Consider the following 144,179-nt stretch of genomic DNA (forward strand, 5'->3'; position numbering starts at 1 on the left):
TTTTCATTGCCCCTCCAGTGGGGAGGTGTGAAAGGAACCAGCCAGGGGTATTTCTTCCAGTGTGATGGGAAGTCACTGAAGCTGGAAAAGGGGGGACACGTACACCTGCTTTTCACCAAGACATCCCACAGCCAGCACCTCCCGGGGCAAGGGGGAGGATGAACCTTCCTGCACTGACCCAATCTTGGTGACCTGGGCTGATGGAGAGGGAAGGCACAGAAGAGGTGGCAAAGAACGCTTCCATGAGGCATGGCAGAAAGGTGTGAGGCTGACCTGGAAAGCAGAGAGGTGCCCCAGTGTGTGCCAACCCACCATGGGAGGTAGACACAAGCCCCTGCCACTGGTCTGTGTGGTTTTCAGGTCTGGGGTGGCTCCCTGTGAGTCTATGGAATGGTAATTAGACAACCTGGCTAAGAAACCTGTTTCCTTGCTGTTAGAGCATTTACCCTTTCCAAAGGTTATTTTACTAAAGCGTATAGTAAAATGCTTTATTGAACAGGAATACCGATTTTTCTAATTACAGAACTAAATAAGATGTAATGCTGTCATACTAGCAGAGCTAAAATACCCACTGGTAAGCACACAACAACAGGTCTAAAATCCTGCACCAGATGTTTGTGGATGGTGTACACCGTGCCCAGGAGCTGTGGCTTTCAGGAGAGATAGCTGTTGTTCCTTGGGTTTCAGCCTAATTAGAGCTACCACAGAACAAATGTGGGTAGATCAGGTCTCTAAAGCTGGTCTGCTTGTACGTGTATATGTGCAGTTTCAATGCCTGGTCGCAGTGGATCTTGTGGTTGCCCCGATTCCCACCAGCAGATAGGAATCCAAGTTGATTTCAAGAGGGCTACGTCAGATTCAAACTGTGCTGTGAACGCTGGGGCATGGGTCCCTAAAAGCACAATGGAACTGGGAGGGCAAACCCGAGCCCCCTCTAAAGACCTGGCTCAGGCAATGGGACAGATTCAGGAGGATCAGAGAAACCTTCTCCTTGGCAGAGTCACTGCTGCAGGGGGTAGCTCTGCTCGGGCGGAGGCCAGGAGGTACCAGAGATGTTTGTCCTCCTTGGCATCCTGGATAATGTTACCCAATCACTTCTCTACAGCCAGGGTGGATGTAGGCTGTAAACCCTCTCCTCCCTGGGAACGTGTAAGAAGTGAGACCAGTCTGCCCAGAGGTGACTTGGGGGGATTCATTCAGTGGGGCTGAAGGCAAGGCAAGGACCACTCTTCGCATGCCTTCAGTTTCCTGCCTTCCTCAAAAACTGGCCTCCGACCCCTGCTCTCATCGGTCCTCACCCATGCTGGAAACCAGTCATTGGGACCACTGGATTGTCAGGCCCCAAAATGGCCATTCCCACCTTGTGCCCGCTGTAACCCTACGTGGTGAGCAATTCACGCACTTTCATCCTGACCAGCGTGTGTAGTTCCCATTAAGTAATATTTGCTTTGTTTCCTCCTCGGCCTTTTGCCCCTTCTTCTAAATCAGCAACTGCCATTCATTTTTTTCAATCAGTCTTCCAAATTCACTTCTCTGGTACCTTGCCACAGTATTCAAGCTCCCCAAAACTCAGATTCGGGCAGAATCAGACCATACGCTTCATCTCTCAGCTTCGTGTTGCTGCTTGCTGTCATTAACCGTAATTCATAGCTGGCTGATGAAGTTTCTGTCCAGGTGACAGTGTTCACATTTAAAGCAATTTGAACTAACTTTGACAGTAAGATTTTGTGACGTGGTATTAGATGCTTTGCAAAATTGTTGTATATCATAGTTGCTCTCTTGCTGTCATCCATACCATTTTTTTGTATTCCCTTATATCTACTCAGTGTCCCATTTGCCTGGTGTCTTCCTTCCTTTCCTTCCTTCCATTTTTCTAAGACTTGCCTTGTGGTTATTGTAAGTGTGGGATTCTCTCCCCCTCCCTTCTGCCTCCCTCATTTTGTTGTAAGACAGTGAAATAGTAACAATTATGATATACCTTCAACATATCAACATAATAAATGTTAATAGAAATTATTAAATACACAGAACATGTTGCTAAGTCAGGTCCACATCTTGTAGCACAACCCTTAATTATGTAAATAATCACCCCACAAATAGTCCCATTGGGTTTGACAGCAGTACATGGACAAGGGAGGATTTCTTATTAAGCGTTTAAAATTGGGCCCAATGCACAACATAATGAACCTAGATTATGGTAATGATGCCTACCAAGGTAAAAATAGGAGAGGCTGATGGCAGAGAAAAGATAAATGCTGAATATTTGTCCCATTAACAGTCTGAACCAGTTTGAGTCTTTAAATGAGGGCAAGGAGAGACAGGACTTGTACATCCTTTTCCTGGGGGGATCAGCTTTAGGTTTTCTTGGTCATTAATTCAACTAGTAGTAGTATCTCTGCTTCTATTATGGCTAATGCCATGTGAATATTTACTGTACAGGTTCCCATTTTCAGTTTAGTTCCTATGATGAGATCTCTATTCCAATTCCACATATTTATTGCTATTAAAAACCCCAAATGAACAGTGTAGGTAACCGAAGCCTCCCATTAAGAAGCTAGCAATACAGCCCTTTCTCTTGCAAATTTGATTTTATTGATAACAATCTCCACTCTGCAGCCTCTTTCTTCGGAAAAATTCTTTTGGGAGGTGGAGATGGACTAGAGAATGACAACTCTGAAAGGAGTTTTCACTTTAACATCTCATTGAAATGGGGATTGTGAAGTTACGTGATCCTCAGTTAATTCGCTGAGTTTTCCAGTGTCACTCGGCTAGTAGCATGGTCTGTCATCTAGCCAAGGTAATTAGTTCTATGTGCAGGGAGCAAATACAAGACTTTGAAATCCAAGCTCTAAGCGGAGTGCAGAATCGGTGTGAAAGGGAGCGGTGGGGATATATTATTTCACTGGACTGTACTACTTCAAACAGAACAGAATAAATTGACTGATGGCAAGAAATACAAAGCTTAAAATGGGACAGCCTCATGGTGTCCGGGGCTCAGATGGGGCAGAGCAAGTGTCTTGCCTTGGTTTCTTTCACATCTTCTTGACCACTCGAATGCTTGGTTCTTCTTTCAGGTGAAACTGTTACCCCTTTTAAAGTGAGTCTTCAACCCTGTGGTTATTGAATTATTGCATTACCTTGTGCTGCAAAACAGGGAAGGTCTTCTCTCTTCTGATTTCTGCTCACCCTTCCTGGAGGTCATTTCATCCCTTCCAGCAAGCCAAGTGACTGCACTGTGGCAGATGATAACTCACAGCCCCAGGAAGAGCAAGTTTCCTTTTCCTATTGGACTTGTTTGGCTTCCCCTACAGAGTTCGCTCAAGGTCCAGCAGGTGCAAAACCTGTTAAACTGAGGATGTACAACACAGTGCAGTGGTTTAAATCCAACAGCCATGATGCTTGAGAAGAGTAAATGTGAAAATTTTATCAGGATTTTGTCTGAGCTGAAGAACGTGAAATTGAAAGGGAGGTATTAACAGGTATTAGGATTATTACAATAATAATTAGAATTATTAGAAGCCCCATGCAAAAGAAATGAATTCACACTATACCAAAGATTGCTTTTTAATCAAACTGGTTTTGAGTAACAATGATCAAAACTGTATGATAAAGCAAAAGATGTGAATCTGATCATTGTATAAGTACCGTAAGTAAATTTCAGTCACTGGAAGCTGCCAAGTTTCCCTAATATTCAAAGTATTCACAGCACATTTCAGAGAAATAAAGGTTTCTATTTATTGTTTTTATCCCTTGCTCCATAAGCCAGATTTTCTTCTCATTTGTGCAGGTGCATGTCAACTGCAGTCAGAAAGACTGTGTTTCGTTCAGAAGTACGTAGTAAAGTAGTTGTATTAAATGCACGTGATACTAAAAGCTTTTGTCATGCCCAGTCTGTTTGCATTAGCTTGCACTCTCCTCTCTACGGTGAAATCATGTATTGACCACACATAGATAGATTGTAAATATCTAATATATTCTGCACTAATGTATATCATCTTTAGTGATCTCATTTGTTCCCAAAAGCACCTTAAGGAAAACAAGGGCACAATTTGAACTACAGTTTGATTGTGACTGACTGATGCAAAGTGATCAAATTTTAAATTACCAAATGTTCATGCAAGGGAGGCAGGCAATCAGCCCTAAATTGGTCCTTTCCTGAGATCTTGCCTGTCAAGATTAATCTTAGAACAAATATTTATTAGTCCCTCATCGTTCAAATGACATGTGCTTTCTCTGAAGGAGAAGAGGCCGATAATGTTGTGCCCCGCAGCCAGTTAGGAAGTTTTGCTCCCTGGAAGGGTCCGGGAAACTGGAGACTTGGAAACTTCAAGGTGAGTAGCTGGTTTTGCATTTTTGTCAATATGTCTTGGTCATTTGAGACATCACTTTTTATTGTCCTTGCTTTTTTAATTTCCTCTGGGCTCCCTCTATTTCTCTTACATAAAAGCAAAAGAAAAGGGTCACAAAGGGCCACAGCTCAGGTTTTCCATGAGGCAGGTTGGATTAACAGGAGAAATGAAAGAGCTCTGTGCCTCGTTCATCCTCTCCGTAAACAGCTGAAAATTAAATCACACATATTCGTGGCTTTCAACAACCAAACCTGAAATGATAGATTTCCATCGTGCCTAGTTTGTTTACCGGTGCACAGGACACAGTGTGTGGAGGTCACGTTGCAAACATTTTCCTTGACACAGACGCATATCACACACCCACTCAGTGGAGAGACGGAAAATCAGCCTTTGAATTTAACGATGTCTTGTGTTTCATGTAACCCTACCCTGCAGAGACATTCTTCTCTGTACTTCAACAGCCTGCAGGTCTGATTATTGTTACCAGAGGCTGCCAAGACAGTTCAGTGTTCATGGATGTGCGCCTGCTTATCAGAATGAACGAAGGGGACCGTGTTCAGCTTCCATTTTTTTTAGCCCCGCGCTATGGCTCACAGTGACAGGGACGTGACCGCGATATTTGGAAGAATAAAGTCAGAGCTTGTTAGCAACAGGTCACCGGGGATGGGAGGCTGTGTTGCCAAGAGGTTTTATGAACAAATTCAAGACAATTTTAAGAGTTGATGAGAGGAGCAAATATTTAATAAAGATCCATGTCTGACCAGCAGCATGAACTGAGCACGTAAAGAAAAATCGTATGTTATATTTAAGGTCCTAAATTCATTGTTTACCTACCATGTGCCAGCATGCAAAATATTTATTTGCCATTTGTATGCAAACATATGATAGAACACACTGGTGAAAGCTCATATGGTCACGGTTCGGTTGATGTTAGTCCAGGGTCTCTAAATCCTGTGAATAAAACAGGCTACCTATAATTTCTGCTTAAGCATTTTCATTGTTGCCCCATGAAACAGCCTCTAATAGCCAGTGGGCTTATTTGGGCTATCTCCTATAATGGACAATGAAGTGTATTTATGGGTAGAAATGCAATCATAGTCTGACATCGCTTCCCTGGGGTCAGCACGGCTTCATGGTCTGCAATGTTTGTTCTTCCTTCCTTGCAGGAGTGAAGAACAAAGTGCTGTGCAGTGGCTCCTTGATGCTCGTGTCACAGTTACAGCGGTTATTTTTGCCCCATTTGCACAAATGAAGATAAATCCCAATTACTAAGGAAAGGCAAGTTAATTCTGTATTTTCTTTTTTTTTTTGATATTTAGAAGCATCTCTATGAATATAGACATCAGTGAATGTATTGGGTTAGTGTGATAAGGGAGACAGAAGATATTATAAGCATGGTAACTCACAATCATCTTTTTTCAGTCATGTTTCAAAGATTTCTGTCGCTGTGAACCTGAAAGGAACCATCTCCCATTTCAAAGGTTTCGGATAAAGGTCTAGTCATGATGTCAGAAGTGTGTGGGTGTTTCAGGGAACCAACACAATTCCAAGGACAGACATTAAAACACGTTTTTAACTATGTGGGACCTGCTTCCCTACTCCCATATGTTTAGTAGATCAATATTAGCTCCTCTACAGTCAATAGAGCTCACTGATGTAAAACTGCTGTGTGCATGTTCTTAATGATTCATAGTCTTGAAGCCCGGCCAGTTCTATAATTCAACCCTCACAAAGGCAAACAACCTCCTGCCAATCTGCCCTTTTTTCTCTCATCCTGTTATTTGTTAGGCGTCTGTAGTCCATTAGCTGGCTTACTATGGTATTAATATGTGGTATAATTATTCATAGCCAGATCTGCTGATAAGAAATCAAATGCTCTGGTAAACAACTGACTGCTTTTTTTTTTCCATGACATCAACAACAAAGTCAAATGGGGTACTGGAAAAAGGATAATTCTCAGGATCATGTTAAAAGATTACATAGTTATGTAGAGGAGGGGAAAAGCTGTTTTCAAAGCACTGATCAGGAATGTTCTGTGTCATTTCCAGCAGACACACACCACCATGTCTTCTGCTCACAGCAGGAACATACAGACTCTTATGGCTGATCACTACATGCCATGTCTGTCCACCTTTAGGAAATGGATGGGACTTCATGGTGTAGTTCTCCAAAATTAGTTTTTTCCAACTCTTCCCCCAGATGGCAAATTTATCTCTGAAAGAATTAGGGTTGTACTTCTTTGTGCCTGTCTCCTTAAGCTAAAAGATTAAGTCAGGGGTAGCTCCATTATCATAGATTACCAAGGGAACCTGTCTAAACCTCTGTGGAGTCTTTTCCTCCATAAAACCAGGGCCTCAGGGTACAGGACAGTGCAAGTGTCTATTGGATTATCCTCCCCCTCTACTCTTCCCTGGTGAGGCCCCATCTGGAGCACTGGGTCCAGTTCTGGCCTCCCCAGTTCCAAGCGAACTGCTGGAGAGGGTACAGCAGAGGATCGCAAAGATGATGAGGGGCCTGGAGCATCTCCCTTATGAGGAAAGGCTGAGGGACTTGGGTCTTTTTAGTCTGGAGAAGAGAAGACTGAAGGGGGAGCTGATCAACACCTATAAATACTTAAAGGGTGGGTGTCAGGAGGATGGGACCAGTCTTTTTTCAGTGGTGCCCAGTGACAGGACAAGAGGGAATGGGCACAAACTTGAATATAAGAAGTTCCATCTAAACATGAGGAGGAACTTCTTCACTTTGAGGGTGGCAGAGCCCTGGAAGAGGCTGCCCAGAGAGGTGGTGGAGTCTCCATCTCTGGAGACATTCCAAACCCCACCTGGAGACATTCCTGTGCAACCTGCTCTGGGTGGACCTGCTTGGCAGGGGGGTTGGACTAGATGATCTCCAGAGGTCCCTTCCAACCCCATATCATTCTGTGATTCTGTGATTGGATTAGTTTCTGGTACTTCACTTCCACTCTAGTTTTGCAAGTGCTCGCTGACGCTTACTGTCTAAGAGAGTGGGTTTTGGGGAAGCTCTTTGCATATTACACAGCTCTGCACACAGGGCTGCTTCTCTTTGCATATTACACAGCTCTGCACACAGGGCTGCTTCTCAGTGCTCTTTGCTCACATGCCAGTCATATTGGCATGGGTGCAATCCCCAGAGCCAGAATATGTGTGTTTTACATTATATGTGTGTTTTAGATTATTGCGATTCCTCTGGCTTCATCAGGGTTGCTTTGCATTGACACCCCTGTGACACCAAAACCTTCCTGTCTTCCCCTCCCCTTCCCAGGGTCTGGCTGACTAATGGCTGATTTCGAGGTTGAGATTAACTGTGATTAGACAATTGAAAACTCTGACTAGTGCTGCAGAGACTTGGGCAACACTTCTTGAAAAAATAAGTGCCATTTTTAGGCTTAAAATAATTTCCACTCCTTGTTCCTGGGTAGCACAATTGCTCATTTTTGTTTCTTTGAAGTACACTCAATAACTTAGTGCAAGGATACTTGTAATGAAAGGCCTCTCAGAGACTTTCAGTGATTCATTCTCATTCTATATTTCAGGTTAATAACACTGATTTTAAACAGTGGTTCAGAGAGGTTAAATTCAGATGTGACCCTTACACTGTCTCCCACATTTCCCAGTTCTTCCCAGTCTTGCAGGGTTATAGTCGTCTTGAAGTTAGTAACTTCGGTGCTGGGTGAAGATTATTTTCTGTCATCTCTTTCTCAGACTGAAACTCTGCCATTCTTCTCGTACCTTGTCCAACTGGTCAGTTACCCTTGCTCCTAAAAACATGGGCTTTATTTCTGGTCTGAATTTGTCTCAATCACCTTAGAATCCTTGGTGCTTTTTTATGCCTTTCTTGGACTAAATAACTCAACACTGGCCTTAGCCTTGCTCTCTGAAAGTAATAACACCAGGTGAACAAATTACTCAGAAAACATCCTTTTGCGATGAGTTTCTGAATAGTGACCTGACTAGAAGTCATTTTTGATGTGTCTGGCATAATTTTCGATGCCCTTTCTGACATCAGGTCTTTCAGCAATTGTAACTAGTTCTGTAGCTGGTGTTCATCTTATCTGTCTCACCTGCACAGGTAACACAATCATCTCCCTTACAGTGGGCCACATATTTATGTTTTTTAACGTATCTTAGGATCTTTTTTTCTTTAAATCCCTACTGCATCCTGCTGAAGCTTCCTTTGTGCTGGGTGGGAAACTTGAACAGGTTAGATACTTTTCAGGCTGTGACTGTCCTGGTCTGAAGGTCTGTGGTTAACTCTGCCTCAGAGCAAAAAACGTCTCTGCTCGTCTGATGGGAGAGAACTTGCATCTGTGGGTGCCAGCGCACAGCGTGTTTGAATGGGTTGGCTTAGGAGCCCATCACCTCCTTGTGGGTGCCTTTTGCCATGACCTTCCAAAAAGATTGGAGCTGTATTTGTCTAGCTCTGAACTGGAACTTCAGCATCAATATTGGCAGTTCTTAATGCAATTTCTATTGTACTGAACATACTCTGAGAACTCCTTTCCTCCAGTCCCAACAGTCCTAGATCTTTCCCCGGTATCTTCAACATAAGCTCCAAGTTTTAATGTGTAGAAAATAAAAAAGAAAAATTAAAGACACTAAGGAAAAATGTAGAATCTATTTTTATGCATGGTAACTTGTTCCATATAAATTTCTATTGGTTTCTAGTTTTCTTTCTTGATTTTAATATCAGCAAGTACATCCATTATCAGAGAACCAGGAAGAGCATTTAACAGAGGATTGTTTTCATGTCTTTGCCCTAGATTCCCTCAAGAGACAGAGCGTGGGATCTGATGGTGTCTTTGGGCTCTCATCCTTTTGCCCAGGACACATCACCTCACACAGAAGTGACTTGGAAACTCATTCTCCTTTACTGACAGTCTGTACAGCATCACCTTCATCCTGGCTGTAGCATCCCCTTAGGTGGGCGTATATGCATGTCACTGGATCCATTATGTTTTTCTTTAAGGAATATGCATGTAGGCATTCAGCTTTGAACTTTGAATTATTAATGATTATGTTTCATTCATGTATCTTTCATTGTCTTGAAATTTTAAGTTTTCTCCCAAATGTATCATTCTCTGTCCCTTCCTTCTCTTCCTCTTCCATCACAGTTTTTTTAAAAAAAATGGTTCTTAATCCATCGTGTTTAACCTGGTCCTTAATTCTTCCCAACTCTAAAACATAGGGGCCGAGAGGTAGGATTGTGTTCTCCTTGGGAGTCTTTTAGCTGACTTCGGTGGAAGTGGGATTAGGACCTGTTTAGTCTGACCTCCATGCTGCCGTCAGCTCTTGGCAGTTAAACTTTTTTGCCCACACGAAATCCCTCACTGGGGATGAAGGCCATCATTTAAAAATGAGGATGGAGCGTAGATATTTCGTTTACTCCTTTGAGATTCCACTGTTTTCTTCAAGAAAATAGATGCCGTTGCAGATGTTATTTTGCTCCCAATTGTTTCAAGGGTGATCAGCGCTGAAGTACTACAGGGACTTGCAAAAAAGACACGAGCTTTTCTGTTGGCTTTTCCATGGTATTGGTTTAACAAAAGATGTCTGTCAAGTTGTGTGTGTGTGTGGGATGTGTGGGTGGGCCAACACGGGGTGACTTCCCTGGGCATGTATAACCCAGCATTTCTGAGACGGGTTTCAGCAGCTCGCCTCTGAATACGAAAAGCAAAGCAGAACAAAAGGGCAGGTGGCATGCCCGGTGCAAGGCTGAGAATAACCAAACAATACATGAGTTGCACGGATTTAGTTTGCAATGTTGTGGCAATTTGAGTGCGAAAGCTTAATGGCTCTTACCATAACATCGGATTATTTTTTGCTGAAAGGACGTCTATGTCCTGGAAAAGCCATTATGATGTTATTGTCTGCTTTTAATTTAATTTGAAATCATCCACCCTTTTATAACATCAGCCTCTGCATTTTGCTATTGAGAGATATTAATTTTGGAAAAAAAAAAAAAGGCCCAATAATTAAATTATAAATGTGTGTTTATCTGCAGAGCCAGAACGGCAGCAAGAGATTTTAGAGGACTGTTCCTTCTCTTTGCTCTCTGATACTTCCTCATCCCTTCTTTTTTTTTCCTTCCAGTTGCCAGACCTACCATCTCTTCTGTTCCCAAAAGCAAGCAGCAGAGATGTGTAAAGCGGTCTCTGCGTGGCTCGTGCACTGTGCTCTGCACATGCATTTGTGGATATGGAGGAGTATGAAATACTGAAAGCAACGCGCAGCCTTTCCCTTAAACTAAAGCAAAGTTTGCAAAGACCTTTATTAGTTTGTAAGCAGCACTTGGAGTCATCTAGCGCCATCAAAGACACCACCTGACAAATACGAAATACATAGGAAGGACAAATTTTCAAATTCAGACTCCTAAGTAAAAAAAAAAAAAAAAAAGGGGGGGGGTGGAAATGGTAGAAGTGCTATACTTACCTATCCTTGTACCACAATGTCTCTAGTGAGGGGCAAAAGCCGGACTGCCCCTTTGCTCCCATGAGATTCTGTGATTCTGAGAAGGTACGTGACTGTGCTTGGACCCACCACACCCAGGTTTCTGCAGAGCTGCAGAAACCAAGCAGGAGGTTTGCTGGGTGGGAATGGGTCTCTGTGCTGAAACCCGAATGGCAGGGGAGCTGCTGCAGATGTCTGTCCTTGCAGGCTGCAGGCGGGCAGAGCTGGCTGGTGGCCCGGGGCTGAAAACAAGGGGATGCTGGAAAATATGCAAGTCTCTGACCCTCAGGTACCAGCATACTTGGCCTTGGTAGCAGAAGGCCTCACGCTTCGCTTTTTCTAATTATCTCGCACTTCCCTTAGAATGCTAAGAAAATAAAGCATGTCTACTGCCCATCACTAGGGGCTAGGTGACAGGCCAAAACTTATTCTGAGACACCTCATTTGTATGCTCCAGCCCTATCTACCCATTGTATTATTTATTCCTGTGGCTTTTCCCCTTTAATCTCAGTTTTCAGAAGCTCAATTTTCTCTAGCTATCACTCTGTGTTGTGATGTATCATGAGTCATGCCCCATATACTGAGCAGTAATAGTGCATGCAAAGGGAATTGTACCAGCCAGCATATCTGAAGAAAACATCATTTTTGGAAAGCTGAATCTGCCCTGCTGCAGCACAGCTAGTCTCAAGTTCCCAATCTTAATGAAGTTGCTATCTGAATTTTTATTTGTTTGAGATTTATTCTCAATTCTTTGAGATTTATTTTGAATATATGTGATTACAACAGCCTTGGTAAAAGACAGCAGAACAATTCTTCTCTGAAGCCAGCAGGAATGTAATTAGTATAATGTCCACTAAACGACAGGCCAGTGTGTGAACTTTAATCACAGCTGCTCTAGGTCTTATTGGTCTTTCAGGACTCAGACTGAGACAAGTCATGCAGAAATGGTGTTAATCTTGCATTGCAAATATGACTGAGAGCTTATTATGAACTTCTCCAATTTCCTCAAGATTGATGTTTCAGATCAACCTGACTCTGTGTGCTCCAGCTAACGGCTGAACAGGATATTTATGCAAAAAACATTATTGCACCAAGTATTGAACTTTGATTAGAAAGCATCAAAGATTTATTAAAATTGACCTTTTATTCAGCAGGAATCAAAAAAAGCCATAGCTGGATGCTTCACACGTGGCACAGGGATCAGTTGTCAGCTTCTGACAAGCAGGAGATGACTGCTTTTTTATTTTGCCGGCTATCACAACACGAATGGTTCCCCTTTCCAAGCTGGCTAGTTTGGTTTTTTTGTGGTTTTTCTTTTTTTTTAATGAAGGTGAGACTTCCAAGAGGGCCTCAGCTTTGACAGTTGGATGTCAGGATTCACTAGGAAATGGACACTGTGGTCAGAGAGAAGCTGAAAACGCAGTCCTGGTTGCCTCTGCCCCAATTTAAAGACTATGAGTTGTTCAGGAACAGCCAGGAGAGAAATTTTGACTTTTGAACATACAGCTGTCTCTGAAATGCAATTTCAACCCTGTTTCCTCCTTTTTTTTTTTCTAAAGAGTAACAGTTTGTAGCCAGCTAAGGTCAATGAAGTCAATTAATTTTTCCTCCTGGAAACTTTTCCCTTCCTCAGGTTTCCTTGGAGATCGAAGATTTTTTTTTTTTTTTTTGACAGCTGTTCCAATGGCAAACTGGGATTTTGCCTAATCTCTGGTGTGTTTTCACCATGTCGCACCAGACCTCGGGCTGAAAATCCAAATAGGCTCCACAGGGAAGCGTGGCAGACCCTGCCAACGGGCACCACAGCACCCTGTAGCCCTGCTGCATCTTTACGATGTCTGAGTATATAAGCAGCAGCACCCATGGCCTTGTTAAAATTTTTCTTATACCTTTTTCTTATAGAAATGGCAATTTGTAGTAATTGAAGCATTTGATTTGAGATTTTACTTATCTTGATGAAATTCCAGCTCTGAATATGCCATCAGGAATTTTTTTGCATGGGTATGGGACAACAAATTTCTTTAGTAGAGAACATGTTGAGCTTATAACAAAGAGGTAGAAGTAACACATGTGGAAACTGATTGTCATGAAAAGATTGTACGTTGCTCAAATCATATCCCTGAGACTTTTACGAATGCAGGCTTTTTACCATCGAACGTGGTAAAACGCTTTTCATCCCCAGTAGTTCTGACCCTAAGACTTTTCAAAGGAAATGAAATGGAATGAATCTTGGAATGAACAATGGACTGAACAATGGAATGAAAATGGAATGAACAAAGGAATGAATCTTTTAGGTATTTTTAGGTTGTGTTTAGGTTTTACTGTGTTGTGTTGGCTCTTCAAAGCAGGCTGTTTCATCGGCTTTTGGCACCTCCTTCAGAAAGGAGACAAAAGCAGGAGGGGGTTTTGATGACACTGTCTGCCCCTGTAAAACAACCCTGTGAGTCTGCAGCAAATCTGGGAGAGGTGAGCGGTCAGCAGGAGCTTCCCAGGGAGTCCTTCACACAGAGGAAAGCTCATGTGAGGAGGAGGACGGTGGAATTGGCGGCAGCTGTGCCAAAAGCACCAGATGCATAAACCCAGCAAAAGATATAATGAGAGCTTGTGCAGCTCAGCAGCTGCAGTGTTTTGTGTGTGTGTGTGTGTGTCTGTGGAGTCTAACTGGGAGAGAAAACTTCGTCACAGAGACGCATAATGCAATCACTGTCTGAAGCATTCTTCTTCTGGAGCCTCAAAAGTGGCTGATGTTTGGCTCCTGCTGCTTTGTCTTGTATAGTACTGACATGGGTAACACAATTAGGAGGAAAGGCAGAGTCAGAGGTTTCCAGCAGAATAATTTAAAGCAATAAATAAATTGGGATTATCACTATAAACCCTTTCCTCCATTCTTTTGCTTTTTTTCCTTTTTACCTCATAACTCATTTTCTACTTCATCTTTGTCACCTAAGATTCTTCACTCAATTTTTCTTAATACCAGTCCAGATCTGTTGCCTATCACCTGCTACTTACTTTTGAATAAAGACTCTGTCCCCATCTTACTCATTTCAATTAATTGCCATGCTTAAATGAACTTTCCCAATCTTCTCTAACCCCAAGGCAACTCTTATCTGCCATCTTGATAGGTGATTAATGACTTTCCATTCCTGGAACCAATGTGAAAGACAAAAGAGAAATAAGACAACCCAGAAAAGACTCTCTTTCTAACCTTTCTTTCACCTCAATCATTTCAGGGAGGAAGATGAGAAGGGTAATAAATGTTTCACTGTTCTTCAAGGAACATCAGTTCACTGGTGCCCAGTGTTAATTACCTGAAAAATATTTAAACGAGTGAGAGCCCTTTTCTCTTGTCAAGTTGGGCTGGTGGCAAAAACAGATTTCTTCTGTGCCCGCTGACACTGTTAACACCCTCTCCCTTTGAGTAAGATCTTACCTTGCTCCCCGCAGCCACAATCCAGCCAGGTCTAAGGGCAAGAGCAACACATTTCGTGGGTGTGATTGTAGACCTATCCACCTGTGGCCTTGGAGTTTCATAGATTCATAGATTCGTCCAGGCCGGAAGGGACCTCCAAAGGTCATCTAGTCCGACCTCCCCGCAGTCAGCAGGGACACCCCCAACTAGACCAGGTTGCCCAGGGCCTTGTCGAGCTTCACCTTGAATATCTCAAGGGAAGGGGTCTCAACCACCTCCCTGGGCAACCCGTTCCAGTGTTCCACCACCCTCACAGTAAAGAACTTGTTCCTAATATCCAATCTAAATCTCCCCTTCTCCAACTTAAAACCATTGCCCCTCGTCCTGTCACTGCAGGCCTTTGTAAACAGACCCTCCCCAGCCTTCCTGTAGGCCCCCCTCAGGTACTGGAAGGCCGCTATGAGGTCTCCCCGGAGCCTCCTTTTCTCCAGGCTGAACAACCCCAGCTCCCTCAGTCTGTCCTCATAGGAGAAATTCCAGCTGTTAATCTAATTCAGTCCACAGTGATTTACAGAGCACCGGCTGCTGCCAGACGGCTGCGTTGTGGTGACGCTTTGGGCTCCAGTGGCACAAGAATCTCAAAGCGCTTTGCAGTCTTAACTCACTTACCTTGTCCTGTGTTTAATGGATTTTTATCACCCTTGTCCACTTGTTCTCAGCCCTCAGCAGCATGGATGAACACGGATCCAAGCATCACATGGTTTACAGTTGTTATCATGCCATTGCACTCAGGCCACAGGGGTTTAAATTGATCCACAAGAACTTCCCTTCATCTTCCCTAGGGAAAAACCAAGTTCCCAAACACATCCTGCCTATTTAAATGATAATCTGCCATGTCGAGCCTTATTGCTTGACTGTGATTTGACATGCAACTGTGGTTTTTACACCCCCCTAGTCTTCCTGTGCCATTCCCGCTGTGGTGGGAGCTGCCTCCATTCCTCAGCACCGCTTGAATCCGATCAGGTGAATGTTGGCTCGGCCCACCTTCCTACAATAACCTCAAACCCATGGTTAACGAGCTTATTTCTCAGCCTGCAGGTGAGTAGAGAGTCACCATTCCTCCAAAGCTCTGTGCAAAGCTGATGGTCCTGTTTTGGGAAGAAGGGGCTTGTGATGTACGAGCTTGGAGACAGATTCTCATGAAGCACGAATGGCGTATTTACTTTATTTAGGAGTAATTTATGATTCAGTTTTCAATTCCTGCTGGGACTCCAACTGTTTAAGGGCAGCCTCAAGTATGGCTTTGATATCACCTACAGAGTTTTGGTTTTACTTGAGGGGTCTGGAGAGTAAGGAGAGGCTGAGGGAGCTGGGGGTGTTCAGCCTGGAGAAAAGGAGCCTGAGGGGAGACCTTCTCGCTCTCTCCAACTCCCTGAAAGGAGGGTGTAGCCAGGGGGGGTCGGTCTCTTCTCCCAAGTCCCAGGCCATGGGACAAGAGGAAATGGCCTCAAGATGCGCCAGGGGAGGTTCAGATTGGATATTAGGAGAAATGTTTCCACGGAAAGGGTTATTGCACATTGGAATGGGCTGCCCAGGGCAGTGGTTGAGGCCCCATCCCTGGAGGTATTCAAAAGCCGGGTTGACATAGTGCTTAGAGACATGGTTTAGTGATGGCTTTTATCAGAGTTAGGTTGATGATTGGACTCGATGATCTTAAAGATCCCTTCCAACCTAAACAATTCTATGATTCTACTTGAAGCAGTTCTTTTTATATTAGACTGTGTCTGGTGTGGTTAGGCAGGTATCATGTAAGCTGATTAGCAGGCATTGCTAATAAAGCAATGAACCCTGAAAGCAACATCTGTCTCATCCTACTCAGGCTCTCAGATGATAATTGCATCACCTGCTCTATATCTCATTAGCACTGACAGCTCTTCCTTCTCTTGCTCCCAAGACAGTGGGGGAAGGCGCTTATTCCATCTGTGTTTGGATTTCCACTAGGCAGGCGCTGAATCTTCATCTTCTGTGAAGAGACTCAGGGGCTACAACATTACATCAGATGCTGCTCTGTCTACTTGTCAGGTCTTTCCTTGGCTGCTCTGAGACCAAAGCTATAGTGATGCTGCTTAAAAGAGGGTGAAATCTTACTTACCAGAGGGCAACATCTTTGAAACCTGGCTATGAAAGTTTGGACTCTGAAGGACTCCAAGTCCTTCAATCCCCCTAGTTTTTAAGTTAAAACACGCAAAGACCACTACCTGGTGATGCCTGTCTGAAAAAAACAACTCTTTGGAGCTGAGGAACCTGGATTAGTCTGGAGGTGGAATCAACCTAGAGGAACAAGAGCAAAAATGGCCATTTCTATTATCCCCACCACTCACAGTTGCACTGATCTGGCAGGCAGAGAAGTTCACTCACAAAGAAGGCACTGCAGGCAAGAGGCTTTTTTGATGCCTCTGGCCTGCTGCAGACTGTTTCATTAATTGCTAGCATTAAATGGGACTAATGAACTAAATCTGTGAGTGGGTTAACTGGGGCGCTGAAGCAGGAAGACCTCTTAAAGAGCTCTTAAAACCCAGGAAATTGTGGAGTTTCCTTCCCAATTAGCAGTTTTTGTGTAACCGAAGTCTAGGGGGTGAGTAGAGTGCTGTCAGATGAAGAACCACGTGTCTACTCCAGCATCTGATCTCTCAGCTGATGCATTATGTTGACTGGGTTTGTGTGTTTGGGGTGGGAAGGGGGCATTATACAGCAAAGCAGACTGTATTTTTGCAACCCTGACTAATATCACCAAAGACGACATAAAGGCCACCAGGATCTGGGAGAAACCAAGCTGGAGCATCGTCACCTGTGAAAACAATATGGTCAACACTGGGCAGACACTGCCTGAACACAGACTGGGAAGTGGTGCTTTCTGCACAGCCAGCACCTTTGCACCAGTGGTGTTGCAGAGCAGCTGAGACCTAGCCTAAGGAGCTAGGTTATCTCTGCATGGAGTACGCTGTAGATACAGTAATGCCTGGCATGCTACCTTTTTTTTTTTTTTTTTTCCACAAAATGCCCATAGGATACAAAGATTGTCCCAGTTAACACTGCTTGCACGCTTGCATGTCCCATTGCACTCCTGGTACTCAGATGGAAGGCCAGCACAGGTTCTCATTTGGTGTCTCCGGGGTCTTTAAAGAGCAGACCCTTGGTAGTGACGTGGAGGATAGCAATGGTCTTGGTGCTGCAGTCTTCAAGAAGAAATCTGTTTCTTCCAGTCTGGGCATGTGGGACCTTTTGCCCTTCTATGGAAGACTGTAAGAAATGTCTTACTGTCTAATGAAGATTTATGTACAGGAATTAAACCGATTTTCTGTTCCTTCTATAAAGCACCTGTGAGTTAGTTTCCGGATGTCAGTAAAGCAGATTTGCCTGCCATTTGTACTAGTAAATCGTATTACAGCAGCCTCGAGAGGCCACGGGACTGTACGCATCTCTACAGAAAAACTACAGCAGATGGTTTAAAAGCTGCATGTATAAGACGGCGGGTAGGAGTAAGCAAATAATTTTGTCTTGGGCTATTTTTGTGTATTTACCATTTTATTTACATGGTAAAATGCTGCAAACTATATAAATACTTAAAAAAAATGTATCTACTCCAGTGTGCTTTTCTAGACTGTCCCACCACAGCGTTTCATTTTAGCTCCAGTACCATTAGATGAATTACCTTGTCCATGAACCTGAACACATGGGATCTAGGTGCTATTTTTATGGGGTAACCTTCTCTTTGCTCTATAACAGCCTGGACTTACTTCTTCCCTGTGCAGCTGATACCTCGTTCCTGGCAGGACTGAGCTTCAAATGGCTTAGTCAATTCAGCCAATACTCAGTAATGTGGATAGCTGTGCTTAGGTAATACACACCACATGTGCTGTCAGCTTAGTCTCCCGTGTGCCTACTAATGCAGGATGATGTACTTTAGGCCTTGTCTGCAAGCATGGAAGCCTGGCAAGAAAATCTGCTGTGGGTGATTAGGAATCTGATCACACCCAATCCCACTAGTTGAAAAATTCACCTTCCCAGTACCCATCTGGGGTCTAGTGACTTCTGGCTAAGTGGTCAACTACGGGTTTAAAAAAACCCAAATATGTCCATATTCTTTCTTGCAGCAGGAATGAATTGCAAACAAGATTGCTGTGCCGGCCATTTTCAGACCTGAGTGTGGTACAGGTACGTCAATGGGGCTGGATGCTGCCCAGCTGGAGAGTCACTCCAGGCCCTGCCCAAAACACAAAAACACTAATAGAAATCATTCCCCTCCCTCTCTTCCTTCCTTCTGCTTGGCTGTTGGTGTCCATGATCTGAACAAGGGTGTCTGCAGGAAACTGCTATTTACCAGGGGACGCTATCAACATAGAAAAGCCTGGCCCCACCATCCTGCAGGGGGGGGAATTTCTCACTGTAACTTGGATAATACCCACAGGACGGTGGCAGGAGGAGAAAAGCCAGGGCCAGGAGACCTTTGCAAGACCGAGCACAAAGGCACAAGGCAGCAGCTGATTAGGATGTGGAGTGAGTGAAAGAGAGAGCAGCAGAGATTTGCATTCACTTTGCATTTCTTGAGCCAAAATGCGGAGGCACAGAGTAATAAGTAATGTTAATAGGCTGAAAACAGAAGGTTTTCTCCATGTTTAGTATGAGTCATATAATACTCGAGCCTTAGAGACCCAGATTTCTTCCAAAGGGTCAAAATAAGGTATTGTGCTTTTCCCCTTCCATCTTTGATCCCATGGGAGTGGACTCTCTCCATCTCCAGTGCTGGTGGGGACGTGGCTCACGGCAGTCCCGTATCCCTTTGAATAAGGGTTTCCAATCGTAGAAGATGCCTCTGTGGGAAAGATGCTGAGCCAAGCCCAATGCCTGTTTTGGGGCAACTTGCTCAACAGCAAGCATTTAACAGAGCGGATGCACTGGATGGGCCTGAAAGGTTTTCCCTGGCAGGACAGAGCGTGAGGCTCGGCGGGTGTAGGATGAGGATGGCTGGTGGGTCGGTGAGAAAGGTGCTGCAGCCTGCCCAGCCAGAGAAGGACCACGAGCAGTGGAGGGGAGGGACACCTTGCAGGGGGTGGGGCGCAAAGAACAACCATTTTCTGCCGTGCAGTTTGCAGCAGGAAGGCCAGACTTCAAGGTTTTGGGGACTGCTGCCATATTGGCTGCTTGGTTTGGCTTCTGTTTGCTCGGGATAATTTTGGTTATTCTCTCCTGCTAGACACAAGGGCAGGCAGTGGCCAGCCGGCAACAAAACCGGCATGATCCTTGGAAGGAAGAGCAGCTGGAAAGAGGCTTGGCTGGGCGCGACGGGAACAGCCCAGAGGTCTGTCCTGTGATTATGCCCACACACCTGCAGTGCTGCCCTTGGGCGAGAACGTGGGGTAGGAGCTGCTGCCACAGCCACCCGGAGCAGCCTCGCCAGGGAGAGGAAAAGGGAGATGGAAAAGATATAGAAGGGTTTGCTTCAGTACTGCTACTCCACAGTTTCTTTTAAAAATTGGATTTTACCCACAGCTCGCTCTCATTTTTTCCTGTTTGTGATGCAAAGTTGGATCAGTTCTCACAGCCTTTCAATTTTGTGTTGTCAGCCTCTGACCCTATCAGCTGGCAAGCCGCTGGTAGCATAGTAATTACTCAGATGTTGATTTACTTCGCTCTGCTGAAGGTAAATTTATGTGCCCTTCTCACTGTGTGTTTGTGGGACTGACTAGCGCTTTTTTGAAGTTCTATTTTAAGCCCGTAGGAATGCCTCCTGCCTTCCTCTCCTTCGGGCCTCCAAGGAGAAGTTATTCTTTACTTTCAATATCCCGTTATTGCGAGGCAGTCGGGTCAAAGAGGTACGATTTACGTGTTGTTCTGACAATGTTTTCCGGCTGCCAACTCGTATGCGGCACGCAGTCCTAACTTTGCCCAATAAATGACAGACATACATACAGCGAGCAGCGAGTATCTTGACCGTGCTCGATGTATTGCATATTTGCAGTTCAGCTCCCCGTAACTCCGGGTTTACATGTTATACGCTTTGCCTAACGCAGATAAAACTTGTCAAGGCTAGACTTCTCTACCCATACAGTCTGTTTCAGTACTTACCAGGCACCAATTACCATCCTAACTAGATGCTGAACACAGTGAGACAAGGAAGAAATCAGTCAGGACTGATTTTTAAGGGCATCTGCTCTTGCCCTTGGGTTGATGTTAATCAATCTAAGATATACATCTATATACATATGTTTAGATATTGCTTATGTGTACATGAATAAAATACGAATTTAATTTAAGCTTATTTGATTGAACAAATGACGTTAATTTAGGTAGGTGTTTTATAGAGTTCCTCGAGCCACTCAGGAGATGGACACACATGCTGACCTGAAAACCTACTAGAGTTTTTCTGGGTCTCTTTTGTGGGGATTCTGCCAAGTGCTCATTCCATAGGCACATAAAAATTTTCTATATAAAGAATGGTTTTAAAAATAACTCTCATGTACCTCTTAAGATTCAGATGTTCTTTTTAGCCATGGAAAACTCAACGTAGTGATGACATATATTCCCACTGGGAAAAATATTTATTCTCCTTGCTTTACAAAATGCAGTGCGCACCAACTGGGTGATAATTTGGGACTACATTTTTTATGAAATGTCTGAAATATGAAATTAAACACACGTCTGACCCTATTGTGGTAGAGCAGAGCACAGAAGGAGTACACATGGGAATATCATTCATGCTCCTCCCTCCTTATATTTTAAACAGAACCTGACTTGTTCACTTTCTTTCGTGCTTATTTTCAGTGCTGTACGAGCTATTTGATAAATGTATCACCAGTGAATGGAAAACGCGTATCTGCATTTTGCTTTTTGTTATGTGTATGAACGAGCACAGCAACCCCCACCCTGGCCCGATTGCCCAGGCCAATGCTATTCACTCTGATGGCTTGTAGCATCTCAGAACGTTGTCCAGCAGAAACACTGGGACACGTTAGTAGAAAATGAACCACACATAAATCTGGCTCCCTTGGCATATGGTAAGTGCGAGCTCCTGCTGCTGTTGGGAATTTATGGACAGTCAGTATTCTTGCAGGCATGGACAGAGGGGAGATTTAGATTAGATATTAGGAGGAAATTCTTTATTGTGAGGGTGGTGAGACACTGGAACAGGTTGCCCAGAGAAGCTGTGGATGCCCCACCCCTGGAGGGGTTCAAGACCAGGCTGGATGGGGCTTTGAGCAACCTGGTCTGGTGGGAGGTGTCCCTGCCCGTGGCAGGGGGTTGGAACTGGATGACCTTTAAGGTCCCTTCCAACTCTAACCATTCTATGATTCTATGACCATGCTAATATTCTTCCTGTTCAGTATTTTGAATTTAAATGTCTTTAATAGCATCAGTTCTCCATGATATTCAAGTTAGGTTTGTATTTAAATGCAAAATGTTCTATTTAGGAAGCCACCTTTTTCCACCAGCCTGTAAAGGAAATTCTATAGAAAGAAAAAGTGGGAATAAACTGCACCTCTTTTCTCATTTCTAATAATAACCATAACTAGTATCTTGAGAGGCCCAGTAAAAAGTACAACACCCATGGTAGTCAAGTGTATCTGTTACAGAGCTATATACGTTACACCTACACATCCAGAAATGAGGGCGAGGAACTCTTCTGCCCTGATACAGGTGTTAGGTCTGCAGAGGTCTACATCTGACCCAGCTATCCCAGCTCCCTCAATGGTTGTTGATGGGTTGAAACAGGCACTTGTGAGGCACAATCTAGGCCATGCAAAAGCAGAAGTCTTCAGTCGGTCGGATGAACCATAGTACTGCAGTGCATGTTACTTTATTTTCTGGGGAAGGAGGAAAGCAAATTGATTTATTAGCTTAGTTGTAGACATTTATGGTTAGATCAGATAAATTACATCATAGATTTTTGCAAGAAGGGTAACATCGACTAGCCTTTTCCAAGATAATAGCTGAACTCCAGTTCCTGTGGACTTCAAGGATTCTTTTTACCATGGATTTAAATGGGACAAGATTGATATGGCTTGCTGCATTTATTCAGTGTCCTTTAGGGAAAGAAAGATGTAATTTGAGGGCTCAATAAATCAGACTTTTCTTCACATATTTAAAATAAATGAATTGGGTTCATTTTCCAAAGACATCTGTCTAGTGCCATTTTAGATAACCTACGTGGCCTCCAGTAGCTTCTTTAGAAGGTCACAGCTCTTCCAAATCTCCAGTCACTGCCTGCTGGCCTTGTGCAGGTTCCCCTGATGGCACTGGGTGCTCTATTTAGTCGATCGAATCTCAACAAATAATTATTTAAAAAGGCCTGTAAGCAATGCTAGATGTGAGATACACAATGTTTGTAGGAATAAGTGTCTTAGCTCCCCTGAGGCAATGAGTCCACAGCTGACAGTACACTGCAGCTTCTGTCTCCAAAGGAAGTCACTGAGCCAAAATGGCCAAGTGTAGAGAAAGATGATCATAAACTGAGGTACTGTGTAATTTAGGGATGGGAGGAGGTCATAATTCAGGCGGCTCATCCTCAATTCCTGTTGTTCAACCGTTCCTAGCACTTATGAAAATATTCTGTAGCCAGTTTTATGCTGTGATGAGATGTTGAATGGCTTAAAATACGTTCTGAGCTGCCAGAAACAAATGTTCAGGATGGCCCCACCACAAAACTTCATTCCGAGTCCACACATGCTACATACGTTGCAGAAGAAGTACTTTAACTAAAGTTTTGCTGAATGTGGCAAATGCAAGTGCTGTAGATTTTAAATGGAAATGCTCAGTAACATTTGTTGCTGATGGGTTTAGTGAATGTTCTTGAAAGTGGATAACTGGAAATGATAGAGTCTGATGCAAAGAAGCCAAGAAACATACACTTCTATTCTCCTTCCAGCCATCACATAGTCTTTATTAAGCAGAATATTAAATTAAATCTGAACAGCATTTATCTCCTAAAATTCAATTTTTCTGAGCACGTCAGATAAAGTCCATTCCATCTTCTGTCTGACTTTTAACTGCTTGCTAATGCAGTATATATTGCAAACTACATATAGTAGGAAAAAATGATGGGATACTCGTCTGGATTCAGAGTAAGGCATCCAAAATAAATTTGAGGAAAACGACCTTGATTCAGCAAAGTGCTTCAGCTTTAAGCATGCAAATAGCCAATGAATCACATGCTTAAAGTAAGATTCATGTATGTGCTTCTTGCTAAATTAGGGATAAATTATGTCTACATATCAAAGAGGAGCAAAAGCCCAGTAAAAAGACAAAACAAAAAAACCCACAAAGAAAAGATAACCATGAAAGCTTTGGTTCAGAAGCAATGTTTTCTCAGATGTAATACAGTCCACATAAGGTCTGTTTTGTTTTTACTCAGTCACTTTATTATTTATTGCTCAGTATCAAAAGGAATCAAACTGACATTGATTAAAGGCCATTGTGAGTTGTAGGTAATATCCATATAATTCTTTGAATAGTATGATGCACATTCTAGGGATAAATTGAAATCATAGAAGACTGAAATAGGAGGGAATCACAGTATGATGCAATCATGTAAACAACAGCACATATGTATAGATTAATATAGATTTCTTTTGCCCACTTGACAGGCCTGATCAAAAGTAGCAAATATTTTAATTCTAACAAAGGCTTGAGTTTTTCCTTTGAATGGGTGAATATAAAAAAAATAATCTTATAAAGCAGAGTGGATTAATGTGACTCTACTGCTTTTCCTCTTGATCTTTAAGGCTTACCAGATTCCTCTGTCCTCCCACTGAGTTTATTGTTATTTAGGAAAACGAGGTGAGCCAATGTTCATTGTTTGAACAGAAAAAAAATTATAAATAGCTGATATACCCACAGAAGATATGAAATCAGATACTTTTGATCAGCCGGGAAGATGTTAATAATTGAAATAGACCGCTTATGTTATGAAGGACCACGTTTCAGCTGTTGACCCCCCTGCAACCAAGCGATACGTAAGAGCTGCAAAATGTGTCTCTGAGAGGTTGAAGACTGATCTGCCCTGTGAAATTCTGATCACGTGTACAAAGTTGCACTGGATTTCACAAGGCTTTGAGTAAGATCAGCTATTTAAATAGTGCAACCCGACTATTGAGACCTGGGCTTTGCAACACAGAGTCAAACTGCCTCAATATATGGAAGCAGGACTGGTAGCTTGTTTTTAGAAATAATAGTGTCAACTTTGCAAAGACCTATACTAGCTTGGCAGCATGTGAATTTCTTCTTGCAGTATCAGGATTTAGGACATCAAAATTGGGGTTAATCCCAGTAAAGACTGGCATTCAGCCTCAAGCTGGTCAAATAAGGCATGAATTCTGCAGGGAGCTTTGGGATAGGACTTAATCTCTAGGTCATAATACATGCTAAGCTATTTAAATGTATTTGGTGCAATTACACCCAATTAAATACTTGGAAATTAGGTTCCTTGTCCTTAAACATCATAAGGCCCCCGCTCTACAATAGGATTGGCACTGGCTGACTTGTATAATTTGGTCAAGATCCACAGGTCCCACAGACTGCTCTCTGGGTACCAAAAGGTTCACGTGCCCAAAACATGTTTGGAGACAGAGGCTTACAGGGACAAAACAGAGCTGTCTGCACAGTCTCACTGGGATGGAGAAGATGTATGGGATGCTCAAGGTGGTTTATGCCAAGGAGGAGTTCATGTCCGAGTATTTACTGCTGAATCCGCAAAACTTCTTTTTAGCAAATGAGGAAAATGCCTTTGGTGCGTGAACACAATGCTAAGACACTCGGTGCCTTTCTGTCACGAGTCCTGGATTTTGATAATTACAGACTTCACTTCTATGTGCAGTCTGTCCCTTCCTAGCATTTTCAGTCTTCTAGGGGTTAATTAACTCTTTTATTTTTTATAAATAGGATTAATATATAAAATCTTTTAAGTGCAATAAACACAGAAAAATATAAAACGTTTCAAGCCTGTGGCTCTCCCCGCATTTTCACCCATTTTCTGCATCACCAGATAAAGGCGCAGAAGGATGCTTCCAAAGCAGGCTTGTGATTCGGAGGACCGGCTATTTTTGTGAGCTATGAGAGCAGCCATCACACCCAACATACACTGAGAGCTTCTGTTTGTATACAGAGAAAACAAAGGACACACAAGTTCGCTACTCTTTCATATGGGAGGATTGCACAGAAAGAGAAAGCTGCCGAGTTCCAGGGCACAGTGCATTTCTCGAACTGACGTTCACGTGGTGTCTCCAAACTGCTTTTTGTTATGAGACTAAACACCAGGATTAAATGCTGAAACTGATCGGTTAGTACCGGGGACAAAACTGTAGAACCACAGCCACACTTTACTACAAGCATTGGACTGTAGTATGAGGACAGTTTGAATGGTATTTTTCCCCCTCCCCCCTGAACACACACTTCAAACAAGAAAGCAGTCCAACAGTTTTCTAAGACACAAGAACAGGACGTGAGTTTAGTCCTTCAGAACAAGCTGTCTGTCTCCATCAGGGTTGTAACAGCCACCTTGCACCAGAAATCAGCCCAGACTTCTTTTTTTTCCTTACCTTATTCCCGTTAGTATCCCAGGACCTCTCATTTCCCTCGAGGTTTCTGACTGTTATTTTCTTTCAAATATTCCACTTCTCTTATTTCTTAGTGTTGCTGTGGCAGTCTAAATGTCTTTTGCTTCTTGTAGTTGCAGTTTTCTCGCTATTTCCCTGAACATCTGCAAGACAGCCCATCTGGGTTGACACAGTGTGAGATGAGGCAGACAGGCATCGCCAACAAAGGGCTCCTACTGCAGCAAGTGGGCTGTTGAAATCAGATGTTTTCTAAGACGTCTATGGGGACAAAGCCTTTCTTCTTCCCGCTGTATACTTTGATAAAGCCATCGTGTTCCTTTTCAGAAGTCACGCAAATCTGAACGCAAAGAAGGTAGGAAAATATTAAACTCTGCCATGATCAAAGAGAGAAGTTATTCCAGGCTGTTTATCGGGTTGGTTAGCCATCCTGCTAGTTAGAGAACTAGTAAAGAGAACTTCTAAAGTAAAACAATCCCTTTTAGACTCACTGCTTTGACGAGAAACTCAAACTCATACATTTAGAGAGTTACCTTTCCCCTGCCTCCCTGAAGTGCCACATATGCATGAGAGACATTAAAATCGTTAAGAACTTTGTGGTAGATCAACGATTTTTGAAAGTTGAATTACGACTTCAGCCTGCTGAAGTGATTGTGATTTAGTCGTCTGTGGATGAGGGGACTGGGTATTTCAGATCATGAGCTAGCTGGCTCCCTCAGCACCTAGTGGTGAGGAGTAATCATGATCACAGAATCACAGAATGATATGGGGTTGGAAGAGACCTTTGGAGATCATCTAGTCCAACCCCCCTGCTAAAGCAGGTCCAACTAGAGCAGGTTGCACAGGAACGTGTCCAGGTGGGTTTTGAATGTCTCTGAAGAAGGAGACTCCACCACCTTCCTGGGCAGCCAAGGTGGGTCACTTGCAGCAGCCCACCTGAATGCAAGCATATTCTCTTTTGCATGTTTAAGGAGACCAGGTACTTCTCAGATGAGCAGTGTGTTGTGTTATTTACTCAGCCCTTGCACCTACAGGTGTTTTGGATACCAAAGTGTGCGATCTGAATCCAGCTCTGCGAGCGTGTTTGCATAAAACCTATGCCAAACGGAGGCGGGTGTGGTGGAACCGTAGGGTCTTTACAATAGCACAAATATTCCATTGCAGTAAAGGTTTGCATTTCCTGAAGACCTTTCCGATCTCAGGTGTTTCCACTTTAGGGCCCTTCCTGAGACACCTCTGTTAATGGCAGAGCCATTTGAAAGCCCAGTGGCACAGGTACTTTAGACTGGGCACTCGAGCACAGAGCCACACAAAATAAAGAATTGTTTTCAAACAACTGTGCCAAAGAACTATGTATTTCTTACTAATCAAACAAGGTTAAAAAATAGCCAGAAAATGAATGGTCCTGTTGAGAACAACTCCCTGATTTCTCCTGCTGTCATTGCCAGGTCGTTAAAGCCCTCCGTCTGGACTAACACTCACAAAGGCTCTGCCTGATAGGCATTTACAGTGTTTAATTACAATAATTCTGAGGGTATGAAATGAACAAAAATGGCTCTAAAGCGTTCCTGGCTAAATCCGTTTCAGTATGACTGTTATGGATTGTATGGTGACACCTAAATACCACGTTCTGTGCCAGCTTGTCCTCCTGTTGTTACACACATAAAATTTACTAGCGACGCTGATGCTGCCAGAGGGAAACGAAAGGCCATAAAAAGGAGGTGAAGTTGCTTCATATTTGCCACCTCCGGTATTTGGAAATAGCCAAGTGCATCTCTGTACCTGCAAACAAAGGTTTGGAAAGCAAATGGACCCATTAGTTTTATTACTTCAGCTACCTACTTAACACCAACTGAGTTGGATCCCTGGGGCAGAATGACTGAGCACACCAACAGAACTGACATGCAATTAAAAAAAAATAATAATGTATTGTTGTTTGGGCTAAAACACACAGAAAGCATGGGAGAGGTATGGAATTCATGCCGTTTAGTTTAGGTTCTGTTGCAAAACAGCCAAGCTCATTTGTATCACGAATCCCTAGCCCAGCAGCTGCTCCCTCTGCAGTCACACCACCATTCGAAGCAGAGAGGTGTAAAGCATACGTGCACAGAAAAGTGTTTCTGACTCCTGCTAGATGTTGGTCTGTGCCTCTGGGAAAGACTATGAAACCTTCAATGATGTGAGAAAAAGCCTGCAAAGAAGCCCCGAGTCTAAGGATGGCCAAGCGTGGCGGAGTATCCAAGAGTGGGAAAGAGCACCTTGGTTGAGAGATGCCCTTTCTCGGTTGATCCCTGCTGCTGTGTGGGAAAATAAGGGAAAATAAAGATGTCTACAAGACCTCTAGATTTTTGCATGGGCCAAAGAATCCCCCAAAATAGTCAGATCTCCAGAAGGGACCTCCAGCAGGTCTGCACTGCTCACCAGCCACGCCACATTTCTTGCTTAACCTCTGCTGCTGTGCAGGGCATACTGCGAGAAGAGAGTGCTTCTCCCTGTTGTCTTGTACTGTCAGCAGAATGATTTGCGGACAAAAGAAAAATACTGAGATTTCTGAACACTGTTTTTCTTTATCTTTGGAGTGAAAAAGGATGGCAGATTTGGTCTTTTTTTTTAGAGTTTTTTTGTTTTGTTTTGTTCTGCTGTTGGTTTGAGTGCTCTGCTACAAGCAATAACTTTAGATCTTCACTGGGTGTGAGGAGCACAAGGCCTTTCTGCAACAACATCTTCCGCTCTACATACTAATACATTGATCTGAATTCTCCCAAATTCCAGTTGAAATTCTCTCACACTAATACACTGAGCCTTGCGTGTGCCTGTTCCCGGATGGCAGAGTTTTTTCCCACTCCTTCCCAAGGAAGGGGATGTGTTGGGGGCAGAGCAAGCTTGGCCACAATATGCCACACTTCCCTAATCCTGTGCCATTCAGGAGGTCTCCTGGGGCTGTGGCAGCTGCCGGAGCTTTGCAAAGCCCTGGAGATGCTCCACATTCTGCAGTTTCAGACAAGAAGGAACACAACACCATCTTTGGACCACTCTTGTCCTCATCCCCTTTTGTGAGCGCTGCCAAGGATTTCACCCACAAGTTGTAGCCTTGGGATTCGGCTCCTCACTTTCTTCAGTGGGTGTAAATCTGGAGTCACCCCAGATAAGTGCATGGTGGTATCCAGAGTTTTGGGGTGCACCCAATGAATCAGCTGTTGCTAAGGACTAGCCCTGGTGACAGATGGCAAACGTGATGGTTGTGAAGGCACAAGGAGACACTGCTACCATCAGGTGATCAAAGTTTTCTGTATTAAATTAGAAATTGCTTAAAATGGCAGCTACTCAGGCTGGTACGTTTTGAAGGGAAGACTGCTGGCCTGACAAGGTACCTGAGTGTCCTGGGTTGAGAGACACAGGACTAACTTTTCTTCTAATGCTGGGGAAAATTGCACTTTTAGAAGACTCTAGTGTCTGAATTTGGGAAAATATTTACTTTATAGCCAGCCAGGCTCTGTGGGATTCAAGGTTCATGTTTTCGAGCCTTGCCAGGGGCAGGAACGAGGAGGAGCAAGGCCTGGGCATTTGACCCAGGCTGGCCAACAGGGTTATTTCATACCATGAACGTCACATCCAACATAAATTAGAAAAGTTTGCTGCGTAGCTCTCTCTCTCCCTTGATGGCGGCGGGTCCAGACAACTCCTTGCCCTGGTGCCGGAGCCCTGAGCCCTTCCCTTCCTCCTGAAGCCATTGCGCTCCCAGTGTCCGCCATTTGCTGTCCCTGCTGGGAGTGCACAGCTTCCTGCTGACAGAATGGGCTGAGTATCATTCCTGTATAGCTTATATCAGTATCGGCATTAATACTGGTTCTTTAGTATTACTGTTAATTATTTAGTCTTAGTCTATTAAATCTATTTATAATTCAACCCTTGTGTTTCTTCGTGTTCCCCGATTCCCCTTTCCAGGTGGGGAGGGGTCATCGGGTGATAGAATAATTGTCTAACAATGATAGATTGTTATGGGTTCTCTCCCCATATGGCCACTGAACAGCCACTCGCCAGTGAATTTGGTAGCAACACAAATGGAGGCAAATAGTCGGGTTTTTTTACCCCTGTGCTCTGGTCAAGAGGTTAGTAGTGGAGTTAGCCACAGGGTAAGAAACCACATCTCAAACTATGTCTCAGTCATCAGATGATCTTCAGAAATAGCTGAAAGTGGGATCTAATATTATAAAGTCACTTCCCCATTCTTTCATCTCATTTTGTTTAAAAAACAACAACAACAAAAAGCCAAAACACTAAAACCAAAACAAACAACTGCTCAGATCATGACTGTTTTCTGAACTTGTCAACATCTGCCCTGAGAATTTTTTATCTGTCAGTCAGCCCCAAGCTGATGGGGGAGATGAGCAATTAGGAAACGATCCTTTAAGCTGCATGGCCATTAATACTCCCCTGTTATTCTAAGTTCCGTGCTTTGAATTTGGGCTCAAATGGCAAAATTGTCTTTGTCCAGGAGTAATTTTGAACTTGCTCTAATTTCCTGCAGCTCCCTTTTACGTATCTTCTCTCTCCCATACATTTAACCCATCTGTCAGTCACAGAACGGTTCTGACAAAGTAGGAATTTGGTTATAAGGACAGTACAGTACAGAGCTGTCCTGGAACAGTGTCAGGTCAAGAGGTCTGAATGCTCGAGTCTTGTATTTGTCTGTAAGAATGACAGCACAGGGACACTGTGAGTTTCTACAACTGCTGCTGCCTGCGCACTGAAGTTCTTGCCTATGTGAGCTCTGTGGGTGGAAACGATAAGTGGTTCAGTTTTTATGCCCATTCAGCCATAGTGCAGATGATGATGACAGGTTTTATATCAGCTGTTTGATTCGCTTTTGGACTGAGAACACCAGCTTGTTTTACCTATGGAACTTATGTCGGGTTTAAAAGCTGACCTGGACTAAATGGGATGCATAAGGGGCTGTGCCCATGTTTTGGACTCTTGCAAAACTTGTGTGCCAATATGTCCCCATTCGTTCAAAAATGAATGAATGGGGACACCCATCCCTGTTCAGCAAATCTGATGTCAATGAAAATCAGAGATAGCTGGAAAAAAGACCCTTTTAACCTTAAGCCTAGCTGTGAAGTGCAGCAGTTATATCTGGGGAACACATAAAGAACTACAACATCACTTTCTGTGCTGGTTTGTATTTTAAGTGATTCAATCTGAATGCGTAAGTCACCATGATGCAACTGATTTTCAAAGGCAGCTGAGTCATGCTTTTAGAAGTTGAGCTCCTTATAGAGTATCCCAGCATGAAAAATGTGGGGGTATAAAGTAATTGCTAGGCAGTGAAGTGAAAACCCAGGTATCAACAAAGCATTCAGACTAATCAGAAGAAAAACTGAGACAGGTGGATTCCCTGGGGCTGGAGACCTGGGCTGCAATCCTGCCTTACCTCATGGATGTATTTAAGCCCTTTCCCAGGCTCCTGGAGTGGCTGGATCATATCTGCACACAGCTGCTAATGTACATGTGCCTAAAATTCACTCTTTTGGACATTCACGTGGCTGGGTGCCGGGGTAGGAGGGAAGTTTGTCCCTGAGCTGTGGTGCTAAGGGGACAGCAAGGCTAACAGCTCTGGCCCAGAGGTTGTGGCCATCACAACAGCAGTGTGGTCACTGCAGAAGCTGTCTGGGAGATGGTTTCAGTAAAAGGGCTAGTGTACATCAGTGACATTTATAAAACACATCCATCGCAAAATGGATCTGTTGCACTGACCTTTATGTAAACTCACACTCCACATCTGGATGAGGCAGACAGTTTTTGATTGCCAGCCTTGTTACAAATGTTGTGATTTGGGGTAATTTCTATCGCACAAGATCACTCGTGCAACTCAAAATCAATTGTGTTATTTCATCACAAAAAGCCCAGCTCTAAAGCGGTTTGTATTAATGTGACTGTAGACGACAGAGGCAGCCAGTGAAGGGTGTGAGTAGTTTTCTTTTTTTTAAAGAGGTTATTTCCTTTATTTAAGTAGGATGTTATAAAAGGAGTAAAAACAGACATTCAAATTGTAGATTATTATGACTTCTTTAAAAATAAGGATGACCAAAAATGTTAGAGGCATTTTAAGAGATGCTTTTCCAAACATTGATGATATATTAGATATGGTGACTTTTTCTTTTGTGAAAAGAGGTCAAACCAGAGCCTGTAAGTCATGCAAAGAAGCATTTGTATAATGTGTGGTAATGAAGTCAGGTAGGCTAAAGCAGAAGTTACAGTCTGGAGAAAACTTTATATATCCAAGTGATAGTACAATCAGAGGTGGAAACTATGCAGACAGTACTGTGTGTGAGACAGCTTAAAAGAGAGGAAAGCCACAGAAATTGGCTGGTTTTGTTTTCCCTGTTAATAATCTTGCATTATTGATGTCAGCGGTTGTGTCTGCCTTCCTCCCACAGATTCCTGATTGAGCCCTGTGGTGCCCAGTCATCTTCTGAATTGGTTTCAGGACCCACCAATCTGTCACGAAACCCTGAACTCCAAGATGTTGATGTCTCTGAAGCACCACACTTTTTCTCCCCCAGGCTGGTTTTCTAATTTCATAAAGAAATTTTCAAGGGATCCTTAGTGAAGACTAGCTCGTGCGTGTTGCTCAAGATGTTGTCCTGTTTTTTCCTCAGTCCTCTCCTTGAGTATTGGTTTTGCCAGAAAGGTCTGCATGAAGCTGAAGCTCAAAATGTTATTCCCAGGGGCATGAAACTGCTAAGCGATTCCAGAGAGAGCCTCACCCACTGTGCTTCAGACTTTGAAAATGTCTCTGCTTGTCTGAAATGGCTTTTCTAAAGGTAGTCATGTGGCTTTGTTGATCTGAATATGTTGCCTTTTGACTTACAAGAATAGACTCTCTACCTGGGAGCATTCATATAAGGCCCAAAGGGGATAGAGCCTGCAGTATAAACCATGGATGGCATCAAGCAATGTAACGAAAATTCATATTACTGTCACTGGATAAGTTTTTCTGTTGGCATATCATCCTTGCCTTTGGTGTCTGAATGGCTCTGGACTCCTCTTAGACCCCGCAGAATTTGACCCAGTGAATTAGCAGTATAAAATAGAGACAATTTGCCATACTATAGTCACCAGAATTTATTACACCAGCTAATGAGTTTTTCTAGCTAAAGTGAGACTTGACAGGAATTGGTAGCAATGAATAATCTCCCCTTCTTGCTAATCTGGAACAAGCCAGTGCTTTGCACATGGTACATATAATATATTGCACTCACAGCACTCTGGACACTGTGTCCAGAGACAGCTAAAATGGCTGGTTACATCCCACAGAAATCCCCAAATAGAACAAAAAAAAAAAAAGAAAAAGAAAAAAAAAAAAAGAAAAAAGAAAGAATTCTGCCAAACTTTTCCCAGAAGTCCCATTCACGTGACATCTTTTTCTTTTTATGTCTTCCCTATTGCACCTCTCACTGCTTCTCATGGAAAACAATAGGGAAATAAAGGACAGAAAATAAGAGAAATGGCTGAAGAAAGAAGAAAGGAAATTTGACCTTGGAAATATAAAATAAATTTTTAAAGCAAAAAAATCCCCAATAACGATTGAAATACTTTTCACAATAAGAGTTTTTCCACAGTTAAGACAAAGTTATTCTGTTAAAAAAAAAAAACAAAAAAACCCCCCCAAAGCCCAAAACAACAACAAAAAACCCCCCAAAAACCCCAAACAAAAACTTTGTGCCCTTCAGGCAGTGATCTCCATGGCAGGCACAGATGCCAGTGCCAGGTTCAGGAGACCTTATGCTCCGGTCCCCGTGCTGCTACCACACATTAGCCCTGTGCAGGCTGCCAGCTCTCACTGAGGGCTATTATGGGGGGCTCAAACCCTGGATGGAGGGACGGAGGGAAGCAGATGAGTGTCTATGCCTTTCTGTGACTGTCCCACCTGGAAATTATTGAAAATGGCCTTGAAGCAACTTGAATGTCCCCTTTTCTCATAATTTGTGTGAGGATGGAGTGGGATCTATTGGTTCATAGATTCATAGATTGATTCATAGGTTCATAGATTGGTCCAGGCCGGAAGGGACCTCCAAAGGTCATCTAGTCCGACCTCCCCGCAGTCAGCAGGGACACCCCCAACTAGACCAGGTTGCCCAGGGCCTCGTCGAGCTTCACCTTGAATATCTCACTCCTTTTCTCTCCCGTCTCTGCACTTTTTGTGTGTTTGTTCAGTCTGTTCTCTGCCCTTTTTTACACCAATTATTTATTTTTTTTCTTCTTCTGAAGCCTCTCCCACATGAAGTGAGAACCCAACAGCATTCACATTCAAGCATTTGCCTGGCTTTGAGCTAGAGCTGGATAAGTTGGCTAAAAAACAAGAAGCAGCAGACAGACAGGATGGACTCATCCATTTCTTTACCTATTGCCCCACCAGAGACAATGACGCGTCCCTGACTGCGAGCTCCCTCGTGAGCCTGTTATGAAATAGGGACAACAGGAAATCCTTGTGTTTAGATGAAGCTGCCAGACCTGCCCACTTGGAAACTGTGGGTTTGTGAGAAATGAGATAAGAAACTGGGCCCTCACTGTTTTCAGCAGCTGCCACATTGACAAGAAGGGACTCAGACCTTGGCCATTCCCTCATGCTGGCACGCCATGTTCCCACACCATCATCTCCCCAAGCTTTGCCCCTCTGTATTGCTTATTCTAGAGCACAAAAGCTGCAAAAACTCGCGTTCTGCTTTGGTAATATTTTTTCCCTCTGTATGCATGCATATAAACAATCAAAAGAGGTGCTGGGTGAAAAAAAAAATTAAGCACTTTCTCTTTCCGGCAACTTCAGGGCTGCCCAATGTACTATGTGCACAGGGATAAGATATATTCTGCTCACTGTATTGCTCACTGTGATTGTTAGCACTTGCATGCTTTGCTATGCCACAAGACAGCAGCAGCAAAGGTGTAAGTTAATCTTATCCAGCATGGAGTGAAGTGTTACAGAAGTTCTGCATGGAAAAATCCGTGGCCCTGAAGTCCACCCTGATGCTGACTTAGGCTCTACTGTATTAAAATCCGTGGCTGTCCAGGCACTGTAAGGCAAACAATTCCTGGTGGTGTGACATCAATTGCAAAGGAAAGGAAAGACCTAATGAGGTAGAAGAACGTTGGGCTTCAGAAGATGCAGTGAGAAAAATCTAGCCGCCTATTTCATCTAGGTGTCGCTCAAGCTGTGCGTCACCCTTAGTCAGCCATCCTCCTATTTACATGAGCTTATACCACAAACCTGACTGTCCCTTCATGCAGGTTTTGAGCCGTATTTTCCTCTCACTTTACCCCAGCAAGCATTTATAGCAGCACCATGAGACTTGACACTTGGATGTATTAGATGTCTGGTAAAAATTGTGTTAAAAAATCGCGTCTAAAATCAGATCAAAGACAAACTGCATAATAGTGGCCATGGTTTTGCCACCTGAAGGACACAAAGTAGAAGGAGCTGCTGAAAGTAAGCCAGGGTGGATGGACCCTGCAAGTCCTCACTGTACATGGTGTACTTTAGCTCACAGCGGCACTTCTAGTTTAGAATAAATTACAGCCTGTAGAGAGGGCATGTAAGTGGTGACACAAGCAATTAATGATTAAAGATACTTTGCAACTGTGAACAAGAATTACATTTAAGATTTACAGGTTTTTTTGTTTGGTGCTGCCTTATCTCTGCTCCTACTGAAGCCAAACCAATGAGCCGTGTTTAGATCTTTACATAAGTTAAGATGTGGGGAGGGAGCCACTGTCTTTTATTAGATTAGCTCTAATAGTGAGGAGAAAACCAGATAATTTTTCAGGCACACTAGGTCTGCCTCTAAGACTATGTGTTCTTCAAGCTGTCCCTCTGAAGTCAGTAGGAGAGTGCATAATACGCGAAGTATCTTTACGCATGGCTGTGAGACTGAAAATTTAGGCAACGTTAGGCACATAGTATGCGTTTGCACAAGCCCAACACTGCTTTTCACTGGATACTAGACACTACTAATGTACAAATAATAAATCTGGTAGTAAAACTGCAATGAACTGCCTCTGCCTGTGCTCATCTTGCAAGACTTTCCCTAGAGTCATTGGTCAGACTGCTGGATGCTCACATCCAGCGGGGATCCGGCACAGGGGAACTTACCTGGTTCTCTTTCAGAGTTATCTGCCCCTGTTCCTTGCAGCCAATGAACGTCCTGATGCATCTGTAAATCTTCTCATCGTGTTGCACTCTTTGAACAAAGTTAGCAGGAAAAAATCCAGTTCTGTCATCAATTTTACCCTGTGGAGAAACATTGTTAGAAGGAGATTAATTATTGTTAACTTTAATACTTGTAGCTTTGAAAATAACATTTTTTTCCCTTTAGAAAGAAAACGGATATAAAATAATTTGCACATACCTTCCACCAGTCTTCATTGGAGTCTTCCAGAAGAGTGATCATATCCCCTGGCCTGTAATTTGAAGAGAAATAGTAGTTAAGATGACTCTTAATTGTTATGACGCATCAGCTCCCACAATTACTTTCTAATAGGAAGGTGGCCCTGTCTTGGCCATTTTATCTGAGCATCTCCTGCAGGTAGACTCAATGAGGCAGCAAGGTTATCTTCAATCATACACTGTAATGTAGAAAGAGAGTCTCTATGTACTGGGGGTAGATCTTTATTTTGATACAGCATCTGTGAACAAAATTTTTGCTTCCTGTTTAATATGAAGCTGTTTAAAACACAGTCCCTATTTGTTACAGGCATTATCTTGTTACTTCAAGACATTTCACTTTGTTGGGACACACCACTTTATCATCTGTGTTTTCAAGCTGTGATTGCAGAAGGAAGGCAGCAGGGAAATAGTTCTATTTAACTGACAAAGGCAATTAGTCAGCAGGGATATAATTCTGCCCAAGAATATCTTTCTGATTTGAATGGGACATATTTACCTTTATAATGTGCGGCGCAGGGTTGTAATTGCTAAGTATCAGCATCCAGCTGACTAGTTCCAAAGCAGAGCTAGGAGAACAATTTGGCTGGAAATGCTAATAGGAAAATGTGCTGAGCTGATTCTGTGCAGGTAGTTGAACAGTTATTTGACCTCCTTCCCCCCACTGGTGGCACTTCATCAACGTTATTATGTAATTATAATAGCACTGTGCTGGGGGACGTAAGCAGCAGCCCATTTCCAAAAGGATTAACCTGAGAAAGCTCCATCTGCTTGATAACAGGCATTTTTTTGATCTTAATAAAATTAACGGTTAATGCCTAATTATTCAGCTTTCCTTGTGTTCTCTGTTAGGCTCACTGTATTGTTGAGGTATCAGCACAAGAGTTTGCAAATGTATCTGGAGCATATGATGGATAACGTGTTCCAATTTAACGGGCTTTTTCAGAGCACACATAGAAGATGTGGACCAGTCCAGGATGCAGCTGGAGGAGGGGGTGGTGGTGGGTCTCTTTGTTCCAGTTTCCAAGTGGTTATCTTTGCTGCTGACAACTGGAGAAACAGGCATTTAGCCTCCTGACACTGTGTGATCTGAACCAGTTTTCCAGCTTTCACAGAAGGGCACTATCAGTAGGGCAACAGGGTAGGATTTTCCTCAAGCCCTGCTCAGGAAGCTGTTCCAGTGTGTTTGGAATAATTACATGTTGCCGAGGTGAGAAAGGAAGATAGAGAAAAAGGACAACCTGGTACCCCAGTGGTAAAATATTTCGTCTATGGGAAAGCACAGTTGAATCCCTTATTGCAGTTAATATTTCATATAAAACACTTAAAGAGGTTTTGAGGAAGCCCATTTTGCCACTTTAAAGTGAACAGGCTGTAACACCATTGGAGCCCTTACACTGCAAGGAAGAACACTTTCAACAAGAAGGATTTAAGAGAGCCCCAGCCTCCAAATACCCTTCAGCCTGGTTGTTAGAAAAATAACTTAGAAAATATAGATTTATTTGTCTGTCAGAGACAAATGGCAACAAAACCTAAAGTCTCTCCACGTCAGCGGGCTGAGCACTGAGATTTTTTGATGCAAGGCCTACAGATTTTGCTTTCTGACATTTTTAGCACAAGGGTAACATAGATGTCTCCAATCTCCCAAAAGGATTCAAAATAGAAGTACCAGCTGGACTCTTGCTTCCTAGACTGAGGCTGCTGATCCCTGAACATCCTGCTTGGTGGTTACTACCAGCTGAAATCACTCTCAGGGCTCATCTTTTTCTTCTGCAAATCACAACCCTGGATAAGTTGTCTGCTCTACATCAGTGCTATAGATTTCAGTAGCTGGCCAGATAAGCGCTCATCAGCCACCACTGATGATCACTGTAGGTCCCTTCCAATGATTCGATTCGATTCGATTCGATTCTATTCTATTCTTTGCAGAATCTGAAATCTGAGGTTGCTTGTCTCCAGGATTCTCTACTTATTGTAGTGTAAGGCCTTCCCTTAGAATAAACATATTACTGTAATGTCCTACTTTATTTATGCCAGAGCTTTGGAAAACCTGACTGGCTGCTCCTGCTGTTGAGGAAGAAATCAAGGTTGTGGGAAGTACTAATTGCTGCTGAAATCAGGGCTGACACCTCTCCACTGCAGTAACCTGCCACCCACTGCATCCCCTCAGAGGTGAGCTGAGATCTCCAGAAACCTCCCCCAACTCTTCTTCCCAACTAAGGGCCTTCCCCTGCTACTTGCCTTCATTATGTTGGGGCTGATCAGCGTCCCACCGATCCCTGACTTGGGTTCCCAGGACAGTGCTTGTTAGTCTTGACAACGTTGCTAAGCTGAACTCATCTCAAGCAACCCAACGATGTTAAATGAAAATTTATGCAACTGAGCTGAATCCTGCCTGGCTCTGCAGTGACCAAAAAGCATTACTGGCTATTTGACATCCTTTATGAAACAATGTTAACCCATGTATTACTGAATTTCTGGCCATGGGACCGACCATGCTGCTGTAACTGAGTATCACTGAAGACTGGCTGGTGTCTCTGGAAAGAGCCTGTTAGTCATGATAGTCCAGGTTGCAGACCACAGGTTGCTTTTTCCCCACAATTGACAGGAGAATTTTGGAGAACGCCATGTTTTCTGGATTGCTATGTCTTGATGAAGATGATAGTCCTGTGCAGGCTTGTCTGAGTGCTGTTCCTCTGCATGCAACAAACACGCAAGCTGGAATACACCTCTAGAGGAAACGCAAAGCGGAATCCTTCAAGCAGAATAGCTGGCAAGTTGCACTGAAGGTCACCACACCCTGTAGTTATTTCCCGAAGAGCTGGCATTCCTAAAATAATGATCAGGAAACGCCAGCAAAACACAATGATAGGGAAGCTTGTAATTTCTGCCTTACACCCCATCCATTAGTTCCAGAGCGATGAGAAGGTACAGCTGGGAACAGGAAAAAGACTTTCAGTGAAGGACATGCTGATGAGCGGGGCATTTCTACGGCAATTCCCTAAATTCTGTGGCATGTGCATGATTATTTTGATAAAGGGGGTGAGTTGAAGAGAGCAAAGGCATTTTACAACAAAAGTTCAAAGACAAAAGCAAGACCATGCAAAATGTGAGGAGCATGAGTCAAACTAATTGCACTGAAAGATGTCCTTTCACTTCAGTGGGCTTCGATTAGACCTTGCAGTGCTAGCAACTGCTGCAGAATCAGGGAAGAAAGGGTAAAATAATACATTTAACAAGTTTATTTTGCAAAACTTGGAATGCATCTTCTTTCATCTCATGTGAAACCACTGTCATCCAGCAACTGGACATCATTCTCTTTTCTCAGACATCACCTGAATGTGAGGGAAAATCAAACAGGACGGGCAAAATGCTCAGCATTAGCATGAGAGACGGTAAGGAACACCTAGTTGAAAATTCTGGTTGAAAAAACAAAGCAATTGAAAGCTGAATACTTTCTAGCTAAAAGCCATCTTGCTCCACGAGTCACACAAGTGTTTTTGAAACTTTTTATCTATCGCATCCTTGCCAAAAAAGTTGATCACCAGCTTTTTGTCTATGAGGATATCTTTGTATCTACAAGTGGATACCTCTACAAAAAATGTTTAGTACAAATGTCAGAATGAACCCTCCCTCCCCTGAAGTCATACACAGCCATAGGACACCCAGTTTGCATGGGTCAAATCAACTAACAAATATTTTGAGGCTTTACCTCATCTCCAAGTCTTCATTTTCTTGTGGTACAAATTTGTACAAGGCAACATAGGTGTTCATTTGTAACGTGCTTTTATAAAATGGTCCCTTTAAGAAAAAAGAGAAAGAGAAAATTTAAAAATCTGTCCTGTTCAGGAATTTGGTTCACTTTGTTAGAGACTGAGGAACCAGGGCCTGATCTTCCAAGGAATGAGCTGGAATCATCTCATTGCTTTCACACCTTGGAAGACTATGGCCCAGATACATTGTGAGCCACTAAGGCAGTAACTATCTTCATTTAAAAATAAGATTCTTGGAACCCCAAGATCAAACTCCAGGCTTCCAAAAAACACAAGCAGAATTCTGCACGAGTCTTTTGGGTGAGATCTTAAAAATGAGTCTACCTTTTGTTCTCTGTTAACGTATGACTCTTAGGAGCCTGGTAGTGTATTAATGGCATTATATAAAGTGCCTATCATACAGTCCTCATTATGGATGGAGCTAGAGCTGTGCAGTGCACAGGTCCAAAAAGCAAGGTGGGAAAATCACTTTCTTAAACCGAAAGCTGCTTGCACTGGGCTTCCCACAGAGAAGACCGGCTACTCTCTCTCCCCGCTTTCTCCACTGGTAACCTGGAGAAAAAAAAGCACCTAAGCCAAACCCAAAATAATTTTCCAAATAAAATCTGTGATTTTTACATCACTGCACTTCTGTTATAATGACATGGCCTCCACGCTGGATCTTTTGTGTTCACAATATCAATTTGTAATAAACAGAGGAACATAAAAGGGACTATAATGGGTAAATCGAAGAGCCATCCTGCCCTGTATATTGCTTCCAACTGTGGCCAGTGGCCCAGAAATGGTATAAGAACATGACAGTCAGATATTGATGCTTCTCCAGAATAGTGCCCCAGCAGACCTACTCGAGGTCCTCAGCTATATAAAACCAAGACTTTTATATGACTTCCCATTCCCATTGCATTCTCACAAAATTTATGCCCATACCGGAGAATGTATACTTTTTGTTTCTTCTCCAAAGTGTTCTGTGCCATTTTCGGAGTATGTAAACACTGAAACAAAGCAAACACATGACATTTTAGCAGTACTTTAAGACTGTCCACCTCAACAGGATCACCTTTGTTTTGTTAATCTCTTCCCTTTCCCAGCTACTTCCTTTGATCCCTGGTGCTCTCCTCTGAACCCTTCTACACGCCCAACAAAACCATGCGTACCACTGGCATATGGCACAAAACAATCTCTGTCCTGAAGAATTTACAATTGTAACAAATCAACCATTTTGATCAGACGAGTATACACAAGTACATCACTGGGAATAGAACCTAGGTCCCCTAGTTGCATTACTATTCGGAGTCTAACAGCCTTTTCCTCACACTGAATGGTGCATTTTCATCTTCAGGATGAGCAGTATTTCCTGATGAGCACATATGAGCTATATTGCAGGAAGTTTGTATGCAAAACACCTTCTTTCCCCTCTTCAACCCTCTATCTCTGAATGTTTGATAACCTCCTTTGATCTCTCTCTGCAGTAGTCCCTGCCTGGAGGGCACTGGACACACTGCCTCTCTCTCTGATTTTGTAGCAGGTACCTGAACACAGGCATCATCCAAATTGGGATGGGTTATCTGAGACACAGGCCTGTACGTGTGAAAATTTTCTTCCAAGTTACTAAATCACAAATTCACAGAATAAGACAACAGTCACAGTGCCTAGCGTACCTGATATCTAACCTGTTACCCTCTATTGTAATTGCTTCATGAGCCGACTGATGCCTGTCCTCATTTATTTCCCTAGAAAAAACACGACGACTTCATTACTTTGACTGAATTTCCCCTTCACATTTTAAGAACTGCCTTGTGTTTCTTGCTTCAGGATAAAGTCTGAGTATGATTTTAATACCTGGAGTCTTTGAGCAGCTAAAACCATCAGCATCTTCTCTCACCAGGTACCTCTGCAGGTGTTTTGAGCAGAAGCTGGATTTTGTAGTCTCTAACAATTTGGAGGTCTCCAAAATGGTAATAAGCACCAGGCTGATTGCCTGCATTTTCTTTTTTGTTTTAGGGGAAAGAAGATGCCAGGGAACACTAAACTGCTGAATTTCTTTCCCCTCTGCTCTTTCACTTGCTCGCCCTTTCTTCCATTAACACATATATCTGTGGCTGTTCTACGCTGCAAATGACAACCAAACCAGGAGTCTTTGAAGAAGTTTTGTGAGTGTAAGTAAGTATGAACGTAAGGAAGGTTTCTTGATAGTAGAGAGTTATACTTAGACATCGAGAAAATGTGGTATTCTTGTCAAATGGCAGCGGCAGCATGCATGAGAAAGATTTTGTACAGTGACACACACATCCACATGTTCTCTGTACACACGTACACGTCCTCTGATAAAATGTAAGACGATATAGTAGTGATAAAGTCCAATGTGTGAATGTGAAGACAGCATGTGAGCTGCTACCTGCAGCCTTTAACCTGAAAAGATCCCAAGTTGTGTCCAGGTGGTCTGACTGCAGCAGACCTGGGGGCCTCACTGTGCCCCTCACCACGTCCTGTTGTAGAGGGACCCTGGCCCTGCAAACTGCCATGAGTGCCAGAGGGACAACCTTAAAAGTAAAATTAATTTCCTGTATCTTCTAGTACAGGGGTATGTGTGTACCTGACATCTGTATAAAGGGGCGTAAAATGCTGCCATTTCAAGCTGGAAACTCAAATCACTATGCTTTAGGTTTTGTGTCCAGAAGAAAAGGAGTTAGGGAGGCAAACGGAAAAAGTTCTGGTGAATAATGAGTCGGGTAATTTCTGGACCTCTTTAGAGAGGTGATTCTGCCACTTTACTCTGCTCTGGTGAGACCTCACCTGGAGCACTGTGTGCAGGTCTGGAGCCCTCAATATAGAAAGGACATGGACCTGATGGAGCGGGTCCAGAGGAGGGCCACCAAAATGATCAGGGGGCTGGAGCACCTCTCCTATGAGGACAGGCTGAGGGAGCTGGGGTTGTTCAGCCTGGAGAAAAGGAGGCTCCGGGGAGACCTCATAGCGGCCTTCCAGTACCTGAGGGGGGCCTACAGGAAGGCTGGGGAGGGTCTGTTTACAAAGGCCTGCAGTGACAGGACGAGGGGCAATGGTTTTAAGTTGGAGAAGGGGAGATTTAGATTGGCTATTAGGAAAAAGTTCTTTACCATGAGGGTGGTGGAACACTGGAACGGGTTGCCCAGGGAGGTGGTTGAGACCCCTTCCCTTGAGATATTCAAGGTGAAGCTCGACGAGGCCCTGGGCAACCTGGTCTAGTTGGGGGTGTCCCTGCTGACTGCGGGGAGGTCGGACTAGATGACCTTTGGAGGTCCCTTCCGGGCTGAACCAATCTATCAATCTATGAATCTATGAATCTATAATCAGGAACATTTTGGACTTGCAGAAAGTCAGTCACCAGATGCAGTGGAATCATTTCAGCATCATGTTTGAAGTAATTTTTGGTTGGTGACAGAAAATAAAGCTGTTACTAATGTAGAGTCACCTACTAATGAGGTGTGGACCTGACCCAGTAGGTGGGAAGGGAACTGGACCGTATCCTTGTGCTTGCCGAGAAGTGCTCACCAAACCTGGGTTTGAAGGGAGGACATCCCGTATTTGACTGGAGGGGAAAGTACTCAAATCCCTGTTGATAACGGGCTCCTACGTGTCACTTAAAGCCCATTTTAGCTTGCAGGACTTCTGTTACAGATGGCAATTCACAGCAGTGAAGGAGCGTAACTGGCTTAGAGGAGGCTGAAGGGCTGGAAATTAGGTATGCCATCTTATAGTTGTAAACCTGGAAGCTCTGCTTCATAGTATTTATGCCAGGGCCCAAATGAAAGAATATTCCCTTGAAATTGTTGTCATAGGGGTCTATAGGAGCGATTACATGGCCACATGCGAGCTGGGTCCTTTCACTCTTCTACAGTCTTTTCCGCTGTTTCCCTTTAAGCAAAGAGTCTCAAATGGACGTTTTCCTAAAATATTATTTGCGGAAGACATTTTTTTAATGGGAAAAAAACCCAAAACCAAACAAACCAGAATGGACCTGATTCATCACGGCATTAATGTAGAACTACCTGCTAAAGAGGGTGGGGACATCTGGGGAAAAAGGAGTGGTGAGTCACCCTGTACTTTGTTAAATTTTTAATGTCTGTTTAGCTCATGGTCTCTGGACATTACCAGGAGGCACTTGAATCTGAAGGCCATAGAGGTACATAGTTCACGTCCCTACACAACAGAAATCCATCTATTTTCCTATTTGTTTGCCCAAGTAGCAGCAGAATTATTAAAAAAAAAAAAAAAAAAAAGCAAGCAAGGATTTTTACAGTCTGGAAAGGATTTTGCCATTTCCATAGCTTGTGCAAACAGTGCGGGCAGTTTATTAAAAATCTGCCAAGGGGAAATTTTTGGAGTGACTGATGCATAATTTATAGCCTGAGCCTCTGAAGGACGGATTGTAAAAAGCCGGTGCTGATCAAAGGAATCGTTAATGTGCTGCGGAAGTTATTTGGAGGTTTGACACATGCTGAGTTTTTAAACTAATCTCTTTGAGTAAGTTCCTTGAATGCCTCTCAGTGCATTCAGTGAAGACAGATCTCAGAGCAAAAAGTTTCTTTGGGCTTCAGAAATGAAACTACTGATCAAGAATGAAATAAAAAGTTATCTGAAAACTCAAACAGGGCCAAATTAATCTCAGGTGGGCAGGATTAAACAATGTGAAGCAGACGGAATTCTTTATCTTTAACCAGGTCAGGTCAACTTGCACTTGCAAAACAGGAAACCTAAAAAAACTTTCAGGAAAAAGCAGGTAACATAGATGAGATGTTCAGAAAATGAAAGGGAGGAAATGACTGAACACGGTGTGGAGAAGCTATAGGACTATCTATGATCCTATCATTCTACAACCAGGAGGGGAGGAGAGGAGTAAGGAGGCAGCATAAAATGGGAATGGACAGCTGAAGCTGGTACTTCACGTACATGAATTGCTAACAGCATGTAAGGAGCACTGGGGGTGCTATGAAGAAGAGAGCTATGCTCACTGTGATTTGTTTTATAGCATATATGTCACATGAGATTCAGCAAAGTAGCCTTCAGGTGCTGCCAGAGAAGTTGCTCTGATGGTTTGGGCCTGAAGTGTTGCTTAGAGCTCAAAACCCCTTTGTACTTATTGATTCCCTCACCATGACTGAATTCAAGAACAGGGTCAGAAACTTCAGTGGCTGAGATTTCATTACTAAATTCTTGATTGGTACGATTTTCTTGAAATCCCATCATACCGAAGCTGTAAAAACATTACTCTTGTACTGCAAAGTAGACAAAGGAATTGGGCTACTAATATTACTGGGCACATACTATAGTTGTACTGAGAAGCTGCAATTATAATCAGGATTCATTGTGCTGGATATTTTACAGACATATGGATATTATATGATTCCTTTCCCGTCCCAAAGACAGTGTATAGAGACTTGTAGACAAGTCAAACGTGGAAAATATTGGTTTTGTTCCACTTTGCCAATGTGTGACTGAAGCATGTTAAGTGATTAGTCTACAGTCGTGTTCATGAAGCGCAGGGGATAGGGAATGGACCTGAACCGGTGTCAGATCTGGACACAACAAATTAAGAAAACTGGTGGCTTGGATTTCATCTGAATGGCAAAAAGCACTCCCCTAATTCTTGCACCAACTACATGCCCCACTCACCTCCTGCTTTGAAAACCAGAATGCTGCTAAAACATGGACATGCCATAAAAAAATTTCTGAATTAGGTTGTACACAGGCCTATATATCTGAAGATGCTCCCCTGGCCTGGCAGTACTCACCGCTGTTGCTGCGTTTCCTGCTTATGTCAAGGGTGCCTGCAGAGTTATCACCTTCCTCGGGAACTTCTGCCAGGTCAGCTGTCTGCAGGGACAGAAAGAACAAATGAGATGGAATAAGCCAGAAAAAGTGAACGATAAGGTGAAATAAGACCACACAAGAGCCTTTGGGGAATGCAGCACTTGGGTGCTATCAGAGCAGAGCAAGCCAGCCCGATGGGATTGCAGAAAACATTCTATCTGGTGATGCACAACAAATACCTACTTCACAGGAAGCAGTGAAGCCCCAAGTTTACAAAAGTACAAAAGATTTCTGCAGTATAAAGTTAAGTGAAAGTTAGAGAACAAAGGATCATGTCAAATAACGTGGTTCTCTGTATAAAATAGAAGGGGCTTGGGGGAATTTGTAGATCCTGCAGGTACACTAAACAGCTATCTACCAACAAGCCTGGAAATTAATTGAAACTATTTACTATTAATTTATTAACCCTGAATACATTATTCAGTAAAATAACTGTAAGGTAAGGGTGATTTTAATTCTGTTAACATGCCGTGAAAGAAGGAGCTGGAGTGTGATGGAGTTGGTGAACTCAGTCTTTAAATATCTGCCCCCACTTTCTTTTTAAACAGTCATCTGGCTGCTATGGTTAGGGAAAAATGGAACCCAAATGTTGTTGTTAGAATTACTACGATATCTTATTTGTACTATATTAATGCCAATCATGATTAGGGAACTATTGTTCTAGGGCGTAGGAAAATGTGGGATGACATAATCTGAAGCCTCAGAAGTATACTCTGCATAAGGCATCAGATTCCTTGGCTGGGTAGTCAGCTTCTCCATGTACAGCACGTTAGGAACCAGGAGCTGCTCCAAACAACTCTGTCCAAATCTGACCTTACAGAACTTCAGTTTCTGAACTTTCAACGCATGACTTCTTTCGGGTAAAACATAACCATAAAACCCCCAAACGTTGAACTTGAGTCAGGTGCTCTTCCCTAACCTGAAAAAACTGTAAATCCCTATATGGTCCTAAACTTTCTTTATTTCCTGTTAACAGGATTTCAAGGCACATGGAAGCATTTAACTTTATTATTCCATGACACTTTACAATTGTATTGTACACATAGCTCTGTCCATTGCTTTGCAGACCTTTGCCTGCATTACAGGAAGAAAAGCCAAATGAGGAATATTCACCACTTTGGTTCAGGGAGCACAAAAACTGAATCGCTTTATAGATGTTTATATCGTTTTTTTCCTTTTACTAGTGTTGACAGCAAAGCTTTTTTTAGAAACTACTTTGACAATTTATTTCCCCTATCTGGTACTTTCCTAGCTACTTCTCCATCCAAGCATATTAAGGAACAGGAGGTTAAAAGTAGATTTATGCCACAAGTACCTTGTGGTTATCTTGTTTCCCTTGCTATTTTAAGAGCCTTCTACTTTACTGCTCTGTTACGCCTTGTTTTTAAACTCAGCTTTTTGCAGCAGGTCATGTTTGTCTTGCATCTTGCACAAATGGGCCACCCCTGGATGAAAAGGCGCTGCAATAGCAATGCTAACACGGAGTCAGTGTAGAGCATATCTAGGGACTTCTAGTTGCTGGATGGAGAAGGGAAAGACTGGCTTTGTTGAAATATTACGTCCCAGCTATTTTCCAGCTCATTGATAAGGCGTGTTCCTCAGTCTTTATAGACTAGCTTCGTTATTGCTGATTATTTTCATATTTTGTTGGGTACTGCTGCATACGGGATGTGCAGTGACTATCTCTCCAGCGTACACCTCACCCAAACCCTCCTGAAGTAACCTCAGTTACCTTTAATGATTTTTTAGTCAAAAGCTGTACGATGAGGTACAAAGCTGCTTTTGAGAGGAGCTGATCCACGGAAAACTAACAAGAACTGGAATCACATTTCTATCACCTCAAGTGACTCTCTGTATAAATGTGGGCTGCAGCAGCGCATTTTTGAAGGAAGCAGTAGGTAGTAAATCTGGAGCATATGGCCACTTTCTTTTATGGGAAACGCAGAATCCGGGCTGAAAAAATCACAGTGGATGCATCCACACTGCTCAGCCATGTTAAAAATACCTTGGCTAGTTCAGAAGAAGATAGCTATCTCTACCCTGGGCAGAGACACGAACTGCAGTCCTGGAAGCTTCATGGCTGTAGAGCCAAGGCACGGCTCCTAGGAGAGTTGACTTTGCTTTTAACTACCTTCAGCTCTGACCCAGAGCTAACCCTTTGACAGCTTGGACACCACCTGCCAGGCGAAGTAGGATCCTGGGTGTCACCATGTCCCTGGTGTCCCTGGTTCGGTGGCACGGCAGAACCTTGAAGAACTCCACAGCTCCCAGGACTGGGGCACAGCCCAACCACCAAACCCATGTGCTGCTGTGAGCCTCACAGCTGCATTGCTGCTTCTGCTTTGAGAGGAGCAGAGCAGCATGGAAGTGCTGCTAGATTTTAGCCCCTACTCGTTATTAACTGCACCTGTGCTGCTAGCTCACATAGAATCATAGAATTGTCCAAGTTGGAAGGGACCTTTAAGAACATTTAGTCCAACCATCAACCTATCACTAAAAACTATCACTAAACCATGTCTCTAAAACATGCTCTGGTGCATTTTTACCCAGGCTCTAAGGGCTCTGTGTCATGTCCCTGCTCTGGTCACCAGTCACACATCACAGCTGTAAAGATCCATGGCCCCATCATTTGGATCAGTGTTGTGTCTGCCGCTGGTTTTCATCCTTGTCTCAATCCACAGGCTTGCACCGGCAGAAGTTATGGTTTCACGTGCCTGTTTATTCAGCTTTCTAATGTTTTCTTATTTTCTGTATGCTGACACGTGTTATATTCTTTCTCAGCCTCAATACCCTGGAGAAATTCCCATAATGAACTTGCGTTCCTCATTCTACACCCACACCCTACCTAGTTATGATCAGCTCCCTAGGGCAAGCTGACACAGCATTCGTGATTTCTACACTTGAGTTGTCATTCACAATTCAACAGAATGCTTTATTGATTTAGAAAGCAATAATTACATTTGTAGAACTTCTGTTTCAAAGTAAATTAAATAATTGAAAGAAAGAACTGTAATCACAATGCGACAGGTGGTAGAGTCACTTTGTGTTTGAAAAAAAAGAATGGAAATGACGAAATTCCTTTTAAGGCACAAACAAGGGTGAATAGAGGACATGTTATTTAATAACTCCCTTTCAGATTTCACTTAGTTCTTGTTTAAATTTGTCTGTCTTCTTTCCCATCTGACACAAATGGACATCTGTTTAGAGGCCATGTATACCACCTGAGGTTACAGTTCAGCCATGTGAGTGAGCATGCATTTAAGTGTCAGGGAAACGCTGTACCAAAGATAAACAGACATTAGCACAACTTTAAATTCAACATATAAGTATTTGTTCTGAGGCCTGGAGATCAAGTCTCATTATGTCTCTGTCCCTGATGATTTTTATTATGAGGCAAGTGCAGGAGAGATTGTCAGGTAACGTGGGTCTGATTTTTAGACATGACAATCAGCTTTAGCCTCCAGTGTATTCAGGTGAGATTTAGTGGGTTTTTTTGCAGGGGAAGGGGAAGTGGGGAGGACGTCTTGGGAAAAAAAAGAGAGTCTCAAGCATAGGCTTAAGTGCCTGTTTATGAGATTGAGGGATTGATTGGGATATGAGGGATTGAAATGTTCTTTCAACACCATGAATGAGCTCCTGAACTAATGGGTCCCAGTACTGTTGAAATAACAATCCCTGTAAGGAAGAAACAGCCAATTTCTTGTTCTACTAGGTATGGTTTTAGCAAAGGCAGGGGCTAAAGGAACTGTAATTTCCCTTGTCCTTCTCCAGCTCTTCTGCCATGGTCCTGAAGAAAGTGACTTTTATGATTGGAGAGAGTGATAACAACGATTAACATGAAGGTGAAAATCTCCCTGTCTGGATACAAAAGCTGAGCACACCTACCTTTATTTGGGTTTTGTAGAGAGGAGCCCGAATCTGTGTCACCTCCCTTCTGAGTCTATGCTGGGCAGGGGTGGAGGTGCCAGTCCTTTGCCTTGTTGCAGTAGCAGTGGCTTAATCTTGCCTGGGCTTGTACTTTTAAATCCAGGCTCTGAGGACTCCAACCTGTCATTACCACTTGTATGAAGGGTAAATGCCCACCATCAACAACAGGCAGGATGCACCTACTCCACCATGACAGTTAAATATCTCTGTTCCCCTTTTACGCATAAATGCAAAATCCAAATAATATAACTTACTTTTCCAATTCAATAAAGGATTATTAATTTAATTTGTATTTTTTCTCTTTTTCTCAAGAGTCATCTAAAAGATACTTAAAACCTGAGTTTGCAAAAATCATGTGTTTTCTGGTCTCATTTTGGAAGCTGAGAGTGAGATTCTTTTTTTTTTTTTTTTCAGTTTGAAATACAAGTTTTGTGAACTCTGAAGCAAACTCCCGTGAATGAGTATCTGTTGCTTCTCCAGAAACAAAACGGAAGGAAAAATGTGGCATACTTACAGAGTTTCTGTTGGGAGAGTCAGACCCACTTCCAGAACTGCCCTTTTTGGTTTTCTGGGCTAAGGAAGTCCCAAAGCGTAGAGTTTCATACACAGGGTCAACCTTATTTCCGCAGGCTGCAAAAGAAGAAGCAAAACATGCATCAATCCCTTGAAGATATTTCTGGTCACGTTCCTGCTCCATTTGGAGAAACACCTGCATCTACCCACATGTTGGGGTGTATGCTTAGACACAAGTGGAGAGACTATCCTGATAAAAAGCGTTTGATGAACTTAGTGGGATTGGCTTTTGCTAGCGGTTTTCTGCTGCCTCTCTGCTCCAATAAAGATCATACTCTTCTCATTTTGAATTTTGATTTTGAATTTTGATGAGAGCAGAGCACATTTCATTTTTTAGCTAGAGTTTGTTCAAAATGTTTCTATTAATTCTGACAAAAAAGGCGGATGTTTTTAGAAAGAGAAGCTTAGACAAAGTCCATGTAATTAATGGAGGTTTTTTTAACTGCTGAAAACAACAAAGTAAATGTCCTCAGACGAGTCATTTTAAGCTGACTGCCTAGTTTTGGCTTTCATTTTTTTGTACTGCTAGGCTTGGCTTGTCGGAGTACTGCTGGGGAGAAATATTTTCCAGAATCAATTCAACTTCTCCATTTCAAAGTATTTCTTTTCAGGAATTTGATATTACAGTGAGCAAAATCTGGTTTTGTAAATACTCAGACGATGTGTAGACATGGTCAATAAGGAAACGTATGAGGAAAGTAAGAAGTGTGGATGAAAAGGACAGGAACCTAGCAACGTCCCCCAAAAGCCAGACTAGTGGTTTGAAAGCCTCCCACTGTTTTGATCTCTCCATCTTTTATCTGGTTCTTCCCAGCTCAGACTTTCACCTCAATATTCTAGTGTTTCTACCCTCTTAAGTTCCTACCTGGATCTCAGGTAGTTATTTTTATAAACAGGGGGATTGCTAAGAGGTTATATGTATGGGGTTTTGAGTGAAAGGCACAATAAACACACCCTCTCCTCTTCCAGCTTTGTATCTTTGAAGTGATCCTTTCCTGAGATGGTAGAAGGACATCCAGTCACCGAAAGGAGCTGGAAGGCTGCTGAGGGTAAATACCACCACTGGAAGTCTGCTGCTGCTCCTGCAGAGCACTGCCAAAGGGAGACTGAATGGAAAAGCAACCAAAACCTACCAATAGGCATCACTTCTTTGATGCAGCCAAACTGTTCATGAATGAGTAGTGGCGAGCTGTAGTACCGTCGAAATCCCTTTGGCTGGAGGGAGAGAAAGCAAAAAAAAAAAAAAAGTGAAGTGCACTGCTGCCATGATTGACGCCGTAGAAATAACCCCAGTTCTTCGGCTAATGGCCTGATAGCGTGGCAAGGCTGGAAATTTGCCTCCTGTTGTTCAGTCACTGTGGGGTTTAGAGATCAGGGAATTCTTTGATTTTTCTCCTGGAAAGAAACAATTTCCCCTATTTATGTGGAAGGAGGGGCTCATTTTCAGCTCCCCTTTTTCTTTTGTCTTACAGAAAAGCAGCACTAATTAATCGCAGCAGAAGTGCTGAATCATTAGAGATTCTGGGAAGTTTCCTTCTCCCTTTCTTCTTATGTAATGTGAATTTGCATTGTTTTGCATTTGCTAAACATGCAACTATCCTTTCCCACCCTAACTCCAAATCCTCATGTTCCCACGTATGCACTTGTGAAACCTAAGGAATTTAGAGCCTTTCTATAGGTTTTTCTAAGATTTTTTGCTGACTGACTGCAGCTTCCACTGCTTTTTTGGCTTGTAAGGTCAAAAGACTCCCCAAGTTGTGACCAGATGTCCCCTCAATGTACATCTGTAGAGAAGTGCACTATAACAATTCAAGCTATATCATTAAAGAATACCACAATATAGCCAATAACACTGCCCTATATCACTCTAAAAACCATTCTTAGAAGGTTAAACATTTCCTGTTGCCTCTCTATTTACTGTCTCAGCTAGCAAATACCTCAGGCAAAGGCTGAGTACTCAAAATGAAGGTACTAACATCTAAGTATTTGAAAATGCCCTTCAAGTTATTAGGGGTCCACAGATGGTCTTTCAGATTTCTAATCTTTGCAGGCGGTGAGAACTTCTAGCCACAGTGAGAAGTGGAAAAGCCTCATGGAGATGTGCATACTTTCTACGTTCAGCATACATCAAAAACCAGTGGAAAACTAGTTATTTTGCTAATAAGCTGCATTATAAAATGAGAAGGAGTGAGGGGATTGATAAATTTAGTTTCTTAGTTTCTTACGGGAATAAATTCCAGATTCTCCAGCCTTGGTTCGCCCCCAAACCAGATTCGGACACAGCATGAGCTCATAAAACTCCCATGACTTTGCTGGATGACTTCCTGATGTAAAGTTGGCATCTACTTTTCTGCTTTTGTAAACTAGTGACCACAAGAGCTGAAGCTGGAATCAAGAAACGTGTGAAACAATTCACGTGATTTAATATTTGGCTTGTCCAAGGCTTGCAATGAGGCCATTCATCTCTTCACAGCTCAGCTTCCTATATCGGAATGCCTCACACCAGGGCTACTTTTATGGTGTAAATGCATGAAAATTTGCCTCAGGTGTATAAATAATAATCACTTTCACTGAATACTCTTGGAGAAAAAAAGACCTTTCCAGTGAAAGGTGGGTTTTCTAGCTTGCAATGCTTGCATTTTTTAATCATTTGGCACAGTGAAACTGTTTGGTTTTAGCTCATATTTGTCTCAGGTGCCTTCAGGTTGCAACAACTCTGAGAACACCTGCAACGTGAATATATGTATTCAGTTTTCACATTCCAAATGGTCATTTTTCCAAGTTCCTTTTCCAAAAGTATCCAAAAGAACCATATTGCCATAGAAGACATCAAGTTCGGTTAGAATCCTCTCAAACGCAGTGTCCTGCCTCTGTCAATAATGAGAGCTTGCAGCTCAAAGGTGACCTAGGCACTAAGGTGCTGTGTCCATAACAGGGGCGAGTCTCCTCCCAGACTCTCCTACTGAGAGATTGCTTCAAACTCTGTAGTGTCTCACTGTGAAATGTCCTTTGGTTTTCTTTTTAAGATAAATTATGGGTTTTCTTCAAGTCCTAACAGTGGAAAAAAAGAATAAAATGTAATTTGAAAGATTTTTCATTTGTTAAACTCCACTGATATATTTTGACTAATTTATAGCATTCCTTGGGAGATTTACACCACAACAAGTACCGTTTAAATCAAAGGAATTAATTTTGTCATTTAGCTAAATTTGGATTATATAACTGTATTTTCACAGCCACAAAACAGAGCAGATCCGTGTTTCATTTCTGTTTGGGTTTTTGAGTCGTAGCAACTGCCCAAATTAACAATAGGGCACCACCTGACTTGACTTTTTCCGCCTCAGTAAAGTGACCTGGTGTCAGTTCTGTTAATGCACCAGATAAATACCAGCCGGGGAGTCACACACACAACGTAAGTGGCTCCAGCACAGGCTGGTGCCTCCCGCTGCCCCGAGCTGCTCACTCACCAGCTTGCCCATGCAACGCTGTTGTCCGATACTGTCTGCACACTTGTGATGGATGCTCATCTTACACGCCTTACAGCGCAGTCCATGCTTAGCGTTTGTCCCTGTGAAATGCACGGAAACGATTTAATTAGAGAAAAATCAATAGTTTCCATATATTTAACAAATGACCTGAAAGAACTGACAGGGAGGTCAGTTGCAGCAGAGTAAATATTGACAGCGTTCTCTGCCTTGCCTACTTTTTTTTTTTATATACATTTATACATGCATTTTCTTTACAGCCTCTTCATTTTAGGCATTTCTCCCCAGGCTCTTCCCTAGGCTATTACTGCCTTTAGATATATATTGGATTGTGCTTTGTTGTATGATAGTCTTGTCAGTAACATCTCTGCCTCATGAACATCAAGCAAAATCCCTTTACTATTTTGAAATGGTCTGGCATGAGAGCCATGCGTGGCTGAGGGAGCCACTGAAGGAGCACCCAGGCTCTGGAGCTGCCCTGGGGAGCCAGGCAATCAGTAGAGGGCCAGGGTTTTTGGGTGAGAGGGGTTTGTGGCTCCAGGGGTGTGTGAGAGGGTTAAGCCAGCTCCCCTACCATTGCCCACCCGTGCACCCAGGAACTGCTGGGTGACACTGACCTCTCTGGGTCAGTGCTCAGAGGAGCAAGAAGGGCTCCTTGCACGTCTCTGAGCGGGGCAGCGAGGATGCCATGGGTCTGACCTTGCTCCCCTGGCAGCGGAAAAGTTCAGTGCCGTAGGTAGGGGAGCTTCAGGAGAAATTTTGTCTTACAGAAGCAGACTTCTCCCACTCGGGCAACAGTAGTTCTGCATTATCTTCAATGTGGACCTACTCTTAAATGACAGAGCCAAGTCTGTTTGCTTCCAGGCAGGAACAGTCACTCTTATTCATACACCCAAAAGACTTCCTAAACTATGCAGAAGCAGTTAAGCTGTAGCGTCGCTTTTATCCCTACAGGACTGTATTAAAGGAATGAGTAAACAACGTGTCAGTTCATTATCATCTACCGTGAGAGTGAGTAAGAAACGAGGTAGTAAAAAACCCCCCCCAAAACTCTTGACATTTTAACCAGCCCTCATTAGTCAGACACGATAGGAATATTAGTCAGAAAGATCTTGCATCTGAAAGTACTTGTGTAGCTCTTGGGTTATTTGAGTAGTCAACACCATGTACATGCTGCTGACTTCGTTTAGTGAAACGCTAGGTCTGAAAGAAGCACTTCAGGGAAGGGCTCATCAGGTTGGTGACAGAACCCGAGCCTTGACAGCACCACTTCTTTCAGGGGAAGAGGTCCCTGAAGTGGCCACTTTCAAGCCAGACAGAGGCAAGTTGACGGAGACAGGGCGGGGAGGGCCCTTGTCTGAGACAGGCTCAGACGCTTCACTTGCGCGCTTCTTGTAGGACAGGGAGCTGACATCCTCCCCGCCTTCCTACTGAGACTGCTGGAGAGATGGGGAGTGAATGGGGTTGGGTATGGGGCGCACCCCGGGGACTCCCATGCCATGGGGTCAATGTCTGCTCCCCGCTTTGTTGCCTGCCCAGCCTCTCTCGGCTGAGCTGATGTACAGCGCTTCACTGCGCAGACGTCTAGCCTCATTCCTATCTTTTTTTTTTTTCCTAGTAAATACATGATTTACTAGGAGAACATGCCCCTGTTTGATTTTTTTTTTCTGAGTGGTTGCACTTGGATTACTATGCTGTGAGGATTTTTTTCAGTTATAGCTTTTTTGTTCAATAGCACGTGCTCAAACCAATATCGACTTCTGCAGCTTTGTTGCTCTTATTGCTCATGCTGAAATGCTGAATCACCCTTCCTGATGGTCAACAACTGACACAGCGAGAAAACAGGACTTCCTCCACATTTTTATATAGTATTTATAGGGCAGAATGAAAAAAAAGGGAAACGACATCATACTTTGCCTATACAGTATGTATTTAGTGTCAGTGCTTACACTGGGTCTAATTCTCCTCTCATGCTGGCATAACTCTTACCTGCTTTTCCAAGTTACTCCTGAGACTCAGCTGAAAAGGCAGTCAGTCTCACAGTCCTCTCTGCTGGCTGCGTTACGCTTCTCCAGCCATTATAGTGTTAACATCACAAGGTGGATATTGGTCCTTACGTGTTATGGCCATGTGAGGACAGAAGATACCCATTTCTCAACAGAACTGTGCATCCAAATGATGTGCAAAATGAATGCAAAGTATCTGTGCCACTTTCCAGAATCAAAACCCAACTTCTTCTTCAAAACAGAAATCTGTGGTCACGTGAAAACGAGTAAGACAATAAATTACAAAAGAGCAGCACTATTGCTGAATGCCATTTGTTACCTGTGGGTAGGTAAGTAGTGGCTTCATAAAGAGGAAAAGTATTTCCCTCACACACTTGAGTCTACAAGAAGTCTTTGTAAGCCAAAATGAAACTCCCTGTAACTACCAAGAGCTTCTGTCTTTAATTCATTGTCATTTCTAACTACTTGGTTTACTGCGGGACTAGGCAGTTTGGACATAAATTGCATGTATCTCCCTGTCTCCCACTGAGGAAAAACTAAAGGGCTTAAAGAAGCAGCATTTATTGTGTATTTACACTTAACTACCATATCTCAAGCTCTGAAAATGGCATTTCTGCAAGGCACATTTTCTTTTTTTCCCCAGGATAGTTCTTTCTTTTTCAGTTTCTGATCTCCATCACATTAAGTCAAACCTCCTCAGGGAATCATGGTTAAGCTATTTCAAAACTGCACGCTAGAGATTAGACAACTACATATTGGCAATGTATCTGACCCAAAAGTTCCTGAGATTCAGAACTGAGGCACAGCCACAGGTCACGTTATGGAGAAGACCAGACTCACATTCAGTATCGGCGTAAATCACAGAATCACCTAGGTTGGAAGGGACCTTTTAAGATCATCTAGTCCAACCAATGGGAAAAAAAAAAAAAAAAAAAAAAAAAAAAAAAAAAACCCCACAAAAAACCAAAAAACACACAACACCCACAAACAAACCACACACACCACCACACCACCCAACACTAATTCATATTCCCAAGCACCATGTCAACTCCTCTCTTGAATACCTCCAGGGATGGTGCCTCAACCACCTCCCTGGGCAGCCCATTCCAATGCCTGACAACCCTTTCAGTAAAGAAATATTTCCTAATATCTAACCTGAACTTCCCCTGGCGTAACTTGAGGCCATTGCCTCTTGTCCTATCATCTGTAACTTGGGAGAAGAGACCGACCCCCGCCTCTCTACAGCCTCCTTTCAGGTAGTTGTAGAGAGCGATAAGGTCTCCCCTCAGTCTCCTCTTCCCCAGACTGAACAACCCCAGCTCCCTCAGCCTCTCCTCGTAAGACTTGTTCTCCAGACCCCTCACCAGCTTCGTTGCCCTTCTCTGGACCTGCTCCAGCACCTCAATGTCTTTCCTGTGGTAGGGGGCCCAAAGCTGGACGCAGTACTCGAGGTGGGGTCTCACCAGTGCCGAGTACAGGGGGACGATCACCTCTCGGGTCCTACTCACTACACTGTTCTTGATACAGGCCAGGATGCTGTTGGCCTTTTTGGCCACCTGGGCACACTGCTGGCTCATGTTCAGCCGACAGTCGACCAACACCTCCAGGTCCTTTTCTGCCAGGCAGCTCTCCAGCCATTCTTCCCCAAGCCTGTAGCGCTGCCTGGGGTTGTTGTGACCCAAGTGCAGGACCCGGCACTTGGCCTTATTGAACCTCATTCCGTTGGTCTCAGCCCATCCAGCCAGCCTGTCTAGGTCCCTCTGCAAAGCCTCTCTACCCTCCAGCAGATCAACACTCCCACCCAACTTGGTGTCATCTGCAAACTTACTGAGGGTGCACTCGATCCCCTCGTCCAGATCATTGATAAAGATGTTGAAGAGAACTGGCCCCAGTACCGAGCCCTGTGGGACACCACTCGTGACCGGTCGCCACCTGGACTTCATTCCATTCACCACCACTCTCTGGGCCCAGCCCTCCAGCCAGTTTTTAACCCAGCAGAGAGTATACCCATCTAAGCCATGAGCATCCAGTTTCTCCAGCAGAATACTGTGGGACACTGTATCAAAGGCCTTGCTAAAGTCTAGGTAGATAACATCCACAGCCTTTCCTTCATCCATCAAGCGAGTCACTTTGTCATAGAAGGAGATCAGGTTTGTCAAGCAGGACCTGCCCTCGTGAACCCGTGCTGGCTGGGCCTGATCACCTGGGCATCCTTCATGTGTTGCATAAATGAGACAGGGTTTGACACGTTGCATCAGCTTTTGGCCTCCCGTGTAAGCAAGCTCGCTGACTTTGCAGTTGCCTGAATGGGGCTGGTTTTGGAAGGCACCCTGGTAGTTTGAAATGGGGGAAAAGCAGGCAGAGAATGTTCCGCCTATATTCTCCTATGCCATCCTCACAGCACAGCTGGAAGCAGGCATCTAAGTTGCGTAAAGCCGAGTGAGTAGGGTGAGAGTCCTACAGCCATGCCAGCGTGAGAGAGGCATTTCACTGCACCTAAAGTAGCGGCAGAGGCTGTATCAATGTGTTAAATTCCCCCAGAGCACATAAGAAAGCTACGAATTTTGTCTTGACACACATTAAACATAGAAAGTAAGTGGTATTAATGGCTACAAGTGAAAAACGGTAATGATGACAATCATCATCACCACAGAATCACAGAATGATATGGGGTTGGAAGGGACCTCTGGAGATCATCTAGTCCAACCCCCGTCAAAGCAGGTCCACCCAGAGCAGGTTGCACAGGAACGTGTCCAGGCGGGGTTTGAATATCTCCAGAGAAGGAGACTCCGCCACCTCTCCGGGTAGCCTATAGTACTTTATTATTACTACAATATTATACAATACTATAATAACAGTAATAACAACAGCACCACAGTGGGGAATTTGTATCGTATCGCTTATCTGCCATAGGGTACCAGGGCTTGTTTGAAGTTGAAAGCCTCTCTGTGGTGTGCTTATTCCCACTCGGTTAGTCTCTCTGTAGACCGAAGCATGAGGAAGGGGAAGATTAAGGAGAGATTTTATGTTTGAGACGGCCACAGCAGCGTCTGGAAGGGGCAGTATTCCTGCAGAAGTAGTGAAGTCTGGGACACTAAAACATTCTCCTCAGATACTTCTGTTAAACATACTCTGGTGACCTGCAAGCCTGACCATCTCTCTCTTGTTTGCTTCCTGCCCCCCTCAATAGCTGACAGCCTGATTGCAGCCTACCACGAGCAGATATTCTCCTACACCAACCTTAAGGCACAGCTGGAAGCTACTGGTTTAAAGTACTCACTGAAATGTCTTAGCCCACCCGGAACCATTTCAATTTGTGGTGGATCAGAAATACAGCAAATAAAGGCTTGGCAATTAAGCTAAACTTGGAGTATCCAAACTACTTTTTTTCTCTGGTTTTCATTCAAAGGGGGAGTAGACTAACAGCTTTGATGGACTTTTTGTTATTACCTTCAAAGAATAATCATCCCTCTCAACCTCTTCTCCAAAGACCCTTACTAAGGTTAATTAATCAAATTGTTAAATGCTGAGCATGCTAGAATAAAGGTTCTGCTCAGTTACTTTTTGATTGCAATCCAGGGATGTGTTTGTCATTGTTTTTATTTTACTTCAATCGCTGAACAGGGTGGACAGTGCTCAATCAATGGGCAGCTTTATTCAATTCAATATTTCTTTTTTACTTTCATCAGTTAGTGTGTGTCATTAAGCATCACCTCTTGAGTACCATATTAGCCTAATTCCAAAGACAATGTGATTAATAGCCTCATGGGCTTTCCTGTGGGCTCACTGCCTTTGTCTCTTTATGCCTTGCAGTATGAAGAATAAGTCTTGAGAGGAGAGGCTGAGGGAGCTGGGGGTGTTCAGCCTGGAGAATCATAGAATCATAGGTTGGAATCATTCAGGTTGGAAAAGACCCTTGGGATCATCGAGTCCAACCATTAACGCTATTCTACAAAGTTCTTCCCTACACCATATCCCCCAACACAACATCTAAGCAACTCTTAAACACATTCAGGGATGGTGACTCAACCACCTCCCTGGGCAGCCTGTTCCAGTGTCTGATCACTCTTACTGTGAAGAACTTCCTCCTAATGTCCAGTCTAAACCTACCCTGTTGCAGCTTGAATCCATTCCCTCTTGTTCTATCACTATTTGCTTGTGAGAAGAGACCAGCACCAGCCTCTCTACAGTGTCCTTTCAAGTACTTATAGAGAGTGATGAGGTCACCCCTCAGTCTCCTCTTCCTCCAACTAAACAGTCTCAGCTCCCTCAATCACTCTTTGTACAATTTATTCTCTAGGCCCTTCACCAGCTTCGTTGCTCTCCTCAGAAAAGGAGGCTGAGGGGAGACCTTCTCGCTCTCTCCAACTCCCTGAAAGGAGGGTGTAGCCAGGGGGGGTCGGTCTCTTCTCCCAAGTCCCAGGCCATGGGACAAGAGGAAATGGCCTCAAGTTGCCCCAGGGGAGGTTCAGATTGGATATCAGGAGAAATGTTTCCACGGAAAGGGTTATTGCACATTGGACTGGGCTGCCCAGGGCAGTGGTTGAGGCCCCATCCCTGGAGGTATTTCAAAGCCGGGTTGACATAGTGCTTAGAGACATGGTTTAGTGATGGTTTTTATCAGAGTTAGGTTGATGGTTGGGCTAGATGATCTGAAAGGTCCCTTCCAACCTGGACAATTCTACAATTCTATGAACACGTTTGCAAAAACTTGCATGGGATGGCTCCCATTTGAAGGACTAATGGGCAAAACTGTCAGAGGTGTCATGAATACAGCACTATCTGGCCCAGATGCTGGCATTTCAGTTGTAAAAAACTGCTAAAACTGGGGTTTAGAACGGAAAGTACTGGACATGTTTAGCTGACATGTAGCCTATAAACATAACTGTCAATGTAGCAATGAAATTCATGTAGGAAAACGCACACATACATTTGCACATATGTCCTCTGTGTCCTATGTATTAATGTATCTATTAAATAATTATCTCATAGTCTGTGAAGGCTGGCTGTTTGTCCTTTTGTAAACAAAAAAGCCAAAACTGACAAAAGAAACAGCATTTCACTGGAAGCAAATGAGGAAATTTCATGTCAGGATACCTGAGTAGCTCTTAAATAAACTTACAAATGAGGTTCTGCCACAGTCATTTTCTTCATATACCAGCTAATGCATCCAGACACCCGGCACTGGAAGGACGCATTGTTTTGAGAAGAAGGTCATGTTTAATAACGCCTTGCTAGAAATACTCTACGACTGGGTCAGCTCCCATTTGAATATCTAAACCAGTGGCTAGGTTTTCCAGAACAGCCACGGAAAATTGAATCTTAAACTGTTCTGATAATCTGACCTGAAATACTACCAAAAGGACACTCTGCATCACTTTTTGTAAATCTAAGCCTTTTTTGGAGGAAGCCTAAATGGAAACAGAACACCTCAACATAGGTGAATGGAAAAGATTCGGAGGCAGAGAGAGACAGAAGAGATCGGGCAGAATTTGATTCCAAGTCCTTATGCCTGTCCTTCCTATAAGAGTAATTCTACTCTGCATTTCAGGAACTTTACATTTATCCTAAGGAATGCAAATGAGAATTATGTTTGTCACACACGCGAAGGGAACCTTTATCATCCTCTTGGCCAGCACGGCTACGGCTGCAGCACTGTTGGCTGGTGGTTTTTTGCCTGTTCTTTCAAGACTCAATGCAAGATTAATAGCTAGAGAGGGAGAACAAACCCTACAGCTTGGAGAAATTTGAAAGAAAACTCTAAACGCTGGTAACAACATGACATTTTACTGACTGTATATAGACAACTATATTAAGCACTTATACTAAAGTGAAAAAAAAAAAGAAAAAGAGAGGATAAAAAGATTCAGGTCTATAAAAGAGAAAGAAGAAGGGAAAGAGACATACAGATACAGCTAAGCCAGCTATGACTTAACCACTATTTTTTATTGTTCCCACTGAGAGGAACTGCCAGTAAGAAATTGTTTTGATATAAAACTTTCATAAATAAATACACTTAAAATTACATATTTTCCATAGAAGTTCAACTTCTGCTGTAGGAGGCTGATAAAAATAATGAGTCTCTTGCCCCTTTCTGCCCAAGCACATTTGCAATTGTCACCAGAAAGCTGTCTTCATGCCAGAATTTATGGGAAATGGAGAATTTTAAGCAAGCTGGGCCAGTATCGTAGCAGTGAACGGTTTAGGATATCACCTTAGAAGGAGAAAGAAAAGACCCTGAAATGCCACTGGTGCCCCTGCAGTCATCTCTAAGCCTTTGCACAACCTCTTCTCTCATGCCTGTCTTCAACAATTAATTGTTTTTACGTAAAAGCTCTGACGCTGAAAGGGAGACTACTCTTTGAAATTCCTCTATGGCTACTTCCTGCCAAGCGCTTGCCCTCCTCCTTCCCCTGCTCTGCTTCAGTCAAGAGATGTGGGTAGATCAGAGGATGGCATCCTTTACGCAGCACATCCACACCTTTAAAGTTAAAAAACGTGGGCTTAATTCCCCCAAATCATTATGTTTTGAAGGATGAGCTGGGCATCCCTTTGCTTACCCTTCCTTGGCCTTCAGCCTCCCCAGGTGCCAACTGCCACCTCGGGAATTGCCCCCTTTCTCTGCCCTAATGCCCTCCTGCTTCTTTTTCTTAACTGATGCTGGGACCCCTTTGCCTGCCCCAGCTGCCATCGTGGAGAGGACAGAGGTGCAGATCTTCAGCTGCTCATCAGGTGAGCTATACATCAAAGCCTGAACCCAGATTTCCCCAGCCACCCTAGATGGCCAGCCGCTGGGAGTCATTGCCATCTGATGCCTGACTGATAATTCAAGTTGGTGGATGCACAGTGGCCAGGTGTGTTGACTGATACACAAATATTCACCTCATATAAAATCACCAGGATTATTAGCATTCCTCACATTGCACTTTCCACTTCTAAATACAGGACTGAATGGACTGTTCAAAAAAGTAATTAAAAGAGGACATAATACTTTTGTGGTCTGTTGTGTATTGTTCCTAACTGGCCCACAGATAAATGTATTATGGCAGCTCTTGGCATTGTCATTTTGATGATTCAAAAGGATCAATTTTCCTTTTTTAAAGGAGATGAAATTGCACTTTACCCTTCTCTTTTGACCAGACTAGGTAGTCTACACTCATTTGAACACTGTGGCAAAGGCACTCTATGCATGAATAACAGATATGTAGGATGAAAAAGTTCAAAACACACAGAGAAAACTAGGCAAAAATCTTATTTAGGAAATTTTTCATGAATAATGGCAGCATGGGATTGACTTCAAAGATTTTACTCTTCAGTAAGGTTTTTTTTTGTTGTTGTTGTTTCTTGTTTTACAGTTAAATCTGACAGTTCAAAATGTGCAGAGTTGTGGGTAGGTTACATCAGTAGCTCCTTAGGATGGGGGCACACTGTACAGGGACATCCAACAACACGTGTGAGTTAGAGGAGGAACTCCTTCATCTGGGACAAAGCTGCCAGGTCTGGACCTGACACCTTGACTGGTTGGAGTGTCCCGTTCCCCTGAGTCCACCTTGTGTCAGTCAAAACCAAATGAGGTGTGGGGAGAAGGTGGGACTTTTATATTTATGTTCTGTAGAATAGGGCTTGATATCCAACATGGTACCTGTCCTGCCAAATTAATAAAGTTTAGATTATATATCACTGAGAGGTGTGGGTCTGTTTCAGTGCCTACCCCACCCAATTTCCCCATAACAATATCCAATGTTTAAATAGCAAGAAAAGTTGGCTTGTGTGTAGGCAGGCTACAAAACAGTGCATAAAATTAGAACTGACTTCCTAGTGACATAGTTTTCTTTAGAAACAACATGCTGAGAAAAAAACTGAGGCAGTTTTTCTTCAAGGCTGTTACAGAGAAGAAAAATATCCCTGCTAAGATAAAGTCCTTTCTAACTTCATGGTTTTAAATCATACATATCAGCAAGAGGAAAAGCCTTTATTTCTCTTGCAAATCAACTCTGTAACTCCTTGACAAAGAACTTCCAATGCTGCCAGACCTTTTATTCTCTGGTTCAGGAACAATGAGACTTACTTAAAATGCAAATCGGCTTTTCCTGTATTTTGGTGCAAAAGTGATTCTCATTCTTGATGTCTGGTGATCTGAAGAGGATGAAACTCACTGCCCTGTGCCGAAAAATTTGGCCACAAGAGGTTTTTTTGCAATGCACTTTTCACATATTCAGTAGCTTCGCTATAAATGTCTGGCCCTGAAAGGAAATATCCACCTCCATACTTCTTAAAATATCATCTTAGGTTTTTGATCATCTAAATGTTAATTAAGATGCTGGAACACCATGATAAATAAACTAACGGCTAACTATTATTGAAAGAAAAGGTCCCAGTCCTCTAAAAACCAAACACAATAAATCATATCCAACATTCTTTGCTGTAATCAAACTGACACTGATATCTCAATACCTACTTTTCTAGACAATTTTCTAGACTGCTTTGCCTGTGCTTATAGATCTTTGCATCAGATTACTTTGCTGAGAAGGAAAATAGCTCAAAGAAGATAGGCATAGACTTGCCTCTGCGAGGTTATGCTGAACTGCTCCAGAGATGATGGTGGTACCAGAGCTGAACGGGACAAGGGACTATGGAGACATGAAACCTGGTGTGGTGTCCCAAAGGAGGACAAGCAGAGATCAATGGCTCATCTTGGTCTCAATAATATTAGCAAACATGGTGTGTTCAGTAACTCTTCTTGAGATGAACACGATGAAAGTCAGATTTCAAAGAAGATCTCCACGTTGGCAGGCTCAGGTTATTTGTACCTGTGTTCTTAAATGTGTTGAAATGAAAAACCATACAGTGACAGCCTTTTTTGTGTGTTTTGAGACACTTTGAAAAAGCAGCTGAATTTTGTACGGCCACTTGTATGTGCTGAAACCTTGATCTTTCAAGGGCCTTCTACCACTGTGATAGTGGAGCTGAAAAACAGAAAGCCAATAGCTGAACAGAAACTAAGCTGTGAAATGAAGAGTGGGACTCTGGGCTGGCTGAAAATGTGGGAAAAGAGTTACAGAACAAAAGACCAATCTGCCCTCAGTAAAGGAATTTAATATCCTCTCTGGTCTGCTAATGAATTTTTAACATTGCCTGTTGCTTGCAGAGCTCCATCATCAATGGGCTTGAAATGAGAGGCTGCTATGTGCCAGAATATTAGGACAATCAATTAGGATTATAAAAGGTTTCATTTGAAAAAAACCCACCCTGATATGTAAATAGCTAGTTGTTCTCTGGCCTTCTGCTGGTTCAAACCTACTGAGATTTTTGGCTCTTTCCTCCTGTAGCAATAACGTTCCCACATCAGCGTAACCTCTTGGTGTTGCTCCTGGTCTTTGTTAGCACAGACTGAAGTGATGGGACTCGGACATGAAATGCTGACATGTGACTCACCGTGGCCACGAATCCTCTCCCTCCCTCTTTTGCCCGTTTCACTGCAGCTAGTGATGGAGATGGAAAGTGGAGCAACAGAAGATAACTACATGTGTCTCCACCTAAAATCTAGTGCATGGTCAGGATCCGGCCACACACAGGCTTCTGCTCCAAAGCCATTTTTTTTTATCCTTGGATGACAGGTAGCTGAGGAGGAACTTCATCAGAAGCTACAGGTATAAGTGACAGAAAGATTTGCTCAGACTAGAGACGATTCGGAGCACCACCATAAGTAATTGTGCAGTTATACCAGATTGGTGGGATCGGTTTTCAGGGAAGTAACTTTTACAGTTAGTCACAATTTGTTGCGTCTTTACAGAATTTTACAATCACATTTTATAACAAAGACTTTTAGTTTCTTTTCCACAGCAGCTTTAAAAACAAAAAAAAAAGGAAATGGTAAGTGTAGAAAAACATTCAAATGAAACCTTTCAACCCAAGCGCAATTTTTTTTTTAATTTCTTTTTTTTCCAGAAATAGTTACTGATTTCAGTGAAATCATGCAAGTTGGGCAGGAAACCAATTTCGTTTACTACTGTCATCTGCTCAAAGAGGCAATCTCTGCCTTCACTGTTACAACTTGAGAGAATGTACTACCTGACACCCAGCAGGGCTGGCCTAAAGCACACCTACAAGTACTCTTCCACGTGACATCAATTATCGTTTAAATGAATAAGAAAAACTTCTGTCAAATGATTTTACAGAACTTTCTGCAGTTCATCAATGCAAAAAGGGTACTACTTGCCTGGGGGTCAATCTGGGGAGTGAAAAAATATGGACATTAAGCTGAAATTCTATCCTATTTCTACATATTTAAATCATTAAACGAAAAATACCAAAAATCTGCTTTCTAAGATTTTGTCTACCAACAGGAACAATTCAATGCACCACTCATAAACTGTCCATGGTTAGAAAGTAGTTGCATTATCTGAATTCACCCTGGATTCAAGCAGGAACAAGTCAAGCCAACTCAAGCCATAGCTTTTCTCATCTACATATTGGTTTGCACCAGCATGACTTTGTGGCTTGTTGTCCATAAGCCTTAATTGATGTTGACTATAATTACGTTACCACTATTAGAGACAAGGAAACCCACAAGAGTAGCAATAGGTTTGGTAGCTACCACTGTCTGGCCTGTACAATGATACGACCTACACCAAAAGTCTAGCAAAATCCATCAGATAACCCTGCTTTTAGCAAAATGATTTCCACTGCAACAGGACCTGTTGGTGGGAAGTCACCAAAGGCACGATTTGGAGGGGATGGGAGAAAAAACCAGCAGCAGTGTGTCAGAAGGCACTGGCATGTTGCTGGATCTCACTAACAGAGAGCTGGGTCAGTACACGTATTTAGATTTAGGAGCTGTCATAGGCAAAAAATAGCTGACATTGTGAACATGAATAGGCAGGAGATGATAACTGTGTGTATGTGCACGGGTGAATGTCTGAAATTGAACTCTTGATTCTCAGACAGGAGCCTGCTACTTGCTAGCTGCAACCAGTATGGGCTGCTTGGAAATTTTGACAAAACTTTGACTAAACAACAGTGATGCATTCCAAATCCTCCAATTAATAAAGAGACGGGAGACCAACCGACCAACCCCCTAGTTAATAGCCTGATCATAGAATCATAGAATCATCTAGGTTGGAAGTGCCGTTCTTATGCGTATGTACTATTTAGACTGGAGGAACTCAGAGCTTGGTATCCAGAATGAAGATCTCGTGCCAAGAGATGAGTTCCTGAAAGGAAGAAGTGGTCTCAGAAAGAAGAAGGGAGCCCAGAAAGAAGGTGGTAAAGATCCTGGCCTGGGTAGAGGTCTGGGAAATGGGGGAAGATCCTGGAGATGAGGAAGCCATGAAGATCAATGTCAGGGGATGCCCAGGGACCTTGGCTAGTGGCACCCAAGACAAGTAACTGCAAACAGCATCACAGAAAGAACCAACATGACTTTCTGTCCAACCTTCCCAGGTCAGCAGTGACCTCCCTGCAGGGAAGGGGAGACCTAGGGAATGAAACTCTGGTGGGGAGGGAGGGAGGGAGCTGGTACGTGTGAGAAAGAATAAGTAATGTCACTGATTCTTTAATAAAACCTGGTATCCAGATCCTCTCTACGTTGGCCTTTGTGCTGTCTCACCCTTGACAAGAAGAACTCAGGCTCATTTTTGATTCTTTGGTTAAGAAACAGCATAAATTTCCAGATGGGGCATTTTGAAAGAGCATCTCACCATCATTGGGTGAGAGATGCACCCAAACCCCATCAATGTCTCAAGTGTTGAATTTTCTGTTGCTCTTCAGAAAAAAACTGTGTTTCAGCTAACAAAGGGTTTGCTGCCCTTGGAGAACACCGCTAAGCAGTTCGATCTGCCAGAACGTGTCATCAGCTTGTTACAGAAAACAACTGCTCATAAGAGATTATTGCTCATCTGCTGCTCTCCAAGAGAAACCCTCCTGTGTCTTCCCTTCTAGTGACATTTGAGACCCATCGTTCTCAGTGGCTGTTTATCCCATTGTGCTGGTTTTGTCTGGGATAGAGTTAATTTTCCGCATAGTAGCTGGTAAGGGGCTATGGTTCCGATTTGTGCTGAAAACAGTGCTGATAATACAGGGATGTTTTCGTTACTGCTGAGCAGTGCTTACACAGGGTGAAGGCTTTCTCTGCTCCTCATGCCACCCTGCCAGCAGGTGGGCTGGGGGTGCACAAAAAGTTGGGAGGGGACACAGCTGGGACAGCTGACCCCAACTGACCAAAGGGATATTCCTTACCATATGGCATCATGCTCAACAATAAATCTAGGGGGAAGGTTGGGGGGGGGGCTGCTGCTCGGGGACTGGCTGGGCATTGGTCAGTTGGTGGTGAGAAAATGATTTTGTTTGCATCATTTTTCTTTCTTGGGTTTTATTTCTCTCTCTTTGTTATTTTCCTTTTCACTACAATTATTTATTGTTATTGTTATTATATTTTATTTTATTTATTAAACTGCTTTTATCTTAACCTGTGAGTTTTCTCACTTTTACTCTTCCAATTCTCTCCCCCATCCCGCTGTTGGGGGAATGAGTGAGTGCCTTTGCCGGCTGGGGTTAAAGTACGACACCTGTCCAGAAGTTATTAGTGGAAAATGGACTTCCATGCTCAGCCGTGTTGAGGGACTAGATTGAGCAAACCAGACCAAGCACCTCAAGCGTAACCTCCCCACAGTTGCTAGCTGTAACAAAGTGCGAGACAGACAACATCTCGCCTCGCAGTGTAAGGGATGTGCAGATGAACCCACGATGATGCCCATATGCTGTGCCTGGGCTTACGGAGGAAGGCGAAGGGGTACAACAAAATGAGGCTGCACATAGCAGCCTCTCATTTCAAGCCTATTGATGATGGAGCTCTTCAAGCCACCAGCAGCGTTAAAAATTCATCCCCGTGCTTCACAAAAAAAAAAATAAAAAAAGACCTGGGGCAGCACAAAGTCTGTCTGGAGAGTTTCAAGTGCCACAGATCTTGGGATATGAAAGACCGCTACACTTCTGAGAGGTGCAGCTAGAAAAAGAGGCAATATTAGCACTGCAAATACAAGTTCCCTCATCAGTACATCCCATCCTCACTTGGAGGGATCTTCCTGTGTGTTAAATCTATAGCCTTTCTTTTGCGATTGCCGAGGAAGAGTATCATACTGATCATGACATTGTAGCTCGCGCTGGCTCAGGGATTATACCAGCTGTATGCCTCTTCCTCTCTTGGCTGGGAATGTGGAATTGTTTCAGGGTGTGGGGAGAAGACATAGCCGCCTTTTTTTTTTTTTTTTTTTTCCTTGCTTGCTTGCTTCCAACCCTTCTATTAAGCACGACATAATCTAGTGGTCAAAACAAAATATTTCAAGATTTTCAAGGTCACTGCCTGCGTGTTATAGAGGAAACTACAAAGTAACCACAATTTTCAACTGCAGAGACTGTCTTCAGAATTAGAAGTCAGGGCGAGGATCCACGTGTATGCAGCATCCTTCAGCATGAAAGACAAACTTATGTCAAAAGGGAAAAAAGTTATAGATTGTGTATTCCTAGAAAACTAAAATTTAGGCAGTTTAGAGAAGATAATTGCTGAAGTTGTATTTACTTGCATTCATATTACCAAAGCAGAAAAAGCATGCACCGTTCCATGTAAGCCACAAAAATCAGTGCTCTCTGATACATCCTTCTATATTAAGGACAGCAACAAGCAACTGTGAGGAGGCATTTTAGTCTACATGATGGCAATGCTCTATTCTTGCAAGAGCATTTCTGCCAATTGCCTCATTTTATGGCTTCTGCAACTCCCAACAAGGTGAAGCTCCAAATAATTTCCCTTCTAGATGATGCTTTTGTCAGCTATGTGGTAATGTAATTATCCACATAACAGCGATACTCTGGTAGACAAAGACTCTAAGTAGAAAAAGAATGTTCTTACTAGAAGGTTAGCTTCAAAGAAGATGCATTTAAATTGCTTATCTGAAAACACCCGATGTCCCATATGAGCTTATGAAAAGTACATAGCAGGACATAAAAAAAGAAATCTTTTATTCTGCTTCATCCCTTGGTCTTTGACAAATCTTAAGCTTAGCATTATGTTCTTCACTAGGGCAGATCTCAGGAGCAATGGCCACTACTGAGTAGGGTGTTTGGTGTTTTCCGATGTAGTTTTTGGACAAAAATCCTCTTGGCTAACATCATGCTAAAATACTGATTGTAGATGTGCTGGAAATTTTTGTTGTTTTCCATCTAATTAGGCAGCAAATGTCGGTCAACATCTTTAAAGTCTCTTTTCACTGAGGATTAACTGCAATTTCATATTAATAGCAATTTCCCCAAAATTACAGTGAGCTTGAAAGTTATCTAGTAACAAATGTGAAACATGCTCGATGCTGTTCAAGGACAAATTAGAATTTAAAATATATTTCCACCCTCTTTTCTCAGCTAAGCAGTTCATGATTATCCAATTTACTGATAACATTCTTGCCTCATCTCAGAGGAGGAAGCCCTCCCAGAGGATAAACAGACTAAATATTTGCTTTTCAATATTTGCTTTAAAGTATGTTTAACTCTTTATTACTAAAGAAAAATATTAATTTAATGGAGGGCTAATGTGTAGCCCTCTGTAGCTACTTCACAAATGTGGGGCTGTATGAATTGGATACTTTTTGTCATGCTTATTAAGAATAGATGTACTTACGGAACACACCTATACTTGTGTATACAATATGTGTTTCTACCTCTTTCCACCTGTTCATCCCCACTTTATTTATTTTAATAGAACAAACTGTCCACTTTCTGGAAATTTTGCAGAGTCCAGATGACATTATGTATACCTGGCTAGTCTATAACTAAAAGTTAACTGCATACTGTACACTTTGATTAATGCAGTACTTCACTTTGTATTTGCAAAAGGTTTTTATTTAGCTCTTCCTAGAGGGCTCCTCTCAAAAGTGGGAAGGTCTACGTTTGCAGATCTCAAGAAAGAAATCATAGGAGAAACAAGGTTCAATTTCAAGCTAATAGATATGATAAAGTTAATATTTTGCTTTTTTTTTTTTTTTTGCAGATGTGTGTTAAAAAATGCAATGTTTTTGTTTGCCCTAAACCCTAGCATAGCAGGTCAGAGAGGACTGAAGTAATTCTCACTCACGCCGGTTCTCAAAAGCGCTAGAAGATTTAGGTGCCCAGAGCGATTCAGCATCAATTGGAGTGAGAACCTAAGTCTCCTAAATCCAGAAGTGGATTTACTGGAGGGAAAGAGGGGGGAGAGACAAGGACCTTAGGCCATTTAATAACATATGGGATGGCACCTGGTACCAGTCACTGACAAAGTTACACAACTGCCCCTTTTCCTCACAATCAAAAGCAAAGGAGGCTGGATTCAGCTGCTTTTGAAAATGTCTTCCTATAGGGAAACTCTTTGTCCTCTTGCATTAAGAATAAACAACATTCACACACAAATAGTATTTTATACTGTAATAGTCTATCATCTGGAAAATAGACCTGGGAAGGCTCAGTTGTGACTGTACAAGCTCATTGGATAGGTGGGCATGAAAACACCTCCAAAAGCCGCTCCAGGGGCATCTCCTCCTCACTGGCAGCTCTTTACCCTTCTTTACAGGGGACAACTCCCATGCTGATGCAATGGCAACAAGAATCTCTGCCCCCAAGGTCATCTGGGTTAAGGCCAAATGTCCAACTCCCCCCCCCCCCCCCTCCTTTTTCTTTTTTTTTTTTTCAAGAGCTCTGGAGGAGTCCTCCAAAATACCATAGCCTTGGAAACACAGCTTCAGTTACAGTCATGCTTCCCAGGAGTACTTCTACTTTGTCTAGCTGCCAAGCAGCAGTAAGCAACCTGTGACCATTTATCACATCCTTGTCTACCTGGATAATGCTGCATAGAGGCAGGCTTGGCTCAAACCAGAATGCCTACTTAGTGGAGTAAGGCAGCAAGCTTAAAAAAAGTCAAGAACATTCTTTATGAGGGAGCTGATAAGACTGGAGGCAGAAAGCACTGTGTCATAGTTCCTGTGAAATTTTGCTATATTTAATAAACATACACATAAATTACAGTTATATAAACACTTCCCCAAACTATGGAGTTTTTCCATTACTTATTAATCACAGTTACTGATAGTCTAAGAGCTTCAGATGCAGCAAGAATCAAAAATGGGGGACCACAGCAGCGATCCAGATCCCTTCTGTTCCTTCATTCCTGCATTTGAAAAGCTGGGCTAATTGGTCAACCTTGAGCCTAGCTTTGTGGAGGATGTTGTGTTGCAGCTCTGGGGATAAAAGGGGTTGAAAGTTCTAGTAGCCACAGCAGCACAGTGAAGTGTAGAAATACAGGCTGCATTATTCATGGCACTTTGTTGGATGTTTGAAACTTCAGAATGACTGGCTAAACCAGAACAGACAGTGGTGGGAGTGAGTCAATGCTGAAGGGGTAGTACAATTTCACTGCTTAAGCACTGTGGATTAGTAGACTGGAAGTAAACTGTGTTGGGAGTTTATTATTGGTTTTATCTTTCTGCTTGCTTGTTTCTACAAGTTTCTCCGATTAGAACCTAGCTAGTTCCCTGAGAAGGCAGGTAGTGAGTTAACTACCTCTAGAGCTGCAAAGGTCTGGACAACCAGGACCCAAACCAGAAACTCAATTGCCCTGGGACCAACTCTAAATGCATATATCTCAGGTACCTAAGCCAGCGATGGCATGATTCAGAAGGACCTGGTTTTGACAATTGCGGGACATTGCAGAACGCAATGTTTTTCAGAAAGTTTGTGGCCCTCTAGCACATCTTTCCAGGCAAAGATACCCCAACAGGTATGTCAATAAAATAGGCGGTTGGTCAACTCTGTGTCAGAGTTAAGGTTAAGCATAGAATTAAACTTCTAAGTACACTTTTGAAACACAAAGAAACACACAATGATGTTATAAATGAGCAGTTATTTCTTTAAAAACATATCTTTAAAGGATTGACTTTTAAGTTAGCTTTTTTTAAAAGCAAAGTGGCTTATTTTTTGTCTACACTACTTATATTTGACTTAGATGGGAATACATTAATTGCATGTGATATGCTTGGAATGTGTGGAAAATAACATTTTTTCCATGTGAGTCAGCACAGGAAATGAACTGCAAATGAGTAAAATGTTGAGAAGTCTACAGATGGAGGTTTTTTTAAGTACACAATGCTTTTCAAGAGTAGAGTACTGACATCATGTTTTCTTCAGAGTAAAGTATCACAGAGATGACTGATGACACACCAGAGACTGAAGAAGAGCAAGAACTTGCTTCTGATCGGCATAGTTTAAGACTCTAATCTGATGCAACATTAATTCAATAATTTCTTTGCTGGTGCCAGGCAGTTTTGCCTCCCCTCACTGGACATTGCCAAAGCTTCCTGCATTCTTGCTAAACACAGAAAATGGTCGGTAACACGAAACAAACTCAGAGGTGTTCTGACTTGATTTTCTTTTCGTAGTGGTGTAGAATAAACAAACCAGTGTCTTCTAAATAATGATCTAGTGATTCCACAAGGTACTTCGACTGTAAAAATTTTCCCATGCTGGGGTTATATATTAAAACAGTAATAAATACTAGTAGTAAGAACAGCAGATGAACAGGTTTCTAGTTTCTAAGATTCATACTGTGAGATGATGTTCATATTTAGGAAAGTACGTAACCCACCAAGGAGCTGAATCTTCGCTCCTAAACTAACTGAGGCTTGGAGCTCACAGCGTCAGTGAGAGGCAGAAAGGAGTAGAGTCTGATCCAACATACTATTGATTTGCTCCGAAATTACGTGAATTATTACTGTTGACTTCAGTATTAGAACTGACGACTGTATTGGAGTATTTGATGCTGAAAGAAGGCCCCATTAATGTAAAATGGATTGTCCACGTGCTCTTCAGAGCTTCCTTGAATTTGAAATTTTCTCCCTTATTTCATTTGGCAGAAAACTACTGCTTCTATATCAAATTTTTCCTCTGTTTACCGAGGTGGAACTATAGCCCCCGTCCAGTCCAGTTAATAGGAACACTTGAACTCCTGTCTTTAATGTGAGGTATGAAGCACACTATTAATACCGTTTCTTCTTTTTTGAAATCAAACCAATAAACAGTTTCTTTTGAATATGTTGCATTGCACTCTGGGATGTATGAAAAGGATTTGAATGAGTAAGTCTGCATTATACTGATCCTAGTAAACATCTTCCTCTGAATGCTGAAACCAATTACACGTATTTGGCCTTTATCTTATGACTGTACTTCTGTCAAAAGAACAAAAAGGTGCATGTGCTGCATCCCAAAGGCAACATTTGGCTCATGGTGCCTCACAATCAAAGAGAGATGATGCCCATATTTTTTGTAGGAAGATAATGTTTCATTTTCCTTCGCTTTAATTCTGCAGTGAAAAGAGCAGCACGGGGAGCCTGCTGCCTCTGCTTTGGGTGTCCTGTTTGCTCTGAAGCTACAGGCAGATTCTGCCACGCTGGTGAGACTGAAGCTCGTACTGCACATTCACAGCTCATCGTGCTGCCCTGTACCAAACAGAGCTGCTTAGTTCATGGATCTGAGAGCCATTTAAGGTGAACCTGGAATCATTCTTGGTGGCAAAATTGAAACCATCTAAAGTCAAGCAGGGATTTTTCCTGGACTCTTTCCCCCAGTCTTCAAAACATGTATCTGTCTTTGCCTTTACTCTCATCAATAAGGAATTTAAAGCCATAGACTCATTGCTCTCAAATGTCACTACCCATGAAAAATGCAAATAGAGAGAACAAATAGGCTCCATGTTGCAAGTGTAAATTTAGAGTCCCTGTGCAGAAGTGATTTTTTTTCAGTCTGCCTTTAGGAGCAGGCTTGACACGATTTCCTGAAAAGCCGCCTGTTTTGCTTCACCATCCCCATGACCAACAGTTACACAACTTATAGGGATTAATTGAGCTGCAAACAGTAACATCCAGATCTCCTATGCTGCTTAAAATACAATACAGCAAAACCATGCATGACTGCAGTAAGGATCAAAGAGAGAGGATTACAGGAATAGAGTAGATGTCTGTCTATGAGAATCAAGGCATCTAGACTCTGAGGCATTTATAAGGTAAAACTCTTAACATCTTTTCTGCCATACCTCCAAGCAAAGATGAGCTGGAGGAGCTCAGAACAATTTACCTAATTCAGCCTACTGCCACACAAAATAGGTTGCATTAGCTTCTTCAGCAATTATGAAAGGTTTCTTTCTCTAATGAAGTGGCTAAGGTACAGAAGAGAAAAGGGAAGCCCTCAGAGGACAGAAAAGAACAGAAAAAGTTCAGAAGACAAGTGGGTTAAAGCTGATGTTTTGAAGCTTATAACCATGCTTCAGGACTTTCCTATCCAAAGCGGGACACAAATTTCCCAGCAAAGGAGAAGGGCACGGGTGTTTATGAACTAGAGTTACTCCCTGCAAAGTTTGCTGCCAATAATAATCCATCTTGTGCAGCAGTGTTTTGAAACAGTATTGCTGAGTCGTGCAGATTTGTGATGATGCTAATCTCCATACAACTTCACGAGAAGCTGCCAGAAATGCAAAGGACTTACATTTGCAGTATGCATTTGTGAAACTAAGCTTTGATAGAACATCCATCCACATAACAGAAGGAGACAAGTTCTGGACCTGCTTCCATACATACGGTTATTTCAACTGACCGTCTGTCTTCCAGACTTCCTTTCAGTCTCTGGACTATGAACCTCCCTGATGCTGATGCTTTACTCCTTCTCGTTTTGACTTGTTCTACCACTTAAAGTAGAAAAAACCTTTACAGACTGGAAAGCATCACCAAAAATCTGGGATCAAAACTCCTTTGTATTCCTGGATTCAGTAGAGCTGTGGTGCAGAGAGGATGAAAACAGGCCTCGTGTTTAATTCTTTGATTTATGGAAGCAGGATTGTCTTGCATCAGCTTTAATGTTCTGCAGACAGCCACCTTTTCCAAAGAACACGAGTTCCCCACCTAAGTGGGGGGACACTGAGCACCCCCATGTGGAAAATGAGGTACCATTCTCTGAAAAAGCTTGAGCAATCCTATCAGCGTCTTTTGAGAACTTACCATACTGTTACCTGAAAGGCACTGATTTCTGTGCCAAGGGACAGGAGTTTCTTACAGTAAGCTAGACAAATCACAGACAATAGGTTGTACCCAGAGACCTGCACTACTTCTAGACAAAGCTAACCCAGTGTTTGACTCCTTGTCCTCAAAAACCTGGAAATTATATCCCTCACTTTCATACTGGTTACTGGTGCGCTGCCACTGAATTTATTCCTGACCTCCTGTGCTGGGACAACTAGATGATAAGCAGCAAGAAATTCAAATCATGTGCATAACAACGACATTGATTTCTAGGACCAGACTTCTGAATAGTGTCTCCTGTACCTTCCCACAGTGGTGACCACGCATGGTGACCACACCTCCAGCCACCTGCCACCACTACTTTCCTGACCTCTCATTGCACAGCCCCACAGATAATCTTAGGCCTTCCACAATGCACTGAAAATTACCTGACAAGCAGAGCTCAGTATGGAGTTGCTCTCTACACAGAATCACAGAATGATATGAGGTTGGAAGGGACCTCTGAGATCATCTAGTCCAAGCCCCCTGCCAAAGCAGGTCCACCCAGAGCAGGTTGCACAGGAATGTCTCCAGGTGGGTTTGGAATGTCTCCAGAGGTGGAGACTCCACCACCTCTCTGGACAGCCTCTTCCAGGGCTCTGCCACCCTCAAAGTAAAGAAGTTCCTCCTCATGTTTAGATGGAACTTCCTATGTTCAAGTTTGTGTCCATTTCCTCTTGTCCTGTCACTGGGCACCACTGAAAAAAGACTGGCTCCTTCCTCTTGACACCCACCCTTTAAGTATTTATAGGTGGTGATCAGAAACACACTGAAGAGAATAATAAATGATTAGGTCTGGTCTGTCCTCTATGTCTGTCTGTCGGTCAGTCCTTGGCAGTAACTTACATGCTCATGGACCATTTGAGAGAGAAGACAGGGTGATCTTTCAAAGGTATAAAGTTTGTGTCAGGTTTTGTGAGTAGCAGGGATGAAGCAGAAGAATCCCAAGAAAGTCTGCAGTGTGCATTCAGCTGTTATTTGTTCTGCTGACCTGGTCCCCCAAAACACGTGTCCTAAACAGCCAACACGCACACACAAGTAGCCTGCAGCCTACCACCCAGCAGATGCTACTTCTTCCCCAGTTGTCACTTTGGAGAGATGTAAGGCAGCTGGAGGAGGTAGGCATGGTCACGGCAGTGAGTGGGAACAGGGGGCATCGCAGGGTGTGGGGGCAGGCACAAGGAAGTTAGAATTACTGCTATGGAAGATTAAGGAGAGTGGACACAAATTTACAAGACAGATTTCTGCTGTTTCTAGTGTAACATTCATCAGAGTTTGTGCTTGGTGCTCAGTGTAACCCAAACAAGAGAGGAATTTGACTCTAGCTGAAACCCTCACCTATGATTTCTGATAACAGTATGTGTCTACAAGGCAAGAAATCTGTCAACAAATATAGAACATGTATTAGCCTGTGGCAGTTGTGACACAAGTCCAGATCCTTTTGGCATGAATATTCTCAGGAATATTCTGGGCTCACGTAAATTATGGAAAGGTCATCCTGCACGTTCTAGAGTGGACACCCACACAGATTTAAAAAAATCGTTTCTTACCAACAATCATGTGGTTGCAGACATCGCAGAAGGTGGGTTTTTTGAAGATGTGCTCCTGGAAGATGTGAGCCTTGTTGTTTTCTGGCAGCTGCTGGGCTCTGGTGGGGGAGGACGCCTGGCTCTCTGAGCTGGGGAGCTGCCCAGTGCTTGTGCTCACCTCGGGCATCAAGTCTACTTGCAGTTTCACATCGCTATTAGTCCTCTGGAAGAAATTGTCTGCACTTTTACTCCGCAAGCTTTTGGTCTTGAAGGAGAGTGATCGTTTCAGTTTCTGTAGCTGCAATAAATAAGCCAGTTACAATTACTGCCTTTTTCCTCTTCAACAGCATGGCAAGGCTCCTGGTTTTGGGGTGTGCTGTTGACAAGTGAACCTCGGAGCCACTGGCAGACCTTGAACCACCTGAACAATAAAATTCACTTTAGAATTTAAACCAGCAATTTCAGAGCAAAGAAACCAGATCCCAATCAGAAAATAAACTACTCCACGTATGCCTTCTGGTAGACAATAAACTTGATAGCCCTAATGAATGCTTCTATTGGTCTTTTCTTTCAGGTATGACAGCAAAGATAGTTGTACGAATTGGATAATATATCCTTTGTATTCAAGCATGAGAAAACTTGTAAAGCAAGCATTATTCATCCTTGCATGGTCCTTAAGCAGCCTGTAAAGCCATTTCAGGAGCAGCTGTTAAATAGCAGTACAAGAGGAGTGAATTCACTAAATGTATTTGATACATTTAAATTCCTTGAGTTTGGCAGAAACAGAGATTATATGCAGTTTTGACTGAGAAATTCTTGTTTTCTTTTCTTTTTTTTTTTAAAGGAAAGAAGGCTATTAATAGCCAATTGATAGTTAATGCATTAATTAATACTAGTTAACACACATCCACATATATTCTTGTATATTGTACTGTGTACTGGTTGTCAGGCTATTAAGCACCACAATAAGGCCTCATTAACTTAAACTTGCTTTACCTGTAAACTGTCTTGTACCTTATCAGAGCTCCTCTCACCCTTCCCCGCCAAATTTTATATAAGGCTGAGAAGGGCATTAGGTGAGGCCCAGAAGCTACCAGGATATCAGCTACACAAATTTGCAGGTTTGTCAGTTCCAAAGGCCCCCAGGTAGAGTTTGGGTAAAAGGAAAGCCAGCTCTGTGTCCACTTCATATTCGCTGTCTCTGAAGTGCAACACCTCCATCTCACCTTTCACTCAGCATTATTCCAACCACTGCAAAATCATTTCAATCACTGCTGCAATTCTCTGGACGAATGTGATGTAACGACTGAAATTTTCCATGCCGCTCAGGCTGCCTGTGGTAACCAGCAGCAATGCTTTATATTAGAAACTGTTTATGTTAGAAGTAGTGATGATCAGGAATCATAATTCACACTCATATAAAGGGAAGGAGTTCACATACTTTCCCAAAAAAGCATGGCACTGGTCTGTCATACTGACTTAGTGGCCTCAGAGCACTCGCTCTCCCCAGCTTCTGTTTCGGATCCATCAGGATGCAGCTGAAAGTGAGCTGTTGGAGAGGAGCCTCAAGGAGTCCCGGGGGGGAAGCCTCTCTTCTACCTTCAGAGGCAGGCAGCTTGTTCTTGGAGAAGGGAGACACTCCAGCTCTCTCCTCCCCATATTTCATAACAAACTCCCCGAGTCCAATAAACAAGTAAAGAGCTGCCATTGCCTCCAGTTAACAGTGTTTGGGTTTGCTACAGGGGAGCAAACTGCATTCTGCTCCCTGAGCTGTTTCTTCTCAGAGGCTTTGGGAGCAGGGAGGGATCAGAGCCAGGGACCCATCCCACATGCATCACTCTCATCCATGACTCTCTCTAGATTCGTGGGAGAAGCCCCATATCCAAAGCAAGGAAATACCTGTTTGCAAGAAACTCTCAGTCTCTGAGGGAATGTGTAAATAACAGCAATTAAGTCATTAAATGCCAACTACAAGGTAAGAGCAGTTTCTGGTTTCTGAAGCTCTTTCAGCTTGAGCTTAAGCTCGTGAAGCTTAAGTCATGGACTAGCTGAGCCCCAAACTCACTGTACAACAAACAGCACCAACAAAATATGAGATCTCCCCTCTTCTGCTTGGATGTTAAGTCACTGGCTCCTGAAATCACTGAGGTTACCAAGTGCTGAGATTACTTCATCTGCCCAGTAACAGTCAGGAACTCAGCAATAATTCATGTCCCCCCAGCTCCTGAAATACTTCTCACTGAAGTCAGACCTAATTAGTGTAGCAAAACACAGAGAATTACAACACCACAAGGTGACTGAAATGGCATTCATTATTGATTTGCCATCCATTTCTACGGTGCCACATGAAGTTAATTAAATTTCAAAACTGCTTCTGCCACAGAAGGGGGACTAAGCTGAGCGATACAGTATTTGTTTTATCATGACACAACTATCCTGCTAGTTTGGACAATGCATGCAGTATATTTTAAGGAGCTCTGCAGTGATTATCCTTGTCCTGTTCTCCTACGGACAGTTATTTGCGGGTCAAGGGATGTACCAGCAGCCCTTCCTCCCCCAGGCGGAAAAGTCAACAGGTTTCCAAAGAGGGGGAAACTATGGCTATGCGTGTTCAAACAAACATATGCATACACGCTAAGGTGAGCATGCAATCGTGCATACTCCGTGCATCTCCAGCCACATGTTCAGAGGAGGACACATTCAAGAATGAGTTGACCGAGTGGCATTCACAGATTTGGTAGGCAACTCTGCACAAGCTAATGGCGGTCTCTGAGATTCCTTGAGAACCGTCCTGTGTTAATGTGGTTAAACAATTCCCAGACGAGGTGGGCATCCTTGTTGTCACTCAAGTGTGGATTTCATACTCATTTGGATTCAGGCTGGAAGACACCTACGTTTTTGGTGTGCGTTGTATACCTAAAACACCAATGAAAGTCTGCAGCTATTAGATATTAGGAAGAAATTCTTTACTGTGAGGGTGGTGAGACACTGGAACAGGTTGCCCAGGGAAGTTGTGGCTGCCCCATCCCTGGAGGTGTTCAAGGCCAGGCTTGGCAACCTGGTTGGGTGGGAGGTGTCCCTGCCCAGGGCAGGGGGGTTGGAACTCGATGATCTTTAAGGTCCCTTCCAACTCTAACCATTCTATGATTCTATGATTATATCCCAAATATTATATCCCAAATGTGTACAGAAACACCAATGCAAAAATGCAGAACATAGTCAATGTAGCCCTCAATATAGAAAGGACATGGACCTGATGGAGCGGGTCCAGAGGAGGGCCACCAAAATGATCAGGGGGCTGGAGCACCTCTCCTATGAGGACAGGCTGAGGGAGCTGAGGTTGTTCAGCCTGGAGAAAAGGAGGCTCCGGGGAGACCTCATAGCGGCCTTCCAGTACCTGAGGGGGGCCTACAGGAAGGCTGGGGAGGGTCTGTTTACAAAGGCCTGCAGTGACAGGACGAGGGGCAATGGTTTTAAGTTGGAGAAGGGGAGATTTAGGTTGGATATTAGGAAAAAATTCTTTACCATGAGGGTGGTGGAACACTGGAATGGGTTGCCCAGGGAGGTGGTTGAGGCCCCTTCCCTTGAGATATTCAAGGTGAAGCTCGACGAGGCCCTGGGCAACCTGGTCTAGTTGGGGGTGTCCCTGCTGACTGCGGGGAGGTCGGACTAGATGACCTTTGGAGGTCCCTTCCGGCCTGGACCAATCTATCAATCTATGAATCTATGAATCTTGCACAGCTAATTACACACTTTGCTCAGCGCTTTTCAAAAGTACTTCTCTGATCAGGGTGTTTTACACCCATCCTCTGTAAGTGAGAGTATATAGGGCAATAGAAGATTGGCATCAGGTTTTAAAATTTGATCCAAATTTCCTTTCTCATACTAGGCCCATAACAGAATTTGAAATAGGGTACTGGTATGTGATTGTTTACTTGGGAAAAGCTGCCCCAAGCGAAGACAAGGGCAGGTTGCTATACAAATAACATACATTATAAAACCATAAAAGCATAAGTGATTATTATGCTGCAGTGAACAGCTCTTTCCTTACTCAAAGAACAGCGTCTCCTCATTCTGAAGTTTGCTCTGACCCAGCCCCAGTTCTTTGATTGGAGGATTTCAAATATAATTAAATATAGGCATGTAAGATATGCCTGATTTCAATCTGCCATAAACTGATTTAACGCACTTGTGATGCCGTAGGCTTCTGAAAGAGCTGCTATAGCATTCACCTGAGGCAGGAATCAGCTCTATCAATAGAGAGGAAAGTATGCAAATTTTACTATCATAATTTATTTCTGCAGACTTAATGAGTCCAAAGTTAAATCTTAGGAAGAAAAACTACCCAATTTTGGAAAAACCTGCGACTAGAGTTGTTCTGCACTTGATACTTCAACACTTCAGTGAAAAATCATGTATTGGGACTGAAAGAAAACCACTAAACCAAGTACAAAAAGGCTTTAATAAACATATTCGAGATAAATTTCCTAAGCCTTTCACATTTTCACAAAATCACAGAATCTTCTTGGTTGGAAGGGACCATTGAGATCATCAAGTCCAACCACAAAAAAAAAAAAAAAAAGACACACCAAACCAAACAAAAAAACCCCCCACACCACCAAACACCAAAAACAAAACAAAAACAAAAAAACCCCACACAAAACAAACACCCACAACCACACCCCACACCCACCCACAAACAGACACAAACCAACAATCTCGGGCACTAGAGCATGCCCTGAAGTGCCACATCCACACGTTTCTTAAATACCTCCAGGGATGGCGACTCCACCACCTCCCTGGGCAGGCTGTGCCAGTGCCTGACCATCCTCTCACTAAAGTAATTCTTCCCAATATCTAATCTAATCCTCCCCTGCCACAACTTCAGACCATTTCCTCTGCTCCTGTCATTATTCCCTTGGGAGAGGAGGCCAACACCCACCTCTCTACACCCTCCTTTCAGGGAGTTGTAGAGGGCAATGAGGTCTCCCCTCAGCCTCCTCTTCTCCAAACTGAACATGCTCAGTTCCCTCAGCCTCTCCTCATATGACTTGTTCTCCAGACCCCTCACCAGCTTGGTGGCTCTCCTCTGGACACGCTCCAGCAGCTCCATGTCCTTCCTGTAGTGAGGGGCCCAGAACTGAACACAGCACTCGAGGTGAGGCCTCACCAGGGCCCAGTCCAGAGGCACCATCACTGCCCTACTCCTGCTGGCCACGCTGTTCCTCACACAGGCCAGGATGCTGGTGGCCTTCTTGGCCACCTGGGCACACTGCTGGCTCATGTTAAGCCAGCTGTCCACCAACACCCCCAGGTCCTTTTCTGCTGGGCAGCTTTCCAGCCACTCTGCCCCAAGCCTGTAGCGTTGCCTGGGGTTGTTGTGACCGAAATGCAGGACCCGGCACTTGGCCTTATTAAACCTCATCCCATTGGCCTTGGCCCATTGATCCAACCTGTCCAGGTCCCTCTGTAGAGCCTGCCGACACTCAAGCAGATCAACACTCCCACCTAGTTTGGTGTCATCTGCAAACTTACTGAGGGTGCACTCAATCCCCTCATCTAGACCATCAATAGAGATATTAAACAAGACTGGCCCCAAAACTGAGCCCTGAGGGACACCACCGGTGACCGGCCGCCAACTGGATTTCATCCCATTAATCACAACCCTCTGGGCATGGCCATCCAGCCAGTTTTTTACCCAGTGAAGAGTACACTTGTCTATGCCACGATTCGCCAGCTTCTCCAGGAGAACGCTGTGGGGGACGGTGTCAAAGGCCTTACCAAAGTCCAGGTAGACAATGTCCACAGCCTTCCCTGCATTGAGAAGGCACTTGCTCTAACTTCCTCTGCAAGGAAGATTACAAATTAGCTTTCATTTAAATAAAAACAAATATTGAATTCCCACAAGCACAAGACCTTTTCCAGACTCATGATAGCATCATGAGACTTCACAGCATTAACACTTCAGAAACATGAACCCTTGCTATCAAATCCAGGATGTTCCTGTGGCCTGAAATTAGAGTCAGGGAAAAAGTTTGTCTCTAGTTAAAAGCATTTTATCGGTCACACAGACTTTCAGTGACTGCACATACTACCCCGCAGGCAAGGTACAGATAAGTGCAATAGCTAAACCTCAGAGCATGATTAACCATTTTTTTTTTCTGTATCATCCAGCACAATCTCCATCTTCCTCAGAGTTACTGAAAGTTCAAGCTTCAAGGGATCAGAAAGCTCTGACAAACTGCAGCTTATCAGCACCTCCTTTGTTCCTAATTCCCCTATACCACAACACTTTCACTGCTATAACCAGAAAAGAGGCAGCAGCAGGACAGCTATTGAAATTCATTCCTAGTGTTAACAAGGGGCCACTGCTTTTGATGTGAATGGGAATTGAACCTGCCCTCACTAAGGCTTTATTTGACTTAAGCACTGAAATCACACAACTCTTTTCTACAATTTTGGTTTAAGAACTTCCCATGGAAGTTGGGAAGATGTCAGTGATTTGAACTGTTTTATAATCCCTAGCTTTGCAACTACAAAAGATAATCGTCCACCCTGCAAAGAATAATTTATTCAGGCTCCTAACTGCTCCTCCATATCTAGAAGCTCTTTCTCCCTTGCCTCTCCAGCTTGTCTACATTAGCAGTCACTGTGGCTTAGTAGGAGCGAATGTAGAGAATGAAACAGGGGTTGTTGAGGACCCAGTGTACACACCGTATGCATTAGGTGCACAACTGAAGCAGAAGCAAACCCCCAAGTGATGCAGTCTGTGCTCCCTGCACCGCAACAGGGACCAAAGTGGGGTGAGCATCAACAACTGGGAGATTTGCTTTGAAACCACACGCCTAAGTCAAACTAAAATGCTAAGATAGGCGTCCCCTATGACATCACCATTTCTATAGCATAACTTCTTCATCACACCTTCTCACCACTCAAAGCTTGGGGAAAGCCTCACTCCCTCCACATCCTACACACAAATGCTTCATTCCCCTTCCTGAAGCTCCCTGCTTAGCGATCTCGGTGTGAATGGTGGTTACTAGAAGGATAAAACTGTTTACTATATTACATTACGTTGTATTAATTTGCTTGGGCCATCAGCTTTGGCATTCAGAGCAGCCTTCATGGAGTCTTCCCACATCAGTTTATTTTCCAACGTGCTTGGTCCTGTGCCCTTCTCAGCCACTACGAACCACCCTTGCCAGTGGCAGGGGCTCCCGTGCAGCGTGGGGCCAACAGGGAGATTATTTTTGTATGTTTCCACTCCTAACTATCTTACAGGAGAAATGAACAAATGAACTGGGCTTATCAACTGTATCACAGAATCACAGAATTATATGGGGTTGGAAGGGACCTCTGGAGATCATCTAGTCCAACCCCCCTGCCAAAGCAGGTCCACCCAGAGCAGGTTGCACAGGAATGTCTCCAGGTGGGTTTGGAATGTCTCCAGAGAAGGAGACTCCACCACCTCTCTGGACAGCCTCTTCCAGGGCTCTGCCACCCTCACAGGAAAGAAGTTCCTCCTCATGTTTAGACGGAACTTCCTATGTTCAAGTTTGTGCCTGTTACCTCTTGTCCTGTCCCTGGGCACCACTGAAAAAAGACTGGCCCCATCCTCCTGACACCCACCCTTTAAGTATTTATAGGCGTTGATCAGATCCCCCCTCAGTCTTCTCTTCTCCAGACTAAAAAGACCCAAGTCCCTCAGCCTTTCCTCCTAAGAGAGATGCTCCAGGCCCCTCATCATCTTTGTGGTTCTCTGCTGTACTCTCTCCAGCAGTTCCCTGTCCTTCTTCAACTGGGGAGCCCAGAACTGGACCCAGTGCTCCAGTTCACCAGGGCAGAGTAGAGGGGGAGGATAACCTCTCTCGACCTGCTGGTCACACTCTTCCTGATTGCCATACTTTACTGATAGACCATATAACCAAGCCCTCATTTTCAGACATCATCTATATGCTGTATTGCTACTGTGCTAGCAGTAAAAATTAAAAAAAAAAAAAAAAAAGATATTGCTCGCTCTTCTTTATTCCTTTCTTCACACTAGTATTAACAATATCATTAGATGGATTACCAGTAATACAGGGTATTAACAGAGTTGAAACGAACCACTAAGCCAGTTTGGTTCCTGCAATTCTTATAAAACATAGCTATTTTGTTTAGCCATGCAGACTAAAAATGCTCTGTCAGCAGATTTCACTCTGCTGTGAGATAAACATCCACCTTCTTTGAGGAATCATTTCTTATTCCTCTCAGCTCCTTAGGGAAAGTTTCCAAATTATTTAATTCTCTCATCGCTATAAAAGAAGGGCTTAAACATATAGGGCCCAGATGATGTTGTGCCGATTCACTAGAGAACATGTCAGGTACATGGGATATTACCGAAAGGGACTCAGACCAAAAGCCTTTCAAATAAGGGAAAGGAAAAAAAGGCTTGATGAATGGCATCTATTCTACTGAGTACAGTCCGTTTTTTGGGTCAAGGAGCATTCAATCCTCCGAACATACTCAGATGTTAACTAGATTTGTTGAAGGACTGGATGTTACCGGAGTGTAAGCCAGCCTGGCGGCGTTGCTGGGCTTCAGCTAGCTATGCTGATTAAAAGCAAACGAGGAACCAGCTCAAACAGAAGTGCTTACTTTTTGTGAACACGAAGGCTAATGATTTTCTTTGTAAAATTGAGGGATACAAAACTAAGTGATTTTTGAGCACAGACAAGGGTTGGTTTGTTTTTTTTTTCTGGATTTAATTTGAAAACGCACTGCCTTGGCATTTTAATGAGCAAAAATAAGATTATGACATGCCCAAAGCCAGTACGCAATTTCATGAATTTGTGTGTTTGCCTGCTGATGAGAGAAGTACCATGTCTTATAGCATTAACAAGATAAAAGGATATTTCAAACACTTAAGGGGTTGGTACTGTTTATTGGCAAAGCATCTGTGATAAAATTTGTGAGCAAAGCTGATTCCTTTTCTACCTTCTTCTTCCTAAATAATAAATAGTACAAATACTCCACTAGTACAAATTGAATTAGCTAAACTGACTTCAGTTGTAGCTGATTTATACAGTCTGAGAATCTGGCCCTATCATGTATTTGTGTCTAGCCAGCTTTCTCAGAAGCTGTGTCCTTTTAGTCTGCTACAAAGAGGGAGTGCTCATTATTGCAGAATCTGCTACGTATTATATTTGTGTATTTTCCCGAACAGATTGCATCGCTGGCATTAGAACAAATATGTTTGTTATTGTTGTAAAAAATAAATAAATCAAACTGTCTGCTTGAATACTGTATTGGACTAGTTAAAGGGAGACATTTGCTGTAATACGTAACAATAATATTGTTAGTGATTTATTTGGTACCTCCAACTACTCTGGTTGGCTCTTGCTGCTCTGATCGTCATCCTCAGATTCTCCTCTGTGCCCTACACTGGTTTTGAAACCCACTCACTGATCCTCAAGCCTATTTAGGATATTTTTCCTTCCAACCTTTTCAGGCAGGGCTCTTTCTGTGATTTTTTTTCGCACGCAGAGTCCTAACTACAACGAAATGCTCTGATTGGCGCGTCAGATCGTAACAGCGAAAATCCCTGAAAGAGCCTCAGGGTTTGAAAGCATGAAGTCTGAAGGGATGCTCAGTTGTCACTGCTCCCACAAATGTCACCGTGAATCACATGTTCTCAGCCCTCTCCTAATGTACAACATCCTTGGCAGCTGTGCGTTTGCATCTCTAATTGGCAAGACCTCTAAATCATCAAGAGGCACAGTCTGCATGTGTAGCCAAACCGTGAGTTTGCTTAGCAGATCTGTTCGTTCTCCACGACTCTTTGGTTTGGTTTAAACCAAGTTGAAAAATTCATCTAGTTTCCAACAACTCCTCCCGCAAATTATCCTATAGGTTTCAAATTATCCTATAGGTTTGGGTGCATTTTTCTCTAATATTGCAAGGAATCAAGATTAGCAAACAGGTGAGACAAACGTGAAATAAAGTGCTGAAAGTTTCAAGGCCTGAAAATATGAAAAAGTCTCCTTTGTGCTCCAAATACCTTTACATATCTGCAAAACTGAGCATAAGATGTGACAGGACAAAGTAAGGAAGCCCAGGGAGCGACCAATTTGAGGAAACACAAACAATTTAGTAATTATAACAATTGCCATCAAATCTCAGGGAAATCCTTTTTTTGGTCTCCATTATGTTCAGAACTGTCTACTTAGTCTTAAGGCATAAAAAGGATTAGATATTTTGCAATTGTGACTTACCCTGAGCTTGTATTGCCTTCCCTACCAAATATATTTTCATATTAACTTCAAAAGACTGACTGCCATTTAAATAGTTTAAAACAGTTTGTAAAAAGGAGGAAACATATGCAAAATAAATATGATACTTGCATCCATGTCAAATCCAGAAAATTTTAAGGCTTTTTGGTAAAAAACTAAGTAGAATCCCCCCACCTCCCCCTTTAATAAATGTATTTATTTAGCCAAAACTCTCAAATTTTGTATCTAAGGGAATTTTTGCTATTGTGTCTTAGAACAGCCCTACTTTGGTGTATTCCCCTCTTTTCATTTAATCAAGCTATATTAGAAAGACTAATCTAGAAAGAAAAGAATGCATATTACATTTCTCTTCCTGAGAGATCTAGTCTCTATTAGTATTTCGTCCGACTTCTTAACAGGTTTGATTCAAGTTTAGTTTGGGGAAAATGCTTGCAATATCACTCAGCCACGGTTTGTGCTCAGCCTGCTTCTAGCACAGAGGGAAAACAGGCAATCTTTCTCAAATTTGCAGCATTTTGAGCTAACAACTCACAAGATCTTTCAGAGAAGCTGCACTGTAGGTTTGTGAAGTTTATCATCCGATTCATGAAAATTAGTTTAAGGATCCCAAGGTAAAATCTGCTGGGTTCTTTGTGTTGAGCTTAACGATCATCAGTTCTTCTTCCTTTGTGAACATGTGCATAAATCAAAACACATCACAAATCTAACTAAGCAACACTTCAGCCATATCCAAAGCCTGTTGCTTGTTTTATTTCAGGGTTGGAAAATGTTTTGTCCCTCTGAACCTGCCTCATCTAGAAAAAGAAGAGCTGCTCCTCTCGGGAGCAGAGGGAAAGACTACAAATCCCAGATTTATATTCAGGATTATATTCTCCCAGCTGCTAAACAGCTGTTCCAACCTGGGTGGCACCAGCCGCGTGAGAGCTTTTATAGTTGAGGTTATGAAAGGTGGCTGGTGGAATAACCAGCTACAACCCTCTGTGTGGCTCCTGTCTCTCCTTCATGGTCTGGCAACTGAATTGTCCCCAGTCTTTCCTCCAGAAAACAACAGGAAAGCTCACAACGAGAGCAAGAGGTGGTTAGGAACAGTCCTTCCCCCTTTTTTTTTTAAATCTCCCTGCACTTTCAGTTTCAAGACAGGTATGTGTTTACAACATCTTGTTTTGTACTTTGGGTTTCACCTCAGGCATCTGGTTGCTAAGCAGCAGGTCATCTCCATACTTCATCCTCATTAGGATGAGGCACACATGGTTATCTCTTGCCTCTCGACAGAGAAAGAATTTGGACTGTTATCTCCGAGGTCCCTTCTGGGAATCCCCCATTTTGCTGTCCTGTTTGGATATCTCTTTTCCATTTCAGCTTCTAAATGGAACAGTGATTTCTCTTTGGTAACTCCCAATTTAGTCATTTACGAATCTTTGCTGTGGTGGAAGTGGCACAACAAAATTTAGAGATTAAAAGGCTGGATTTCAGAGTAATGTAAATCCAGACAGCCCTGATGAGGTGAAGGAAGCTATACTGGTATCTACCTGCTGAGAGTCTTCAAGAATAATAATAATAGGGCCTGAGTTTTACTCCTTTTCCTTCTCATGAATAATCTGCAGTGAATGTGATTGCAAATGTAAGATTAATCATCCTTGATTGTATGTCGTGTCTGTCCATCTACGAAGCGTGCATCATTACGCTCCGCTATTGATCTTGTGAGAAATTAAAGCTCAACACAACTTCCTTGGACCTTTGAAAAAAACCCCCAGTCTTCTGCTAAAAAGTGCTGGTCCACCTACAGCAAAAATTTCCACTAATTTATTTTACCCATTTGCTTTTCTCCCTTTTTTTTTTTTTTTTTTTTTTTTAGCAGAGCTGTTTTATAATACTTTAAATGGTAGTATGTGTCTTGAAGCAAATATGGAAATACATCTGGCAGGGAGGTTGGTACTAACTGAGGGCAAATTAACATCAGCCCCAAATCCCACATACCGTATAATCGCATTTGTACTGTCTTAAAGCAAAAAGGAAGACTGAGATCTACTGGGAGTTGTTACAGTTAATGTTCTGCCAGTGTTTCCACTCGTACTTCTGGGGTTCCAAACTTATGCCGTTAAAATTGCTTTGCAATGAAAACATGTAAGTGCTCAGCTCTACAACAAAGTTATTGTCACTGGGCCAAATCCTAAGGTCTTTGCTTACTGCTAACTCCCGCTGACTTCAGCGAGCATGTTTCCCGAGTAAAGGCTTGGGGTTGGGCTGGGTTGTGGGTTATTTTGTTTTGTTTGTTTTGAAACAAAACTTTTTTTTTTTTTTTTAACTCTTTTACACCGTGCATTAAAACCAAAGGCTTCCCGCGTGCCGCATGAAAAAACACCCACAGCCACATTTGGCATCCTGTTATCCGGCTGACTTTATTCAACCCTTCTCCTCTTTTTTTTTTTAAACCATCTCTGTCAATCTACTCCTCCACAACCAAATATACATGGATACAGGGGGGCACCTATGCTTCTCTCTTCTTTTGTCTTTCCTGGGCACTTGTTTCAAATTCATACTTTGTGTGAATTAAGGCTGCCCAAACTTCTTCCTTAGCTCTTAGCTACTGTGCTTTAACTCTGAGATGGTGCTACCTCGTTTTCCGGTCAAAGAAAGAACAACAATGCCAGAATTTGGGTACTATACAGCCTATTGGCTTAAAAAAAGCCCCCAAACCAATAGGTATTTCGGCTTATTTGATCCCACAGGTTTCTGCACTCCCTTTTTTGCTGCCTGTTCACAAACAGAGATTCAGATACGAATTTTACAACTTGTTCCCACCTTTCCATTTCTTCTCAGTGGGAAGATGGGATTAGGATCTTGTGCCTCACAGAATATTAGTGGTGTTTGTTGGTTGACTTGCAATTTTTCTTTCCCACACTTCACCCTATTTTTGAAATCTGGTAGCAAATTTGCTGCCTTCCACCTTCTTTTTATCCCTCCCGAAGACTGATGCTCTCCCGTCTTCTGAACACTGTTTCTTGTCAGCCACTCTGGAGGCCAGAGTGTGTGGCCACCTTGGCACTGACACAACAAGTCCAACAGCACCCATATGGCCCTGGGGCGGACCCACGTTGCTGCCCTGGCACCACTCTGGCCTGAAGCCCTGGATCTGGGGGAAAAGCTGACAGCACAGGTCAAACAAAGCTAGCTAATTCCTCTGGGCTTCTCCATGCTTCACCCGAGCACCCGCTGTGTTTCCTTCGTATTGTATCTCCAGTTCTAAAGTCCTACAGCAGCTACCAGATATGTGATATGCCAAATAAATTTTTTTCCTACCTCAATAACGTCTTCCTTGTTGTTTGTTCTGCATCCAGTTATCTTACTGTCCACCATGGCAGAGATCTGTTTATTTGCAGATCCAGTCCAGATACGGCACATTTTTCATTAAAGCTCTTCTCAAAGTGCAACTTAGGGCATGCATTTTTCCCTTTCAACACATCCACTCTAGTTGTATTCTAATTTTCAAAAAGTACTTCCAAACCATTTGGGGGAAAATTACGCCTGTAGTACCAGTTTCCAAGGAACCTGTTACTAGTACAGAAAGTTTCCATCTCAATCTGTCTTTTGTCTTCTTGGTGTTAGTCATGCCCAGAAAAAAATGCATTCAGTGTCCTACGTAAAGAATAGGCCAACTCTCCACAGGAAAAATCTGTTAAACTTAATGATGATATTGTCATATATGAGACATACAGTTACTTGGCAGTTTATGGAGACGTCTGAAGGCCTAAACACCGCTTCAAGAAGTCGACAATGTAAATACATATATCTGGAGATGTTAATTAGCAAAAGTTATTATGGATGAGATTTATCATACATCTTTGACTCCTTTCGCCTCAGGCTAATCCATTTCTTTTGTATTTTTCCTAAACCTCCAAGCTGCTGAACATCTTTAGCCAGCTATTGTTTCAAGATCAACCCTGCAAAACAAAAACATTTTATTTTTATTCTCACCAGCTGCACAACTTTCCTCCTCAAATTACCTCTATCAAAGTTTTAAGATTAAAATGACTGTCTGAACTGCAAAAATGTGTTTTTATACTGAGATAGCTAGCTGCATGTAAAAAGATAGTTACATGCAGAATACTGCAAGCAGAAAGGCAGAGAATTTAGGACTATAACTATTTCTGAATGTTAAAATAGATTTTTTTTTAAGTCCTTCAGAGTCCTCTAAAGTTAAACTGTTGCTAATGAAAACCTGAACACAAACATCTAATAAAAAAGAAAAAGAAAAAAGCTTGCAACACTGTCGTAAGGTTGTGCTCACCTAATAAATGAAGCATATCCAAATTTCATATTTTTGGTGTTGAGACAGAAAAGAGCTGTTGCTATTGACATAAGATACCAACAGAGCTACTGATTTGATAGGAAAGTGAAGGATCTTAAACCAGTAAAACACTGTGATGCCTTGTCTGACAAGAATAATAGCCGTGACTTCAACAGGAGCAGCGTATTGCCCAGGGCTGCGCGTGGGATTCGGGCAGGCAGAAGAGCAGAGGAATACAAGAAGGAAGAGGAAAGGAAAGTTAAGTTAGGACAGAGACAGTTTTAAGGAAAGTGCATATTAATGCTGTGTAAGAGGGGGAATTTCCACAAAGTGCTTCGCTTTATTCTACTGTCAGAGTAGGTACAATTCTTGCTATCAGCGGGCTAGTACTGACTTAAGAGTGTGATGTATTACAGCAGGAAGCAGAGCTACTGACCACTGCTGAGCTGAAGAGCAAATGCAGCGGTAACTTCCGAGATTTATATCCATTTTCTCCTGTCAGCTGGTGTGGGTTTTTTTTAATACGCAGTCGTGGCTATGAGTACGACTGTGCTGGAGGGATGATAACTTACGGAAAGGAGATTTTTTTTTTTTTCTGGAACTCGGCAGCTGGTAGTAAAGACCAAATGACGTTACCTCTATTGCTACTTGTATTTATTGCAGTGTGTCCCCTAACAGTGCCAGAAAAAATAGGTTCGTTTTCTCATCTTGTTTAAAAAAGGTCTGACCTTTTCTTTACCAGACTGAGTGGCTGCTTCTTATGGCCAGCATCTAGTCATAGCTGAGCTCTCCTCAGAGGCAGATCACGCTGTTAGGATTTTTGTTTTAAGGCTTGGCTGTCATTTTTTGAACCTTTGTGAAATGCTTTTAATTTATCTACAATCTAGCAGGATTCAAGTAGGTCTGTTACAGCTGTTGACATTCATTTTAGCTTTGATAATCTCTAAGGAATCGTTTTTCTGGAGCATTTTTCTTGGATACTGCTAAAAAAGCCAGTGCCGTCGAAGCACAGAATTGCAGTCCAGGGAAGTCTGTGGGAGCCTAAGCTGCTGGGCAGGCAGGAGCTCAAAACCCCCCCACTGGCAGTGCAGTTGAAGAGGGATATCCTGAGGTGCGTTGGTCTTCAACTACCTACTCAGAAAGGAGGACACTAAGATGACAGGGGACGCTAAGAAGAGGGCTTCATTTCTTCTGCATAAGGAATGTAATTTTTATTACCTCATTGCCTAGGTTTTATGTATCGTTTCCTGCATAAACATATAATGAAAATATGAGGCTGCATCAAGAGATAAATAGGCATCCACAAGCAAGGAACAGACCACGTGATACCAGACAGTTCAAGGAAACTAAGATGCAACTTCAGGCATTTCTTTTTGAATTAAGTAAGCACGGCTTGGGTATAGGTGAAAGTGCAAACTATAGGTTTTTTTTTTTTTCCCAAGAATACTTGTGGCTGGAGTACCAGCATCCACACAGTGTTTATAAAAGGTCCCTCCCTCTAACAGAAGAACCACCATCCATTTTCTTAACAGGAATCTTTAAACTTGGCTAAGCTTGGAAACCTGTGAGTTTTCCCTGTAAAGACAGAGCTTGCATTGGCTCGTTGTATCAGAGAGCCTGGTCCTGGATTAAAGCATTTGAGTGAGAGCAGGAACAGAGAAGAAAGAAAGAGAAACATTGAAAGGCAGAGAGCGAGTGGGTGAGCTAGCAAAAAAGTTAACTGTTAGTCTGGATCTTTAATGGCCAGGAGGATGAAGTCCATTTGTCATTACGACTAACTACAGGAGATAGATCCAACTGCTGTGAACCTGCCAAAGACTCCTGTGCGCCCATAGTTCATGAAACTGGTAGATGATTCATCTTGTAGCTACAGTTTAATAGCAGCACTTCACATTTTGAAGTCTGGATAGGCTCACATTTTTCTCTCTTTTTGTCATAGGTGCATAACTTTCCATTATAGGGCTGGCTGGAAAACAGCAGTTCCACTTAGCAAAAATTTTCAAAGTTTGAATGACTTTTTTTTTTGATGTTGACATAAAAAAAAGCAACTGCCGCTTTTCAAAATGGCTTTGAGAGAGCTGTGCGCAGAAGAGGGGGAAGTCCGACAGACTAACCTGCCAGGGGAACAGACAACTGACCGGTTTTTGTAGGCAAGGTTCAAGACCTCGCTCTGACAGATCCACAGTGGTGTTCACCCTACTTAAATTCAAGCTTTTAACTTAGCTGTGGCTGCCTACTGCGGTCAATGAAAAAAAGATTTCCCCTCAGAGAGGCTAATTCTGAGCACATAAGGCAAGCTTTTCCTCTAAATCACCTTTGATAAAACAATGTCACTCTCTGTTCCATTTTTAACAATAGGGAGGCTGAACTACTAACTTAACTGCCTGAAATCAGTCTCTAATTACAGGTAGGGCCACATGATTTAACCTAAGATACGTTTTTCTACTCTTTTGACTAGAAATTTCATCTGGGACCAGGGAAAGCTTCCCAACAAAAGTTTACACAATCAGGAGAACTGAACACTTCCTCAAAACCAGAGATTTTGACCAAAAAAACCCCAACAAAACCGCACTTGAGAAGCACGCATTTCACTGGAATTTTCATTAACAGAAACGTTTGGCAAATCATTACAAGTCACTTTATGTCTATTTGTAAATAATTCCTTAATTAGATAATTTGAATTGAAAAGAACACGTGAACATAAGGGAGAAATGAGCTGGACACACTTATGAATGGTATAAATAAGTACAACAAAAATTGTATCTACTGGGTCTTTGAGTGGATTGATCCGGTTGACAACGTAACAATAGGAGCAGTTTAAAACCACGTACGAACCTGAACATCTTAACAACGGGATCCTCAGTTTAACTGTACAGAAGCCAGTGGCACTCTGCCAGGTTTACCATGTTGAAGTTTGCCCGGTGTGTTTCGTTCCCTTGTGAGGACAGAGATACCCCGTCCAAGGCCACTTCTCAGCTGCGTATGCACAACGGCAAGTCAGGCTGGTTTAAGGTTTTCAGCCTCTCAGTTTGGCCCCAAGACATTTTGGTTTTGAGAATGACTACTGCAGCATTTAAATAGGCAGGGACAATGCTGGCAAATCAATAATGAATAGTACACTCACATATGTGATGTTTGAGGAGGTGACTTGTATGTGTCATGCCAGAAATCTGACTCTTGGCCAACAAGCTGATGTCTCCCTTTGCTATGCATGAGTAATTTTTTGTAAAAACCAAATGAAGTTAAATATTGGGGTAATGGAGATGCAAGTCTGTTCCTATTCAACAGTATTTGCTGTATTGACCTGTCATGTTGACTTTGCTCTCTCACCTGAGCTGCGCCTCCATATCCTACATTTCTTTGTCTTACTTTTATGAACAAGCTAAGAAAAAAAAAAATATTCTAAATGTTGATTTTAATAGCTTTGTGAATACCAGTTTATAGTATTTTGCTCCTTTCTGAATTAAACCTAATCATCAGTTACTATAGGCCAGCTGCATTTTGCTTTTCTATTCAGAACACTAGACTGCTAAAATGATCTTTATTAATAACGCAGCGCATGTGTGGCATTTTAATAAAGCTTTTAAATGGCACTCAGAAACGGAGCATATTAAGTCTACAGAAAAGAAAAGCATTCAAGTTCTTACTGTTACTCACCTAAAGGACCCTGTCTGCAATTCCATGTCGGACTCGCAGCCTCCTGTGGCTGGGAAACACCTCTCTCTTACAATTATTAATGCTATGGCATTTTCTAAGTTTCACCACTGCAGCCCCTAAACTATAATGCTTTCATTTGACAGTGCTTAGCAAACTACTCTCATCAGCTAAAACCAGGTCAGGTAAGAAATGCTGACCTGTCAATGGGAACACTTCTGCGAGCGCCTAGCACTTTTATGCGAAAGTACAGACATAAGGCTCATTTCTAAATAAATAAGAAGATATGCAAGCCGTTTGTCCCATTTGTCATATTCAACTGCTGATGCCAAAGACACAAGAAGTCGGCTTTTCAGACACCCACTGTAAATAAGTTTTGCAGAGTTCCTGAGTTGCATTCCCCGACAAGGAGCATATATTTTATCAGTTGGTCTACTGAACCAAGGGAGTTTCCTCTAGCAGAGGCATATGTCAAAGGGAAACGAGGTCAAGTTATTTCAGTCATTCACACGTAGATTTCTCATTTTCGCAGCTGGTCCTCTTTGCTAATGAACACGCAAAGTTTGCTTATGCTTTGGCTAGAATATAGATGTTCACTTGCCTGGAAAAGGCCTTTTAACATTGATTGCTCTTTTAACACAGAATAACCATTTGTCTATGCAACTGGAAGTTGTGTAGGACTAAATACTGTATTAAGAATATTCAACTCATACCCACATTTGAAAGATTAGCCCTCTGCCAGACGAACATGAACACACATTTACCAAATATCTTCCACCTATCACGAGTATACAGCAATGGCTCAGGGAGGCAACGGGAGAAATGCTCATCATCCAAGGAATTATCGTTTTCTATTAGGTGATTATGATTTGCTTTCATTTAAATTAAATAAAGCATAAGGGAAAAATGAACCTCTAAGCCAAGTTTTGGATTTCAAGGGGATAGCCTTCGATTGCTCTGCTCCCTTGAAGAAATTCCAAGCCTTCAGCACTCTCAGCTCCCTAGGGATATATTTTAGACCGCATCACCCTTTGGAGGGTGACAGAGAAGGACCCAAGCTAGTGTGTCTGTCCAAGGGTATGAAGGTCTTAGCAGTGGTCTGGAAAGCAGCACAGCTGTGTAAGCAGATCATTGCATCTGCTAACAAGTGCTGTCTCTCGGAAAGTACCGAGTGCTGAGGAACCCACACGATCACAGGTTGTGGAACAGCCTTGACCTTTGCTAGCCTGGAGGGGTCAGGTTAGAGACATGCTTCATTGATAAAGACGACCGATCAGAAAGGGTCAAGTACTTGTACGTGCTCGAATGAGTGAAAAAGCATAGAATTTCTTCAAAGCAAATCTGTTAATAATACCTGAAATAGGAAAAAAAAAAAAAAACAACAAAAAAAAAACCACCAAAAAACCACTCTGTGAATGTGTGCTCCTGGCAAACTGCATGAAAACAGTTACCTCAAAAAGGAAATCTGGAATAAGCAAAGCGTCCACAAAGAATGGTGGGTAAGGGAACAAGAGAAAGAAAAAGAGAAAAAAAATGGTACACAAATAAAACTGGAGCCTTCAAGCAGAGTTCCTCAGGCCTAAGCATGTTGTCAAGAAAAGTTGAGGGAGTCCTTGCAAAAGGTACTTAAGGAAACGTCAATGGATTGATGCAGGCTAGGGGAAGCTAAAGAAGAAGCAGGCTGTGGTACAGTAAGGATGAGATAAAAGACTGGCTCAGAATTTAACAAACACTTCATTTTACTTTCTTCCCATAACAATGATCCTGGGGCAAAATAATAGGAATAATAGGAGAGAGGCTGCAGAAATGGATGGCATGATATTACAAAAGCAGTTCAATGTGCCTGCTGAGGTGAAAGGGAGAAAAGAAACCATTTAATCTCCATTACAAAATTTACTTTGGAAGTCAGGGAACAAGTTTTCTTAACAAGCTTTATCAAGCCAGAAATGATACAAAGTAAAATAGAAGTCTTTTTCAAGAGGTGGGAAAAGCGATCCCAGCAAATACAGATTTGTAGATCTGACTATGCAACCAAAAGGGAATTTGTTAGACTGAAAAGAAGGGAAGTGGTGAAGAAATTTTAAGTAAAGTTCAATGGAAGATGGCTACTGTTGAAAGGAGAAGTACTAGGTTGAAGGAAGGTTGTTGGTACAGTTCTTCAAAGAACAGCCCTGGTCTAGTTTAAGGGTCAGTCTTGCACTCTGTATTTTTATTACTGAATTTGATGCAAAGATTAGGCACGTCGTAAGGCCATTTCCCTCTGACCTGAAGTTGGAGGCATTGTCAAAACTGAGGAGGCCTGGGGCTTGAGGAATGGAGTCACAGAAACATGATGAAGTTCAACTGTGGAAATGCAAGCTTGTGCACCTGATCGAAACCACTTCAGATGAGGACAGACAAATCTATCCCGGATCCACTGGAAATTACGGAGAAACAGAATGGCAATCTCTGGTTGACCAAGGGGAGAGTAGGAGACAGAAACAGTATACAGTAATGACCTTAGCAGACATCAGAAGCATGGTTTCTGGGAAGGTTAGCGAAGTATTAGTGATACTGTACAAGATCTCGTGTAGAATACCATACACAAATTCAGGCACCCTTTTTCAAGAAAGATTATTCAAAACTGAGACAGGTGCACAGATCTGCTACTAGAATGAGATGAAGAATGGAGAGCTGAGCTTATGTCAGGCTAGCTTGTTTAGTCTGGAAAATAAAAGGTTGGGAAGAGATATAAAAGTCTATTCTTACGTGATGGAAACCTGCACCAAGAATGGAAAAGAGATGTTTAAGCTAAAGCAACATTATCAAAATTACAATGCCACACAAGCTGGCCAGAAATAAAGTTAGATTGGAATCAGATGGGAGCGAGGGGCAGAGGGCATCCGTTAGCCATTACACCATCCAGGTGCTGGGAGAGCCTTTTAAAAGTAGTGGTAAAACCTGAATTCAACAGAATTACTTTATGAAAAAGAATACGGTACAAGAGACAGAGGTGGAACTCGGTCTGTCTTCCAGCTTTGAAAACAACTAGTTTTGTTTCAGTGAAAATTTACACTTTTTTTAGATCCTTTTTTTTTACCACACCAGATTCCAGTCAAGTCATCTTCATTTGTTGAAAGGTAATAGACATTTTCTTCATTTTGGCAAGGTAGAAAGTGTGGATAGAAGAGAATGAACTGATCACATTTCTATGTTGCCTTAGATATCTCAATGTGCCTAGGAACTGATCTGACATATATATCAAAGCGAAAGCAATACCAGAGTGTTTTGATCAGAAAAAGAGTAAGAAAGAGAGAAAAGTCAAAATAAATGTAAATACGAGAACAAGACTGCTCAAGGAATTGTTGATAGGATAGACTATTACTTTCTTGCTCTTAATGAAATCCTCCTGTACATAATTTGTTCTAAGCTTCATCAAAATACATAAAAATACTTAAGCTCATTTCTTTCCCTCAGTCTTACCTTCACAGTATGTACTCACCATTTTATGCAGAGGCATGGAGGTAAGATTAAGAGGGAGAAACGTTTTTTTTATTCCCCTTTTACAGGATTTTTTAAAGCTGTTTGGTATTCCTTTGAAGACTACAGCAGTAGTTTACATTCTGGATATTTATCACTGGTGTGGAGGGTGAAACACTAACTGTACACCACACTCCCTGCCCTTTTAAAATATTAATTGATGAGTAACCATTTATGGAGCCTCATAAACTATTAACTCTTTAAGTGGGGAAGATCTCTGCTTAACAGCATAGCACAAATCCTAGATGATTTAAATCCCATGCAATCCTATTAAAATCCAAAAAGTTTCAAGCTGTTTACGTTAGTTCAGTATCTAATATTAACACCTGGTTTTGAAACCTCACGTATACATTATTGGTCTATTGGACCAGCAGGACAGGGGAAAGTACGTTCAACCTTCTTGACTGCTGTGGGAATATACATAAATGAAGTCTACATCTTGAACTTCATTGCGTAATCCATTTTTTGGCTTGCTACTTTTCAGCAGCTTCCATTTTATGTACTACATATGAGGTTAAGCCAGCGTTTGAACAATTGTGCTACATCTCCTGAATTGCCATCCTTGAATTTGAAGACAATAGTCTGTGTTTCCCTGAATGCTGGCCACTGGATAGTCAGTGTATGGAAGTGTCAGACTAAGACAGACTCATTTATTTTGTGAAATACATAGTCCAGATGCTATATTTATTTGGACGTCTAGTTTCTTTTTATTTTTTTATTCTTTTTCATTTTTCTGCTACTCATCTTACCTAACGGACCTGAGTGTAAGCAATTTGTTAGGCCTGTGATCTTGTGATTCAGCGGAAAATTTTGAAGCTATCACACCAAAGATGCATGACTGCAGTACGTAACAATTACAGCCGGACTTTAAAAATAAAGTAGATGGAAATGGGCAAAGCTGTGAAAAAATTGGCCTTCACAGCTATCCACTGATATCTACAAATATGTAACTTTTACAAAACAGATTGCCTGCAATGGCAGCAACAGGGCTTGATACCCCTTCTGGGGTGTATGAGAGAGCCTGCCAGATGTTTAACATACTTGAACACTAATAGCTTGAAGATCAGCAGTGCTGACCAACCCTGCTGATACTAGCTCAAACATTATAGACGCTAAACCTTCTCCCCAAACTTAAGAACAGTAAGGGAATTTTCTAAGATGTACTCTATTATTTATGAATACCTCCAGCCTATATTGACAATACAGCGATGGCTTGACTCACACCTAAAGAAATTAGCAGATGGGCTCTTTCCTCTTCCTATAGAAATGCAAGTTAAATATAAGAAGGATAAAGCCAACAGAGTTATGTGCCAACTATGCCAAAACATAAAGAAATATTGCCAAGTGTCGGACTTTTTTTCTTTAGACACATATTCCTTCAAATTTTACTAAATTCCAAGGTACCTTTACATGACAGACATGAGAAATATGATCTCTAATTGCTGCTACTAGATTTCTGCTTATATTGCTAAGTTAGTGATGGTACAAGTGTGCAGCGTGTCTTTGATTGCTACCACAAGGAAGAAATTTTCCCTTAGGATTCATTAGCTAATGACTTCCTCCCTCTCCGAGTTGTAAATCTACAAAAGTCCTTAGCAAACTGGTCATTTGCCTTCTTGGAAGCCAGATACGAAGGATCCAAACAGGTGGGAGCCATAACTATAAACAGATGAAGGTAATAGAATTGTCAGCTACGTGTATTTGTATGGTACCTTCCCGAAGTTATTCTCCTAGTAAACTTTAAGTACCCACTCAAGTCATACTTAGGTGTGAAGGAAACATTTTCAAGAGCCAATAAATTAATTTAATAAATTAATTATTAGTTTTGCGACACTCCTAACTGTTCAAGCTCTAGGGGTTTTAGCACAGTAGTGGTATATATAGGGCTACAGGATGGCCCATTTATAGTGTGTTTGCTACGCTTTGAACACCTATTCGAAGCTATATTAATGAGACAGTACACTGAAGGTGCTATGTTTAAAGTACTTGAGGACAGATAACCCAAAAGACACAGTTGCTATATAGAGCAATATATATACACTATGCTATAGGGCAAACACGTGCTTGTAATGAACATGTAAATGGATTTGGATTTGCTCTTAGGGCCCAGGAAATGTGCTGTGTTCAAAGTGTATTTGAATTTCCTCATTCTGGCCAGTTGTGCTAAAGTCCAGGTATTAAGGTGTTCAGGATGAGGAGGACATGCGTAACAGTCTAGTCTTTAAGCTTCAGCATCCGGGTGTGCTCCCCTCTAAATATGCTCCTAATCCACAGGAAAAGGTGGTGGAGGCTTCAGCATTTATTAAAGAGTGAGCTGCTTTCCTGTGACAGGGGCTTGTGACTAACACATGAGAGTCATTCTTCCAAATTTCAGCTATTTGGTAGCAGCCTGAAGTTCTGTCTCTCAAGCTCAGGCCAGTCAGGAATTGCAATATCTCCTCTGTGTCATCTTTTGAGCCCACATCTTCTGGAGTGTGCTAGAGAAAACTCTTTTTCTGGACTTTGGTATTACAAGGGACTATATGCCAGAGTTGTCTACGATTACACCGGACTGGAAGCAAGCTTGCCACGTTAGTTCTACATTAGTTTCTCAAATTTGTTTTTCTGCTGAAAGGTTTTCAAATGCACTTTGAAGGTTGCTATTATCGATGTTGTTTCTGTTCCTATATTTGGAGTCATAATAGTGTTTTGCCACAGAAACAAGTAATTGTGGGGTAATCAGATACTGCACAAACTGTTCTGCAGTAACTGCAGCAGACGTGAACTTGTTAACCCATGCAACAGAAAGTACCTGAAGAAAGCTCAGCCCTCTGTGAATGACAGGACAGGTCCCTCAGCAAGGGACACAGATGGATAAAAGCTTGGACACATACCCTTGGCACGTACTGTCATGCCTTTGTTGCAGTCTTTAGCTTTTGAAGCACATCAGTTCTCTTAGGAAAAAAAAAAAAATCACCACAAACCATATTTTCATGAAATCATTGAGAATTTTTCCATCCTGTTATTTAGTAGGACGAAAAAAAATAAAACTTATCTCATTACCCCAGTGATCACAAGGTTCTTTTGATTCCATCTACTGAAATGAGAATACATCATGCTTTCTGATCATATTTGCAGTTCTAAAATGTAAATACGCAGATTATATGTTTACTAAAAATATCTGTTTGCAAGTAATGGCATCAACTGCACAGTCATGGCTTTTGCCTATTCCAGTGTATCACTTCAAATGCTCACAAGACTGGAAAAATTGATGATAATAACACTGGATTATAAAACAGTTTGTAGTCTATTTGTTCTCTGGGCACACATGCCTAATTCCTGTTGTCATCCTTTCAAGTGCACAGACACACTAACAGCAAGAAGGAACCCTACATGCAGCACTTCACTTGCTCTCAGTTTAGGATTCATGCTGGTCAGGTTGCCTTGGGCACGGCGCTCGGTGACCCAGTGGGGAAGTCCCTCAAGCACCATTGTAATGAAGTGCCTCACCGTGTGAGTGGCACCTCGAGCTCCATGACCACGTGCCCAGGACCAAGTGAGGACCATAGCTGGGAGCACAGGTAGCGCACAGCCCGCCAGGCCCTGTGCACAGCCCAGCATCCATGAGGAGATGGCACTGGCAGTGTCGTGAAGGATCAAGTGCCTTTTGGGACCTCACTGGGGGGCTGAGTTTCCCACTGGCCAAATAACAATTTAGCAATTCCAGAGAAGTGGTCTCAGGGAGGGATTTAGGTACTGATCAACCGAATCCTTTTAGAGCCTGGGGTTAAACCAATAACCCGTTTACTTTTCATTTTCCATCAACCAGGAAAACTGCAGCAGTGTCCCAGTAGTGCTGAATGTGTAGAGTGAATAGCGTGTGCTATTGCTGCTGGGAGAGCTCTTTTCTTTTAAAGAGGCTGTTTTACATAGGGAATACCTTAGTTCTCCTCCTTGGAGTATAGCATCTAATAAAAAAAAAAATCCCAAAGCCCGCGTCAGAACTCTACCCACACAGACAGATAATTTCGACTCACTCTCCAGAAACCGAGCTGTAACTGTGGAATAACGTAGCAGTCTTCCTACAGCAGAGCCAGCCAGCCGCTGCCTTTAGACTCGGGCCAGCACAAACCCTCCCTGTCAAGCAGCCGTTCTGCTCATATGGTACCTCCTAAGGCTCGACCCAGCTGTAAGCTCCCAGGGACAAGGACTTCCCTATTTTTCCATGTTTACACAGTACACAGCATCACTATGAAGTTCACAGGAAGATCTGTCAGGTACTATCATAATATCAATCACAAGTTAGTAATAAAGAATCACAGAATGCTATGGGCTTGGAAGGGACCTCTGGAGATCATCTAGTCCAACCCCCCTGCCAAAGCAGGTCCACCCAGAGCAGGTTGCACAGGAACATGTCCAGGCGAGTTTTTAATGTCTCCAGAGATGATCGGTAAAAGCACATTATCCAGGTAAACTCCAAAGAACATTCATTATGTAAGGTTACTACTTTTCTCCCTTTACCTCTCTATCTTCAAAGTAACATACTGCCAGGCAGAAAAACTTTTCATACTCAAGCCAATTAAAAATTCAGAGCCATGCTGTTTGAGCTGGAAGTTGGTTTTCAGTAACGTAAATTGAACCACATTTAAAAATTAATAAATAAATAAAAGGCTGTGAGAAAAAAATCCTATTCTGGGGGGTGTACATAAAGATTAATGTGCCCAAACTGTCACTTACATCCTTTTTCAACTGCTGGCTTGTTAAACAGTGAAAGTTCACTGCTGGGTCTGCCAAAGAAGGTGAGGCAGGTGAAACATCCCAAGCCCCCAGGGAAAATTCTCTTCTCTGAACCTGTGAGAAAAATCAATCTTTCCAACCACAAACAAAATCCTTTAAGTGATCTGATGCTTGGTGTGAAAATGGCTAACAACATCTACTGGTCCCAGTCCCCTCCCTGAGCCCCACCACTCCCCCAGGTCCTTACTGTAATAAGGAGGAGAAAACGCAAGCAAAAATCCCCAAACCCAACCATCTCAAAAGGCAGGTATTTTCCCAGCTCAGACTCCTGAGCTCCCCAGGTGACAGGGAGAATTCAGAAGTAGGAGTGTCAGAGCAGGCACCGCAATCAGAGGTGGCTCATAGCACTCTACCTCTGATCCTGGCACAGGGCTCCAAATGAAAATCAAAACAACACATCTCTCTTCAAAACAAGGACAGAGGACAACAAGAGTAAAAAAAAAAATATAAAAATCTCATTCTCTGTGTACCTTTGATTCCTGGCTGGTAGTTGATGCTGGAGAGGGGGGCTGCTCTGTGCTCTCCACTTCATTCTCTTTCTCCACACTATCCACGCTGACTTCAGTCGTGCTGCTTGGAGGAATCATTTTGCGTCTAAACCACTGCTACTATCAGGAAAAAAGCTACAGACCTTCCTCGCTTTTTTTCATTTAACGTCCTCTTTCTTCTCTGCTCTTCTGGAGTGAATGAACTCCGACCACTCGGTTTCACTACATTTGCAAGGCTAGAATTCTCTGGATTTTCTTTTTTTTTCTTCTCCTCCTCCTCCCCCTCTTCCTCCTCTCCCTCCCTCCTCCCTCCCCGATGCGATATGTTATCGATGGCTCTGTAGGTCAGTTGTGTGCCTGCTCCCGTGTTTTCCCCAGTCCTCCTCCCCTCCGCCTGAAGCCTGGAGGTAGGGAGCAGAGTCGTGACCGTCAGCCCCGCTATCAGAGGGGAGTGAGCCGAAGCAGAAAGCTCCAGCCACGCACACACACACGGGGCACTGGAGGGAGGAGTTGTATTTCTAATGCTGTGAATAGCTTTGGAGGAGCATGTGCTGTCATAGTAGTGAAAGAAAGTAATGCGCGCATGCACACACACACACACATGCACACAGAGAGGCAAGGCAGTGAGTATGAGGTTTGGAAGCATTTTACCTTTCAACAGGCTGGAGAAGGCAGAGTTTGAAGGGCAGCTTTATATTCTTACAAGTCTGATCCTGAAGAAGGACTCTAGAAACAGAAGAGACAAAATGAACCTTCCCTTATCTCGTCCCAGAGAAGATTATTTAAAATCCTAGCTACCCAGCGTCTCTAAAGCTCCCACCTTGCCTTACATCCCAAACTTGCTAGTAAGTGACAGGACAGGGCCAAGGGAGAGTCACCTGTGGATCCACATGTTCCTTGCTCCCCTCCCGCGCAGGCAAGCCCAGCTCTGAGCCATGCACACGCAAGCAGGGTCCGCTGGAGCTCCCGCTACTGCACACATCCTATACCTGTAGGTTGTCATAGTGATAACACTCCATCAGGCAGTGACAGAGCAGATGCAGCCATCCAGAAGGGCCTGCTGGCTTCCCCCCGTGCTGTCATTCCTGAGGATACGGTACCTGAAGTCACGCTTGGGGCTGCAGTAGTATCGGTAGAAGGTCAGCACGACTTTGCTGGCTGGCTCAGATTGCTTTATATTGCTCGAGTCTTTGCCTCTGATTTAAATCTGTTGCAAAGGTGCCTGCCAGCTCTCTCCCCTGCTGAATTAAGGTCCGTGTTGTGAGAGGTTGAATGGAAGTGCTCCCCACCAGATATATGCTTTGCAGAGCAGAAGCCACTCCATATGGCTGGTGGAGATGCCTCTTTCATTTAAAGAAAACAGAAAAAATGCAATGCAAACATGTTTCCAACAAGCAATACTTACATCCTGGAAAGTGAGAAGAAAAAAAAATTGTTGCTTAGCTGATCTGTACTGGAGGTAATGTGTTCGGAGGTGATTTGCTGAGGTCTGAGTCAGAGAGGAGCTTCAGTATCTTGGAGTTCTGGGAGGGGGTACCAGATTCCATTCCAGCACCATCCCTTAGAAACACAGCTGCTACCTGGGGGCTGCCTTGCAGGTCCCCTCCACCTCAAATAATCCATGCCTGAAAGTAAAGACAAGTTTTCAAGATAGTAGGGGTTATACGGATGAAAGCCAGAGCAGAAATTGTCCTGCAGTCTCTGTATTCTTAATAACTATGCAGAAGCTAGGAAAAAACCTAGCTTTTCTTTGAATCTCCAGGGAATTTTCAGGACTGGTAGTTAGATGGGGGGAAAAAAGCTGTATTTCTTTGAAACAGAGCATATAAGATACTGAAATCTTTAGCAGACGATAAACATGAAATGCTGCAATGCTATTTGTACAGCTACTTCAGAGAAAAAATGAGCCTTAGGAGTCTGCCAGTAGGACCTATTATTTGGCCTGCAGTCACTAACACCATTCCAAAGATCAAAAAGAGAACACTGGTTGCTGTTGTGGTAGTGTCAGTGACAAGTGAGATTGAAGCAAGGAAATACAGAGCTCAGAGGGGCAGATTTGGCAGGTAAGTAAAAGAATTTATTTCCAAGGGTTTGGTTTCTAAAATACAGGAGTGTCTTAGACGGTTCTCATCAGAGCCGGAGGAATTCTCCAGGTGCAAAGCTCATGTCTTCCACTCAGCAAGTGAGATTTGGGCTTTGCTGTAAAATCAGCCTCTTAGAATCATAAAATTGTCCAGGTTGGAAAGGACCTTTCAGATCATCTAGTCCAACCATCAACCTAACCCTGATAAAAACCATCACTAAACCATGTCTCTAAGCACTATGTCAACCCGGCTTTGAAATACCTCCAGGGATGGGGCCTCAACCACTGCCCTGGGAAGCCCAGTCCAATGTGCAATAACCCTTTCCGTGGAAACATTTCTCCTAATATCCAATCTGAACCTCCCCTGGGGCAACTTGAGGCCATTTCCTCTTGTCCCATGGCCTGGGACTTGGGAGAAGAGACCGACCCCCCCTGGCTACACCCTCCTTTCAGGGAGTTGGAGAGAGCGAGAAGGTCTCCCCTCAGCCTCCTTTTCTCCAGGCTGAACACCCCCAGCTCCCTCAGCCTCTCCTCATAAGACTTGTTCTCCAGCTCTCCCCTCACCAGCTTCGTTGCCCTTCTGGAATGAGCAATGAGGGGGAATGGCTAGAGTCACAGTTTGGGAGAATTAGGGCAGCTGTGGGCAACAGAGACCTTGGTAGGGAGACAGTGACTGAATGCTCCAGCTCTGGCAGCGGTATCCTTCCCTGATGGTGACAGCCAAGTCAGGGCCAGGGTATGGGGCTGTTCTGCATGCCCAGCAATATGACAGGTGAGGATCATGAAAACTAGCTTTTGTCCTGTTCCCCAGCAGTGTTGTAAACCAGCCTTTCCTGTTAAGAGGCTCAAAACCATCTTCTTGTTAACTGGTAGGTCACCTTTGAAATAGACTTGGAGTGGCTGGTTAATAGTTAAAGCTCTAAGCGTTGTAAAATCCTGCACACATTTTGCATGAGAGGCTTGTAACGTCATGACTGTGTAAGTGACTATCATACCACTCTCTACTCTTTTTTTTTTGTTGTTGTTGTTTTACCAAATTAGTACTGACACCTGCTGCACTCCCTCTCTTCTCCCAATTACTCACTTGTCAACCACGACTGATCTGTCAGTTTTTTGACAATTAGCCTGGGAAAGATGAGTCAAACCTAAAAATCTTACCAAAAAAGCAAAAAGGAAAAGAAGCTGGATTTCTTATAATTTTATTTCCTTCCAAAGGAGCTGGCTATTGAAAATCAAATATTCGGTATAACAAAACAGACTGATCAAATTAGATGAACCTACATCTTCCTCTCTCTCCCACGCTTCACTCCCTGAGAAGTTAGACTTGTGATTACTGCTGATCAGTCTCTAAGTGAAGGTACTCGGCGGAAATATGAGCACTGCAGCACATTGCTAAACAGATTCTGTAGTGAAGAGATGAGTGTAGATTTTCTGGAGTGGGGAAAGGCAATTTGGATGAATAATACATGAGAGCTGATTCTCAGCCCCCAGCTGAAGTTGTTGCACCGTGTAAAGGCACTTGAATGTTGCCCGGAGTCACCACCAAGCCTTCCCTTGCTGAGTGGTGTGAGGCTGTTTGCCTGAGTGCTACACCTTGTCCGTCTTCCCTTCCTCCCTCCCGCTCTCTGGCCACACACACAAAGGTGTTGGGGTGTGATGCAGAGCACTCCTCTGCGCCCAGTCCTGCAGTTCTCCCTAAGCTCTAGCTGCAGCCAGCACGACTCGAGCATCCCAGAGGCTCCTGACACCAGGAATATATACACACTGTCATACTGCCAAGTCCTACCTGCTGTCTAGCTCCACCATGGCAAGACTAAGCCGATGTAAGGGGTTTTGGCCCATTCCGTGTTCTTTGGCCTTCTTTTTCTGGTACAGACATTCTCCTGAAGTATTTGAGCACCTTTCTGCAAAAGAGGTACATGAGTAGAGCTGGATTTCAGATCCAGATTTCAGACTTTTCAGATATGAAATTGGTACTTATCAAAAGACGTTATTCCTGTTTAAACCCCTATGTGTTTACTACAGAAAAATAAGGAGTAAAAAAGGAGAGAGGGAGCTATAGGTGTCATTATTTACTGCCTGGCACATAAACCATCCCACGCTCCTGAGGGAAGATGGTATAAGGGAGCATACAGAGATGATACTGCTCATAAATGGCACTGGTTTAAAGCACTATGTACCTCTCTCTAGAAATGTACAAAGCAGTGAGGAATCAGGCTGGTTGCCACCAAAGCAGAGCCCTCAAAGGAAAGAGGAATTAAGTCTACTGAGAGTCCAGCTTCCAAGAGGATACAGACTGAGCGCCACAGAAAAAAAGCTATTAGACACAGGAAAAAAAAGGTTGCAGTTCTGGCACTTGCAGTGAAACTTGATCAGCTTCTCCCAAAGTCCCTCAGCACAATTTGTGAGTGTTCCAGGTGAGAAATAGTAGCTTAAGTTCTTAGTCAATTCAATTTTGTCTTTGTGGAAACTGGCAACGGGATACCCTTCTAGTGCCATTTGTGATGGGAATTTTACTTTTGGCATGGTGTATTTGGCCAGATGTACTGGTGGATGCCTTCACTAGGCTCTCCTCTCAAATATCCACTGTCGCCCACAGCTGGCTACTAGGCTCCGAAGAACAGACCATTGCTCTAGTGGAGTCTCTGCCTGTGTTTCCAAGTAACAGGCTTGCGGGCACTTCTCGCCGGCAAACGTTGTACCCACAGAGAAAAGAATATTAAAATACTATCAGGTGGCCAGGTTTTTTCTGTTTGTAGTCACACACCCCTTGCCTGCTTTCAGTACAATCTTGGCAGTTCATTGAGCAGCTAATATAGTAACAGCCTCTCCCGGATTCTGCTTATCAAGGGCTACAATCACCAGCTCATCAGGATGGAAGCACAAGCTGGTCAATGCTCTGAAAGCATTCCCAGTACTAATGGGATACTGGCGGTTTGCATTTTGACTAAATGATCTCAAAGTACTTTTTAGAGTTAAAGCATTAAGCCTCCCACTGCTCCAGGGAGTGATTATACTGTAGCAAACGAGTAAGGGTGGAGGAAGCCAAACCAACAGATTTGTGCTTGTACTTAAGCAGGGAGAAAAATGGAACCTCTGCCTGAGTATTAATTTCAAAACCCTCTTTCTCTCCATCCACAGCAATGCCACAGGGAGCGATGCAGAGATCACGCTGCAACTTGGGCAATCTGAATCTGTCTTTCAGAGAGATCACGACGAGATCGAAACGCTGCTACCCAGACATCCAGCCCAGGAGGAAGAAGAATACTGCATGCTCTTGTGACAGCAAGAAATGTTTGAGAAGGGGAGAAGAGGATGTAATTATAAAAGCTGGAATTTAGCCAAGATACAGCATGTAATATGTTCAGTCTTACAAAATGCATTGCAATACCTTTAAATAACCAGCGACAGTCCCGACCTGATTTTACATCTCTGTTGGCAATATGATTTCTTCTCACTTTTTATAGGAATACGATATAAAAAGAAGAGGCCGGTGGAATCAGTAGCACCATTTCCTGCAACTCACAGATGCTCCTAGAAATTCCTGCCATTTAGTAACCATTTACTGACTCACTCCAATATGACTGGAGCAGGAACGCCCTGAGCCAATTCAATGGGTTGCTGCAGTGGTGATTTAGCCATGTACTAAATTCTTTCAGGGTATCCACCCTCCAAATACTTAAAGAGATAAAAAAGATATGATAATTAACATCATCTCCTCCACTCTTTCTGGACTCTGCTTTAACCTCACTTCTGTTTCATTCGATAGTCATTAAGACTCTTCCTGATGGCTCTCAGTACCACTCAGAAGGGTCTCAAATAATCATACCATCTCAGCCAGCTCTATCTACCTCTTTTCCTCATCCTTTTCCAAAGTGGGGTGGGAGGAATCCCCAACAGGGTCACCACCCTGGGTATTGGGCATATTTTTTTTTTCTGAAAGGCTTTCGAGAGGAGGGAGCTTTCAATCGCCTCTTTCTTTCCTAGACCTTCCTTGACCTGAACTGTTCCTTGAATTCCTTTGTCCGAGTGTTAGCCTTTCCAGACGTATAACAGCTTGCAGGGCTTTACTGGATTTATCTCAGGTTCCTGTTTTGTCCATTCACTCTGGTATTGAATACCATCACCATGACCTATTTCTTAACTAATGTCAGTGAAAACGCATTGAGAGCAACGTTTTGCTTAGACTGTAAATAGAATCCAAAATAAGATCTGGCAAACATTCCCAGCATAGCTGGTGGTGAACATAAGGATATGTATATGCATTTTTTTTTTTTTCCATATAGATATCTTATGGCTACGCACCAAATTTAAAAGGCTGTGCATGCACAGTATTTCCTGTCTTCGGTAGTTACAGCATGCCTAGCACCGTAATATTTAGGCACAAACATGCATGCTGAATGCAAAATGAACCTTGCTGTCAACTGCAAACCTGCAATAGTTGCGCTATCATATTTCGCTTGGGAAGAAAAAAGGATTTCTCAGTGTGCCAATGACTTTTGTGAGGAAAGCGGAGCTTTTCTACAGGGTGTGGAAGAACTTCGTTACGCACAGCAAATCTTTTAAATGCCTTCAGACCCTACAGGATGAAAAGCTTTGTAGAAATACCAGAAATTGTCATTATCAAGATTAACATTCCACTCTATCAGATTAGTGCATGTGTCAACTGGAAGTGTGTATGAGGAGGGTTGCCCACAATTACGTAACTTGTTATAATGATCTATTACAGCTCTCAAATGAGAATAAAGAAAATAAATGTTCAGCCTGTTATAAATCTGATGTGAAAGCAAATATCTTACAGCCCAAATATATATTGGTTTTGTTCCTTGAATCTTGATAAGAATCAAAATTTGAAAGTTATTGATAGTAGCTGGGTTGTTATCTCTTTACATAGTTACCAGTTCAAAATAGAAATGGAAAGTAAAATTTGAATTAAGCAAAAAATAAAGGTACACCTTTAAAACACTGCAAGAGGTGCTCTCTAATGGTTTGTATTATTTTATTTAAAGCAATAAAAAGTCTTAGAGTCCACTGCAAAATGATAATAGGAAGATAAGTTTGTCTTCTTGGTAAAGACAGGTCTATCACTATCCTATGAGCCTATCAAATATAATCAATACCTTTTTAAAGGAATTGAGGTCAATTTACATAGAAAAAAATTAGATCTTAATATTAAGTCTACAAGCAGTGATAAACCTTTTAGTATTGTAGTTGAGAACCTTTCTACCCAGATTTCTTCATAGAAATAGCATCCATTTTTTAAAGTGCTCCAGTGCATACAATTGTTGTATTTTGTTGCTTAGAGCAATATGAGAGAATACAATCACTTACTTCCATTTGAAATCTCAACAAAGAACATTCTGGAGTCACTGCTTCTTTTGATAAGTACATATCACTGCCTCTTACTATTCAAAGGGGTCAAGCTCAGCTGCAAGAGCAAAAGATTTCACTAGCAAACATAACCAAGATTTTTAGAAGTACAAACGTCGGAAAAGAAGAGAAATAAAAATGAGGGGAAAATTGTCCTAAGTATGAGTGCCTTTACCTTCCACATTCATAACTATTTCTATTCTCCATTGGATTTAAGAAAAAAAATCCCTTAAGGTTTCCTTATGTTTGTTAGTCATACTGCTCCATAATTGTCAATCTGATGGCTCGGGGTGTTCAGGCAGAAAGGGATTGCACACAGGACCCAGTAAGAGCTGGACCTCTCCTCCTGCTGTTTCCAAGGAATGGGTTATCTCAAATTCAAATGCCTAATAACTGAGCTCTGTGGTTTCAGACTTTGAGTAAACAAGGTACTGGAGTGTGTTGTAGATTTATCCATAAAATTGGTCAAATTGATTTTGATAACTCAGACATTCAAAGTTACATGAATGATGATTTAGCTGATATAGTTCTGTACGATTTCAAAATTCTATTTTAATTTCGTAGTCCATAATACTTCTGTGTCTTATTAGTCTCTTTTACTGGACCAGGAGGAAAGAAAAGACTTCTGAGCAATGTGCTTCATTGCTCATTGCTGAAATCTGGAGGAAAAGCAAGTTACTGCAAATTCCTAGGGAGGGTTAATATTTGGGATGCTTTAATTTAGCTAAAAGCAGAAGTAAAAGAACTTAGCACAGGGGGCTGGACATGTATAAATTCAGGGGAGAAACACCTAAAGAAAGCAGCAGTTTTTGACGGAAGGGATAGCCATCATCTCATAATGTCAGGAATTATTTCAAACTTCTGAGATCCCTGATACAAGGAAATTCAGCAGGCTTGGTAGTACACATGACCAGAACACTCAAGAGATGCAGACTTAGGAAGATATAACTTCAGTCAGAAAAAAACCTTGATTCATGAGAAAATATGAAAAGGAAAGTACTAGTAATCAATCTGGAATGCAACAGATGAGATTCTATTTCCAAGGGGATGTGACCAGCTCTCATATAAACTTCCTGCATTTGCAGGAGTTCACATATCTAAATTATGAGCTCTTCAAGCTAGGTATTGTCCTTCTATTTTGAGTTTGTACAGCACCTAGCATCTAGTTTTGCTTTCTGTCTGGTCCTAGGTATTAGGGTAAAACAAACACATAATAATTTAGAAAAAAAAAGTGGATATGTGTCTACTCAATCCCAGTGGCACTATAAATCTAACTCGTGCAATATTTGGCCATGTTCAAAGATTTTATCACCAAAATTTTACCTTTGCTTTCCCCTCTATTTCCTAGCCCCCCCCCCCCCCCCCAAATTCTGTTACGATAAACAAAGTTCTGCTTTTCTGCACTGATTATTAGAAACTGGAGGAAGAAATAGGAAAACATTTTTTAAATATTTGTTTTTAAAAAACCCACAACAGTATTTTCAAGACTGAAAGCTTAAACAAAGACATTGAAACAAAAAAAACCTAGAAGCTAGACAGTAGTTTTATATATATATATACACACACATACATGTTCATATGCTACATACTCAGCATAGCAATGGCATCACGTTTTGTAGATGTGTTGAACAATATAGAGTAATAGGCAGTAATGCTCAGGAAAGATAGGGGAAAGATCACTGCAGCAAGGACTCCATACATCAAAAGAAGTAGTGTAGAGAATGATCTGATTTAGAAAAAAAATGTCTGCTGTGTGTTTGTGCGACCCCCTAATGAGAGCTTTGTGTAGGAAATCTATTTTTATCTTCCCCATAGAAAAGCAGAGAATGGGCAGAGCCGTGAACGACATGCTTTAACTGCAGACAGTTGGTAAAGGTTTTGACTTCTTCGGGATTTTTTTTTAATCCCATCGCACCCAGCGGAGTTGTAACGCTCCTTGCGATATGTCTTAAAAGCCATTTCCCCATGAACTGAAATACACTGTGCTTAAATCATCACGGGATTTTTCAAAAACACTTCATGGACATTTCTCTTCTTCCACAAATGTGAAAGCTGCCTTCCATTGACCTGGCCAGAAAATCTGGACCATAATCGAGCATTTTGCTGAAAATCCTAAATCCACTTTGGTCCAAAACAGTTTAGGTCTATTTTCCTTGTTATTATTATTTTTTTTTATTATTAGGCACCTAAAAATTACTCCTGAACCCCATTCTCAAAAACAAAAGTAATCTGGTGCTGGCTTCACTCACCTCATGACCATAGTTTTACTCCTTAAAAAGTCAGGACTGAAAACTTTATTCTACTGAACCAAACCTTTATCTGATCTAAATACAAAAAAATAAGTTATAAGTAGCATAAGATACATGATAGCAAGCAGCTGCAACCAGTTTTTTTCCAGTCCTTTATTGCTAGGTGTTGTTTGCTTAGCAGCTGGTAAATAGGCTATTAAAAAAGACTTGGGGACAATTTTCCAAGAGACGTGAATGACACCAGAGTCCTGAACTGTGGTTAACAAAAGACAGAGAAAGCTAATTTTTAGTTTAAAGAGAACACATCTCCCTCCCACCCAGAGAGGCACATTTTGAAAATTACAGTAAAAGCTTCTGTGGCAATTCTAAAAATCATCTTCCCTGAGCAATATAGCTTTGTACATGAAGTTTCAGTCCTATTATTCTATTGACAAGGGGGAGTCATTCACATTCAACTTTCAGAAGAATAAATATTTTGAAAGAGGATTATCTTAAAGGGAAATTTTAAAGATGGATGCAAAATCCTGCAACCACTGAAATTAGTAAAAAGTCCCATGATTTCATCCCTGCAAACAAATCCAGGTGGTTCCAGTTAGACATGTTTGCTGCTGTCTGTGGGAATACAATGATTCTGAAAAAACAGGCCATAACAGTTATCACGCAGACAGATCAGACAGTGCTATTATAGTCAGCACGTAAATCATTTTCCCTGTTAATTATACGCATCTAATGTCAGAGATCTAATTATCCAAGAAAAAATTGAAATTTCTAAAAGAGAACAGAACTGAGAAAATGGAATACAGCCAAACTTCCCTGAAATTGTCACTCATGACAATGTTAGCCTCAGAGATCAGCATCAATTTTGACCATGTGGGTTTTTCTTTTTTTTCCAGTGGCACAAAAACATGAAAAAAAAATAATCCTGGGGTATATTACTTTCAAACACTTACCTCTTTCCAACACTTCTTGTACCATCTTGTACCGTCTGACTGTATCAAATTACCCTGGTTATTTTTCTTTTTCAGGCACTGTGAGAGAAGCATCCCTGGAATTATACAAAATCACTTGGTGAAATACATTTTTACATGTGTATTCATTTCACATCTGAGAAGACCACTCATGAATTACTAGAGCCATGAAGAATGTCAATAACTGCTCTGTTAAATATTTAAGCTAATCAACTGTGATTGATACCAAAACCAGAAATTAGAGTTTAGGTGAAATTCCTACCTGAAAACCTAATTTTTCTCTGCATGGGTGTTTGGCTTGTTTCACCTAAATCAAGAAATGAAAGTTAGGAGATCTTCTGATGAACAGTATTACTAGGCTCCTTTCCATCCTCTGCATAGAGGTTCCCTGGATTGAGGACTCGCTATTTCTCCAGGCTTCTTGGGAAGCATTAAACAAGTCAAGAGAAGGTTCACATTTGGCAACTTTGTCCCAAGGTTTCCTGCTGAAATATCTTGTCTTTCTCACAAGTCAAGGCGCTATGGGACCGTGCTCTTCATAACTTTTTTCCTTTAAAATTTCCTTTAAAAATTTAGGACTCCAAAAAAAAAAAAGGAGGGGGGGGGGACGGGGGACCGAAAGTGAAGATTAAGGTGAATATAAGATGAGGGAAAATTCTGTAAAACATCCAGGTATTGGGTTGGCTTCATGATGGTTGGTAGTCAGCTGGGTTAAACAACCATAGCGCAACTGAATTGAGGGAGCTGTGCTAATTTACACAAATGGATTTAGAAGCATGAAGTAGCTTTAGAAAGCAGGTGAGCCAGAACCTAACTAGCATCTGAAGACACATGTGGAAGTTTCATTTTGATAACTCTTATAATTTATTTTTTTTAGATCAAACCTAAAGTCTCCATTCTCAACTTTCAACTTCTCTACTACCAGAGGGTATAACATGAGCTGAGGGCAAATTTATAGAAGAATGCACCAAAAGGAGGAATAAGTATTAACTTGACATTACAGAAACTATATTAACTACATCACCTGGGACCACAGAAGAGACACAAATTAATGGAATCATTGCTCTCATTTTGTAAGAGTCCACCCATGGGGGAGCAACTTGACAAAATATCAGCTACTATTTTAAACGACAAAGCCAAACTAATTCATTTTAGCTGTCAGACATTATTACTCAAAAAGGACAACCCCTGTTTTTAGCACACACATTCCTATTTTCTGTATTTTTCTGTATATTCTCTCTCACAAAGAAGTGTAACTATTCCAATGCATTTCAGCACAGTTTAAAAGCCATGTCCCTATATCATCCTCAGGGATTCCTATTAATTCCCTTCAAATATGTCATGTTAGTTCAGGAAACAAGGATTTTCTGCTTTAATTAGTCACCTTAGTTATCAGCTCATATTCCACTATCGTCCTGGACATGCAAATGAATTTATATATTCCCCATAAGGCTAGCTTTGATATTGGGGACCTTATCTAACAGTTTGTCAGGGCTCTCCAACAAATTTAACCTATTGGTTTTTTACTCAGAGAAGATCACTACACTATAATCTCTATAGGGATTTATTGGCAGATGTAGAGAAGCATGATTGTCAGCTTAGGCACTATTGTAGCCAGCTACCCAGGTTTTCCCAATGTGGAGGATGCGAATTGCTGCGTGCTGCTGGTGTCTTGGCCTTTATTAAAGACTCATGGCAGGCCTGGTAGAGAGCCATTAACAGCAAGGCTTCTGGGAGGACAGGTTCTGGATGTATGTGAGCACATCCCTTCAAGCTGTGGCCAGAGGATCTTCCCTTCTTCCCCAGGTGGGGAAGGAAAGAGCGTGGAGTTATAGTGATTTGTCTACACGAAACCTGTATGCCACCCCACGTGGACTCAGAAACGGACTGCGGGCAGGCTTAGGAACATGTTTAGAAGAAAGCTAGGAAGCTAGGGTTTGGTCACCAATTAGCTGCCTCCTTAGATGGAGGTGAGAGGAATAACTGCTTCCTCTTTATTAGAAATTAACACCTATACACCATAGACTCGTTGGCCATTTGGGCTTGATGCTAGCATGAAGGTCTGTCATTCAAACTGAAGAGGAATAGGTGGTTTTTTACTCCTTGAAATCCTAAATGAACAAAGTATCTTATCAATGAGGGCTGAAAAGCCCAGCTTTTCAGTTCTAATACCTTAGTCACGTTGGCATGAAGACACTGGGTAATACACTCTGAAGGCTAATACCTATATCTACTTATTGAACCACCAAACGTTAACTCCTACTTCCCTCACTCTTTGACCGGCGCAAATTACGCTCTCCCACCCACTCTCCGCCTTGGTCTTTGATTGGAATAGTTGTGCATAATTTATCTCATCTCTTCAGACAAACCTCTCCAGTGTTTATCATTGATGATGTCAACAAAGCCTTTCAAACCTGTGAGTTATTAGAGCTTGATCAAGCCACGTGAGCTCATGAAAGGAGAAGGGAGGGGGCCTGTGGAAATGCTTTGCTTTCTTATCTGCTGTGTGTCTGAAGCAAGGCTTTTTCTAGGCAACTGCTCACAAGCAGCGGTCTTTCTATAAAAGGAGGGAATGCACAGGGTATACTGTGTTCAAATGAGCTTTTAATTCTGAATGTAAAATTCTTCTTGGATGTCAGCTGTACATACCAACGCATATTGGAAGTGGAAAATGGATCAAATGTTGCACAGTGCTGCAGCTGTATCAGCTTCCTTGCCTTCCAAAATGGAACAATTTGCCTTTTTTTTTTTTTTTAATCCATTAAGATTAAATAAAGGTAAACCAGCAAAATATTCAAGAACTGAGATCTTGACAAGGAATGGGGGGGGGGGGGGGGTGGGTTTAGTTTTGCTGGGTCGTATACACGGCTGGTGGAGTTCACTGCAGTGCTTTCCGAGCTAATGGCAGCACTCTAAATTTGCACAGCAGAATATTGGATTATGAAACACACATGCAATCAAATGAAACTGCAGAATGCGTCTGTGATTTTGATGTAAATCTGTCAGGTGGTTCATCTGCTTTAGAAGAACGCGATTTCTGCATATTTTGATGCACTTGACATTAACTGCTACTTAACCGTAACAGAACTTGAGCCCAGCAGAGCACCTGGTAGGTTTAGGTTTCCAGACACTTAACAGCCATTTTCCTTACAAGGGTCAACAAAAAAAGAACATTTGCCCATAGCAAATTCAATGTTAGCACAGCATTCCTGTGAATGCTTTTCAAAGTCAATGGATAATTTAAAGGTGTAATATAAGAGAGATATTTTCTTTGCGAGTAGGGCAATCCTACATTTAGGAAAAGAGTTCAAAATCCAGTTATATATATATATATGTATATGAATGCTACAAATGCTTTTCTGGGCATGGTGTGCTGCACTAGTTGTTTTGATTACAAGAGTTACAGCCAGCAGAGAATTAGCTTCTATGGCCACCACTATGGAGTGAATAAATCTCACGAATCTAAACATCTCAAAGTTTGGGATTTAAAAGACAAAGCAACATCTGAATTCTGCTTCACACCATACACCCTCCTCCTCTCCCCCGCTCCTCTCCTGATTTTGCAGCCCAGAAGTCAGACAGCTCGTTCCAGGCACAACCCTACCCCATCCTTCTTGTTGTTCCAGGGTAACTTATTAAGCATGCCCTCCTCTTGTGTTTCCATGCTGCCACTACTTCAAAAATCTATATCTTGCGTAACACTGGAAGCTGCATTTCTGAGGTCAATGGTCCTAAGTAAATGTCTCAGTCCCTGGAGGAGAATTGAATGGGATCACTGAATTATGAAAGGATTGCAAGAACTGGGTCCCAAAACTACATCTGCTGTAGCCTCACAGCCTCTGAAACAAGCACGGTCCTCTCAAGTCTTCTGTTTATACCTTCTAAGATTTAAAGCAATCTGGGATGGCCAAACTATTTTTAAATGGAAAATGAGATTAATCAGCCTGCATTAATCTCCATGTACAGATAACTGTTATGTGCAGGTCCTTCCAAGTCCTTAATCTGCAAACCCCACCAGCCATTTTTTTCTCTTGATACAGCCACAACTTAAAACTAAGACCTCAGTGTATTTGTGGCATAGCTTACCCACAACATGACAGGTTTCACTTCTTCAGCATTACGTCGGTCATGCCTCTTTGCTTCTACTGGAAGAGTGGCTCACAGAGAGCCTCAGCAAAGGTTCCTTTATCACCAGGCACAAGCAGTTAGAAATACAGACACTGAGAAATACAGACACTGAGCCGAGCACACCTCTCAATCAGGTTGGTTTGGCACTGTGAACCAATCAGCCTAATTAGACAGATGTGATGAGGAGCTACTGGCATCTCTAGGAACACCCAGCTGTGCATAGAGCTGGCAACAGTAATCAGCCTTTTATCAGAGACAAGAAGCAAAACATTAGCACCGCAATTACCACCAAAGGATGCTCAGGTGCTGAGCCTTGTGTACCTGTGTGTTTGGCACAGGGAAACTTTTAGCTTGTCATGAAACTGTGCTCCAGTAGCTAAACTTACCAAGAAAGGAGAAAAAGAAGAATGAAGGGTGGATCTAAGTCCCAGAGGAATTAATTGAAAACTGTCCAAACTCTGACATGTTGAAAAATAAAAAGCTCTAAAAAAGGCAATTATAATCCTGCAGGTTTATGAAGTTATTTTTGCTTTAATACAAAAAGAATTGAACCAAACTTCTTACTTTGAAATGTTGAAATAAGAGACAGAATTTCTTTTCATGCTGTCGTATCTGCACACCTCTTTGAATAACTGTAGTTTCTAGTCCTTATGATTACAACTATAATTTAGAAAACATTAATTGGAACATTATACAGAGTAGAGGTGTCTGCAGTCACTGTCTGAAACAATAGCTTAGATAGATATGAATTGCTTCATCCACTTTAGCATGTATTAACTCTGAAGGTAGATGATAATACCGTTACCATTTCACTCACATATTCATTTCATTTGAAACATCTAGCTAAAGCACATATCTCAAAAACTTATATTCTCTCTCAGCACAAAAAAACCCCGACTATATTTTGTCTAATCAGGTATGAACAGATATTCTCCTTCCAACCCACTGGTTCGTTGGAGTTTCTTTAGCAGAAATGTTGTCTTCTGGCAAATGGTTTTTTTCTGCTCCTCAAAAAAGAATCCATTTCCAATTAAATAAGAACATTCAATAAAAGGAAAACAATTTTTCTGAAGCTAAAGTTGACAAAATCTGAATTGGGAGAAGTAGTTCCTTTCATATTTGGCTTTGTAACATTGTGTATTGCATTTTCCTTGTGCCATGATGTTATCTCTCCCTATATACTTCATTTGAAACTCCAAGGACCCAGAAAACTGAGAGTTTCTGCAAAATAGGTGTAACCTTAACTAACACTCAAGCTTAGCCTCAAATGGTCTTTAAGGTCCTTCAGGATCTGGTTAACCTAGTTACAGGCTGCACCACATTAGACAAAAGCCAGAAAACAGAAAAGCTTTTTCACCAATTTGTTCCTTCTTTTTTTTTTTTCCCTCTAAGTGAAATAAAGAACCAAAATGAAAAACTTTGTTTTCTCCCAGTATAATTCCTCTTAAATTTCAGCGATGATGCTGGCTTTTTTCCCCTGTACTCGTACATTCTTTCAGATGCGGATCTGGAAAGTAGTTCCCTGTTTCTAAATCTGTGTCACAGAACAATGAGCCGGTGGGAGATGAAGGCAGTGGAATTCCACAGACCCCCCACTGACTCCAATTAAAATCAGGGCCAGAAAGCAATTACTCTGTGAAAGTATATATATCTGCAACCACCTGGGAGATGTGGCATTAATAAAGAGCTTTAATGCTGTTGCCTAATTAGGAGGAGGAGAGCTAAGGTTAGCAGTTTTGCTTGTCACAGTGATTCAAAACATGACAAAGGAGAGTGAGAAATAGTGCTTTTAAGGTAAGGGAAGCTTCACTTTCAAGCTCGTGGCAACTACGCTTTCATCTGATGACTGCATGACAGATGGAAGGAAAAAGAAACAGCCCTAAGAAGCCACAGTGTAAGAGAGTGCCACAGATTTTGGAAAGCTGCATCTTCAAGAAAAATAAAACTCATCCCCATTGGTCCTGTTAGGAAAAGAGCCATCTCAATTTACTTTACCTATTTCCTTTAAACCTCACTGCCATCCCGTTACACCCTGCCTCACCGCCCCCGCCCCCCATGTTTCGCATTTGGGTAAATGCCAACTCAAACTGTGTGTCTCTTTGGGCTCTGGATGCTCTCCAAATTTCCTGGTGTTTCTCTTCTTTTCATCTTTAAGTAGCAAGAAGTTCAGGGGCCAAAAACATCTCTGTTAATGTTGTCTGGGTCACTGTGAATTGATTTAAAACGGCTCATTATCCTACTCTTGATAATCAGGTCTCCCTCCTTGCACTCACAGAGTGAAGTCTCCTGGTGACCTGCCAGGCAGGTGGGCTCCAGTCTCTTGCTCCAGTCTCTTGCTCCTCCTCTCAATGGCACCTGTATGAAAATCCAGATTCTTATCTCTTCTCAAAGGGGTTGGGGGAGGGTTGGAGACCAACTAAATTCAGCTAAATCCACCTGTACTAGAGGACTTGCTGGGAAAGTTTTTCTAAGGGTGCTGCACTGCATCCTCTGCCCTTTCCCGCGTGACACAAGCAGCTCTGCTCCAGTGTACGCAGGCAGTTGTACTGCATCATGTTCAGCTTGACTGGAAGGAGAACTTGAGATGGGAATTAACGTAATTATCCTCACTAGGGTGGATAGGAAAACTCCACTCTAATGGCAAGGCACATGTGACTACGTTATGCCTGTTGCTCATCAGGGCCTTTGTTTTAAATGTTATTACTCCGGCAGCATGCCCAGAGCCAGAGTATTCCCTACAGCTACTTGGATCATCAGTGAATTTGAGGAAGAAGCACAACTATTGAATCATCTCTGCCTGCATCGTTCCAGGTTTCCAGGCACTTAGCAATCACCCTTACCCAGATTATTAGAACTTATGAGGCCGTGGTCCTATGGAGTGTATGTGCTTTCTAGACAGACAGATGCAATAGGTTTATATTGGATTAATTGGCACAGCGTGCTGTTTATTAACAAAATAACCTCTTCCCATGTGCTAATTATTTACTTTTCTACTGGAAAATATGCCATGATAATATCAACATAGAGCAGTCAGCACGTAACAATTACACTGAACTTTGAGTCACCTCAAATACTGTTGTAACATTTAAGAATGGAAATCTTAGAAACGACTACTACTCTCATCTATTTAGAGTATGACCAGAACATGCTCAATCGCTCTCAAATGCTAGCATCTCCTTATATATGGTCAGGAGGGTTAAAGGTGGTAAAAGTAAGCATTTATACATACTTCTTCCTCCTTTGCCACACAATTAAAACAAACAATTGTTTTCATCTACCAAGCAGAAAGAATGTATGTATACGTTACAGAAAGACGGTACAAGTCTTTCTCTCCAGGGATAACTGGTGATGATGTTTTCAAAGATCATCCAGAGAGACACATGCTCAAGTTCTATTATGCCTCTGTACTGCCAGCTAAAAAGAGAAAAACAACCACAGCTACCCTTCTGACATCTCTCAGTTGCAGACTTTTCCTCTCTGCAAGCAGTCAGTTGAGGGGGTCAGCCAACGAGAGCAATCACTTTATTTTAGGTCATCCAGAAATCATTCCTTCGCTCTCGCTCTCATGAAGGGGAAGCAGTATGCTCAAGGAAGTCTGGAGAAGCGACGGGGCTTTCTTTCCCTTCCACCACCCACACAACAGGTCCACGCACAGGACGAGGAGAGCACTTCTAACGGAGAGAAAATGATTGTGCTCCCATAGCCTGTGAGGAGCTAGACAACAGGGCTCTGGCTTAACAGCCACCATCCAGCTCGCAGGCTCCGAAGCGGAGCCACACGAGCATGCCAGGATCTCTGCTGCTATGGAAAGTCCTCTTACTAATTTCAGCCAAAGCTCACCGTGTTTCACTCTTGCTGCCCTGCTGGGCGCTTTGGCCAAAATTCCTATAGCAATAGTTTTGGTTAAAAACAAATAGGGGAGAGGAAGAAGGCAGCAGAACCTAAAAATTAAACAAAAACAAAACCAACAAAACATTGAAAATGCTGAAATCAGAAAGATAGTGAATATACAGAACGTGGGTATATTAAATGATGAAACTGTTTCTCCCAGGATAAAGTTATCATGAATCTGAATTTTCCCAGCATGACCTCTTGTCCCTTATACATTTTGTTCACGAAGAGACAAGGCACTTAGCTACTCCCTTGGGATTTCTGCATACGCAGAATTCCCCTTGGAGCACTGAGTGGACTACACAAAATCCAGAGGTTTGGACAGCCCTTCTACATCAGTCACACCAGTACAGGGCCTGGACTCTTGGGGCGGGGGGCAGACTTGCCCTGGGACAACTGTATATAACCTAAGTGTCTATCTGATAGACTAAATTACAGACCCAGATGGAAACACAGATGCATTTCACTGTAGAATCAACTTCCATATGAACAGTATGCCTGATAAATCCAGCATGCATTGGGTACACTCTGAGTGACTTTATATGTATGTGTACCTGGATGATACCCGGGGAGCCCTGGGCCAGGACACGGTGCTAATTTCCTCACGAGAGAATAGAGAATGATGGTGCTGAGTAGCAGACGCCTTTTTACATTACACAATGAAGTGTGGAAGATTTTACGATAAAACAGCAATGCTACATCTACTCAGCATGTGTCTGCACCACGCCGTCGCTTCAGTTTTAGCCTACCTGGCTTATTTTAGCTGGAGGCAAATGTTTTGCTAGAGCTTTGACTCCATTTTGAAACGCTTGCCTGCTGGGCTGTTCTCACCTCTTGATAATTCTCTCCCCAGTAGCAGACTTCTAAGAGCATTTGTGCGAGGGATATCTCTCTAGAGAAAGTTTCCTGAAAAATAGCTATTAATACCACCTATAGGAACTGAAGGCAAGGATCCTGAGTGTGGCACAGGCTACAAAGGAACAGAACAAAGGGCATGTGAGAAGAACTGATTCTTGTCAAGGGGAAAAGGGGAAAAGCAGAGAGGGGGAAAGGGAAAGGAGTGAGGGATTTCAAAATTCTCTCTTTAAATTATCAAAAAGGGACTGAAATGGTGCTCATTCTGGTCTTACAGTCTTCTGATTCAATTTTCTACACTTTGTCCCCATTTCCTCTTTCCCCAGTCCTCATTTCTTCCCAGCCACAGACAGGACATTTTAGTGGCTTGATGGAGACTTTTTCTTAATGCTACCACTTTGTGGAGACAATACAATTCCTCAATAAAAACCTGAAACCTTTCCTCTTCTGTAAGTGGAGTTGAAGAGCCTCTCTTAATTTTCATTTTAGGGTTGGCATCATACTCATGTAATGATGCACGAGCAGTAGATGATTCTGTGAAGGAAATCTGAGATCAAGGGAACTCTTCTCAGGAAATCCTCCACAACAACATTAGACTGTGGTGCATCTTGCTTGGAAAGCGAGTCATTATTTCCAGCCAGCATCAACACTTGCACAGCTTTTCCTTAATCTTGTAGCCCACTACCAGCACCCTTCTGGCCTGTGACCCCCAACGCAAATCTAATCCTGTACCTTAGAGACGGTTTATGCTAAAGCCTTGCCCTCCAAGTGAGATCCGTCCTACCTTGTAGGCCAACCTCCCAATTTAGTGTTCACTGAGCACCGGCAACAGTTCAGCCCATGCGGAATATTTGGAGAGAGAAGGGGATTCTGAAGACAAAATAAAAAGACAGGAAGAGGAAGAGGGTGACTTTGCTACATGACAGTATTGATTGTTGCTCGTTACCAGTAGGCACTGACTCCTTTATAAACGTGGTAGCTTTATACCAGAATAACAAGGCCTGGAAAAAAGCTTGTATGCTGACCATACCTTTAAGTACTTATAAGTAAAAGACACTACAAAACTCTGTAACCTCAAGAAATTGAAAATCCCATCAAACAAACGAAGCCAGCCAGGTACGCTGCCCTCCAATTAAACTAGAAGTAAAAATGCACTGACAAAAAAATGAAAATTTTTTTTTGGATTGCAAAACAAGTTTGATTTAAATTCTGAAAAAATAGAATATAGAAAAGTTGGCAACAAAGGCATATAAACTTTCTCTGCCACCACAGGAGACTTGCAATTCTCTATTCATGATAGGAAGAACTGGGTTTTCACCAAATATACTGGACAATAAATCCAAGAGTATTTGCAGTACCATTTCCAGAAATTAGTTCTGCAAATGTAGGAGGATTTTTCAAATTATCTTTTCCCTTACCAAGACAAAGAATTTATTTTTTGTTTGTGTGTTTGTTTCGAAAACCAGAGAACTCTCAATGTCTTCCTGGTGTAGCATTTGTGGTGGAATTTTAAGCATCTACACAACCCAATTTATTGAACTCTTTTGAAAATCCGGTCCTTTTGAAAAACAAAAGAAGTTGGAGTAGAAAACTGGCTTTCTAACAAATGTCTGTTTCCCTGCATCTTGAGGGCATCTATAGGTATGACTCAATACCCTCACTTGACGTCCACGTTAGGTGGAAGGAGATTCTCCTGAAACTGTTGATGAAGAAGGTGACAGAGCTGTAAGTTTGCCAGCAGGACTCAGAGAAGTGGAGCAGATGAGAATGGCCCAGTTTAGGTAAAAAGGGACTGGTGTGTGCCAGGGAAGCCCCTAAAGGTTAAACTTTTCTATAGCTCTTCTCCAGAAGCAAAACTGGTACTTATGTGAAACTAGTAAGACTGTCTGGATAGGAGTCTGTTGATGAGGATGAGAAGAGAGAGAGGCAAGGCTGAGATGGCAGCAGTCATGGCCATGCAAAGAAGCTGAATAGGCCCAAGATAAGAGAAAGTACCCAAGCCCATCTGCAAAAAGGCATAGGAGGATGGCAAATGCCACCCTGGGATCACATGCTGAGATTTTGATCCCTGAGCAAACCTCTGTGGAAAGGCAACCAGAGCAGAAAAAAAAAAAGGCCTTCAGAGGTGTGCCAGTTGCCTTTGCAACTGGTGAGATCTTTAGGGTAGTTTGCTGCCCGTGGCCTGTAGCTACAAAGCAGGTTCAGATGACACGTGTGGACGGGACATGTTTCTCCCATGGCAAAGGCAGTAGGAAAGGCACCTGCAAAAGGCATGGCTCTAGCAGAAAGCCTGGTGCCACAACAGCCCTGTGGGTTGCCCAGTAAGGCAACGGGTGGTAAGGCTCAAGGTTTCTCAAGGGACGTGGTCAGCACAGTGCTACAGTGGTGCACAGGCCCGGGAGGGAGGTCCAGTGGCCTTTCTGAGCAAGCATTAGCCATACTATTCATACCGGCTCCTATTGTCAACACAACAGGGGTGAGGTGCGCTTAAAATATCCTCTGTGGACTCCAGCATGTCAGGTGAGGTGCTTGCATGATGGTTCCCAGAATTTCACAGCAGGCAGACAGTTGAGGCATTTGGCCTTGAACTTGCTGCTGGGGATGTCTTCACAGGACTATGTAGACACAGCCACTAGCATGAAATGTCAAAATGCTTTTCACTTCTACAGATTCACAGCCAGAAGGATAAACAGCAAGGTCCCAGATAAGCTCTTCTAGTGTTTTTGTATTATTTTATGCTAGCATGAATGCATATTGGATTTTTTATCCCCTTTTTTCTTTTTTTTTTCTAAGCTGACAGCTGATTTCTAACTAGACTGACAAGGAAATTGTAGGATGAATGCCTGTTATTGATTTTTTTTCTCACTCTTTATTAAGGTAGCCAAAACAGTGTATTTACAAGGACAAAAACACTAAAAGATTAAAGAAACAGTATTGTTATTATAGCAAATTTTATATCACTTCAGAATCAAGAACACTTTTCTAAAATAGCATTTCTTTTCATGAGGAATGCAGTAAAACACATGGAAGAATTAATTTGAACTCCCAGCCAAAAAAACAAATGCTAACAATTTATATTCTTCCCTATGGTTGATTCCTTTTGGAAGAGCTGGAGGGGAGGAGGTTATTTTTGCTTAAATGAAAGAAGTTCATTAAAGGTAGGCAAAATCTTAAACGATGGGAAGGTCAGGAATCAGTTACAGCAGGATGAGGCTGTTTAAATACTTCTCTGAATGTCTTGCAGCTTTTTTTTTTTTTCCCCAACTTTGACAAGTTCTCTGTGCCTAATGAAATAGGTCATCCCATGAGTTTCTTAAACTCAGCCTTCTAGTCCCAGACATAAAAGCAAGACAGTCAGCTTTCCTTCAGCTATTTTACAAGCTCTGTGTGAAGGCAAAAGTCCATAGCTGTAGGAATAATTAATTAAAATCTCACAACTTTTGAGCTATTTTTCAGCACAGCACCTGGAAAGATAGAACTGTAGAAATAATTGATTTTTTGGGGTTAGTGTCTGAAACCATAAACCAGCCAGCAACAAACAAAACCTAATTTGGATGAGGTGATATTTCTGTAACTGTAATAATTTTCTGAACTGTAATGTTTCCTCCTCCAACTTCTCACTAAATTAAGAAAAGTAAAAGCATGTCTTAAAATTTAAAGCTGCACTTTTCTGTTGGCATTGGTTATCTCTTCCTTAAATTTTAATTTTGTTTATCATAATCTAAACTGTGGATTTGAAAAGAGAAAATGTTTTCACTTTGAAAATGCCGCATGAAATATGAAAAAGAATGTTATGATAAGGTCCTCAATTTTCCCAAAGGAAATTTTCTTCTGAACTTCGCTCCCCACTGAGAGATTGTGTAGGTCATGCAGAAATTGATTTTTCAGCTAGTAAACAATATGGATGAAAACTTCAACTTAAATCTAACATTACATCCGATTTTGTCAAAAGCGGTTCAGCTCTCATAACCTCATTTCACAGGTTATTTTCCAGATTTACTTAAAAAACATTTACCTAAAACCTACCATCAGATACGTCAGTCAATCAAGTAGTAATTGCACATTCAACTAAATCATATGTATTTCAGTAACTATATATGAAGCATATTAAAAGCTTTGGCCTTTTCTGATTGCACATTCCCAAGAGTTTACTAGCACCCACTAACAGGCATTAAAACACTGGGCCCTCAGGTCCTCTAAATGGAACATCATACCATATATGAAAAAAGTGTAATCACAGAAGAAAAAAAACATTTCTCCACGCACAGTAATGTATTTAGAAAATACGCTTGCAGACAAATGCCCGCATTTTAACATTCTTTGCACTTCAAAAACTGTGGAGGTGCCATTTAGGGGCATGTCTGACATGCATTTTAAGAAGGCCTACAGAATACCAGAACAGAAAAAAATCCACTCCTACAGAATTACAATGCTGAAAAAACCTCAAAACAACCTGTATGGAACAATGTACAGAAACGTAGCTGGTTAATAAAAGAGCGAGGAACAGGGAAGATAGTCCCACTATGGCTGGGAGGAAATAAAAAAGCTTTAGAAAGATAAAATGGATAATTAACATGTAAGTATATTTTCGGTGATCTAAAGAAGAGGGGATAAAAAATATTATAAAACCTTATGCTCTACAGCAAGTACACCATAATATGTTCCTCCTGAGAAAAACACATACATATATAAACAAATCATTGAGGATGACATTTCCCTGCCTTTACCTGCAATTCACTGATGAAACTGCAGAACAGTCGGGCGTAGCAGAAATTCATGTGGTCTGCCATGGCCTTGGGGCCTACTGAGCTTCGTTGGCATCAATCATAGCAATTTCTGTAGCCAAGAGAGCTATTTTATTTTATCTGTCCATTTGAAGATCCATAGAACCATAGAATCATCTAGGTTGGAAAAGGCCCTTGGGATCATTGAGTCCAACCATCTACCCTACTCTACAAAGTTCTCCCCTACACCATATCCCCCAACACCACATCTAAATGACTCTTAAACACATTCAGGGATGGTGACTCAACCACCTCCCTGGGCAGCCTGTTCCAGTGTCTGATCACTCTCACTGTGAAGAATTTCTTCCTAATGTTCTGACTAAACCTACCCTGTTGGAGCTTGAAGCCATTCCCTCTTGTTCTATCGCTATTTGCTTGTGAGAAGAGACCAGCACCAACCAAGATGTCAACAATCTCATTACAACTGACACTACTAAGTTGTGGCTGATGTTACCAACTCATGGAGCTAGTGCAAAATAATCTTCTTTTGGAGATGCAATTTCTCATTTGCATTAATTAGGGCAAATTACATGCTGCAGCCATGCCAGCCAATGCTAGCAGGTAATGCCACGTTAGTCCATGCCTGAAATACATGTCCAAGTCACAGTGGTCACTGTTGTTACTGGTTGCATCTGCTGGGAACTAAAGAAGTTCTGGAAGATCTGAACACCTCCCAGGAGAGGCGAGTGTCCCATCTTTGCTCTGTTAACAGCGGGTGGGAAAGGAGGCTGAAGACTTGCATCTCCAAAGAGCAGCACAGGACAGTTTTGCAGTTCAACACCCTGAACCACAGACAGCAGCTTATGCAGCTTGACAAGAAGCTGCTCAGAGGCAGCTGTTGTACTTGCTCTCCATCTTGGGTTGAGAGTATTTCACCAAATTAGAATCTTGTTTCTACAAGCCTTGGGGTTTATGGCTTTTTAGTCATAAATTTAACTACGACTGATTGGGGCTATTGTTCTCCCTTGGTAGCACATCTCAGTGATTCAGAGTCTGAAATGACTCATTGAAAAACTCAGGGATATTCAGAAGGGCTTATTTTTGGAAATGGCCAAAACATCCAACCGTTGCAATAGCATCCCGAAGAGTCATTATACAGAAGTCAGAGGAGATGATGACTGGCTGAGGGATCATAAGCAGCTGAACCTACGGTTCTCCTGTTAGCCAGCGTGAGGAAACGTTCCTGTGTGTATGTCCATTTGGCTGCTAACAAGAAACTGGAAAAGATGATAAGCAAAGCAGTGCTATGACTCATTAGGGCCATCAAATTATTTTCTTCACAATCTCAACATTTCCCCTTCAGCTTTTCAGCATTATTTTTGTATTTTATGACCAAAGTGAAAAAAAAAAAAAAAAGACTAGAGAAGATAAACAGCTTTTTTGTTTGGAAGGATTTTTACATGAGTTTCCTCTAGGTAAATAATTCTTTCTAACTGTTTCCTAACTAGCAACTCACACCAAACCCACTAGCAATCCATGCTGTTGGATTTGGAAAAAAACCCTAGCAGTAGAGAGGGAACAAAAATTTTATTTCAAAGGCATACGATTCAGCAGCCCTCCCTCAGTGCGACGGATCAGTGCAGTGGGGTGCGTTCAGTGCAGCACCACCGGAACAAGAGCTTCTTGCCTGATTCCCCACAGTATGAAGAAATGAATGGGGACAGCAATAAGTGTAGGAGCAGTCCTGGTTTCTCTCTCTCATCAATAGAAGAGAAATAGCTGTTGGCAGCAGGAAAGGGAAGACCACTAGAGTGTGAAGTAACCACCCTCCCCCTAGACTGAAAGGGAGTTTCTCACACTCATCACTTCTGATTTTTATGGCCATCTGTATAGTTTTCCCTGGGTAAGAAGTTGCGCAAAGCTACAGTACACCTACCTTCTTTACTGGCAGCTGTGCAATCTTCGCAATCAAAAGGCCAATGCCTCCCCACAAAACTCTCTCGAGAAACCTACCCCAGCTTTGCTATAACATTCAATGTGAATCTAATAACATCCAAAGAGATGAAGGAGGCAGCACAGAAGAAGAAAACTTCGTGCAGGCTAATGCTTACTCTGAAGAAGGGAAGGAGAAACATAAGATGAATTTGCTCCATGCTTCCTGGTGTCAGCAAATGCGTGCCAAGGAGGAAAGTCAGACAAAAAGTCTAAAAGGTTCTGGAATACAATCTGGCTTTCCGTATCAAAACAATTTCAGAACGGAGTGGTATTTGTTTACACTCAGTTTCTGTAGCTAATCCTTTGAAACCCAAGTCCTCAAAAAAAGTTGCATATTCTCATCATCTCCTTTCTGTATGTATCTTCCTTCTGTGTAGGAAATCCATTCTCACAGGACAGGACACATTCTTCTGCCCACGTCAGGAGCTTTCATCAGTGAATAACAAGACTTTCTGAAAATGCTGGCTCCTTTCTTTCTTTCTGGCACAGGTCAGGGCTCTTTTGACATTACATAAACAGCAATTTTACACTCATTGTAATTAGAATTCTCGCACACTGAGTTTCGGAGCTTGTGACTGTTATGCAGTCTGTCCACCTCTATATTTAGATTCACAAAACTAACATCCTTCTCTCAGAAAATATCACGAGCTTTCACACTCAGATCTGGCCTTTCATCCTCTGAGGATTTCACAACTCTGCGATAGCATAAACGAGACAGAAAAGCTTAGTTTTCCCCTATATTTAGTCATGGGACAATATCATAGTCTGAGATGTCTTCCTGAGAATTATGGCTTGCATTAAGCAACTCAACTGCTTTGTCCCTGATCCCACTGGAAACTTTGCTGCTGGTTTCAGTACGGGAAAACAGTTCAACTTGTTATTTTTAAATTTGATCTGATATGAATTATCTTTAGGATACCACAATGATGTTCCTTCTACTCTATTATGGTTTTTCCACCACTGGTCAGTAGTTTGATATAAAGAATAGCAAAAAATATATACTATGGACTAGCCTGTCCTTTGCAAAATATCTTTCTAAGGTACTAGACTTTTCTAAGCTACTAGATTTCAGACACTTCATGGCATTGAATTTTGTTTAATGCAACTGAGCATACTTTTTATCAGCCTAGATGGAATACTGATAGTACACAACGCTATTTTGCAGTGATGAGACTATATTTTCATTGTGGAAAAGAATGCAGTATTACTCACTAAAAATTGTTTCCTGGGGTGCACATGCACTTGCTAGAAGCTTCGTTCAAAATCTAATAGAATTATCAGACAGGGTTAAATGAGAGTACAGATAATTAGTTACAACGCTGATTTTCCTGTTTTTAAGTACCAGTTTGTTTGGTGATAGCATATTTTTCATCAGGCTGGCTGCTTAGCATATGACAAAACACAGAGTGCGTTACCTGAAAACAAGATACAAAGGTAATCACAAGAAGGGAAAGCCAGGGAATCTCAGCTACAATATAGCTAGAGGTAGCTATATATTGTGCCTGGGAGAGAAAGCTTATCTCACAAAAAAAGGTAAAGCACAGAGAAAGATAATAAAATGAAAGAGATATTTAAGCTGAAGATACCCAGTAAAATCAGGTATAGGATAATATCTAAGACATGGATTACAAAAGCTACATGCAAAAGAGAGAGAGGCGTGTGTTGCACAAGGGATTTCTCTTAATCAAATGAGAAGGTTATTTATGGATGACTTCAGTGCATAATTTAAGTACATAATCTATTTTTACACATACACAGCTGGAAAAGTACCTGCAGAGGAATGAGCACAAGCTTTCTGCTCATCATGTACTTTGCGTGACACAGGTAGTTCTTCCAAATCCATATTTAATGGGAACGGTACATGCTAGCCACTCAAGCCTACGCTCAAATAGTCTTCTGTGACTTGGGAGAGGTATGACAGAGCTCAGTGAATACTCACACGTTGAAAATCTCAATGCCCAGCAGTGACAATACTCTAATTACCTGTTTATGGCCCCATAGAGTAAGATTACTATTTTAAATGGATAAGAGCTCACAAGAGAAAAGGCAAGGCCGGTCAGCGGAGGTGAGATACTGGAGAGGAAAAGGTTTCTGAGAAAACTAAAAGTGGTACATAAAAAGTTACAACGTTACAACCTTACCTCTACAAGAACCAAATTCAAAGAAAATTTTCAATCCATGCCCAGTTGTGATCTTTTAAATCCAAAAGGGTAGCAGTCCCTCTGCACATCTGGAAAATGACCATATCCAGAGGGATACATTCAAATGGTTTTACCCTTCTCGGTTGGAAGAGCTGCGTTTTCATTTGGTGCACTTGCTGAGAACATTCTGACCTACTGTTATTATAGCAAAAACCCCCACAGACCCCAGCACCTGTAGTAACTGAGAAATTGCAAAACTTGTGTTTTAGCAACTGTTAAGTGGGCCTTAGCAGTTGGCAGCAAAGAAAAATCACAAAGGAAAGAAATAAGTTTAAGCTGATAACCCTGGCCTCATGAACATAGTAGTAGAGAAACAAGAACTACTAGAGAGGAGCTCTTTGAAAACAGTGAGCTGCATTCATTTGGTATTTTTCTCAGTGTTTGATCTGAAGAACAGACACACACATAAAAGAGTTATAATAAAAGCAGCAAAACATGGACTGGTAAATGTTTTGTCAATACCTCAACTAACAAGACCTGATTTCCCGCAGATCTGAATCTGAAGTATGAGAACCTGCACAGATGTAGCTAACACAGAGCAAGGTCACCACCTCTCCCAGAGTGACACAAGCTTGGGTCTCCCTCTCCCACCCAGCGTGTTGTCACAAAAAGAAGTTCTATGCTTCTGGAAAGTTTGGTTAAGATTTGCTAATGGTAATAAAGTTACCAGGAAGAGATTGGTAGCCAGACTTTGTGATCATCAACACTTTGTTGTCCTAGGAAATGCAGCAAAATCCCCTGAAAAATTAGTCTCCAATACCAGTTAATGGGGAGAGCATTAATTTTAGCATTACTGAGTGTACGTTTGTCCCTTGGTCCAAAATGACAGGGGAGAAGAGCCTGTTACAGCTCCAAATAAGGATGAAATAGTGTCACAAGCCATTAGAGATCTTGGTTCAATTCCTGCTCACTTAGCCAACATGACAACTGTCACACTCACAGATTACGTAAAAAGATATCTGAGGAGCAGTTCCGAAAACTTCCCCTACTACTTCAGTCCTAACTCTCTATTCAGTAAGTGACAATATCTGTCGAGTAAGTATTAGTTGGGAAAATAGGGCAGAAACTGGAGGACTAGGCAAATGCAAATTGAAAAAAGAGTAAATTTTGTCTTCAGAGAAGAATTAGCAAGAGGGCATCTCAGAGAGTAGCAACAGCACAGCTAAGTGTTTTGCGAGTGTGTGTAAGACACCACTATCAACTTTAATTAAAGTTCTTCTTCCAAACACTGTGTAACATGCTTTGATCAGAAGAAACCAGACAGAAGAAAAGAAGACATGTTTTCTTCTAGAATATAGCAAATATGAGCAAGGAAAAAAAAAATCCTAACGTTTTAAAATATTTTAATGCCCCTGCCTTCGTGCCCTTGTAGGTGCTAATATAACAAAATAGAAGAATTCAAACCCCAAGTGCCTTACCGTACAGCAGCACTTATGTAGCATTTCTGACTTCTTACAAAATTATTTGGTAAAATCTCAATTAAAATGCAGATCATTAAACTGTAATTATATAAATTTATTTCCATATTTTCCCTGTGCTTTCATGCAGGAAGATGTAAACAAATATTTACAAAACATACTGTGGCTGTAATTAAAAAGATCACAGTGTTGGTAGAGAGAGGGCTGAATGGATTTACATCAAAGTCTTCCTCTCGGAGCCTCTATTAATTTAAGATGCTAAGCCAATCATCATTTTTTCCAAGGTTTCGAGCAAATCTGAAAGTGCTAGGAAATAAAAGAAAGGCTCTTTCTTCCCCCTAAGCCTAAAATGGTGTAAATGTCAAAGATTTTATTAGTTCTGCTAACAACCAATATTAGTTCTGTTAACCATCAATGTTTCCAGTCAAGGCTTTAAGTGAAACTAGTCCCCATCCCTTTGTCTTTGCTATGGAGCTCGGTATTGGTTCTTTTGGCATTGTCCAAAATTTGGGAACTTACTTGCTGCTTAAGAGACTGAAAAGTTGCCTGAGGAGACCTCACCATTTTTGTGCTCAGGTAGAAAGCTTCTATGAGAAACTACAACTCCCTGAAAGGAGGGGGTAGCCAGGGGGGGTCGGTCTCTTCTCCCAAGTCCCAGGCCATGGGACAAGAGGAAATGGCCTCAAGTTGCGCCAGGGGAGGTTCAGATTGGATATTAGGAAAAATGTTTCCACGGAAAGGGTTATTAAGCCTTGGAATGGGCTGCCCAGGGCAGTGGTTGAGGCCCCATCCCTGGAGGTATTTCAAAGCCGGGTTGACATAGTGCTTAGAGACATGGTTTAGTGATGGTTTTGACCAGAGTTAGGTTGATGGTTGGACTAGAGGATCTTAAAGGTCCCTTTTAACCTGGACAGTTCTATGATTCTAGATTCTATGATCGTGGTGAAAGAGAGAAGATTCTTGCCATGCAAAATGGTCATCCCTTCTCCACAGTCCAAAGGGCAAAAAGGTTCAGCGGGACCCATGTTGCAATGGAGCTGTGCCAATCCCATATTTTCCTACAGAATGAAGATGAAAAGTATAGCAAGGAGTTTCTTGCATGACATGTAGCAACCTTTAAATGCAGGAAAATTGTGCTCAGTAACTGTATTGGCTACTTGAATGCAATAAATTAGACTAATCGTCTCATTGGCTTCAAAGACTAAATGTGCCATCCCAGGCTTCCTTGCCTTTGAAATCGGTAAGAGAAAATGTCCCTAATTAAGAGAGTGAATGAACAAAAAATTCATGTAATAACATCCCCCACGATAAAAACGCCCACTTAAAGTACCCGCATGGACAGTGTTTTCAGCCTTGAGCAATTGTGTTGTCTGTTATGAAGATGAGGAAGACTGCCTTAAAATCCTCAGTGCACGTCCAGCACAGAGAGGATGCCAAGGGAAGTGTTTGCCCTGGTTTTGTTTTGGAGACAAGCTGAGGCCAGAAATTTGCAGGTAAACTGCAGGAGTCCCTTCCCAGAGCCGAGAGCTCAACCTGGTGGCGTTTTAACCCCAGGTTAGAGGAAGACCATTTTCTGTCTTCCATCCCCTTGGTGTGCTTTCTGTGGAGAAGGGAGCTGGGCATTTGGGTCACAGCCAGACTACAGAGCACCAGCCCCTCACTAGTCAAATACCCACACCGCAGGCTGACCGCTAATCCTTCCTCTTCTGTATCTCATTCACCACAAGCCCTTGCCTTGCTATAGCTGAGCTACAGCTGCAGAAACGTGGCACGCAAATGAAATGAGAAATTGCTTTAATATTCCCTTTTCCTGGGCTCTTTTAAATAGTGAGGTCTCATCTTCTCAGTTTCAGGAAGTGCGCAGCTTTGCTTTTTGGTTTTGAGGCACAATATTAGATTGTATCCACAAGCGAGAACACGACTGGACTCTTCTTCTTTGTTCTGATTTTCCTTAACGTGACACACAAAAAAAATTAGCAAAACAAAACATTTTGAGTAACATACTTGCGGTTTGTTCTTTTCTGCCTGCCATAAACAATGTTGTAACGAGTTCATGTTAGTTCATTCCCATTTTAGGGGTATTACAAGTTGTAGCACTGTCTCTGCACTTAAAATGGAGCACACTTTCTGGATCTGGCAAAGGTTCCACTAACATTAAAAAATTCATTTAATGTGTCCATTATACTTTAGATTAATCAAAAGTGGATCAAAAGTTTTTCAATAAGAAGAAACTGATTTTACATGAAGAAAAGTAAATATTGTTGTTTGTGCCTGTTCAACCCCAAATATTTCAATTTATCCAGTTCATCCAAAAGCATTAACCGCATATCAGTTTGATAAAATATCATACTGAAATGTTCCTCAAATCACAGCACAGACTTGAGAGAAAAAAGAGGTCAGGGTCTGATTTTTTTCCCCCATGTATTGCATTCCCTGGAAGTGTAGCTCTTTCAGGGTAAGATTACATAGTACTCTTCCTTCTATAGCAAAAATGATATAAGATGTTCCAGCACCTGCTTGTTCCTCTTCTCCACCTCCTGTGCCATCTGCCAGGAGATTGTGCTCTAACCTGGATCACCAGGCTGATCCAGCCTGTGACAACAACTGTACCGGAAGCCTATTTTTAATCTGGTTTACGTTGTGGCCCCCAAAATCTGCATCAGCACAGGGGAGTGGAAAGAGCAGCTGGGGACCAGAGCATCTCCGTCTGGCTTTAGCCCCAAGTGTAGCTTGGGCATTACATCCCTGTGTAATGCCACCTTCAGCCACGAATCTCTCTCTGTTGATTCACTATACCCAAGGAAAGAGAGTATTACGGGAGACGCATACCATGGGATGGATGCTCAGTCTGGATGGAGAGCCAGAAGGACTTGCACTTCTAAACTTTTTTCTTTTTTTTTTTTTTAAAAATTCCTGCTTATGAGAAAATGTACTGTAATAAGTTACCCCAAAGTATTGTGTAATTTCAAAGGGATCAATCTTTGAGAATTTTAATTGGAACTGCTGAAACATTTCTAAAATGGATGTCTTCTGAGAATTTTTACCTCACAGCTATTCTAATTTTTCCACTTTTGCCAACTGACAAAATATCCTATAGTTTCATATGAGATAGAAATCCTTTGGGTTTTTATTTCAATGTCCTTAAAAATCATGTATCTTATCAACCTCTGTGTAGTGCTTTCAAGTTACTCAAGGAGTATAATAAAATAAACTGCAATGGAAATAATTTAACAAAGCTATTTAACATATTCAAGGGATGGACTTAGCACTTCAGTTCTCTTTTGGGTAATTTCACTTTTCCACCCTTTCACAGGGTATAGGAAGTTCCCTAGTGTGCAAAGAAATTTAAAAAAAAAAATCAAAACCCCATGTTTCATCAAAGAAAGTTGATTATTTTCAACATGCAATTCACAGCTAAATATACTCAGACATATCAGGTATTATCAGTCTGCAAAATGTCACTGAAGGAAGCATCAAACAAAATACTATAATCCCTTTTGCTTTTCTAAGCAGTTCAGCAAAATAAACAAATTTGAAAAAAAAATTTGGTCAAGTCAAAGCTACAATTTTTGGGTGTAAAAAAAAAAATATCTAAAAAAGTCGTTGCCTTTTTCTATTCTAGCTGCTATTTGGTGATCAGTGCACATGGCTGATACATCCACTCCTGAGCACAGATGTTGACGATCAACCAGAATAAATGAAAGATGGAAATAGAAAACACCTGCCACCCTCAGTGGCTGTGGGCAAATGTCTACGGTTCATAGCATTGCAAGAGATTAACCTTATAATAGAAGAAGAACAGGTCAGGTTTTCTGCTGGGGATGTCAAAAAGATTGTGTTCTATTCCTTCCTTTCTTCACTATGTTGGTATAGAAGGGTGAGCTTGACTATAAATCCTCTTTTGCATACATAAGCTTATAGCACTCGTAAGGTTTAGACATAACACGTCCCTAGTCATCAAAAGAAAATTTCAGAAAGGATTGACTATATTGCATTAGGAAAACTAATTACCAAAAGTACAATCTAATTAAGATAGGGCATTTAGGGGACAGGATCCCAAAGCTAGAATTGCTAGGGGACTGCAAGTAAAGCAGTGAACAGAGAGTTTTTAGTGTATGGTATCATATCTCCTCCATACCCCACATTAAACCAACGCTGTTTTGCAACAATACCCTTGAGAAATAATTTCCCTGCATGCGGTCTTCTATGCTATGCAATTTCATTGCATAACATAATCACTCTAAAATATGTATATTAAGTATAATATATGGGTTTCAATTTCTAAATCCTGAAGACCTGTGTCTTTTTATTAAAAGTAATATAAGCCAGACGTAAACATGGATATAATACAAATAGTCTGTAGAAAGCCAGCCTAAGGATGTAAATAATGACATTTTGAATTACTCTTTAATAGCCTCCACAGAACTACCTCAACGTATCTTGGAAAAAATTCAGAAATGAGCTATTTTATGTGCTTAATCTGCAACACTTTCCACCAAGCTTGATCATTCAGCTTCTCCAAAACCAACCGCCCTCAACAGTCTCCAGCTGGGCACCCGAGTCACCAGAAATCTCACTCTTTATAAATGCCCATGCATCAAAATTGCACTTCAGATAAATGAAAGCAGCAGGCAATTAAATCCCTCACTATTTTTTTTCTTCTCTAACCCTGGGGGTGAGATAAAGGTGAGAAGACATCAGACGACTTGTCCAAAATCTCTAAGAAAGTTTCTGGGAAGTGGAGTTTCTCTCTGATTCCTAGATTATACCTTCAGCCATGGGACCGCCCCTTCCAATGGCCTCAAATACAGGAAAGAGCAGCACGTAAGGCTTGTCACCAAGTTGTGGTCTCTCAGTGCATAAACAACTTAAAAAAACAACAGAAAATTATATATTTGGATGATAAGAAAATGATAAATCACAGAATCACATAATCTTCTAGGTTGGAAGGGACCTTCAAGATCATCTTGTCCAACCATCAACCTAACTGACAAAAATAAACACCCACAAAACAACAAAATGCAACACCATCACTAAACCATGTCTCCCAGCACCACGTCAACCTGTCTTTTGAACACTTCCAGGGATGGTGCCTCAACCACCTCCCTGGGCAGCCCATTCCAATGTCCGATAACCCTTTTAGTGAAAAATTTTTTCCTAATATCCAGCCTGAACCTCCCCTAAATAACGGAAATAATAACCTCCCTCCTAAATAATGGAAAAGGGTTAAGGGCATGTATTCTAGCACTCGCAAAAATATATACTTTAATTAATATTATTGAATACATTATTAAGAGATGTATTTCCTCTTAATAACTAAACCAAGACATGACCCAAACACAGCAACTGTGACTAGTAATTTAAAATGTAGCTTAGAGCTTAGGCTGAAAAAAAAGAAATGGGGCCAGAAATGTTGAAAGAAAAAAAGAAAGTATTCATAAAGCAGTGCCTGAACAAGGCATTATCAGAAGAGTCATCCTGGTACTCCCAAAGTTTGCTGGTTTGATCATATAGGTTCTTTGGGATTGATTTACTGTATGTCTAGGCTTGGAATAGGTTGAGAATATCTGTTGAGAACAGACAGATGGGTGCGGTGGGAAAACAGCACATGTCCCCATCAAATGTTTTTAATGCAAATTTTGGGCAAACAGTTTTAGAGAAGTCTTGAAGTTGGCCTATTCTGTGGCAAGGTCAGCCTCCAGCCAAGCAGAGAATCACAGAGCTGTCAACAATTCCTCTGTTGCTTTTCTATTTGTTGACAGAGGAGATCTGGGTCATGCCAGAAAAACGGGCTCAAACAATTATAAAAAAAAAGGGGGGGAGAGGGGCGAGAAACTAAAGACAAAGAAAAAGTCTCTCTTTCTGGAGACTGGTTTTAATATTTAAACATGTCTATAGATTTAAACATCTATTATGCATCAGATACTTAAGCTGTCAGACTGAAATACAAGTCAGACTGCAGAGGTTACTTAAATAATAATAGAAAACCAAAAATATTTCAGACTCATTTCATCAATCCAGAATAAGCCATAGCAGTCAATGAGAACACTCCAAATAGTCATTTTTTAATGTAATTGTCCTAATGTAGCTGATACATTCCCCAAACCCAGTCCCGAGATACTCTTGTTCCCTAGGGTTACACGTAGTGCTTCATGTAACTACTTTAATTGTCTTTCCAAATCTTACCGCTCACTCTAAGTGCCACTCTGCAAAACTGCAGTTTGTTCTTGCTTGTAAACACATTATACACACTGGAGGAATTACAGCAAATGAGCTCTGAATGCGTATCTGTATATTGGAAGTCATTACGCTTTCTGTAGAAATACGGAATATTAATGCCATTTTGCATGCTAATGAAAATTTGCTGAAGTTCTAAGTCTACTGAGATATAAGACTTATTATTCAAGATGACCTAGCAGCTACCTAGTTTCCATGCCATTTTTATAAACAGGCTGAACAGAAAATTTTGTGTGTAAGCAACACAGTCTGTTTTTAAAAACTAACAAATTAAATTGCAAACAAAATGTTATTATAGAATACAACTACACCTTTTTTCTACCTCAAATTAAGCATACCTGGAGTAACTGACTACTAGGAAATGAAACTCCTGCTGCCAGAACAAAGCCCCCAAAACCATGATCAGTTAAATTTACAATTCAAATAGCTATATCGCTTGCCCAGAGAAGCACAGCCTTAATGGGTTCCTAGTGAGACTATCAAAAGAAAGACATTTCTTCTATTCTGTTTTACCCTGTCACCCTCTCTTCTCCTTGTGATAATCCACACTTTATGGTTTGGTCTTGTAACAACTAGAAAATTTATTCACACAGAATCACAGAATCAGAGAATGCTATGGGGTTGGAAGAGACCCCTGGAGATCATCCAGTCCAACCCCCCTGCCAAAGCAGGTCCACCCAGAGCAGGTTGCACAGGAACGTGTCCAGGCGGGTTTGGAATCTCTCCAGAGAAGGAGACTCCACCACCTCTCTGGGCAGCCTCTTCCAGGGCTCTGCCACCCTCAAAGGAAAGAAGTTCCTCCTCATATTTAGATGGAACTTCCTATGTTCAAGTTTGTGCCCATTTCGTCTTGTCCTGTCCCTGGGCACCATTGAAAAAAGACTGGCCCCATCCTCCTGACACCCACCCTTTAAGTATTTATAGGCATTGATCAGATCCCCCCTCAGTCTTCTCTTCTCCAGACTAAAAAGACCCAAGTCCCTCAGCCTTTCCTCCTAAGAGAGATGCTCCAGGTCCCTCATCATCTTTGTGGTTCTCTGCTGTACCCTCTCCAGCAGTTCCCCATTATTCTTGAACTGGGGAGCCCAGAACTGGACCCAGTGCTCCAGATGGGTCCTCACCAGGACAGAGCAGAGGGGGAGGATGACCTCCCTCGACCCACTGATCACACTCTTCTTCATGCACCCCAGGATGCCATTGGCCTTCTTGTCCACAAGGGCACATTGCTGGCTCATGGTCATCCTGTTGTCCACCAGGACTCCCAGGTCTTTTTCCTCAGAGCTGCTCTCCAGCAGATCAGCCCCCAACCTGTACTGGGGCAGGGGGTTATTCCTCCCCAGGGGCAGCACCCTACACTTGCCCTTGTTGAATTTCATCAGGTTCCTCTCTGCCCAACTCTCCAGCCTGTCCAGGTCTCACTGGATGGTGGCACAGCCTTCTGGTGTGTCAGCCACCCCTCCCAGTGTTGTGTCATCAGCAAACTTGCTGAGGGTACACTCCATCCCTTCATCCAGGTCATTGATTAATATTGAAGAGGACTGGGCCCAGTACTGACCCCTGGGGAACACCACTTGTTACAGACCTCCAACTAGATTCTGTGCCACTAATCATGACCCTCCGAGCTCTGTCTTTCAGCCAGTTTTCAACCCACCTCACTGTCCATTCATCTAACCCACACTTTCTAAGCTTACATATGAGGGTGCTGTGGGAGACTGTGTCAACAGCCTCGCTGAAGTCAAGGTAGACAACATCTACCGCCCTCCCCTCATCTATCCATCCAGTCATGCCATCGCAGAAGGCTATCAGGTTAGTCAGACATGATTTCCCCTTGGTGAATCTGCATTGACTACTTCTGATAGATTTCTTTTCCTCCATATGCTTTGAGATGACGCCCAGAATGAGCTGTTCCATCAGCTTTCCAGGGATGGAGGTGAGGCTGCCCAGCCTGTAGTTTCCTGGGTCCTCCTTACCCTTTTTGAAGACTGGAGTGACATTGGATTTCCTCCAGTCCTCGGGCACCTCGCCTGTTCTCCGGGAGCTTTCAAATATGGAGGGTGGCCCAGCAATGACTTCTGCCAGCTCCCTCAGCACTCGTGGGTGCATCCCATCAGGACTCATGGACTTGCAGATATCCAGTTTACTTAACCAGTAACTTTACTTAGCAGTACTTTTCAGAGGAGCTCATCATGGTAGACACTGAATGAATCTAAAAATATGGTTTTATTCTTTCGAAAACGTTGCTGTGGACACTTTAAAGCATTTTTTTTTGTTTAAGATGTGCCCATGGGCACGTTCTCAAAAACTGAGGCTTTGGTGCAGTGCTACTTCAGCTAACCCAGACTTATGTTTCTCTGGATATAGAATGAGAATAATACTAGCAGAACAGTGAGAAATCACTAAATACACAGGCAAGACATAAAAGCAGTTCTTTCTAAATGCTTGTTGCTATCCACAATAATGCTACAACAATATTACAGCATCATTATGAGATTGAGCACAAGACAGTGAAACAGAGAAGCGTTAAGTCCCTTAAATAAGTGTTGCAATTAGCAAAAGTGGCTAAGATAAAAAAGAAAGAGGTACAAAGTAACCCTAAAATGATAAAATTCTATTTCTTATGAGCTGGAAGGTCTCCTTAAAGCTGCTGTAAGAATGCACTGAAATGATGAACCCATGAATAGGAAGTTTTAAAAATTTCTGCTTCTATGGAGAACCAAATTTGGAAGCAAAACTATCCAAATGTCAGATTTTTACTGACATTCGTCTTCACAGACAAGTACAACAACAGTGAAAGTCTTGACGCTTTCGCCATAGCTACAACATGAAGGTTGCTGGAGCAGCAGGGTCCTGTGGGAAGGATCCAAACACGCAGAAAGGCCAGAGAAGATAAGATACAAGAGAAAGAACCACCTCTCTTACACCTGGAATGGAACTGAGGGAAAGAGATTTCAGGGTAGCTCAGCCCGGAGAAATACCCAAAGTAATTGGTGCCTTTGAAAGTTTCCAGAAGCCTGGTCTTGTACTCCCTAGGAGCTACGCAAGGACCAACTTGATTATCAGCTACGGCTCTTCTGCTGCATTGGTACCTGAGAATACGCGTTGCTACAGCTTCAAAATCAAAGGCTGCAGCATGTTCTAACTACATATATGGCAAAAAATATACTGGACAAGTTTCCTTGAAGGGTCCCACTTCTGACTTAAAAATAGCCTTGTTTCTTCATCTAAAGATAGCAGCATGGTGGCCATCAAAACAAACTAGCAATTAACTCAGTATGTAACCAAAAGGTTTAAAAGGCATTGCAAAGTGCTAATTGTTTGTATACATTAAGGAGCAGCAGGAAATGATCTAAAGACAGGATGTGATTTGAATTGGCAGACAGTGAATGAATGGCAGCAGACATAAACATTCTGTGTGTCAAGTATTTGTCATGTCGTTCATTATCCTAATTAATGTCTTCCGCAGGGCATATTTCAGCCTTTTTCTGCAAAATTCCTTGTACTTACGAACAGAAATAGATCAGGATTATGAGCAACA

General features: G+C 42.3%; 1 protein-coding gene across 2 annotated transcripts; it reads right to left on the reverse strand.

Annotated features, from left to right (window-relative positions):
• Positions 1-25,810: 25,810 nt before the first annotated feature.
• STAC (SH3 and cysteine rich domain) lies at positions 25,811-104,624 on the reverse strand. Of its 2 annotated transcripts, XM_074150756.1 has the most exons (11): positions 104,508-104,624; positions 77,554-77,830; positions 53,860-53,960; positions 51,526-51,607; positions 50,334-50,449; positions 45,814-45,895; positions 40,970-41,034; positions 39,982-40,070; positions 36,235-36,286; positions 35,979-36,116; positions 25,811-26,171 (listed from the first exon to the last, which is right to left on the reverse strand). In XM_074150756.1, the coding sequence occupies exons 1-11, from the start codon at positions 104,622-104,624 to the stop codon at positions 26,073-26,075; spliced, it is 1,218 nt and encodes a 405-aa protein (XP_074006857.1). In that variant the 3' UTR covers positions 25,811-26,072. The 2 variants fall into 2 exon arrangements, with proteins under 2 accessions (XP_074006857.1, XP_074006858.1); XM_074150757.1 differs by lacking the exons at positions 51,526-51,607; positions 53,860-53,960.
• Between the last annotated feature and the right edge of the window lie 39,555 nt (positions 104,625-144,179).

The sequence above is a fragment of the Numenius arquata genome, chromosome 7, assembly GCF_964106895.1.
Source record: "Numenius arquata chromosome 7, bNumArq3.hap1.1, whole genome shotgun sequence".
Taxonomy (NCBI): Eukaryota; Metazoa; Chordata; class Aves; order Charadriiformes; family Scolopacidae; genus Numenius; species Numenius arquata.

What these genes read in the sequence shown, in the direction of transcription:
- STAC (XM_074150756.1), bottom strand. Translation starts at nt 104,624, where the DNA reads ATGATTCCTCCAAGCAGCACGACTGAAGTCAGCGTGGATAGTGTGGAG. An exon ending in AATGAAGACTTGGAGATGAG is followed by an intron (nt 36,287 to 39,981) that starts GTAAAGCCTCAA and finishes TTCAAATTACAG; the next exon opens with GCCAGGGGATATGATCACTC. An exon ending in TAACTCTGAAAGAGAACCAG is followed by an intron (nt 26,172 to 35,978) that starts GTAAGTTCCCCT and finishes CTTTGCGTTCAG; the next exon opens with ATTTGCGTGACTTCTGAAAA.